The sequence below is a fragment of the Orbicella franksi genome, chromosome 12, assembly GCF_964199315.1.
Source record: "Orbicella franksi chromosome 12, jaOrbFran1.1, whole genome shotgun sequence".
Taxonomy (NCBI): Eukaryota; Metazoa; Cnidaria; class Anthozoa; order Scleractinia; family Merulinidae; genus Orbicella; species Orbicella franksi.
Window position 1 is genome coordinate 25,585,273 of NC_138156.1, and position 130,312 is coordinate 25,715,584.

The 130,312-nt window shown below is 40.3% G+C and overlaps 10 protein-coding genes and 2 pseudogenes across 12 annotated transcripts; 7 read left to right on the forward strand and 5 right to left on the reverse strand.

Annotated features, from left to right (window-relative positions):
- Positions 1 to 3,610: 3,610 nt before the first annotated feature.
- On the forward strand, positions 3,611 to 10,805 carry LOC145464298 (putative iron/ascorbate oxidoreductase DDB_G0283291). The gene is made up of 5 exons (XM_081448145.1): positions 3,611 to 3,670; positions 4,494 to 4,712; positions 5,664 to 5,853; positions 7,390 to 7,640; positions 9,054 to 10,805. Exons 2-5 carry the CDS (start codon positions 4,616 to 4,618, stop codon positions 9,326 to 9,328), a joined length of 813 nt encoding a protein of 270 aa, XP_081304271.1. The 5' UTR covers positions 3,611 to 3,670; positions 4,494 to 4,615; the 3' UTR covers positions 9,329 to 10,805.
- Positions 10,806 to 12,515: 1,710 nt separating this feature from the next.
- LOC145464288 (carboxypeptidase D-like) lies at positions 12,516 to 20,172 on the reverse strand. Its single transcript, XM_081448135.1, has 4 exons — positions 19,176 to 20,172; positions 17,345 to 17,631; positions 14,952 to 15,176; positions 12,516 to 13,913 (listed from the first exon to the last, which is right to left on the reverse strand). Exons 1-4 carry the CDS (start codon positions 19,679 to 19,681, stop codon positions 13,504 to 13,506), a joined length of 1,428 nt encoding a protein of 475 aa, XP_081304261.1. The 5' UTR covers positions 19,682 to 20,172; the 3' UTR covers positions 12,516 to 13,503.
- A 113-nt stretch (positions 20,173 to 20,285) lies between these two features.
- LOC145464302 (ATP-dependent chromatin remodeler CHD1L-like) lies at positions 20,286 to 44,095 on the forward strand. Its single transcript, XM_081448150.1, has 32 exons — positions 20,286 to 20,522; positions 21,348 to 21,454; positions 22,240 to 22,333; positions 22,514 to 22,570; positions 22,796 to 22,827; positions 23,448 to 23,541; positions 23,835 to 23,894; positions 24,780 to 24,873; positions 25,566 to 25,627; positions 26,085 to 26,114; positions 26,472 to 26,541; positions 26,956 to 27,051; positions 27,688 to 27,738; positions 27,874 to 27,919; positions 29,463 to 29,536; positions 30,605 to 30,718; positions 31,409 to 31,523; positions 31,775 to 31,883; positions 32,352 to 32,402; positions 32,582 to 32,634; positions 32,789 to 32,815; positions 33,693 to 33,805; positions 34,642 to 34,728; positions 35,413 to 35,465; positions 35,858 to 35,941; positions 36,490 to 36,569; positions 36,921 to 37,117; positions 38,239 to 38,337; positions 39,190 to 39,260; positions 39,548 to 39,662; positions 41,007 to 41,115; positions 42,194 to 44,095. The coding sequence occupies exons 1-32, from the start codon at positions 20,307 to 20,309 to the stop codon at positions 42,702 to 42,704; spliced, it is 3,171 nt and encodes a 1,056-aa protein (XP_081304276.1). The 5' UTR covers positions 20,286 to 20,306; the 3' UTR covers positions 42,705 to 44,095.
- A 3,514-nt stretch (positions 44,096 to 47,609) lies between these two features.
- Positions 47,610 to 48,377, reverse strand: LOC145464427 (uncharacterized; annotated as a pseudogene).
- A 1,967-nt stretch (positions 48,378 to 50,344) lies between these two features.
- LOC145463441 (uncharacterized) lies at positions 50,345 to 53,085 on the reverse strand. Its single transcript, XM_081447195.1, has one exon. It carries the CDS (start codon positions 52,868 to 52,870, stop codon positions 52,142 to 52,144), a length of 729 nt encoding a protein of 242 aa, XP_081303321.1. The 5' UTR covers positions 52,871 to 53,085; the 3' UTR covers positions 50,345 to 52,141.
- Positions 53,086 to 54,876: 1,791 nt separating this feature from the next.
- LOC145463580 (uncharacterized) lies at positions 54,877 to 56,230 on the reverse strand (annotated as a pseudogene).
- Positions 56,231 to 58,128: 1,898 nt separating this feature from the next.
- LOC145462841 (polycystin family receptor for egg jelly-like) lies at positions 58,129 to 85,720 on the forward strand. The gene is made up of 24 exons (XM_081446465.1): positions 58,129 to 58,182; positions 58,296 to 58,335; positions 60,364 to 60,619; positions 61,260 to 61,542; positions 61,943 to 62,102; positions 63,359 to 63,531; positions 64,248 to 67,512; positions 68,289 to 68,640; positions 70,449 to 70,891; positions 71,462 to 71,625; positions 72,194 to 72,370; positions 72,755 to 72,880; positions 73,406 to 73,576; positions 73,935 to 74,222; positions 74,735 to 75,382; positions 75,858 to 76,077; positions 76,852 to 77,012; positions 77,793 to 78,057; positions 78,663 to 79,742; positions 80,556 to 80,643; positions 81,324 to 81,501; positions 82,339 to 82,504; positions 83,087 to 83,284; positions 84,159 to 85,720. The coding sequence occupies exons 1-24, from the start codon at positions 58,135 to 58,137 to the stop codon at positions 85,583 to 85,585; spliced, it is 10,377 nt and encodes a 3,458-aa protein (XP_081302591.1). The 5' UTR covers positions 58,129 to 58,134; the 3' UTR covers positions 85,586 to 85,720.
- Positions 85,721 to 88,103: 2,383 nt separating this feature from the next.
- On the reverse strand, positions 88,104 to 91,824 carry LOC145463102 (XK-related protein 8-like). Its single transcript, XM_081446815.1, has one exon. It carries the CDS (start codon positions 91,155 to 91,157, stop codon positions 90,000 to 90,002), a length of 1,158 nt encoding a protein of 385 aa, XP_081302941.1. The 5' UTR covers positions 91,158 to 91,824; the 3' UTR covers positions 88,104 to 89,999.
- Positions 91,825 to 93,519: 1,695 nt separating this feature from the next.
- Positions 93,520 to 104,848, forward strand: LOC145462598 (uncharacterized). 2 transcript variants are annotated; one of them, XM_081446165.1, is made up of 7 exons: positions 93,520 to 93,925; positions 94,469 to 94,568; positions 96,647 to 97,016; positions 97,876 to 97,939; positions 100,638 to 100,788; positions 101,848 to 102,009; positions 103,163 to 104,848. In XM_081446165.1, the coding sequence occupies exons 2-7, from the start codon at positions 94,502 to 94,504 to the stop codon at positions 103,252 to 103,254; spliced, it is 906 nt and encodes a 301-aa protein (XP_081302291.1). In that variant the 5' UTR covers positions 93,520 to 93,925; positions 94,469 to 94,501; the 3' UTR covers positions 103,255 to 104,848. The 2 variants fall into 2 exon arrangements, with proteins under 2 accessions (XP_081302291.1, XP_081302292.1); XM_081446166.1 differs by lacking the exon at positions 93,520 to 93,925 and having other exon boundaries at positions 94,171 to 94,568; positions 101,863 to 102,009; positions 103,163 to 104,842.
- A 1,846-nt stretch (positions 104,849 to 106,694) lies between these two features.
- LOC145462597 (uncharacterized) lies at positions 106,695 to 114,198 on the forward strand. The gene is made up of 7 exons (XM_081446164.1): positions 106,695 to 107,241; positions 109,418 to 109,525; positions 110,016 to 110,382; positions 110,923 to 110,986; positions 111,557 to 111,686; positions 112,057 to 112,215; positions 112,760 to 114,198. Exons 2-7 carry the CDS (start codon positions 109,444 to 109,446, stop codon positions 112,876 to 112,878), a joined length of 921 nt encoding a protein of 306 aa, XP_081302290.1. The 5' UTR covers positions 106,695 to 107,241; positions 109,418 to 109,443; the 3' UTR covers positions 112,879 to 114,198.
- A 349-nt stretch (positions 114,199 to 114,547) lies between these two features.
- Positions 114,548 to 121,246, forward strand: LOC145462596 (uncharacterized). 2 transcript variants are annotated; one of them, XM_081446162.1, is made up of 6 exons: positions 114,556 to 115,272; positions 116,139 to 116,523; positions 116,605 to 116,668; positions 116,944 to 117,082; positions 117,643 to 117,798; positions 118,510 to 121,246. In XM_081446162.1, exons 1-6 carry the CDS (start codon positions 115,203 to 115,205, stop codon positions 118,554 to 118,556), a joined length of 861 nt encoding a protein of 286 aa, XP_081302288.1. In that variant the 5' UTR covers positions 114,556 to 115,202; the 3' UTR covers positions 118,557 to 121,246. The 2 variants fall into 2 exon arrangements, with proteins under 2 accessions (XP_081302287.1, XP_081302288.1); XM_081446161.1 differs by having other exon boundaries at positions 114,548 to 115,272; positions 117,643 to 121,246.
- Positions 121,247 to 121,356: 110 nt separating this feature from the next.
- On the forward strand, positions 121,357 to 125,821 carry LOC145463924 (uncharacterized). The gene is made up of 6 exons (XM_081447714.1): positions 121,357 to 121,746; positions 121,900 to 121,978; positions 122,277 to 122,701; positions 123,291 to 123,450; positions 123,686 to 123,820; positions 124,271 to 125,821. The coding sequence occupies exons 2-6, from the start codon at positions 121,921 to 121,923 to the stop codon at positions 124,393 to 124,395; spliced, it is 903 nt and encodes a 300-aa protein (XP_081303840.1). The 5' UTR covers positions 121,357 to 121,746; positions 121,900 to 121,920; the 3' UTR covers positions 124,396 to 125,821.
- The last annotated feature ends 4,491 nt before the right edge of the window (positions 125,822 to 130,312 follow it).

The window sequence follows — 130,312 nt, forward strand, 5'->3', positions numbered from 1 at the left end:
CGATGGTAGCTTTCCCATTTGAGCACGCATATCATACTCGATGATAGCAAGGGCAGAATCAACTATCATGGGCCGTTTGACCACGGCTTATAGGTGTTCATTTCCGTGTGAAGGCGATTTTGAATCCATTCACCTTGCCTTGTGCAATATAACCCAGAATCAAAAAATAATTTCACATCTGCTTGCGCCCAGTTTAACAATCTTCAACCTGCTACACTCAAAAATGATCGCAGTGTGTCTCCAGGTGTAGATTAAGGTATTGGTAACATTTTTTTCTTGGCTGCTAATGTTATCATGTTTACTGTCATATTTCTGTCATAGCGCCGGAAAAGGTATTCTTCCTTTTATATCGCTGTGTACTGACACTTGTAATTTTTAATATCGCTGCGGTGCACTAAGTATTTTCTTAAACAGACTTGTTTCCTTTTTATTTGCAATTAATTTTCCTTTGTTGGGATTTCTTTCAGTTTGCGTTGTAATTCATGACCAGTTACTGAAATGAGAAGCCGGAATGAGCCAAAGATTAAGTTCTTGAGTGTATAACAAAGGTAGCAGCGTAAAACTTAACTTAGTTAGATATTGTAAATTCCATTTTGCGAAGATCTTAGTAAGTTCTTGTGCGACGAAAACTGAACTAAATTGAAAACAGCAAAAATTAATCTTGTAATTCTCAACAAATATAAGATCAATTTTGTGTGGCCTTTGTTTGGCCACGATTCCATCTGGTCGAGATCACTGATGTTGGCTTCTTTTTTCCATAGCCATGACCAAGATATTTTCAACCTCTTTGCAATAACTGGAGCATTATCGATAATAAACATAACTTGGATTGTAAACAATTTCTCGGACGTGCTCATAAAAACTCAGGCGTCCCATAATTGTAGCTACCAATATCCTTACAAGTGGAAATAAGTGGTTTTCCGAAAATCCTCAAGCTTGACAGCACCATATACCTCCCCAAAAAGGTTATATATGGCTCAACACTCAAAACATGGAAAAATATCTTGAGTACTTCTCAATTCTTAAGTTGCTGTTTTCAGCTTACCTTGGGAAATGGAGAAATACCTGAAAGACGCATGTTACACTGCAATTTAAAGTGATTTGTACTGAATAACCAACACGGAGCCATAATCTGCAGCGAGTTCCGCAAAGGGGTTTCAGCTGTGTTGGCCATCAACTTTCATGATTAATTTTTCAAGTCCATAACATGCGCCCCATAAACTATTTTCACAAATGCACTAGACCTCGGAGCAAAGCAGACTCTAAAGAAAACCACAAAGAAACAGATTGCAAAAACAGACATTCGCCATAACCTTTTAGTGATTTACTTGAACCTCATCTCTTCTAAGAAGCCGAGGAGAACACAGGACGTGATTGTAATATAATAGTAGTTTCAGTAATATTGAGCGTATGCTGGAAATCAAAGATGTAATCGCCGAATATGCAGTTGCAATATGAGCTTTTGCTTAGACAACTCACTGGGGCGGGGGAATCCCATATAGAGAAGACGAGGGTGCTCGTCGGAAATTTTGAAAAGAACCTCTAAGAGGTACAAATTTCCTATTTTGTGGGCGTGGCTTGAACTTTTTTAGACCTTTAAGAGGTGCCATTTCTTAAAAAAAACATAATCCTCTGTCATATTTTTTGGGAGTCAATCCCCTAAAAGATCCCGCAGAAGCTCTCGCTGTGGACCGTTTAAGGCTGATCACCCCAAGAGGAACCAAAACCACTAAAAGGTACGACGAGAACCCCTGTCCTTTTTCCATGGGAGTCCCCCCCGGAAGACAAACTACAACTTTTACAAAGACATTGTAATTTCATAAAATCTTAAAAATTGTTGTCACTGACTTAAAAATCTTAAAAATAGACGTTTCGGCTAAAATACTATAACCTTCTTCAGTGATGAAATGAATGTTAACGGCGTCTAAATGTAAATGAGATGTTTATAAAAATGTGACGAACTCGCTAGGGATTAATTTAGCATTTTGTAAATGTCTGGAATATGCGTGTAGTCATTAATTGAGTTCGGTTCGCGAATGGAATGCCACGCTTCCAAGAACAATCTACGCGACCACAAGGGACAGCGGTCTATGACCTTGACATTATTAAAATCAAATTCGTGGTTGTTTTTCATACAGTGTTGCGCCAAAAGAGAGTTCTTGTCACATGTGAGGACGGCTCTTTTATGTTCTTTTGTTCTGGATCTCAGTGCTCTGGATGTTTGACCGATGTAAAGTTTTTCACAGTTTTTATAATTGATTTTATACACGACACCAGTTGACAGGTCTTGATCGAATTTGTCCTTCGGTTTCTTCAGGATCGAACCAACCGTTTTGACGGGTTTATGAGCAACATTTACGTCGAATTGTCCTAAAGTTCTTGCAATTTTTTTAGAGATTCCTTGAAAATATGGCAAAGTGACAAAGCCTCTATGGCTTTGAGGCTGATTATTTTTGGGCTGATTTAATGCTTTAGGTGGTTTGGTTTGGCTCATAAACCCGTGAAAACGGTTGGTTCGATCCTGAAGAAACCGAAGGACAAATTCAAGCTCATAAACCCGTCAAAACGGTTGGTTCGATCCCGAAGAAACCGAAGGACGAATTCGATCAAGACCTGTCAACTGGTGTCGTGTATAAAATCAGTTGTAAAAACTGTGAAAAACTTTACATCGGTCAAACATCCAGAGCACTGAGATCCAGAACAAAAGAACATAAAAGAGCCGTTCTCACATGTGACAAGAACTCTCTTTTGGCGCAACACTGTATGAAAAACAACCACGAATTTGATTTTAATAATGTCAAGGTCATAGACCGCTGTCCCTTGTGGTCGCGTAGATTGTTCTTGGAAGCGTGGCATTCCATTCGCGAACCGAACTCAATTAATGACTACACGCATATTCCAGACATTTACAAAATGCTAAATTAATCCCTAGCGAGTTCGTCACATTCTTATAAACATCTCATTTACATTTAGACGCCGTTAACATTCATTTCATCACTGAAGAAGGTTATAGTATTTTAGCCGAAACGTCTATTTTTAAGATTTTTAAGTCAGTGACAACAATTTTTAAGATTTTATTACTATGCCTGACTACAACTACAGTATTTTTAAACATTGTAGTTTCGTTTTTCTCTATTTGATTTATTATTTTCATTTTAGGGAAACGTCCCTGCTGTTTGCCCTTCGAGTATCTGATTACCAACGATGTTTTCAGGTATGAAAAATTATTATATTAATTATCTCAAATCAAGAGAGTATAAAGGAAGAGTTATTCACACGCATAGCAAGGTAATCCCTTTCGAGTTATTTTTAGACATGGCACTCAGTTTCTCCGCCGATTTTACCACGCGCGTCGCGTGGATGTTTTCGTGAAGGATGATGGGCTTTACACGTGAGCAAAATCGGCTTTACGGGATTGGCTACATTTAGACCCTCCAGGGATTTCCTAAACCGGAAGTGATCTAAAAAGAGCTTGAGAGGGGTATACTGAGTATAACATCCGTATAAAGGATTAACTCTCTCTTATCCTCTCTCGCTCAAATCAATCGCATCTCGCAAGTTGACCCTAAGCTTTTCTCCGTCTGACACTTTTATTTTGCTTTGACAGTAATTTCAAGATCGTTTGGAAAACACGCGCCACCTTTAATCGACATTTCACCATTGCTGAAAGGTACAAGTCTTAAGAAGATAATATGGCTAATGTTATCGATAATGTTAAGGTTGGTCATATTGTAGAAAGTAACTGTATTTAGCTTGTCATGCACGGGGACAAAAAAGAGGAAAATTTGAATGCCCGATGGGAGTTGAACCCATGGTCTTCTGCACTCGGTAGAAAGCGAACGGAAGATCATGGATTCCAATCCTACCAGGTTCAGAATTGAATGAAACTTTCCCACGTGCTAACAATGTTGCTGAGTCAATGATGCCGAGTCATGCCAACAATGGAGCTGTATAAAATGAAAGAAATGTTGGAAAATACCTCAACGCTATTCGATAAAATATATCGCTTTTACGTACTGAAATGGAATGTGAGAAAGATTCACTGATAACGTTTTTGTTCCATACTCTTGGTAGACTGAACCGCATAGTAGGGTACTACACTTTTAAACATGAAAAAACGATGTTCGTCGATGCGTTTGAGTCCCCGGGGGACTCCCATGTAAAAAGGACGGGGGTGCTCGTCGCACCTTTCAGGGATTAAAAAAGGGCTTTTGTTACCGGCCTCTTAGAGTATTCAGCCTCACAAGGTCCACAGTGAGAGCTTTTGCGGTACCTTCTGAAGGTACTGAGACGAAAAATATGGGACAGGAGATGATGTGTCGTTTAGAATTGGTACCTGTTAGGGGTGAAAAAAAATTTCAAGCCAAATCCACATTATTATTCAAAATTCCCGACGAGCGCCCTCATTCTTTTTGCATGGGAGTCAGCTAATGAACCTGACCAAGCCGTACTAGGGAGCTTGTTATAACCATGCTGTTTGTTTTGAATAACAGAGGGACAGTCCTCTTTGATCTACGCGAGTGAGGTAGTGAAGCAAATTCACGAAGCGTGTCGCGACATAGGATTCTTTTACATCTCTGGCCACGGTGTCCCCCAGCAAACAACAGATGATATTATGGAGGCCGCAAGATTGTTCTTTGACATGCCCTTCAAGAAGAAAATTGCTCTTAACATTAGGAACAGCAAGGCTTACAGAGGGTATATACAGAAAGGTTTGTTCAAATAAAGCTTTCAGCTTAAATTTCTTATTCCTGTTAACTGATAGCCCGATATCCGATCAAAACATATTACAATTTAAGAATAATAAAATAAATATTGCACGACTCTCCCCTTACTACTCCACCACCTCCACCCCCCTCTAGGGGGGAGAGAGGGTGCCTCTTAACCGGTTAGCAACAAATGCGTTTAGAGACCCTGGCAAGATTCCCGGCCCAGGACCTAATCATGTTATTGAATAAAGCAAAAATAGCCAAGAAGTTAATTATCTCGGCTATAAGCCCAGTGGCTGACTATTGGGCCCAATTTGATTGGCTATTTCCGCGGCGGTCAACTGCAATGCGCGCTCATCTCCCGCCTTAAACTGTAGCTTACAAGTTGGTATCCACATCCAGGTCAAAAGCAAAGACCAAACACAAAACTTAATAATGTTTATTAACCTAATAAACTGGTTCGCAATTCTGTTTATTATTGCTCTTTTTGGTAAAAGTCTTGAACATTTCGGACATTTCGCTTTAAACTCTTACAACCGAGGAAAACCGAAATCGCGTTCAGAATTTTTGCGTTTGAGTGCTGTGGACCTACTATTCAAAGAGTTGGCATTGGGTGTTTTTGTCGAGGACCTATGGGCTGACAGTTGCCTGCGATTATGTTACAAAAAATTACAAAAAACAGCAAACAATATAACGATCTATCTTGAGGCGCATAAGTGCATGGTTCTTCATGCATTATGACTCGAAAGTAATACACAAAACCGTAAATAAATTAGTTTTATCAACATCGTATATTCATAAGTCTCAACTGGGTTATGCTAAAAGAATTGGACTGTTGACTATCGTAGTTAACTGAAGGCTTTCCTTCCTCGCCAATTATCAGCCGATAGAAACCCTTTATCACGAGGTCTGGTTCCTGTGAACTTTTATTTCATCCTATTTGTACTCCTACAGGATCAGAAAAGACAGCAGGCAAGGTAGATATCAAGGAAGGGATCTACTTTGGACCGGATGTCAGTTTTGATGACCCGGATATCATTTCTGGCACTCCCATGGTGGGGCCAAATCAGTACCCAGACGAGAGGGACCTTCCAAACTTTGCTAATGCTGTAAAGCAATACAGGGATCAAATGAAGACAGTTGGGTGCGTTCATACTTAGTTACTCGTATTTAGAAAATGCCGTTTTCGAAGTCATACGCTGACACACAGTCACACTTCTTTTGTATTCTAGTTTTATAAAATTTTTCGCACCCCTTTTCGTAAATATTTTCATTCGCGCGCCAACATTTCCATTCGTTAAAGGCCATAGACTGATAGCCGAAAGCTTATGTTTTAATATTTTTAACCAGACAACGTTTTTTAACTACTTTTTACATACGTCCTATCCGGGTTACAGCTCTATTTTCACTCGAAAAAAGTATCGTTTAGGAACATATTGGTGTAGACAGAAAAAAATAGTTTTGCCCTTTATTGGTTTAAATTCTCAAATTTGTCTGAGCTAAGGTTTTAATTGGATTTCTGCTGCAGAGGCGGGGCAGCCGTTTCTGGCAGGAAATAAACGCTTAAAGCATTTGAAACAAAACTACAAAAATCGTTAATTTGCAGAGCACTTTGCAGGTTTTTTGAAATCAGTCAGGAATTTCGAAAAAACTAAACTCGCATCTGGTTTTGTCTCTTGTGATTACAGTTATTAGCAACTATGCGCCCTCGGGAAAGGTGTCGGCGGATACTCCTAGAAAATTGGAGAGGAATGCGCGCTAGAGCCTTTCGCCATGCGACAGAACAAGAAACTATTTTTTTGACCTTATAACAGACTAAAATGAATACAGCAATACAAACACAATAGGAAATATGCGGGAAACATTGAGTTAGCACCACTCAAAGTTAACGCTACCTAACTTTATTGATTGGAACACTATCCAAAACTTGGTCAAACACAGAAAGCAGTAAGATACCTTTGTTACTGCTAGACAGACCGACACAGAGACAGGCGGACAGACGGACAGACAAACAGACAGACAGACAGATAGACAGAGAGACAGGCGGACAGACGGACAGACGGACAGACAGACAGAGAGACATACAGACAGACAGACGGACAGACATACAATTTCATTTAAACACGATTAAATTAAAGCTCACTAGCTTTTGGAGTCGTGCAAAAATATAATATAAGTAAGAAACGAGGTACCGAAACAGATTCGGTGTTCTATCGATCACAAACTTTCGATGCTGTCGCAGCGTCTTTCTCAAGTGAATATGGCGGGAATTTATTTGTCTCGTGATCAAGTCACATGCCACAGCATCTCCGTATAGGGCCGGAAGTCCACGGTCTCGATCGAGCGTCCGAGACTGGCATAGAATTTCCAAGGCCTCACGAATTCTCCTTCTGAAGTTGCTTTCTTGTTTAGCTAAGACAGCCGCCTTACTCTCTTCTAACACCCAGACTACAGAGTCGGGAAACAATATTTAAGGATTTAGACACTTTTTTTCCAAAATGAAATCGCCGAAAAAAAATTCTTATATCCTGCAGTCTAACAACACTGACATACCAAAATATTTCACTTAAGATAGGGTGGAAAGTACCTCTTGTCGTCAGTGAAATTTTCGTTGGGTAACGAGGAAAAAAAAGCTCTTGATTCACGCTGTCGCTTATGAATATCAAACATTTATTTCCAGGTTATCTTTAATGCGTGCTATAGCAATGGCACTACAACTCAGGAACAATTATTTTGACGACATGTTTTCTAATCCAAGTGCGTGGATGGCAATGTGGTCGTACCCTGCTCACCCCGGTGAGGAGGGCAGCTCGTGGGGGGTGGGGCCACATACGGACCACGAAGTGCTTACAATGGTACTGCAGGATGAGGTCGGTGGATTGGAAGTTCAGACCCCGGATGGAGACTGGATAGATGTACCTCCCATTCCTGGTGAGTTTTGTTAAAGTAGAAAATAGTAGTTGTCATTTTTACCCCAATTTCTATATCCCTTAGTAATCACACCCTCACAATCAAATCGATAGTGCGAGGCCTAATGGTTGGTGTGCTGTGACATCTGGATCGAGCGGTCCGGATTCCAGCCCTGGGCGCCGGTGTCTTACATTGGACGCTGTCCTTTCGATGATGAATTCCGGTTTGAATTTCCGGAAATCTCCAGCAACGAATGGAACAGCATTTTCGAAAATTTCCGGAAAAGAAGAAAACCTTGCGCGGTATACCGAAACTTTCGGAAACTTCTTACCGGAATTTCCAGAATTTTCGTTTGAATGGTTGCTTTTCGGAAATTCAGCAATTTTCTGATTTTCTGGAAAATTTCCCTGGAAATTTCTGCAACAGTTTCCCCATTTCGAAATTTTTTGTTGAATGGAAAGCGTCCCAATGCTATCACATTGCTTTTCTCCATCCTGCTGCATAAATGAGTATCAGTGATTTAAATGCTATAGGGAGGGGGAGGGGAAGGGGGAGGGGTATCCCTACGATGGACCAGCATCCCATCCAGGGGGAAGTCGTACTCCTGATCGCTTCATGAGCGAAACCGCTGTATGCTCAGACGGTATGGAACGTTTGGCGCGACGTAGACTTGAGAAATCGCTTAACCTGAAATGTCTTAAGCCTTATAAGTTCCTGACCAAAGAGCCCATATTTGGTCTTTAAGTTCAGAAACATTTTCCGTTTAATTCACGACTCATCACATGAAACTATTTGCACATTTTATCAGCGACCACCACCATAATACAAGTGCAATTCGTAAGCAATGGAGACGCGAAAATTCTCTTCAAATAAACTACCTCTCCCCAGCAAAGTCCGCTGGAATAAATTTTAACTTTTAAAAAAAAGACTGTTGCTTTAGCAGTTGAGGTATACACTCGATCTGCCTGATCTGAAATCAGGCGCATAGGAAAACTGAGTTTGCTTAGTGTTATATAAGCTAACTGACACCGCTTCAGCTTACAGCTTAGCAGCTAAGGGACCGCCCGGTTTTTTTTTGAGGGGGGTGGGGGAGGGGTTGGGCAATTTTCTAGAGCATCACATTTTAATCATTTTTAGGTTGTGCATGATTCTTTTTGGTGGGCAACAGTTAGCAAGAATGTTTTTAAAGTCGAACACAGGACCTGGATAGTACAAAGAACTTGCTCGATGTTTTTCCCCATGGCTCTGCTTGCACGATTTTTTTCCCCGCAGTTTTTGCTGTGCAGGAATTTGTTTTTGGAAATTGCCCAATCCCGCCCCCACTCAAGAAAAGAATTATCCGTCTATTAAGTCCTTTATTTTTACCGCAGTGGTTCATAATTGTAGGATATAAAGAATTCTAAAGAAAATTAAACTCATTATTTCTTCCCACAGGCACCTTCGTCGTTAATGTCGGAGACCCACTAGAGGCTTGGACCAAGGGTCTTTATCGCGCAAGTATCCATCGTGTGAGGAGCTCTCCAAATAAGCACAGATATTCAGCCCCATTCTTTTACGGACCCAACCCCAAGTGTGTCATCGAGCCTTTGGATAGCGACCTGACGAGGCACCTTGCCTACACCCCAGAGTTACTATTAAAAATGCCCTTCAGATTTGGTGATTATTATCTTGCCAAATTCCAACAAAGTTTTGATTGGTTTTCCAAATAGTTATATACGGACGGAGTGTCTTAACATATCAAATGGGGGATGGGAGGAAGGAGAGGGGATATGTGTGTTATTTTCCGGCTTGGAGGTCCGTGTAGTGGAAAACAGTGACCGACAGTTAAATACTATACGGAGCGACCCTAAGCCGGTAAATAACTTATTTTTTCCTTTCTCTCAAGCCACTTTCATAATTGTTTACCTTTTCAATACAGACATCGATATCAGATCCTGTATCGATACCAGAACTAGCTGCTAAGAATTAACCTTGATAGAATATTTCACGAAACAGTGGAAAGTATTTTTCAAAAGAAAATTGAAGATAGTATACTAATGAAAATGCGGCACTCCGATTGGCTAATCCTGTCGTAGACTGTTAGCCATTAGTGTGTTAGCTATTAGTGTGCTGGGTTGTCTACAATTGCGCCGTTTCCAAGTTCTCTGAAGACCGGAAGAAAGATTTAGAAACGTTACCAATTAATTCATTTCCAAAGTAGCCTCTTCCGGGCGTTCAGTTAGTAGGGCGTGGCATGAAAAGACGGCGGAGCGAAAAAAGGAAAGAGAAGCTTGGCGCGCTTCTCCCCTATTTTTTCGCGCTGTGCCCCAAGTAACCCAACGCCTTGAAGGGGCTATTTCCCAAGAAGACTGAACGAATGACATTTACCGTTATGTGACTTAACAAAAATATAACATCAGTTTAATTCAAAATTGCCACATGTACCGAGGGTCGCTTTCGCTTTGTACGCAGCTGCAAGCTTCAATTGACGACGCAATACGTCTCGCTAAATAAGCCTGTGGTTTCTTACTACTACAAGTACTACAGGAACACATAACTGGAAATCATTATTAGACGGAAGTTTAGTTATAGTTCTGCTTAAGTGAGATGATTCGCTCTTGATTTCTATTTTACAAAACGGCGTCCTCGTGGTTTCTATCGGCTGTCTTCGGCCAGGAGCAAAGCCCCGAGTTAGCTGTTCATTATCCACCGACCGATCCATCGAAAAAATAAATAAATAAAAGAAACATAATCACAACAACAACAACATCAACAACTAATAATGATGATGATGATGATAATGATAAATCATAACAACATCAGCAAATAATAATAATGATGATGATAATGATAATAATAATATCCCTCCTCCTCTTAACCTGCCAACCCTGGCTTGGAGATGATCGAAGCATGGCTTCCCCGCCTTGAATTGAAACATTTTTCAATATTTCCAGGAAAAGGGAAGAAACTTTGCGATCAAAACAAAGGTTTTTAGCTTCGAAGAACAGTTGGAGGTAATCGTAGTGGGTTTTCTGTCAGAATGTCGCCACACCCAACAAGTAACTTGTAAACAATTAATAAAGCAACATTTCACTCTGTGTATATTTTATTTAGGTTCTCTATCCCCATCTCCACTATAGTTTTCCCCATTAACCAACAATTACTAGACTACCAAAGTCAGACTGTACAAGGGAGAGATTTTTTTCATTCCTCTTTAGCCAAAAAAGCAAAAAAGCAAAAAAAACAAAAAAACAAAACAAAAACAAAAACAAAAACAAAAAAAAAAACAAACAAAAAAAACCCAATCATGCAAGTAACAAATTCAGTTAAAGTCTATCCAAAGTTGAAGGGCAACGACAAATAGATGCAAGCAAGAGAATATACTACATAACCAGTGTCTTCATTGTAGTAATAATAAAAAATCTCATGCACTCTTGTTAAGTATACATGTACAGTTGAACTCCACTATTTTGAACACCCAAGGAAAATAAAGAATAGTTCAAAGAGCAGGAGTGTTGAAATACCCGATAGTAACTGACTGAAGGGTAAATCCAAGGGAAATAATTTTGAGTTTGAAATTTGAAACTTGAAATAACAGAGTTCCAATTAGCAGAGTCCAACTGTACAAGCACCTTTGTTCTGAGAACTCTCTTGTCTTGCAGTCATAGACCAGTGTGTGCACAGGTTTTACATGCATGGCCGACATTGTTGTGACATAGAGTGATCAAGGTCTGCAAAAATCATACTTAAACCCTTGGTCTGAGAGTTATCTCTCCCTTGTACATGTAGAGACGGCAAATATTGCAACGTTTAACGTAAACACAGCAACAGATGACTACAAATGCACTATAATAAAATAAGCAATAAAATAAACATAGCCTTAACCATGTCTAGTAACCACAAAACGCATCTCTTGGTGATAACAAAAATAAATAATGGTACTGAAGCACCGTTAAAATGATATTTTACAAATTATCATTGCCTTTTAGGCCAAAATGGGAGTTCTATAATTTCAAATAAAATCAGCAAACTTCACCAGCTTTCTACCTTTGAATAGTAAAATCATCCCCATAACAAAAGATGTTTTTATTGTTATTTTATCTTATTTCAGTTCATTATCATTATTATTATTATGTTTGAGACCCAGATATTTCCACAGTGATAATGCAGGGGCAGATCTAGGGGGAGGGTGTAGGGGGTGCGCACCCCTCCTGAGATAAACATACGGGTTTCTAATATAACTGGTATTGGACAGTCAGTTACGCCATTCCTTAGTGGTGCATCCCCTCCTAAGAAAAATCCCGGATCCGCCACTATGAACACAACTGCACAAAGATCTGTCTGTGTCTCTGGAGGTGCACAAAGTTCCATTGTGTAGTTCCAGAAAATATCCATACCTCCCCCATGGAAGGGATTTTTTTCGAAGACCCCTCTTCACCCCTCTGGAAATTCCAATCAAGCTTCATACATTTGTTTTAATTTGTTGGTCTTATGGAATTCCCACTGCTAGGAAATTCCAGTCCCTCCCATGGGGGAGTATGGATATTTTCTGGTCTTCACATTCAAAACTGACCACACAGGTGTGAGTTTGCAACATGCACGAAGCTGTGACTAGTACACACTCTCCTACCACTAATGAATAACGATGGATACTGATGAAAATGTCATTATTCTGTTTGAAAACTTAAAATCGAAGAGCTTAATTTTTTTATTCATCCTGACCTTATACCTACATGTATTTACTGTTTATTAACAAGGAAAATAGTTTGAGTGTGAAAAAAAAATATCCTATAGTAACTCCCTCTGTAAAGCCAGCACTTCCCTTACCCTGAGATAAAAATTTAACAGCTGCTTGGCGTTAAAAACACTCACTAGTATATTTAGCTAGGCACAACACAAGTTAGAAGAAATCTGAGATAAAAATTTAACAGCTGCTTGGTGTTAAAAACACTCACTAGTATATTTAGCTAGGCACAACACAAGTTAGAAGAAATATTTTGACAAATCTGGTGAAATACCAAGATTCAAGTCAACTTACACTGAAAGAAAGTCAACTTCTGTGTTTTTATGCCATTATCAAGTAAACAGTCAAGTGTGGAAATTAATTCCACAAAATTAATGCCCTGTTATTTTCAAGCTTGGGATGTCTCTGAGAGACATTTGCCATTTCAAACTATTTTCTTGGTTAATAAATAAGCAGCCAGAAATTCAAAGGTGCTAAAAAAAAGAAAAATGTCAATTATTTTATGCCAGTTAATTATTTTATGACCCAAGAGTGACATGCATGGTCCATAAATCTATGGGAAATTCACATGGGGATCCACATTTTACAATATATGAACTGAGAAAGTGAGGTTACCAGATGTTTATCATTGTTTTTTCAAGTCAATACACTGTAGAGTGTAGCCAATACAATTCACCAGTCGTGGCTTGTATTGTTTGAGAGATACGTACAATGTAGCTAAAAGAAAGGTGAACTGTGTTGGCTGAGCTTAAAGGAGCTCAGTCACGGCATTCTGACTATGTACAAAATATCTTTTTAATTGAGGAAAACCTGGCAATAGTAGTTTAGATAATAATAAAGATAATAATAAAGCATAAAGGTACCAGGATGGTTTAGGATTGAAAGGATTGTCATGGATTACAAAAGACAAATTTGAAAAATTTACAAGTTGGCTTAACTTTTCAAGATGCGAAAAACATGACGTAGCTTCTTTAAAGGGATGGGCTTGACATGGGGTGAGGGACTACATGCTGTGAAGGACCAGTCCCATTAAAAGCAGATCATTGATGCCTTATTTCCCACCCAGGATAAAGAGGACTAAGTACGTAAAGGAAAGGTGAAAGTAGAGTGAATGATATAGTTAGTACCTTTGAATTCCTGGCTTTTGTGTTTTACGGTTCTTTATGGATCAGTATGCACTTGAGAATATTCTCCTTGCGAACTTTCACTGCCTCTATATTTCTTGGCAAGCATGATGGCGAGAGCCAGTGCCAACATCAGTGAAACAAGGCAAACAATCGTCAGACCAATGACCAGTGAAACTGGGACCGGCCTTTTGTCGTCATCTGTTTTAACTTCTTGTAACTCAGTACCAGCTTCATCATGACTCTGGCCCTTTTGTGCAAGGGTGAATTCTTGTCTTGTTGCTGGTCCTCGGGTCACTTCGATGGTCCTCTTTACAGGGAAATAGCCTTTCTTTGAAACTTCGACTTCGTATGAACCGGGTAGGAGCAAACGCCAATAGTCTCCATCCCTGGCACTTGTCACAGGATGATTTCGGTTGTCAACCTTTATCTTAGCTCCTTCAATTCCTGCAAAACAATGATCATTCTTATACATATATCTCCCAACACCAATACGCTTTGCGATTGCAGGAAAATGTGTAATATATCATGGGTCAAGACTCATTAACTCCCTAGGGTGAACAAAACTCACTAACTCGCTGGGGAAACAACAACTTGAGTGTTTGACTTGCACATGATCAGGTCTGATATGTTGAAACTGCAGCAAATTTGTCTTTTTTCATAGTTTGTGCTTTTTTGAGTTGATAGGTATAACAAAACAATTCACCCCTCAGTCTTCCCTGAAGGGGAAACAAAACTCACTGTTTCCCTTGGGCCTAGTCATTGAGTGCTTATTAACAATTTAAACTCCATGTTAAAACCTGATCAATTCCAGTTTCGACAGTTTTCACTGACGAGGAGTAATGTTTAACACTCTCCATAGATGGGATGCCACAAGAACACCAAAATTAAAATTCATTATTTAAGGTCACATTTTCAAAAAAAATGAAAATAAAATATCAAAAAGCATGCAGGTTATAATAATAAAAAGTTAATAAACCGTTAATAAACCGTCAAGGTGTCATAATCCCCAAGAGGCATGGACTCCTCGGCAACCTTTTTGTGGCAAATGGCTAAATCCAGAGATCTTATATCAAATACTTTCAATTTTTAATTTCATGTCTGTCAAGAGTGCCTGCTTGTAATCACGCCTCAGCAATTACTCCTCGCTTTCTTTTTGCTTTGTTGCACATCACTTTCCTTCTGTTTTGACCATTATTGTTGGACACTCATGTAAAATATCAACTATCACCTCATAGAAATCTCAAGCTCATGATGTTGTTAAATATAAATGTAGTTTATAGGGGTTTCCTTGAAAACAGTGCGCATACAAATTTTTTCCTGGAGGACACCTGCAAAGGTTTGGAGTAACCTTAATACTCTGGGGGCTAATGTCAAGGTAATGTTACATGCCCTGAAACACAACAAACTAACCCTGGCAAGGTTTGTGTGGCCTACTGGTGAGAAAATTAATGGGGTTCAAATGTAATTACTTATTTGCCTAACCTTCTCCATGCTGGTCTTTTACAAAGCCAGTAATGCCAGTATGAACAAGCTTCAGAAATTCAAGCAAAGATTTCTCATTATCTTTCCAAAATTCCGGAAGTGTACTTTCATCGGGGAACTTACAGCAGCTGACCTCAAGAGTTAATTCAAAGCAGTTGGTATTGACATAGTTGTAGTCCTGCATTCCACCAGCGACGGAGTACCATGCTGCACCATTAGTGATACCTACCCAAGCAAGATAATAGTTTTATGTTTAACTTCATCAATTCCTACATCTGTTCTACAAGTACATACAGTTGGACACCACTGATTCAAACTTAGTTATTTTGAATTCCCCGTTTCAAACTCAAAACCATTTCCCTAGGGTCAGCCCTTTAGTCATTTACTATTGGCTATTTCAAACTCCCGCTAATTCAAACTATTTTTCATTTCTCCTGAGAACTCGAAATAGTGGGGTTCAACTGCAGTTCATCCCAAAGACTTTCCAAGGACACACAAATAACTTTCAGTGTTCCAGATGAGTAGTCTCAGGTCCAAAACCTGACAAGATCAGCTACATGACTTGAAAATTAATAAGAAATTTCTAATGATTTGGAGGGTGTAGTGGGAATTGACTTGTTGGAATTCCTTCTTGACACCCTACCTTAAAAACTTATTTGGAAACCTGACTTTATAAATACTTCAATTAAAACCTTAACTCTGATTTACTGTCTCTGTTAAATATTTTACATGTTGGTGATAATGCAGCCAAACTTCCCTTTGTGTCCCAGACTGCAACCTTGTGATCAGTGCTTTTCCTCTCTAAAATCAGAGAATTTTGGGGAAGAATTGCCTCTGACATGAATGTTTTATTTTTCCTTTCTGCACTGTTTCAAATTTGACAGTCTTAAGACTGTAATATGACCCTGTAGTTTTGAATTTTTCTTTTTTTTCTAGAACTTTTAGATCTTGGAATGGCCTCCCTGAAGACATAGTCGAAAGTACTCACAGTATTATTAGACAATAAAGTTAGTACGCTTTTAAATGTATCCCCAATTAGCAGAGGGTGTTTCCTCTCAGCTAAACATTTTTTTGACAGGTTTATATAGTGTAATGTATGAACAGTAGTTCTTTGGAGTCACTTAATACAAAGGCCTCTACAGGTACATTTTAATGATACGTAACCTTCAAGGTGTGTTTGACACTGACTCTAAAACGATAAAACGACGTTTATGGCTACTTATACATGCACAAAGACGTTTCGACCAAACGTTGTTTTCACGTTTTAGTAAAGTCAGTGTCAAACACAACTTCAAATGCATACTACTGATGTCCATCCCTGACTGCAATTTTAGTATTATATGTAACCTATTTTTCAGAAAAGTTGGTGTGATATCTTGTGATTGTTTTATGACTAAATTAAATGTAGATGTAGATGAATAAAGCATGAGAAATTGGTTCATAGGTATGAAATGGTGTATGACTGAAGTTTTGCCCTGAAGGCGTGTGATGTGTGACCAGAGTTGGCAGTATAAGACACTAGCAGCTGTTCAGAGCATCTTTTCTTGTATTTGTGTTCTAGAAGACAATAGATGGTTTTCACTGTCATGCAACGAAAACGTAAATTGAAAACTATTCAGTGGACAAAGTCAAGAAATTTTAATATTATAGGAGACAGGTAAAATAGACACTCTGCATATCCCCAAACTTCAGATGTTCGTCGAAATGTTTTGCGCAAATTGACAGAGCCCAGTATGGAGCCGCCATGTTGGTGGAGCTCTGTGCAAACATCTGGATCTTGCTTTGGCTACCTAGGTGGCTGATTATCTGAACTGAACCAACAAACATTTACACAAGCACTTTTCCTAACACTTTAACTCCTAAAAGACTAAAATTCACTAGATACATGTAAGGGTATATTTTTCCACAAATACGATCAGAGCAGTACATGTATGTCACGCACAGCCATAACTCTGAACTTCAAACGGCGTTGGTTTCCAAACAAAGCATGCTTTTGAGCTGAAAAGTTGTAAACAGATATAAGTTTAGATCCTCTTGTGCCTTATAAGATAAAAAAATTCATGGCTCTTTAGTTTTGGATTTTGGAAATTGATGGCATCATGTGAAAACGATCTATAGCTTATTTTAGCTGCATGTACTACGTGCAAAACACTTACAGCTGTTCAGAGCATCTTGCAGTTTTGAAAAGTGTGGTAATTGTTGTGAATTCCCCGTAAAACTCATGCACAATGAAAACGTGGCACAAACACACAAACAGAAACTCATACAAAGAGAGTGGTACAAGAGAAACAGGTCAGGAATAAAAAGATTCTTGCACCTGCCAGACATAAAAATTGGAATGAATTATTTTGTACCACTGAATAGCAGTGAGAAATCAGCAACAAACTATATACCATCTTTGAAATGATCTCCTTCACAAGCCGTTGAAAGCATTTTGCGATGGTTTGAAGAATACGTGAATGCCAAGTTGCGGAAAACATCATCATCTGGAGAGGCACTGTACTCGCTACGTTTGTCTGATCTATCATCATAGGGGTAATTAGCCACTAATGAGCCGCCATGAATGTTGGCTGACAGAACAAAGGGATTCTTATCAATCCACTCCTTCACAAGTTGGGTTTCTTTTGCTAGCTTGCTTTCATCTGCAATTTTGTCAGGAGAAAATTGGTCTGGAAAATTCCTGGCGAGAAAATGGACACGAGTAATGAGTGCATGAGTCAAGCATACAGTTGTATATATCAATTTAATTACCAATACCATTAACCTGAACTTGGAGGTGCAGTCGCCTCATGGTTAGTGTACTTGTCTCTGGATCAAGCAGTCTGGGTTTGAGCCCTGGTTGGGGACATTGTGTCGTATTCTTGGGCAAGACACTTTACTCTTACAGCGCCTCTCTTCACCCAGGTATATATATGGGTACCCGCAAATTTAATACTGGGGGTAACCTGGTGATGGACCAGCTTCCCATCCAGAGGGGGAGTAGAAATTGAACTAGTTGCTCCATGTTACAGAAACCGGGATAAGCTCCGGCTTGATGGGCCACTTGGCTCATATAAAGACTTTACCATTTTACCATTCTGACAGAGAAAAGGATTCTGCCAAATTAAACAATTAGATTATGAGCTCAAGATTTCTATAGCGTGATAGTGGATGAGGGCGCAGCCAGAGTCAACTATCATGTATAGAAATCGAGAGTGAATAATCTAATTGTTTTAGTATAAATCTACTAGTTGTTCAAAACTTTACCTAAATCCTCTTCAGACACTTCAAAAATGCCAAGAAGGGGCCGTCATTTTGTTAAGAAGGGTACACTGCTATCCTACTCACTACTTATCACAGAATAGATTAGTGATTAGCGTAGCCAATCAAAGAACGGCATTTGTGATAGAACACTAGTAGATTTATACTAAAATTCGATAGAAACACAGAACTAGCACAAGCTGTTGATGTAATGATGACATGAGCACAGAGAATTTACATTTGATGAGCAAAGTACATAAGCTTGTTTTCATTGCAGAATTTTCTAAAAGAAATAGAAAACATGTTCTCCATGTTTTTTATTGAGTTATAGAAAGACTTGTGGAAGTTTGCACACTCGCCTGTCGGCTCGTGTTCCCACAGCATTTCTTGTTCACCCAAACTTTCACTCGTGTCTATGACTTGATAGGAACTAGCACATTTTTTCTCTTTCTTCAGTAAAGCTCAATCCATGTAAGTTGCTATGATCACTTGATAGAGGTTATAACTTCCCAAGTATGCATAAATCTACAATGAACAATTTCATAATTCTTTCACCCTTGTCATCCAACAGAAAGCACATTTAACTTAAATATGTGTAAAACATCAAACGTCTCGTAAACAATGTGGACATAGAATACGTCGAGAAGTACAGTGAGAGATAATTTGAAGGCCTTTTATGGCCTGTGACAACCTGTCTTATTGCTGAATATTCATTTTCACGCAATAATTTACATAAATTATATGAACGTTTTGGTTTTAAACGACTTACATTGTTTGTAAACGATTTGGCAAAAACCAAGTTAAGAATTTATGAAACTATAGACTTAAAAAATAACTTACATGTATGGCTATTTAAAAACCGTGAAAGCTAGAGGAAAAAAATAATTCTCCCCAACATCTAAAAGTATATTCTTATTTCAAAATATGCTTTGAAGTAGGGCTATGGCTTTTTCAATATTTATACAAAGTAGTTTTAGTACTCACCGATTCAAATCAACGCCATCAGCATTTGCCCTTCCATGCAGACCAGTGCACCTGTCCTTTTCATCACGTTTGCTGTTTTTGGCTATCTCGTAGCCATCAGGGTTCATGGATGGCATAATGTGGATCCTTGTTGAATCAACAAGCCGTGTTATTTCATCATCCTTGTTGTAATTCTCCAGCAACTTCTCAATAAAGTGTAGAAGTATTTCTCGACTCACCACTTCATTGCCATGCATGTTGCCTATGTACTTGAACTCTGGTTCCCCTGGCTCATGGCTTCCTGGATTGTCCGAGATTTCCAATACCCACAAATTTCTCTTCTCGACTGATTCACCTAGAGAATACAGCCGTGTTATGGTTGGGTACTTTTCCGCGAACTGGTTCAGAATATCAGTCATCTCACCGTAGTCGTGATGTGAAAAGTCGACAACTTTGTCTTGCTGTGCTCCGCGAGCGTTAAAGGACACCAAAATGATGAACGCTAGAACTCGCCAATATGCCGCCATGATTTTTCTACTTCGATCGAAGTTTTTATGTCAATCTCTCCTTAGATTTTCAAGCCACCATAAAGAAGCCTTGTCTCAAAACAATAACAGGCAAAGAATGGAATCTCTGACTGTTTTAGTACCTTCAGTTCGCTACGATTTTTCGCTACGATTTTCTGTTACTGCTTCAGCAGATGGGTAAACTACGTCACAACGTCAGGATGTTCCCCCACCGTCAACAAGGATGTAAAATTGAGATCAGGAAAGCAGATCCATTTACAACCAAGGCGCATAAATAAACAATTCTGACAGCTTTGGCAAAAATTTCTTAAGAGATGTAGCGGTCTTCAAAGTCTTCTGGTCCTCGGAGATACAAAGGATCAGTTTCTCGTCGAGATTTTCGTTATCATTAGATTATCCATAAATCAAGGGTGAAGCTTGTAATTCGTGGCGTTCGAAAACAGTTAAAACCTTCTCAGCGCCCAATTTAGTGGCGCCCACTTTGTGACATCTGCTTCGCTTGGCTTCTTCCTGCTACTCTGATCGCATGGGATGATGGGATCGCCCGCCACTCCACCCAGGTTTTTCGCGGTTTGGGTTTGAATGCCTGGCAGTTTTTGCCTTCTTCCTCCCTAAGACAATCTTCATGAACCGGATAAAAAGAAAATTAAAAGAACTTCACAGTATAACTGAAGCTTATGTTCCAGAAAGACTGTCTCAGAAAAAATTGGAGGACGATGGTCTGCAAGGAATTCATTTACGCGGATACCAGCTGGACGGAGTGAAGTGGATGAAGCGTTGTTTTGAATGCGAGCATGGTTGTATTCTCGGAGATGAAATGGGTCTTGGAAAAACTATACAGGTTTGAAAATTAAATGCTGTGCCATGCAAATCTTTGGTAACTGTTTGTATCATACGTAGTATTGTAACCAGAATAGCATCTTGAAAAGTTGAAACATGAGGCTTTTCAACAACCTGTTTCAGCTGTTTCAGCTGTTTCAGCTGTTTGCAGCGTTTTGTCAAAACAAGCAGCTTATCTGGGCAAGTTCCGTTTATGGTCCCTTTCTGGAGCAGGTTTTTTTTTTTTTTTTTTTTAACTAAGACTTGAAAGCAATCTTTCTTCCAAGAAGCTGACGAGAAAATATAAGTTGGCTGAATTTTTTGAAATGATTATGGCTGTGCATGTAGGAGTCTTACTGTTACATAAATGACTATTTTGCCAGTATACACATGGGTAGGGGTGAGGTAGAGGTACAAGGAGTGAGGAGGGTTGGAAGGGGTACCATAAATGGAACATCTTTTTGAGTGATACTGACACATCACCCATGTCAGTTACACATGTATTGTTTTGTTAGTCAGTTTATGTACATGGTAACAACTCTATTTCAGCCTTATTAAGTTTACAAACTTGGTTTAAATATTCAAATTTATAGTTAATTAAAAGAAATTATTTAATAAACAAAATAAGAGACTTTTTCGCAGTTTTGCATGGATCTTGGGGATGCCAGATCTAAGATTTGGGGATTTTAATAAGTATTGAAAGTTGAAAGCTTACTAATCTAAAGGCTAAAAAGTTTTTATTGTCCCTGATCCCATAAAACCTTAAAATTAATATGATCAAATTACAAAACATGAAATTGAGATATTGTATTTATCAGACTAGGTGAAATTTTATTTTACTTTGCAGACAATTGCTCTCTTGGCTAATTTTCAAGGATTGAAGAACTGCCAAGGTCCTTTTCTTATAGTCTGTCCATTGTCAGTTTTACAAAACTGGCAAAATGAATTTTCAAGGTAATAAAAATAAACTGTCTTAAGATTGCATGAGTCTGTTTTGGGGATGCACAATTATTTTAACCATTTCTCAAATACTCCTGCTGGGATAGAATTAACACAGGAAGGGGGGAGGGGGGGGGGGTTCGGTCAAATCCCCAAAATTAAAAACAAAAGAGATAATTATTATGCTGACTTGGCCTCAGAATGCTGGAGATCTCATTTTCAAGGATCTCAATTTTTAAAAAAATTATGGGGAGGATGTCCCTGGACCCCCCTACAGCAGACTGCCTTCTGTGGTCAGTATCTTGAAGCCTCTTCTCTAAAATCCTGTAGCAACATGGCATTTTCTAATAAGAAAATAGGTCCGCAATGTGTACTTGTGAGCTTTTGCTTAGTTTTATTCCATTTGGTTGGAATTTGTTTTAAAAAGTCAGTATCTGGGAATTTAATTGCTATAAGTGAGAAGGCAATCACTACAAAGATGAAGGTGTTACCTTGAATCTGGAGATATTGTACTTGTAGTAGAAAACTTGTGGTTCCTTAGTTGCATCCTGGAAGTAAAACCAAAAAAGGATACCTCCGCAAGTTGCCTATTAGTGTGTAATTGGCTTATAAACAATGGAATTGAGTGGTTCACTGTTGGAGCAAGACGGAACACACAAAAGGGATTTTTACCCATGGGAGATGTAGCCTCTATCACTGGGTTGCCAATAGAGTACTGTATAAACTGCATAAAACAACAGGGGGTTGAGCAACAGTGGCCTTGTGTTAAATGATGTTTATGAGGACTTTTGTATTTCAAGATTTTCAAGAAAACAGAATGTACTAAACTTCACTGGTGATAAAGATGAGAGGGAGGAACTGAAAGACTCCATAAGGAAGCTTGTTAAGTCTCAGGTAGATCAGCTAATTTTTGTTTGTTTGTTCAGAGAAAAATATATGTTTGCAACTACATAATAGTATATTTGGATTACAAGTTTTATAATAAAAATAATCTGTTTATTTAATAAGGGAACAAGCATTGTATTTATGAGATAGGGGGCTTTAATAGTTTAATCATTTTTTGATTCTTTGCAGAATGTGGGATATAAAAATGCATCTCTTTCATTCAGTGTCCTTCTAACAACATATGAGGTATGGCAATCAGCAATTTATATTATTTTATTTTTTTAGTGACAAGTGGATTTTATTGATGACATAGCAAGTTCCATAATTATATTATTTACATGTATTTACTTCCAGTATATTCATAAACTTTATTTCTATTTTCTTTTAAAGGGTTTTTGTAATGACTGTTTTATTGAATGATGAATTTTTCAATATAACTCAGTAAAATATAGTTTTTTTCATTACTGGCAGATGTGTTTACGGGAAACATCTTTTCTCTCCAAGTGAGTTTATGAAACAACACACTGTGTTATGTCGTAATTGAGCACCTTCTAGAAAAAAAGCAACATACTTTCTTGTTACCTTTTTTAACTAACTGCACTGCACTGCACTGCACTAGACTGCACTGCACTGCACTAGACTGCACTGTACTGACCTGCACTGCGCTGCGCTGCACTGCACTGCACTACACTGCACTGCACTGCACTACACTGCACTGCACTGCACTAGACTACTCTGACTGACCTGCACCGCACTGCATGGTACTGCACTGCACTGCACTGCACATCCTTATAGACCCAGGGGCTGCTAGTTGGGACTATGCAATTTTTTCAAGCAAGCGATATTTTCAGGTGAATGTTTACTTTGAGAGTGGGAGAGCTCTCCCACTCTTGAAGTAAACTTTGGCCTGGAGATATCGCCTGCCCGAAAATATTGCATCGTCCTAACTAGCAGCCCCTGGGTCTCCGAGGATGTGCAGTGCGGTGCACTATTTTTTGATTCATCACAAAAATAAAAAAATAAAATCCTGATTTTAAAAATATCAGATCTTACTCTAATAACATTTAGATTGTACAGTGCAGTGCCACCTGTCTGGTTATCTAGCTCAGTGTTTTCTTCATAGATTTCAATGGAAAGCAATGATTGTAGATGAGGCTCACAGGTTAAAAAATTCTAAGAGTGCCCTTTATCAAGAGTTGTCCCAGGTTTGTACAAATGTAGTTTCAATCATATTTCCTTTTATGTTATAGCCATGTTCATGTATATAAGGCGTAATAGACTAGAGCTGTACAATTTTTTCCAATACCAGCTAATAAAAGTTTAGATTTGTTAATTAACAAACACTTAATATTGAACTCATGTTGCTGTTGTTTTACACATTTACACAGTATGATATGGCTTGTAACTGTTTAATTAAATGTGTAATGGAATTGATTATTATTAAGTAAAAAATGATTGTATATAATTTTATGTTAAATTTTTATTTTCATTGCCTCTTAATTGTTTTTAGTTTGATAAAGACTTTGTGGTATTACTAACAGGAACACCAATCCAGAACAACTTAAAAGAAGCAAGTATTTTTAATTGAATTTTATTAATTTGTTTGCATCTATCCAGTATCCAGTCTATTTGTTAAGTACTGTAGATTGCTGAAAGTTGTTACCAACAGGATTCTGCAAATAATTGCAACCAGTAACAATTTAGTTAAAAGTAGCAGGAATTTAAATTTTATTTATTAGGATCAAATTTGTGTGCTAAGGGCATTCGCAGTCGAGTGTTGATCAATACCCTTGATTGATCCTGACATCTCGATCAACACTCAGGCGACAGTCAGTCAATAGTTGGCCGAGTGTTGACTGACTCGTATGTGTCAATCGACACTCATTAAGTTAAAACAAAATCAATTGACACTTGATGGCATATCTGCAACCATTAATTGACTCTTGACCGACTGTCGTCTGGGATGTCAATCGAGTGTTGACAGAGATGTCGATCAAGTGTTGGTGTAGGATATTGGTGTAATGTCAACCAAGTATTGATCGAGATGTTTCAAGATAGATGGAGATGTTGTTTTTTTCCCACAAACTGTGTCTACCCAGCCAAATTTACAGACAAATGTATGGAAAATTAGAAAAATTAACTGAGCGTCTTCTAGCCAAGTTACATCTTTCAAACTTGGTGAATACAAGATTTCTTCAATGTAGTAATTTTAACATTGTGATTCACAAATTGTGTAAAATTCAATTTTGGAAGAATATTTTTTTGCCATTAGTTTCCCATACAAACACAGTAATTTCTGACTGCATTGCCTACCCCTCAAGATGGCATCAAAAACCGTGATAAGGCCTAACAACACACGACCTAGGCTTATTAAAGTTATATATTAAGATGCTTTTAGATTAAAATTTTTGGAACACTCAGAAATGTCATCTTCAACCTTCTTTAACTTTTATAGCTATATTCTCTACTCTCATTTGTGAGTCCAGACATATTTTCCCTCAATGCTGCAGAAGAATTTGTGGAATGTTACACCAATATTGACGACTCAGGTCAGAACGCAACTTTGAGTAATAATATTGTGAAGCAAAAGATAAATTATTTATGAATGCTGTAAAGTTCCAAAATAGAGACAGTCTATTTCTATGATTGGTACCATCTGGGTCCATATTTCTAATCAAGGTGGCATTACTTTTGGGAGGCCAAATCATTTACCATATTATATTAGTCATTCCATCTTACTAGTATTTAATGATAGTGTTAAAATGTTTCAGATACGTTAAGTGATGCACATCACTGGTCCATGAAAAGTTTAAAGCATATTAAACATATTAAAACAACTGTTATGTATAGAAAAGTCGGAGTATAGCTCTAGAAACCAAACTGCGTAGGTGTTGTCAGAGAAAGAGAAGTCTATATACTATCTTTGCATCCTTTGTTCACACAGTTGTTTTCCAAAAACTTGATTAAGGTTACCACTATCAATGTTCTGTTACCCTTGGAGAGTCACCAATTTTGGGATTTTTGTCAACCATAAAAATGCGTTGCTATTTTGGAACTAACTAAAAATAAGTATTCTTCAGTTTTCAATTTAAGCACAGGCTTAAACATGCAACCTCTGATTAGACAGCTACAGGTGATGAACACACAGCTAAACACTTTTACGATCAATAATGTTATTGAAAACAAAAATAATTATAACTGCACTAAGATATCTGTACATGTATATAATTTTTTTTTACAGAACAAAATGCAGAGCTGCAAAATCTCTTGTCTCCATTTCTGTTACGTCGTGTGAAATCAGAGGTGAGGTAGATTATTCAGTACTTAGTTAACACAAAGGTATAATTAATTACAATAACTAGAAACATGGAACTTAGCATAACAATGAACCAATTTATAGTTGTCTGAGATAAATAAGTTGGTAAGGGATTTGTGTACGGACTATTATCAATCGTTAGTTAAGTCACATGCTACAGGGGTTTCATTGAGGGCCAGGTGCCAGGCAAACTGACTGGCTGTGAGGATGATTTTTCTGCCTGGTTTGACCATCTAGAGGAAAGGTTTTCTTGTAAAAGAGATATTCAAAATGTTTTGCCCACCTGAGAAAACCAGTTGCCCTCCTGCAGAAAATGTCAATGAATCCCCTGATGCTACAATACAGTACAATGCCAAAAAGAACTATGAGTCTGTCAAAATGTACTAAAGTAATTATTTGTTACTTGAATGCATAATTGTTAAAAATACTTTTTCTCAATTTAAGGTAATGGCTCATTTACCCCAAAAAACTGAGGTAAGATTGATGTTGGAATGATTTTTTTACACTAGGTTAATTCATCAGCCACACCTCTGTTTTAGTTTACATTATAGTTTATATCATAGTTAGCTAACTATGGTTTACATGCAAGGCCCATGCAAGAGTTTGGCTATTATTATATTTCATTTGGAGCATGTCAAAACAAAGGAAATCAGTGTGAAACTACTAGAGATAATTAAACATACTCTCAGGAACACAACTTACAGTAAAGCAGATTTTACTTCACCATGCAATATTAATAATTTCAGTGGCATAGAAAATGGCAGAGGCTGAGTAGGGGTCCTTTGATGGTTCATAAAAAGACCTTGCTGATCACATATTTTGTTGGAACAGGTCCTTCTCTATACCGGGATGTCAGATATACAGAAAAAATATTACAAGGCCATCCTCATGAAAGATTTGGGTAGGAAATTTTGAAGCCCTTACATAAAATAAATTACAATATTTAGAGAGGAAGCTACATCAGCTTTAGTTGGTTTTCATGCAGGTCCTCTATATATCCTGGTTGGATTGGAATTTGGAGTTGTTGGTTTTTGTGGGGAGAGGAAAGCCGGAGAACCCGGAGAAAAACCCTCAGAGCAAGGCAAGAACCAACAACAAACTCAACCCATATATGGCACCAAGCCAGAGTCAACCCCGGGCATTCTCACCACTGTGTCATCCCTGCTCCTCAGTCATTCTACATGTATGAGTGTTACTTCAAGAAACATTTACTTAATTTTTTTCGTAGGTATGCATGCCAATAATAACAGGTTTCAGTTGATGATTATATCATGAATTATATGCTCGCTTCGTTTCTTTGTTTATTTTTTTCTAGATGCCTTCAATTCCCCTGGTGGTTCTATGAAGACAAGACTTATGAACATTTTGATGCAGCTCAGAAAATGTGTGAATCATCCATATTTGTTTGATGGTACTTTTTTAGAGATGCAGTCATAACATTATTATATAGCCTGCGAGCAGACTCACGCTGGAGCACAAGCTTTGCTCTTCGCCGCTTGCACGTGTGACTCATAGGTGGCCTGCTTGGAGGCTAATTGCTATACAATGTGGCCTACTAAACAAATAGAAATCATTTTCCATGTATCTGTTGAGCTATATTGGAAAAAACGTGACTAATGAAATTTTGGGAGATCAAGGTACAGTCACACCTCTCGTAAGCGACCACCCAAAATGCCAAACCTAAGGTAGTCACTTATGAGGGCTTAGACCATATAGGGTCAAAATCTTGCCTCATAAGCATATGGTACTGCAGAGATTTAGCCCATGCGCCTATGCCCCATTATCATTAATAGGTTTTAGTAGCCACAAAAAAAAAAAAACCCTGAAAAGCCTAAAGACGTAGGTCACTTGCTCAAAATTTTGATTTCTGTGCATGCCAGAGCAAAAATGTCCAGGCTGAAAATGCCAAAAATGTCTAAAAAAAATGCGTTTTTGCCAAAAAGCTCCAGGTGTCAATGGGTTAATATCAGATAATTTATTTCCTGGTAGGGGCCTTTATGCCAGGAAATTTATTTGTCAAAATTCTGTTTTATTTCATATTTTTTAGGAGTGGAACCTGAGCCATTTGAGCTTGGTGAACATCTTGTTGATGCAAGCGGTAAGCTTATTTTAACGAGAATCTTAACTGCACAAGTGACATACATTATTTACTATTTTGGAGTAAGTTCTCTAGCCATTTTGTTGTTATTATGCATTAGTTACTTATATCGACAAATTAAAATTTTATTTTCAGGTAAACTGCAAGTTATCGATCAGTTGCTGGTTTTCCTCAAAGCAAGGTCAGTTGAAAAAAAAAAAAAAAAAAGCAGCTACAAGTTTAAATTCACACGCCACGTCATGCATCGAGCGCATGCTAAAAGTAATAAAATGAACAATGATAGGCCATTGGCCATTGCTATATAGCTTTGCCTGGATTTAACGATCGTGGACGTTCAGTAGATCATTTTCTCTACATTTTCTCTTCAAAATAATGTTTGCACTCCCTTTAAGACTTCCTTTGAAAGTTCACTTCACTCTAAGAACACCAGGAACAATGGTTTATCAGTGAAACTACCTACAGTTCGCCTTGAATTTGGGAAGAAGAACTTTCACTATATGTCAAGGAGCCACGAGTATTAATGAACTTCCGATCGAATTTAGATCCATAACTTCAAGATTTCTATTTAGCATAAGCTTAAGTGAACAATTTTACTAATTTTGTACGCCATTTTTACCAATTTTTACCTTTTTTACCCTATTTCCCCCCCATTTTTGAGCCCCCATTTTTATGTTTCTGAAACAAGTAATTCATTATCTGTTCGCAGTAGAAGTTTGAAGAAAATCTATCGAGTAGACCATTTTCGCGCGAGCGTCCTTAAACCAAGCAACACATCAAAACTGCAAACATCTTCCAACAAAAATCATATCGGTACCTAGACAGACTGAGTATTGACGAACCTAGAGTGCGAGCAGTCTCCCTGCTACTTGAATATCTACGAGGGAAGAAACGCAAACAGACACGGAAACCCCGGTGGATACTCCCGGAAAAATTGGTTGGGGGTGTGTGGCCTGCTTCCCAAAACCCTTAACCTATTAAAGACCAAAATCTGCGATTTTCCTTACCGTATTTATGAGACCTGACCAAAAATTTAAGAACCTATTTAAGACCTGATCGTTAAATCAATACCCTGTGTCAGGTCTGCACTATAATTAGGTACCTAGTTCAGACCGACGTTAAAGGCATTGATGATGGTAGCGATAATGACGAAAAAGTAGCTTCTTCTAAGAAACATACCCAATTCAAGACTAAAGTGCAGAAACCATATGCTATTTGGGACCAAAATGGCCAAAATCAATACCCCATTTACCCTTCAGGTCGGCACATACATATATAGCCCATATAGGGGAGCAGCCCCCTCGGGACACAAACAAACGAAAAGAGCCGAGTGGCGGAACCTTAAGCCTCGAGTCGCACGGCCGTCGGTGACGAACCCTACCCTTTTGTCAACGTGCAGTCTGTAGGTACTGATCTGATTACTGTTGGAAGATGTTTACAGACGTTTGCTGTCTTTCTTTGCTAAGGATGTTTTAAGGTACTTGGTTGAGATCTGGAAGTCCCGGACTAAAATCCTTAACCACCCCGCCACTAACCGTTTTTGTTCTTGATAATTCCAAATTTAACCCCTTCACTACACTTTTTAGAATTGGTCAGCCGACCACCAGTTGGGGTTCTTTAACGAGTTGCCGGGTTATCTCTTAGTTTTTTTTGTACAATTTCCTGGATTAGCACAGTCTTTTATTTTATTTTGGAAATAATATGTTTTTCATTCATGTCACCACCAGGGGTCACAAGGTTTTGATGTTCTCGCAAATGGCGAGAATGCTGGACATTATTCAAGACTATCTCGGCTACAGAGGTTATTATTATACTGTGCAAGTTGTTCAAAGTTTGCATCATAACGCTATACAGCGCATAGATTACGAGTAGTCCCTCTTTTGCTTAGTCTGTCGTGCGTGACGCGAAAGAAAACCGCGAGAAAAGAAATGGCCGCGCGAAATCCTAGGGCCGTTCGCGCGCTTCTCACCCCCGGGATTTCGCGCGACCATTTTTTTCCCCGCGGTTTTCTTTCGCGTCACGCACGACGGATTATTGACTAAGTACGAGGTTATTATAACTGGATATTGGTCAAGTGTTTTTTTGCGTGCTTATGGACCGAGACGTAGTCGAGATCCACTAACGGGCAAAACAAGAGATAGGACGTTATCCAGTCATCTTGACCGGGCAAACTTGGTTAATAAAGGATTTATTTTATGACATTGAGGGCACGTTTTCTTGCGGAATATAACGGGCAATCCCGAGTGGGCAAGAGAGCCCTATTTCCCCGCTCGGGTAGCCAATCACTGCACAGTATTTGGTTCATCTTGCGGAGTTAGCCATATAATAAAGTTGTTTATTCGCTGTGGATAGCGTTATCCATCTTTTGAACAGATTGAGCTGAACATACTTCTTCTTAAGAATAATGTCAGTGAATCATGTCGTAAAGTTGTTAAAAGAACTGAGTATCAACTGAGTTCGGGTAAAAGGCGTCTTCTACTGTAATAATAAGTAACTTTTTCAAGTCTTTAAATCCTCTATCTTGGCTGTCAAGCGGTGATATTGGACAATAGGCGTCTTTAATAACAGACACAGTTCTTTCATTTTTTAGCCGAAAGTAGCACTTTAAATTAAAGAGATTGACGTGCTTCTAGGAAATGTGACGCTATCTACTTCAGGTTTAAAATTTAAAACGTTCACTGGCTATACAAAGTTAAAACTTTCGAGCTTTCGACTCTCAGACTACAGCCTTCGATGGATAAAAATGAAGAAAAAAAGACTCGAAAGTTTTAGCTTTATATCGCCAGTGAACGTTTTTCTAGATATTAAATATGTTTTGTCCTGGCTATCGTTCTTCTATTTTTAAATCTACTTCATGTTTCCGTCATAGGGTATTCCTACGAACGGTTGGATGGTTCTGTCAGGGGGGAGGAGCGCTATCTGGCAATTCAAAATTTCAACGAAACTGAAGAAACCTTTATATTCCTCTTGAGTACACGGGCAGGTAGGAACGGTTTTAATGTCACACTTGTGCATTTGCTGTCAATCTCGTCTGCAACTGCAACATCGCTCCTTGTAGAAAACTGGATAGCACCCGCAACTTTACTTACGCATCTTGAAATGTTTAGCCTAAATTTTTCGAGTTTGTCCTTTACAATCCATGTTAATCTTTTCATCCTTGACCATCCTTGTTCCTTTCTGGTTTATTATTATCTCTTTGATGTCTTTCTATCTTGGTAAACTACTATTTTCAGGTTTCCTTCAGGTTTCGAAGGTAATTAAGTACGTGGACAAGATAACTCAAAGTGCCGTGACTAAGCTCCTTAAACAAAGTCTGCCATGCAAGTAATCATCTAAAAAATTGCGCACATCGTAACCTGTCCCTCCACCCACCTATAGCTAGTTTGGAAATGTGGTTTTGAGCTAGAAGAATACTCCCTTCTAAACCTCAAGAAAAGACCGAAAACCTGCCGAAAAACATTTTCCGGGAAATGAATGTTCGTGGCGTAGGCTTACTTTCTTAATTTTGAAAGGTTTCGGTCGAGTATCTGGTGATCCAGCGAAACTAGTAAAAATTTAGTGAACTGGCAAAGCCGCAAAGTTTATCTTGCCATATATTATACATGTGTTTTTTCCATGCATCTTTTCGTTTGGAAACAAGGTTATGCCTTACTGATCGGTTTGCGCTCTGTAGGTGGTCAAGGATTAAACCTCATGTCAGCGGACACAGTGATATTTGTAGACAACGATTTCAACCCACAGAATGACTTGCAGGCGGCCGCGAGGGCTCATCGTATAGGACAGAGAAGGTTTGTCCCCTCTTCCTGGCAGGATTTTGTTTACAGTTCGCTTTTAAGATTGGGCAGAGGGAAATCTACTCTGAAAAAGGAAGTTCTCGGAAAAAAATTCGATTTTTAACTAAACGTGTTTTTTTAAATGATTGTTTTGAATTCCATATTTATTTGGTACACCCCTTCCGCCGTTCAAATCCAAAAATACCGTTTCGGACAAAATTCTTGGGCAGAAAACTGACTGTAATTCATGACATTTTTTCGTCTAGGCCGGTGAAAGTGATTCGTCTTGTCGCTAGAAGTACAGTGGAAGAAATTGTGTTGAAAAGAGCAGATGACAAGTTAAAGCTTACAAATACAGTGATCGAAGGAGGAAAGGTGTAAGATTCTTTTGCTAACAGTGGTTGATCCACAGATATTATCAATAGCCAGGTTTTAGACATGATTTTTACAACTTTTGAAAGTGTCAACTTTGTTTTCACGGCATAGAATTTCAAGAATTTTATATTTAGGTACAGCAAGTAAGCAAGTATTCCATTTAGTTATCACCGAAAGGGTTTGTTCATTTGTTCGTGCTTTGTTTTCTTGTTTGTGCGTTTGTGTGTTTGCTCGCGTGTTTGTTCGAGCGTGCGCTGGTTCTTCCGTTCGTAGGTGCGTTCTTAATTACGTTCGTTCGTACGTTCGTTCTTGCGTGTGTTCGTACGTTCGTAATCACATTCGTCCGTACATTCGTTCTTGCATTTGTTCGTTCGTAGGCTCCGCGATAGTGCGCTCGTGTTTGGGTTTATCCATTCTTTCGCTTATTTTAAGACACCATGTTAACTACTTTATTTTACTTTATTGCAGTTTTCGGGTAGTTTGTCAGCTGCTAATCAGGTTGCCGAGACCCCAGCTCAGGTAAACGGTGAACTAATGGCATTTATTTAACCAGTCAAAAAGCGATCCCTTGATCACCATTGAAAGCAATCTGAGTTCCTTGCTTTTCCATTGATTGTCCCATTTGTAACAGTTATCTTGTAAATGTATTTTAATGTCTTTAACTACTAAATCTGTTTTTGTTATGTTATTCTTGCCAGCTTACAGACTTACTCAAGTTTGGATTGGACAAGTTATTTGACTCGGATGAACGGTGAGGCGGGATATATTAATGGATAAGATTTTCTCCTCTTCATCGGGTGTGCTTAAACCTTTTGTCAGTTGTTTATGCTGGTCATGTTTTAATCATGGTTTACATGATTCACAATTGAAAAGAAATAATGTTACTTCTTTCTTGTTTTTCACAGCACTATAACAGAGAAAGACTTGGAGAAGTAAGTTACCATAACAGAACGTAAACCAACTCGCTACGTCAAAACGATATCCTTCGGTTTCGTAACGTGGCAGGACTGAGATAAACTATTTCTCGTATAAATCAACGAACCTGTCACTTTAACCGACTTCATAGAGGTGTTGGAAGAGTATCATTATGAACTTCTTAATCTTTAATTCACGTTATTGCCTTAAGCGCAAGCTACTCTGGCAATGTGGCCAGCACACTTGCATACAGATGTTGGCAGTGCTTTGGGCAGCATTTTTAAAAGACACGCTAAGTATATATAAATACTCTTCATCTCAAGAGTCTAACTTTGATGCAAGGAATAAAATCGAATTGCGGAGTTAGAGTTTTGCTTGACTGTAGTGACCCCCCTCCTCCCCTCTGCAGAGAAGAACCACGGCCATGTTAGACTGTTCACAGCCTCTGTATTTTTCAACGCACACGAAAGAGAAAGTGAGCGAAACTCAAAGCGCCCAAATCTCCCGTTTTTCGCTGGCGTCCAGTGTTGTCGCGATTCATCCGCGCGTTCAACGACCGAATAAAAATACCAGAAAATAGAGGGCTGTCAACAGTCAACTGCCATGTCAAAGAGACGGATGTTCATTTTGAAATCTGGGCAAGCCTGAAACTTTCCTAGAAGAAACTATTATAAATTTGAACTGTGATCTAAGAACATTGCCATTGAATGCTTTCATCTGTGAAGAAATGTCAAAGATTTCATGCCAGTTCTGTGTAAATCATTAACAAAGCACGATGTCGCTGCCCCACTAATTTCGCATTTGAGACCACCTCGGCCAACCCCCCTGGCATGGAAGTGAAACTGCGATGCTAGTCAAATACATAAATGTATTTTTAATACTTTTTTTGTCCAGGATTCTTGGCGGAAGCTGTAAAAATGAGTGGATTGTGGAGGAAACGGGAAACGAGACGGATAACGATGGTGACATCATAGCTTCATGTATGGAGACAGATGATGACGAAAAGGGTAAGACAATTAACCCTATTCTTCTGTGGGTCTGTGGCCGGTTACTGGTCAGAGCGGAGATGCTCTTTAATTTAGTCAACGGTCATGAAAAACCAGAACAGTTTTTGACTTAACCTACCTTTCTTTTACTTTCCATCTCGTCAGTTAAGTGCATTCTTCTCGGATCTATGATCGGTTACTTGTTAAGAAATATGTAGCGTTTATCATGTCACGAATCCTCCGACGGGATTTGAACCTATGACCTGCCACACTGGGCAGGCGCTCTGTCCACTGAGCAGCGGAGAGACTAGTACATGTATTGCTTCAAGTCTTGATTAGTTTATTGGATTGTCTGTGTCCTTTCTGATTGGCTAGAGTGATTACTTTGGTTTTATTTTTACCACACTTAATCGAAAACAGTTCTAATAGAATTCTACTAACTGTTAATAAGTAAAGCTACACTAAAGTAACAATTTACAAGGCCAATCAACAATCAGTAATTTGAGTCCCACACTCAGTGCGCTTCGTTGGTAGTGGAGGCCTGGGTACGAATTCCCCAATAATGCACCAACTGTTTTTAAAGGGGCCCAGTCACGGTATTTTGAGTTATTTTGGCCACATACAAAATTGCCTTTAAATGATAGGAAACCTGAAGATAACAGTTTAATAAGATAGAAAAACACCAAAGAGATAATGATAAACCATAAAGGAACAAGGATGGCTAAGGATGGAGAAGATTGACACGGATTACAAACGACGAATTTGAAAAATCCAGGCTAAACTTTTCAATATGCGCAAACCGTGACTGAACTCCTTTAAACTGCATGTCTTTCTAATCAGCTTTTGTCCTGTCAAAGCAGTGAGTAACATGTACATGTATGAAGGCCATGACTACAGAGACACGAGTACTAAGGATCAAGAGGCGTTTGACAACATGATGGCTGGTAAGGTAGTTATACTGACCTCTCTAAGGGTTTGAAAACAGAAAACTTGAGACTTAAATACTCCTTTAACCAGCGTTTTATTCCTAAACTCCAGTTATTCTTTAGGCTGCAAAAGAGATCACGTTTTTGCGCGAATTTTTTGAACGTGGCTCATGTGGGCTATTGACGACTCGCGCACGCAAGCCGCGCCACGCGTGGTAAAACCAAGCCTCCCACGTCGCGCGTCAAGTGACACAAGCGTGAAAAAAAACTACAAGACAGTGTTTTGTTTGAAAAAACAAAGTTGGTGGATGGCAGGCTTTGCAATCCAACACACAAATCCTTTAAATTTTTCGAATTAGCAAACTATCAAACGGCCGCAAAATCTCGCACCTACACATGAATATTCTTAGGATACTAAACTAGCCACCTTACATTTTTTGTCGCTCATTCCTTTCCTTGTATTCTTTTTCGTATTATGATCAACAGAACGTTTTCTTATAACTCTAATGAACATGATATAACCCTTAATTTTTTAACATTCACATTTTTATTGTGGCTGATGAAGCTCGGTTGAGCCGAACGAAATATTTTTACTGCGCTCTGAGTATAGGAGATTAATCTGTATCCAGAGCAGGAAAACAAAATTTTTGTTTGTTTTCTTATTGATAACACGTATAAATTTTCGTTCTTTTTTCAATTTAGACATGTTAGATGAAGCCCACTCCAGTGAAAGACTCCTTCGCAGCGAGAGAAAGGTACCCGTATGTGTGTTACTCTAGAGAGGTACCCGTATGTACCAGGGGCCACAATAGATTATGGTTCCTTTCTATACCAATAGGCCACTTCCAAGTTACCTTGTGCCTCTGTTTCAAAACGAGTCCTCTCGCAAAACCTTTCAAATGAAAATGAATTTGATTTACATGAAATGAACCTCTAGGCGGAACACATTTTCATATAAATGGACTCGTTTTGACAGAAGACTCGTTTTGACACAGGAAATGTCCAAGGCTAACACATTTGCACAACAACATTTCGTCGCTTCGCTTCCATTGGCTACTTAAAAGAGCAAGCTTATTATTTTCTTGTACGTTTAATTTCGAAGAAAGGCAATATTACAAGTTCATTTCTTATATTCTATTCATGCTAGGGGTCTGCAGCTCAATATGTCGATCTTCCTGTTAGAAAACGTAAAGTTCTTACACCAGAAGAACAGGAAGAACGAAGGAGAAAGGTAGTGGTCCTGTTTTCTTGATTAGAGTGATTACTTTCTAAGTGAAATATTCTGCTTGGCCGACCGGACTCTGAGCTAGTGTCGATTTCCGCCCCTTACTCGAGTCCGGTCTATGAAGGAGCGGGGACTCGTTTCTCGAACAACGGCTGGTAGTCGAGCCTAACACTGAGCTGGTCAGTTTGTAAGTAAAATGGTTTTGGTTGACCGCGGCTCTTGCTCTCCGAGGCCGTACTGAGCCCGTAGTTTCGTCTGGAAGTTTCTAAGCAACCGCTGGCGACTTGATGACGTAACAACTTTCCGAGAAGCGGTGGAGCGTTTGTTTTATTTTTGATTGGACAACGAAAATTGGAAGTTTACGGGCTCTTTACCAGTGTTCCAACGAAGATTTGCTAAAAAAGAACTTGTTCACGCGACTGACTGAGTATTGACTGATCTGCTGTTGCCAGGGGACTAGGACGAGCGCGGAACGCAATTTTTCGAGTTTAGTGTAAAGGGCACGTTGTACATTGCTTTTCCATCAAATCCAACACAGGAAAGTTGTTTTTCAGAGAGAAGAAAACGCCGCAAAGAGAGCTAAACTAAAGGAGGAGGAAGAGTCGAGAAAAGAAAGAGAACGACAAAGAAAACTGTGAGTATTTTGTACCGTGACAGGGATTATAAAGCAAGAATTGATAAAGAATAGAGTTAACAAATAGATTCTATGCTGCTGTGCGTCTATTTAAGTAGCCATTCAGTTGTGTTCTATTGGAAATCCGCGAATGTGATTGGTCCTCTCGTCGTTGTCTAAATTTCATGTCGTCGTACGTTTGTTCAGTAATAGATTACAGATGACGTCAAAATATGGAAAGAAAGTGGCACACGAGCCGTTAGGCGGCTGTGCCTCTGTGTCATATAATGCTGAAAAAAAGAAGTTAATAAGAAAAAAAAAGAGAAAATGAAAAATTGGCCTTCTGTAATTAAAATGGTTCTCTTATTGAAGGGAGAAGCTTTGGAGAGATGCCAGTTACACAAGCCATAACATTGCTTTGGACGGCGACGAGGAAGACGATGATGAAAGCGACGAGTCATTTGACGAAGAAGACGAAAATAAACAAAGAGAGATCCAATACGTGCGTGGTGACGTCACACATCCCATCAACACTCGCGGCTCTGATGCGATCATGGTACATTGTGTAGGTAAGTGAAGAGAAGAACTGGAACGTAATGCAAAGCTAGGGGGCACAACAGGGTGCTGTTAGTCACTATAAAGAAAGAAAGTTTGATTAACGGGCGATTGAAATAGTTCTCATATGCAGTGATATCATATGCATAGTTTGACTTGTTCAAAATGTAGGACTCAGTCGATCGAGTTAACACACATTAATTTGAACGCTTCGTACAAGAGCCTCACACAGCTACGTTGAACTCAGACAAGCGGTCTGGGTTTGAAGCCCGGCTAATGCTCTTAGGCGAGATACTTTACTCTCACAGTGCCTCTCTCCACTCAGGTGTATAAATGGGTACCGGCGAATTTAATGCTGGGGGTAACCCTGAGATGGGCTAGCATCCCATCCATGGGGGAGTAGCTCGCGGCTTCGCCGCTGGATTTCGCGCTCGCTGCTACGCCGCGCGCGCTTGTGCTCCAACGTGAGCCTGCTCGTAGGCTATATCCCTAGTCGCGTCATGCCTCTGACATCGGAGATAAGTACTGGCCTGATGGTCACGTGGCATCAATCTGACTTATCGTTCTCGTTTTGTAGAGAGAAGCACTGCGAGAATGAAGCACCCCGGTCGCATATTGAAACAATAATAAACGTGCCCAGCTAACTACAGTCGAACCTCTATTAAGGGGCCACTCTCGGGGACGAGACAACTGGCCGCTTAATAGAGGTGGCACTTTAATAGAAGTTCACGCGAAACAGCGTTGGGCGTGGTCCAGTTTTCAGTTTATCAAATATAAGTACAAACAAATGCAAGTGGAGAAAAAGTAGAACAATGATGGTTATAATACGGTCCATAACGTTAACAAAAGCCAAAGAAAAATTACGTTCCCACATTGTCATTCTTTTACCCTCATCTGGCTAAGAACGTCCGACTTCAAATCTTCCTCGCCGTTTAATAGAGGTATAAAACAAAACAAAATCACCCTTGGGACGGCAAGAAGCTGGCCGCGGCCGCTTTATAGAGGTGGCCGTTGAATAGAGGTTTTTGTTACATTGTATAGCAGACAATTTTTCCGGGACTTTGGCCGCTGGCCGCCAAATAAAGGTTGGCCGCTTAATAGAGATTCGATTGTAATCGCTTTACGTTACCAACAGATGACACAGGGAGGTGGGGACAGGGAGGATTGTTCTCTGCTATATCCCGGCGTTCATTGCTACCGGAAACTCAATATGAGCTGGCCAGTCGAATGAGAGGTAATGTTTTGCTATACGTAGTGTATCATAGACTGTGGTTTATTTGGGTTGAGTTTTCGTATTCTCCTTGAGAAGAACTGCTTTGAGGGACTTTTTAAACCGATATCGGTTGGAACTCTTGATTCGTTTGACGCTGAATTTTCACCAGCACATAAGGATAAGCATAAACAACATACAACAACAGCAACAACTTTTTCAGTGTACTTACTCAGCTAAAATTAAATGAACAAAAATAAGTTCAAAATAAAAGAATACATGGCTGCCCGAAATAACCTTAATGGGCTAATGAGACTGGGCAGCCATCCTTAGTGATTAAAGTAATTATATATTTGGGTCAGATTAGAAGAGAAAGTAAGAAAAAGACACATGCAACAGCACACAAACCACACACACACACACACACACACACACACACACACACACACACACACATACCTAAAGACGCTGTGAGATGTTGATAATTAACGGGCTTTGTTAAGAAAATGTTCTCATTCAAGGCACTAATACACCATTTTGCTAATGCTAGCCCTAGTCCCTTGTGGGGGTAAAATTTGATCTATTTAATGAGGTCATTTTTGGCCGAGTGATCACTTCTTGCCCCCACAAGGGAATGAAACTAGGAAATATTTGCATTAGCAAAATGGCTTATTAACAGCACCTTACTGCGTCCTAGTATGTTGCTGTACTTCTCCTTATGCGATAGCGAAAACTTCATTTGTCCAGCAATTTTCAGTAGACAACATCGTCTTCCTTCCTTTGAGGAAGATCCAAGTGAAAGCTTGAATGTGAAATACAAGCAATAAACAGCAAAAAGTTCTAAACAAAATAATTTGTTTTGGTTTTGTTTCTCAGACCTGAAGTTAGGAGACGCGCATCTTGTGCGAGTGGATGACCAAAAAAGTCGTAAGGATGGCCATGATTATGTGAGCTTAACAAGTTCTGTTTTCTATTTTTTTTCGCGATTCCTTTGTACAGGAATGAAGGTCTATTTAGCAAGTTCAATGGATTTCTCTGATGGCACTCTTAATTCAGGCGAGAACTCAGCCTTTCGGTGTCTTGACAACTCGGTGAAATCCGTTATTATCGATTTAAACAACTATAAACTAAGAAACAATTCATGCTTGCAATTAGTCGGCTAATGCAGTTTTCGTCCCCTCCCATCCCCCCATAGTTCGTGAGTGAGAGTCACTTTCTTACTTTGGTTCTTCAGGTCGCATTGATTGTGGCCCAGTCACGTGACAGGCAGAACAGACTGTCTGGGATAATACTGACGTCACTAAGTCTGGGATTGCAAAGGATTGCTGTAGCGGCCAAGAAAATGAAAGGTAACAGGAGAATAAGCGCGCTCGTCCGGTCAAAGTCTTATCTGGGGATGGCCTTGTGCGAAGTAGGTTTGCTGGATGGTAATTCAAGTAATCTGTCGATACCTCTCTAGTAAACTGCACGTCGACCTTTGTTCGACCTGTTCGTGAAAGGCGTCAGGTGCACAGACATTTTGAACCATGTTGTTCCTTTTGGTGCGCTTCCACTCCCGGGGGGGGGGGGGTACTCCCTTATATGGGCTATGTAGGTATGGGTGGTCCCAAAGAGTGTAACGTTCTGTGTGGTTACCTTCAATTTCACTGACCAGCATCCACATTTTTGGAATAGAAGTCGAGCTATTGGAAAGATGGGTTTTTTGCCTATTTTGCTCACAATCGTATGACATTATTTTGTGAACAAAGTTGCTGTAGAAGTGAGAGAAATACCATAAAGTTCCGAAAGCAACGAACTTCGTTACTTTCAATTTCGAAGAGTCATGTTTTCCACACAAGCATGCACATGGGCCAACCATCTTGATAAAACAAGAACTTCAGGTACCTTTGAATCTTTCGGGTGGTTTTGCTTTTCTTGTCAAAAAGTTCTTCCGGATGAAAGTCTTTAGAAAGTAGAGGAATGTTATCACGGAACGAAAGTCATTTCACACGAAAATATTACATTATCATCATTATCTGATCAGGGCTGCCACATCTCAGGAATTGAAGCGCAAATGGTCAGGGAAAAAACTTTCTTCACAGTCGGGGACAAGTCAGGCAAATTTTATTTTTTCTAGGGAAATGTCAGGGAATTTTGAAAAGTGATGTTTGTGGTAACTATGGTGAAACCTTTAAACAACACGAATAAGAAATTTATTGACAATACATAACGAGCAGGGTATGGAGAGAGAAAAAGTGGAAAATGTAATTTGTAGCAAATATCGGATCATTTCTGTTCAACTAGTTGTGTTTATCGTTTGTATTGTCCTCGTAAAAAGTAAAATTACGTTTGAGGGCACGACTTCCGGAGCATCGTTACCTTCAGAGGTTCGCTACGTTCCGGGTTTGATAACAACCATGAAAACGAAATGTTATCTCTTCTTTCGGAAGTCCTTATTTTTACTATGATAAAAAAGAGCATTATGAAACAAGAAATATAGGAAGTACATGTAACGTAATTCGACCGCCTCTTCCGCCCCCTCTCGGGCGTAGCGTTTTCTCGAACCTTTGATCAGTTGCTTTAGATTACTAGTCTGCGATTTTTCATCTGTTTGTCACGCAACCCTTGAGAGATGCGTCTGGTGATTTGGAAAACTAAGTTTATCTTTCATTTTCCCATTTTTAATCAAACGCGTTTTTTTCTCGCTTCCTTAGCCACTGTTCACCTTCCACGAATTGGCTACAACACACCGAGTTTTAACTGGTACGGCACGGAGAGACTGGTGCGGAAACTCCTTGTCTCCAAAGGAATTGAAACATCCATGTATCCTTATCTCAGACAAGCTCCAGTATAGTTATTATATCTAACCGCACCTTTTTCGGTACGCTTCGGCGGCAAATACTCTTTCTTTTTTATAAGAATATGATTTTTAACCCTTATTAACCGAGCAAGAGGTCTGAAAGGGAGCATCGTGGCCGAGATTGTGAGTACAAACCGAACGCAGTGAGGTCTGTGCACACGACCAAGGTCAAGATTTTCCCATACCAACCGACTAAGCTCGGTTAATAAGATGTTTGTTATATGGCAAGCAAGAGAAATTTAATTCGTTTAATGTAACTGGTTTGTACTAGCCGACATTTTGCTTGCGAACGGCGATGAGCTGAACTTAATTCTGCCGAAGTCTGCTCGTCCTCTTTATTTTTCTTTTCTTTTCTTATCAGGCTTTTTGGCACTGCCATAAATAAATATTGTCAGAAGAAAATAGTCAATAGTTTTGCATTTTAGTTTGCAACTTTTTCACTGCAAAACATTACCGGTCTAGATGCTGGTCTAGATGCTGGTCTAGATGGGAAAATCTAGACCGCGGTCAATATCGATTTCAGCCAATCAAATTCGTGAATTTGGTAGTTCCCAGTCCTTGTGAGACACAGCCATGATACGAATATTGAGGCTGAAATTTGCGAAAAAGAAGAGTGTATCATGCAAGTTTGGTGGAGCCATGGTTCGTATTCGTCGAGCCAAAAGAGCCTGATATGCTGCCGAAGCGTGTCAAAAAGGTAGGATTACGTATTTACCGTACCTAAATTCTGGCAACTGAGCACGATATCGTAGCCTTATAAGGTGACTTGATATCGTATGATATCAGGATAGTAGATTGGCTAATTGCGAATTTGAATGCGGTGAAGGTTGAAACCAAGTGTCGATCTCTTTCAGCAGCACTGTTGCGGAAATGAATGTATGAAAACTTTGTTGAAGTATCGAGGTATTCAGCTTTTTGTGGGAAAAACTTCATCCGCTTAGCATGTCCACTCTCCCAATGGAATCTCGGTGGACAATCCCTATAGGTTATTACAGTAATGAGTTTCTGAATGATCACCGATAATTCTTAACGTAATCTCAGATATTACTTTGCTAGACGCCAATCAAACACATCCAAACCAGATCCGCCGCTTCCTGTAAACGATGATTCACAATCAAAAAAGAGTGCAAAGTTGAGAGACAAGAGCAAAACAACGAAAAAAAACGCTTCGTCCAACGATGAACACAATAAGAGCGGGTCCCACACACTCCCAGATTTCATGTTTGGTGTAAACGCCTTGTTTTATAATGTTGAAGAGGAGAAAAGAAAGCGACTGACACGGCATTTGCTGGCATATCCTTTTGATCGCCTTTTTTTTTTTTTTTCCAATAATCATAGACGATGTGTGTTTTTATTTTATTTTAGTAAAGTTAATAAAGGGGGAGGCGAGGTGGCCTCATGGTTAGTGCGCTCGTCTCCGGATCGAGCGGTCCAGGTTCGAGCCCTGGGGCCCGTTTCTCGAAAGCCCCGGAAGCTTTTCGGGCCCGCAAATCCATCTTTAGTTAATCTGAAACCATTCTTTGTAGATATACGGCTGAAACTTCTTGTATGAATGGAGCCTCTGTTCATCTTAAGTATATGTGAATAAAACAGCTCTGTAATCATATGGTTTGAGATTTTGCTCCGGCTTTTCGGGTGTGAAAACTTTTTGGGACCGTCGAGAAACAGGCCCCTGGCAGGAGACATTTTGTTGTGTTCTTGGGCAAGACACTTTACTCTCACAGTTTCTCTCACCACCCAGATGTAGAAATGGGTACCGGCAAACGTAATGCTGGGGGTAACCCTGCGATGGACTAGCATCCTATCCAGGGGGGAGTAGGAATACCCCTAGTCGCTTCATGCTACAGAAACCGGGATAAGCTCCGGCCTGATGCGCCACTTAATAATAATAATTTACATTTATATTGCGCCGCCTAAATCACCTGCACTTGGCTCGTATGCCGGCAGACTTTACCTATAGTTAACACCGGGAAATGGTTTGGAGAAAAAATTCTTTTTTGTACGTTTTTGTTTGATTCTGTGTCCTTGACCTTGCTCAAAACACTATACGTAGTAGTTGTGGAACTAACCAAAAAATGTAATTTGTGATAATGGGTATTGAAATAAATTAATATGCTGCCGACACGGAACAGACAACTGGGTGCGAACGTAGTACGCGAGGGCTCATGGGTAGCACGTTTGTAAAAAAGAGACGGTTGAAAAACTTGTAACATTCCACGGTCAGCCTTGCCACTAGCACTTTCACATAAAGTTTATTTTTATTGTGTAAATAGCATTATCTGATTTATCTTTCATTCTGTTGTTTATATATCAACCTTAAAACCCCAAAGGTGGTGCCACGGCATTTGGTCGGGGGTACACGGTCCCTATTTTTTCCTAATAAGACAGGTTTTTGGCGTTTACCTTTCCGGCTTTGGCGCATGTAGGACGTTACTTGATTTACCTCTTATCCACTTTCTTGTAACCTTATGGTCGCAATTAAAACATGTTCTTGGGCCTGGCTGACCAACGCGCCCATGCCTCAACCTTTGAGTGTGTTCGGTTGTGTAGTGAAGGTAAAATAAACATTTTGGTTACGTAATTCGTGCATAGTGTATGAGCACAAAAGAACAGATTGTGCACGGTGGTGATCCTTCCGACATAAATCTGTTATTATCATCTTGTCATTATTGTTTTCTTCTTTGAATTTTGTGGACTTCTTTACCATACCTCTATTAACTATGATTTGAGGTACTTAACGGCTGTTGAACTTTAGTAATTAGAAGAGTTCTTTAACACTTACTTAACTACAACGGAGACGTCGCGCAGATTCCCTCCCAAGATGTCACGCATGTGATTTGTCATAATAACGAAGAAAAAGTAAGTATTTACATAGTTTTTTTTTTCTGTGGTTTGTTTACTATTACCAGACGGTTGAACCCGCTCCGCTAACGAACATCTCCCGATCACGACCAAACGCTTAAACCAAAACCCTTGGACGGGTAGGTGCGAAGACATTTTTCGGGCTTTGAAATTTGGGACCTGAGGGCGTGACTTTTTGGGGGGTGAAAGATTTGTGTAAGGATGTTTTGGGAGCTCTCTAACTTTTGTCGTAGACAACTGTTTCAACATTTTTATTGCAAATTACTAAATAAAGAGACTTCTTGTTTTAGCGGTTTATTGATAAGAAGCCACTTTCTGGGTCACGTTGCAGAAAGAATGTTTTGAGGTGGGGGTGGGAGTCACGGTTTAGACCTGGTTTTAGCTCGGTAGGACCATTTTGGGTCTGATAATTTGGCCTCTTTCGCACCCTTCCGTCATAGTTACACCCGAGTCACTAACCCACCCTTGTGCATATGTCACTTAAATAGCGACTTCCGGCGCATTCCACTGAAGGTGAATGTGCAAATATGGTCTCTTTCAGACGTCTAGAGTTCTTTCTATTTTTTTTATTTTTTCAGTTTTCCTCCCAAGAATTGAATGCTGGCGTGAAGATTGTCAGTTTAAAATGGCTTGAAAACTGCTTCACGAAAGGAAGAATTCTGGAAACTGAACCTTATGAGATACCAGAACAAAAGAAGGACAGCGATTTGTAACTGAAGAAAGCTCTGACAAAATAAAGCCTTGATTAAAACACGTGATGCAAGCGGTTGCGTTCATGGCCGGTCGCTGCACGAGAACACCAAGGAAAATCCTATGTAATTGGTGAAACTGCTCGACAAGAGAATTCGCGCGGAATTCCGCGAGCTAAAGATTACGAAAAGTTGCTAGCAAAATTTCCCTGTTTGAAATTAAGTAAATAGCCTTGCTTGCTATGAGGCTTTCCGTCGCTCAGTGGTTAGAACGCCTGACAGGTTTGAGGTTAATGGTTCGAACCCGGTCCAGGACTCAATATTTTTCCTTGTATGCCGAATACAGTCAAACCTGTATATAACGGCCTTGTATTAAGCGGCCACCCTGTATTAAGGACGTTTGCGCTAATTGTTTCTGCGCATCCTTACTGTGCACGCAAATTCACAAATTCTTGTGCTTTCATAAAAAGACTGTTTGACTCCCAGGGCAAACGCTGTGCAACAAGATTAGACATATCTACCAGGTCTGAATCACTGAGTTAATAATGCAATGTACTAGCCCTTATTTACCCCTCAGCCACTTTCTATTTAGCATCAGTTCAAGTGAAATAAATGTGTTTCAAATTTCAAGCCATGAGACCTCGTAAACCTGAACATTCAGGAATTTGCATTGAAGGTGTTCGGCAAACGTTTTTTCGGCTGAGAAAGATGAGTTGGGAAGACATTGAATAGTTGTTAACCTGTTGGGATTTTGTGATGAGCACCTCTAAATTGAATTCACCAGTTCATCACCCATGTGGAGTGCCCAATACATTTTCTTTCTGAAAGTGTAATTTGTGATCATTGGCTATGCCCACTGCTACTGTCATTCCCAGATGCTCTCCTAATGGGGAAATCACTTGGTCTTGGTCCAATTGTCTTAATTTGGATGCCCTTCCATGCCCAGAATACCATTTTATTGGCCATGGTAATTATTGGAGTTGCCTTTTTCCTGGCTGGGCGAGTTTTGAAACCTTGCTGGAAATTAAAGTCCCTCAATGTTTCTCCTGAGAGTGCAGAACAGAAATTATTCTGCCAGCAACTGAAAATAATGCTTTACAATTCATTTTTTTTTTGCCAGATTTATTTCCTCCCGCCCCAACTAACTGCCCCTGGGTCTCCGAGGATGGTAGCAGTCCTATGTTTGTCTTTCTTGGTTATTTTTACCTGTATGACGAGGCCACCCTTGAACGGAAACTAATAAGCCACATGTCATTTTATGTGGTATTTTATGTGCGATCCATCATCACTATGACGAAATAAAATGTACAAAGTTACTGGAAGCTGATAATCGGCCGTTTAGTGCTGAAGAGTACAGCACCATGTCACGAACGCAAAAAATGTTCGTTATGAATATGCTTCACTCTTTAGGTAGAAATGCCTCTTTAATAAGCTTCTTCTTCAGCCATGCTCAAAATTACTTTACAGTCAGGAAAAGTTTCCAGAATTTCCTCGTAGAGAAAACATCCAGGCATATCGACGCATGCATCGGCATTCTGATAAACTCTCTCGAGATCAGGTTTGGCGCCATTTTGAAAAACATCAACCCAGTGATCTACAAAGTCAAATGTTGGTTCTTCCCAGTCGAACACTAAATCCAAGGTGCCGCAAGGCTTTGGCGATTGACTTAGTGCCGGTTTTTCCATATCCTACACAGATGATCTTCGTGAGTAAAGCACAAAATGTCACTTGCTTCACTGCTGTGATGTCAATTTGCAGTCGTTGTTTTTGCTTTAACCGGCGCACTGACATTTCTGGTAAAATTCATCTAGCTACGTGCGTTAGGAGATATTACATAACTCCCGGGTCATGTCACGGTCGACTGAGAGATAGACTTGTTTCTTTACATTGTAATCACTCTTGTTTTATGTCAAATTGTTTGTACTGTGCTATGACGTCATACCTGACCAACATGTATGGGTTATTGACCAAGCTTGTTCGGTCAAGATGGCTGGATATTGGTCAAGTTCTTTTTTTGCGTGTTTATGGACCTCGACTCCGTCTCGGTCCATAAACTCGCAAAAAAAGAACGAGGCCAATATCCAGCCATCTTGACCGAACAAGCTTGGTCAATAAAGGATTTATTATATGGCTTTCGCGGAAATTTTTCTTGCGGGACACGTCGGGTAGTCCCGAGCGGGCAAGATAGCTCCATCTTGCCCGCTCGGGTAGCCAATCACAGCGCAGGATTTGATTCATTTTTCCCGCTCACGGAGCTAACCATATAATAAATGATGGTATGCAAAATAAGAAGCGAGGTCTGGTGGCAAGTGGTCCTTGTTGGTATTATTGAACAACGACTTTTCTTTGACTCAGTCACATACACAGAAGAGTTAATTAGTGTTAAACGCTTTCCTTAATTTTCCTTTCTTTGGAAGAAAACGATAGGGAGCGACTGCTGTATGAGTTTCTTACTGACTTTTTGGGTGACTGTAAAACAGTGGCATCGTAAGGAAGCCAAAGCGACGAGGTGTTGAATTGTAATACAGATATACAGTCACGCGATTTGGGCGCAAACGTGATATAAGACATGGGAAAACAGTTGTTTGAACGCAGCCATACGCTAAAAGTTGCAGAAGTGACGTACTTGCGCCAAGTTTATTATATAGTCCTTTTTTTAGGTACTTATAATACATAAAGGTAAGAGGAATGCGTGACGAACCAAATTAAATAGAATATGGAAAAGACTCGCAAAGGAATGTATGTTGGTTTCAAGCAACCGCGTGACCTCGGTCCGAGGCGAGGCTGCGAAGGAGACTCGTAAAGCAATCAGGGTTAAATTTTCGTCTGCGACGGAGATTACCTTTCTTATATATGATAGCACAAAGATTTTCTGACAGGGCTACGTAAACAGTAAAGTTGGGACTCACAGGTTTTTTCCCCTTCACTTGGAACTTACGAACTTACGATACAAGAAATTGAATTAACTCTCCTAATGGAATATTGCTTTTGTGTCAGTTCACAAAACAACTAACTAATGAGCGAAGATTACTCCGAGGCCAGTTTCACTGACTTTTACAGATAGCCAGAATTGCCACTAACATTATTGCCAGAATTGAGCCGATTGCAAAACAACTCTCTGCACTTCCCATTTCACCTGCTGGCCACATCTTGTCATCATGACCGTCTTAATAATTTCAGCTTTGATATTTTCATGTGGGAAGGCTACAGTGGTTGTGGATACGATATCGCTTTTTTAAAACATAGGCGGACCTGGTGTTAAAAGATCTAATGGCGGCATTAAGGAAGGAATCCAAAACGTAATCCATTCTCCTCGCTGTTGGCGATAACATGGACATAATATTGGATCGCAATGCAAAGAATGAATCCAAGTGGCTCACAAGACTTTCTATCCACGAGCCTTCCTCTCTCACGCTCAAAATCACTTTACAGTCAGGAAAAGCTTCCAGTATTTCCTCGTAGAAGAAGTTTCCAGGCATATCGATGCATACATCAGCATTCTGGTAAACTCTCTTGACATCAGGTTTGGCGCTATTTTGAAAAACATCAACCCAGTGATCTAGAAAGTCAAACGTTTGCTCTTCCCAGTCGAACATCGTAAACCCAAGGTACCGCAAGGCTTTGGCGATTGACTTAGTGCCCGTTTTTAGAAATCCTGCACAGATGACCTTCATGAATAAAAATAAAAAAATGACTGCTTTTCTGATTTGATATCAGTTTTGCACTCTTTGTTTTGATCCTTATGTAGCGAGAATCACGAACACATCTAAATTAAACGGCGCACTGATCCAAGAAAAGGCCTGCGTAGATCACATTTCTGATAACCTTCATCTACATATGTTTGTTTATGTCGTCATGGTCGACTGAGGAATAGACTTGTTAGATTACTGTCCCTTGTGTTGGACTAACATGTGGCTTACATGCTGTCTAACATACCGAGTTCAACTGTTCTCGAATCCGTGATCATGGTTCGCGTGTCGATTAAATTTGAAGTATCTCTGGTGGCGCTGGCGGGCCAATCAATGACCTCATTGAAAGTGAATTGCTATGATGGATTTTGTAGCTTTTTTTTTCCGCGAAAGAGACTGGATCCATTCATCGAGCAGATACAATCACCGAGGGGGTTGAATAGGGCTATGCAAATCCGCCAATCCGTGCCTTTTTTCCGCCAATATTTTTGTTCAAATCCGAAACCACAATCATATCTGGAAACAGAAGTATAAAAGTTCAAAAGTAAACTGGTAAATGTGAATGCCATTGTTAATGTCTCACAAATAGTAAAGAAAGCAGCAAACTTGATGGCTATAACATTGTACAATTCCAAAAAACAGTCTCACACCTGAATTTAAGTAAGCTTCGTTCAAAAAAAAAAAAAAATTTGGATGAACTCATTAACATACCGACCAAGGCTGAAGAAAGATCTATGATCAAAATTTCGCTTAGGACCCAAGATCCGAACATCAAGACAGGCACAATCCGGAATCCGCGCCATAATTTACAGCTAATCCAGGATCCACTGTGTTTTCAAAATACGCGAATCCGCTCGATTTACCACAAAAATCCACAATCCGTGCGCTTTTTAAGGCCAAATCCGTCGATCCGAAAACCTATTCACCCCCCTCATCAGTGTTCAGGTCCCCAACAATGGCGACATTCCGGTGTTTAATCCAAACTTTCTCTAACATGTCCCAAAATCGGTCAAAGAACCCAGAGTCCGAGGGTTGGGAAATTGTAAAAATTTCCTAGGATGTAAACCTCTCAGTGACTGTATTCTCAGATTTTTATATTATATCTTAATGTTTTTGTTTTTGTTTTATCTTTTTGTTTGTGGCAATACCTGGAAAATAGCGATACTTACTGTTATAAGGAGCTAAGTGTATTAGACCACATTAATAAAGGTTACTTTACTTAAAGAATCTTTAGCCGTTTTCCCTTTAAGTAAGGTGACTCGAGAGACAGACTTCACGCGTGCTGCGGCAAATTCGATTAGGTCGATTAGCAACAGAGGTCAGTCAACCACCACCAAATATTATCGGTGCTATGCACTGGTTATCAAGGTGACTGATTATCTGTACTGAACAAACAGAGTTCTCTGCTAATTTTCTAGTAAATGAACGCGAATACAGTTTACGTTGTTTGAAGCCGAAGAAAAACTAAGGGCCGATTATTTAAATGAGGTTTAGACAACGTTTATGAAGGTCATCGTCTAACTCATGTTTAAACCATGAGTACGGATTATTTAAACGATGTTTTTCCATAACAGTGTTTAGACAGTGTTTAAACACCGACTAAGGAACAATGGTAAGTTAGACCCGATCAAAGGTAGGTTTAAACGCTTTTTAAAGATATTTTCATGGTCAGCCTTTTTGAAATGGAGGGACCTCTACGCTAAGGACAATTAAGAAACCACGTCAATCAACGTAATAAACATGTTCGACAAATTCGGCACCTTAGGGATAGATTGCATTTTCGCCTTAAACAGAATAAGACAACAACAACAACAACAGCAAAAACAAAAGAGAACATTCACCGCAATTAATTAATCTTTTAATTCTTTTGTTTCGAAATTTATAATGGTTACATTTCATGACACGAATATTTCAAAGTTCAAAAAAGTTCAAACAACAGGTTGGTTTACGAATTTTCCTCGTCAGTGTCGTATGCAGGTGGCAAATCAATATTTCCCATGTTATCGCATTGGTGCAGTAGCTTCCATTCTTTAAACATTAGGACCTTTATTTTTAATTTGTGTTTGTCCCTAGCCATCGACAAGAATGGGCCCTCCTCCTCAAGGGAATCTGGTCTTTTGCGTTTGCACCTGTCAGTGTAATGTCACCTGATGTTCATTAACTGTGAATTATGTAATAAATTATCATTAAAAGAAAAAAACAATTTTTAGAAGCGATTGAAATTACTGTACTTCTGACTATCCTCCTTTTTCGTGGCTTTTGCTGCTCCTTTCCTGCTAATAGCTTCAAGACGGCTCCACTTTGCATGTAATAGCTTCCCCCTCGTTTTTGTCCCGCCTTAAATCAAGTTCTTCTTCGGCTCCTGCATCATCATCAAATTCCTGCTCTAGAGGATTAACTGAAGCTGGATTTCGTCCGCTACTAATTTGCTTACTTCACTTGGGGAGGCCCGCAGGAGCTTTTCCCCTACCAGTTTTTCTTGCTTCACGACGATGTAGGTCATGCTCCTTTTTCGACTAGAGTTTCAGCCGCCTCCAGCATCCTTGAAGCTGACTGAGGTCGCGTTTGATACCGTTAGGATTTTGGGAGTTAAATGTAGTTAAAATGTCCTCCTATGCCTTTGGCTTTTTTGCCGACGCGGTTTTACTATCATAGTCTTTGCTTTCCACTTCTGGAAAGTCTCTACCCAATTTGGCCAATAAAACTTTTTCTTGTTCGCTGAAATTTGTTGTGCGGCTTGTTTTAGAAGCCATGTTTCAGAGCCATGACCACTATCTGGACATTTGCATACGAAATAACTCCGCAGACAATGCATTTCCTCGTAAGACATGGTTTAGCCATTGACTCGTTTCAATAATGAATTTTAAACATCGTTTAGCCGTTGGTTATCGAGACAACGTCTAAACCGCGGCTCAGCCCTAAACAATGGTTAACTTAGACTTCGTTTTAAGTGCCACTATGATGAAATTCTCGATATCCACTTCTTTACATTTTCGTACACAATAGGTATTTCCAAGATATCTTGTCAAATTTCAATCTATTACGAACATAAGAACTCGCGGTTTTTGGACCTTTATTTCCGAGAATTACGGCCGCCATTAATTTTCCTTGTTCCAAGGCTTGGTTGAGAATTGGAGAAAATGATGTCTTTTCTCAAAAATACCGCACGGGTTGAAATTATAATAACAATTAATGTAGAAAATTGCACGAATATATGAGCCAAAGTTTTTGTTATTCTTTATGCGAATTGCTGTACTAATTGTTATAAAATTTCAACCTGTGTGGTATTTTTGAGAAAATGACGTCATTTTCTCCAGTTCTGAACCAAGACTTGGAACAAGGAAAATTAATGGCGGCTGTAAATTCTCGAAAATAAAGGTCCAAAAACCGCGAGTTCTAATGTTCGTAATAGATTGAAATTTGGCAAGATATCTTGGAAAGACCTATTGTGTACGAAAATGTAAAAAAATGGGCATCGAGAATTTGATTATAGTGGCACTTTAAATAATCGGCCCTAAAAGTTCAAACAAAACAACACCGATGTCAAAAATCAATGATTTACTCATTCACCCTTAGAGTTTTTAGACAGTCTTCGATCCTTACGAACTTGACAATACAGAAAAAAATAATGTATTTACTCTCATAATGCAGTAAAACTATTGACTTGAAACTCAAGACAAACCAAAAAGTATCAGCGAGATTAGCAAAGTTTTCGAAGACGTCATTGTTATTATACTCTGAGGTTATGCTCAGTGATTCAAAAGGATGGCCAGAAATACTCCTGCAATAACTAGCAGAAAGAAACCGACTTTCAAAACACCACTCCGAAATTCCCGATTCATTTGCTGGCCAAACCTGGTCATCATGATCGTATTAGTAATTTCAGATTTGATATTTTCATGTGGGAAGGCAACAGTGGGAACCTCGCACTCCAAGAACTCGCACAATGGCTTCCATCCTTCTTTTACGTTGTACACCAGCAGCTTGTCAGCGGGAACAATGGACTTTACACGGTGGTTGTGGATGCGGTATCGCTTTCTTAAAACATAGGTGGACTTGGTGTTGCAAGACCCATAGGCGGCATTAAGGAACGAACGATAAACGTGCGCCATTTTCCTCGCTGTTTGCGATAACATCGGCGCAACCTTGGATCCTGAAGCATCTAATGAATCCAATTGACGCACAAGACTTTCTAACCACGAATCTTCCTCTCTCACGCTCAAAATCACTTTACAATCAGGAAAAGCTTCCAGAATTTCCTCGAAGAAGAAGACTCCAGGGATATCGATGCATACATCAGCATTCTGGTAAACTCTTTTGACATCAGGCTTGGCTCCATTTTGAAAAACATCAACCCAGTGATCTAGAAAGTCGAACGTTTGCTCTTCCCAGTCGAATACTGTAAACCCAAGGTGCCGCAAGGCCTTGGCGATTGATTTAGTGCCGGTTTTCATAAGTCCTGCACAGATAATCTTCATGAATATAGCTAAAACAGTGAACTACTTTTCTGATGTGATGTCAGTTTACCAGTCGTTCTTGTGTAACCCGCTAGAGTCACGAACACATCTAACCGGTCCACTGATCCATGCAACTTGAGCCGTAAATCACATTTACATTTCTGATAACGTTCATCCGAAGCTGAGGATTCAAACTTGCAATTTCTTGTGATGGAAAAGGAACTTTCAACTGGCACGTAGCCGTTTTTTTAACGTTTTTTAAAAAAGTTGTTGTGATTGTTTATTGTGTTCGGGAATATCTTCCGGCGCTGGTTCACAATCATGCTTCATAATGATTTTTGAATTATTAATGTACAATAGAAAAGATCGAATTGGAGACAGCTTTGTACTGTTGATGGTCCTTCATTTAGGTCGGGCCTAAGATGAAACTGTGATGTTGTTCACATACAGTCTGTGCTAATTGGAAAATATTTTTTTTCAGAATAAATACTTGTTTTGTTTTACATGATACATTTAATACTTTCACAAAAGGTGTATAATTGTCTAGAATTCATGGTACTATTGATTTTGGGAAGCCATGATCGCGTCGGCATTATTGAACATCTTAAACGCTTTGCTCATTCAAATAATGAAAATGGCGTTTTATTAAATACGTATTATTCCCCCTATTCTATTATCGTGTGTGATTACTTCGTCGTTAAAGAAATTCTATTCACCGCGAAATATCGTTCTATATAATATATTGAGTGCCTTTGCTGTGGAATTTTATGGCTATATATAGAGCAGAATAATTGCAAAATTTGCATTTGTCAAAGTAACGGTTTAATGTTCATCTACAGTAAGATTTGAACTGTCGTTCTTATCTCCGTACATGCGTTATTCTGATGTGACCCAAGAATCACCGGTTCGTTATTTGGTATTAGGACGCGTTATTACGCGTTTTAATCATGATAATTGATTGTTTTTGTGATGAACGCTAGCCCGCATTATAAATAAATCGCCAAAAAAGGAAGTCTTCTTTTCATTTTCACGTAGTGCCTAATAAATGAATTGACACAGCCATAACGTGCATCAGCTCGATATATTTTAACTGAAAGCCCTTTAAGATAACTAAATGACAGATTTCCCTAACCTTTGATATACCTATAGCCCGAAAAAGGTATTCCTTTTGGGCTTATCCTGCCCGTATAGGCATTTATAGGGACCTTTATGGGCAGTATCCGCTCCCGGATCGCCACACTAACTCCAAGGCCGGAAGGAAAAAAAAATCTAACACAACACTGAACAAACGCCTTCGGGGTTCTTTATATGTTGGATCGAGGTGAAGAAAAAATAATTTACCTGTAAGAGTCAGGATGTGGTCGTAATATTTTGCTCTATACTCAGCTAAATTAGCCGACAAATACCAGATTGAGAGACTGGGAAAAATGGGGTGGTAAGTTAATGATTAACTTACTAAAGTCCTGAAAAAAAAAACGATTTTACTTAATCATTAAATAACTGAATCGAAGTCTATACTTTAAATCAAAGGGGTTTTTCTACGAAAAATCTCTCGCGTTTCTTGTCGGCTCATTTCTAAACGGTGGATAAATTAAATTAGAGTTTAACTTTATTTATTTTAATATAGCCCCTTAGGACGTTGATTGACAGAAACCAAAGAATCATATGACGAGCAAAATTAGGAAGGCACCCGCATTAATTTGCACTGAAATACAAATGAAGAATTGGCCTGTTATCAGCCAAACAAAATTGGTGAAGTGTTTTTCTCAGTCCTGTAATAACTAAATTTACACGAATTTAAGAGTGATTAAATTTATTTATGGTTTATTCAGTTTATACATGTCTTGAGTTTTGATTTTTAGCTAACATGAACAAGACAGAAAAACGTGAACAACCTCTCGTAATACAATATATGTGATGTAGTCTTCATTGGATCAAGGAAAATGCTAGAAACAACGATTATTGACGTATGATCGACCCTCGAGTTCCTCAATCAGTCAGTGTTATTATTTACTCATAGAAAGGTATCACTGATATAAGCAGAAGGCGAGAAATATTGCTACAATTACTATAAGAACTGAACCAATTGCAAAAAAAACCTCTCAGCACTTCCCATTTCGCCTGCTGGGCACATCTTGACATGAGTAACTTCGCCGTAATTTCTGCTTTGATATTTTCATGTGGGAAGGCAATAGTGGGGACCTCGCACTCCAAGAAATCACGCAATGGCTTCCATCCTTCTTTCACGTTGTTCACTAACAGCTTCTCAGCGGGAACAATAGACTTTACACGGTGGTTGTGGATACGAAATCGCTTTCTCATAACATAGGTGGACTTGGTGTTAAAAGATCCAATGGCGGCATTAAGGAAGGAATCCAAAACGTAATCTATTTTCTTCGCTGTTGGCGATACCACGGACACAATCTTGGATCGAAAAGCATACAAGGAGTCCAATTGACGCATAGCACTTTTTACCCACGAATCTTCTTGTCTCACGCTCCAAAATCACTTTACAGTCAGGAAAAGCTTCCAATATTTCCTCGAAGAAGACGTTTCCTGGCGTATCCACGCATACGTCAGCATTCTGGTAAACTCGCTTCACATCAGGTTTGGCGCCATTTTGAAAAACATCAACCCAGTGATCTAGGAAGTCAAACATTTACTCTTCCCAGTCGAACACTGTAAATCCAAGGTGTTGCAAGGCTTTAGCGATTGATTTAGTACCCTTTTTATAAATCCTGCACAGATGACCTTCATAGTTACGGCTATCCGATCGAGTTTAATGCTACTGAACTCTATTCTGTCCGTTTTCTTTATTCTGGTGCAACAGAAGAATCGTATTTTATTGGATGTCAAAACATGCCACTTCGATCGTAGTGATCCATGGAAAGTCACATTTCCATTTGTTAGCTGTCGGCATTTGCCTGCAGATATTGCGTATGCCAATCTTCCTAACGCCTTGCACCCTTTACGAATTGCATACGGCTGACTAATTGTTTTCTTATGGCTTTTGTTCCAAAAATTAACTGACCCTTTTTAAGACCAAATCTTTCTATTTAGCGTCTCTGACCAATAGTTTACTTGTCTGAGTTTCTCCGGAGTACGGGCTGGGGTTTAAGACCAGAAGGGATTGTGATAAGAGGTTACTTTTTATTGAATAGTTGACGGGGCAAGCGCCGATTAAAATAATGTTTTACTTATCTACCTACACTCTATTTTTTATAAGATAAGAATATTGTTTTTCTGTCCCAGGCTGAATATGCTTATTTTTCTACAGATTTTAGGTTGAAATATTCTTGTGAATGGTCTTAGTTTACAGGGTATGACATTTCCGTTTGAAAACGGGGTACTGGAATATGAACTGCAAGCGTTTGGTGTCTAGATGGCATTGAAGTAATTTTGGAGCTAGATCGACCTCAGGCAATTTTGACCAGGTTACGTTCGTTGTTGTTATGTAAACAACAGGTAAAATGCAGTTTGATACACAAACAAATTTATTACGACAAACAACTGAAAAAGGGTAAAAGCCGACAAGGACTGGAGGTCAACTAAGACTTGACTTGAGCAGGGCTTGCTTCAGAGCAACTGCTAGTGCGAAGGCTTGTGTGCAACTGACTAAAACTACAGCTTGCTACTGATGCTTACAAGGTAAATGAAACGGAAGTTCTTTATTCATTGACGGATGCTTGTTTACCTCATAGGAAATGGAGAATGAATCGTCTTCAAACGTTTACTCGGAAGGGATAGTATTTTTAGTGATCCTGTATTAAGCGGTCAGTTCTTTAAATCCCGAGGGTGGCCGTTATATACAGGTTCGAATGCATTTCATCTGTTTTCATCTGATCGTCGGAATAATCTAGCCTAGAAACTCACCCATTTTTATACTTGGAAACGATTAGGAAATTACAGATTGAAACAAAAACTGTTAACAGAGGTCTATTTAAAGTCTAAACTGGACCGCGCGGTGAAAAGGAGTTTGGTCTGCAGTGCGGTCAGAATCAGATTGCCATCCGGGGTTGGCCTTCCAGGGGTTTTGGGAGATAAGGGAACATGATAACTTATTTCAAGGGAACAAGGGATTGTGTTTCAATAATTTAAAGGAGCAAGGGATATCTTTACTATAAACGGATCTTTGCCGGACAAAAAATAGGAACTCATGAAGTTTATGAATGAGGAAGAAGGGAGAAATGCAATTATTTTTAAGAATCAAGGGAACCTCTATCCCCCCTCCCCCCCCGTCCCGGGAGGCCCTCCTGGGGAGGGATGATAAGCCTAACCGCTTCATGTTACAAAAACCGGAGCGCCGTAAAAGATGAGGGAGTAGACGGGCGTAAGAGGACTTGCCTTCTATTAACAATTCTGTTTCCACGAAAAATGGACCACTGACGAAGTTACGTCGTCGTTTTGTGTTTTGAAAACACTGAGGATAAAAAAACAGTCAATTAGGTTTCTCCCGTTATTTCAAGCAGAATGTTTTAGTCCGTTCTTAATTTGTTTGCCGAGATTTGAAATATTTGCTTCCTGGCAAAGTTGTAGAAAGTTGCAAGTTTATGGCGATCAAAGCTTTTGGCTCGACCACAAACTTGCAGCCAAAAAACTCGACCAATGTTTCCCTATTAGCAAACACACACAGGTCATTTACGCTTATATCCGTAAAATATGTCATCTGACGACCGCACATAGTAATAACGCAAAAGGGAATATCTTGTTTCTCAGAAAAGAGGCACAATATTGTGTTTGTGAGAAGGTTGTTTTCATGCGCTTAGTTGAAAAGCCGCCCCACGGAGCCGTCGAAAATGCATCTTTAAATGGTTGAAAAAGAAAACCATTTGCGCCTCTAAATTTAAATTTACGTAACATGCGTTTTCACCTCTTGTGATAATTTAATGGGATATCATGAAAAAAACCTTTGTTGTTAACAACAACACCTAGAATATTCCTTTAAAAAAACGTCTTAAAAGTTTTCCTACACCATGTTCAGTTTTGTGCTAAGCTAATTAAGTCCGAGTGCGATTCTGTTTATTGTAATCTTAATTGAGCAAGTTATTAATTAACCTTAAACGAGATCTAATTGGTAAGGTAGTTTGAAATGGGTCATAAAAAATACACGAGTGTTATTCGGGGCTTCGCCAATGAAAAACGGCAAATTTTGCTGATCTCACGGAATGTGAAATTATTTGCTGATTGCAGCTCACAGCTGAACAAGGTTGAGTAGTTCACAAGTATTTGCTCTTTCCTTTTATACTTTATGACAAGGCACTATCATTGCCGCACGTAACTCAAATATGAACTATATCTACCTGGGTGTATACATCCTTTTAGCATTTTTCGCGGTAAGTGTTAAACTTTGGTGCATTATAATTTCTCTCCTCAGATGCAATCCTTCGTTTTTACTAACTCCTGTAGAGAAAAAACATTCTGTTACTGAAAGTGTTCTGTGTTTTAGGTCCGGGTCTCCACCTTGCGAATGCAGGTTCGGCCAGAAGGTATTGTATATTTTAGCCAAGTTTTTGATATATTCTGTTGCTTTTTCTGTAAAGAAAATAGATGCGGTGTGATAAACGATAAATACCAAATCTGTGTAAAGGTTTTAAATTACGTGGTATCAATTGTAGATCTAAGGAAGTGTAATTCCATAGAACCAGAAATGCTTCTTAGTCTTCAAATGTTACATCTTTTTCGAAACTGGTCTTCCATAACTATCCTCTAATTACTCTAAGCTATAATTATTTAAAAAATGTTTTACTTTACGAAGTAATGTTACAGCGCCTGCAAAAGCGTTCAGATAAAAAAAAAATTTTTCTTTTAGGAAAGGAAATAGATATAATTTGAGCGTACGTTTCTCCTTAAAATTGTTTAGGAGAATGTCAGGTTTTTTTATTGTTTAGGATTAAGGTTTGTTAGAATACATTAAGTATTGATGCTCTTGAAAGAAAAGGAAATTCAAAGCAAGTTTCTATACATCCCTGACACTATTTTGTTGTTTGATGAAATAGAACTGTTTTTTCCTTCGTTTCCAAGGAAGGAAAGTTCTAGCAGTGCGAACATTATGAAAAATTCAAGAACCTTTGGTTGCCAACGGAAATAATTTTGAATTATTAAGTAGTAACATATATAGGATCAGTCTTGTTCAGGTGTCGTAATCATCGCTTCGTTAATTATTAAATACTTTTAAATATTATTCAAGTGATTGGCAAACATTGGTAAGTTGGCAATTATGCTTGCTTTGGCTTTATTAGGCATTGCATTGTTTGCTATCTTTCGTTGCCTCATTGGTGATCGCACACTTATGAAAAGATAGCCGCCCGACTAAGTACTACAACACTTAATAAAATTAAATTTATTCATTGTGAATCCTGCGCTAATCAAACTCATTTACACCAGGGCGGAGCCAAAAGTAATCTGTAAATTGCTTTAGGAGCAGTTGATTATGTTAAAGATTGTTTGATATAATAGTGGACTGAGATTCGTTCGTTGGCAGACAAACGTTTTCTCTCTGTTTGAGAGCATATAAATTTATTGCAATTTTGAAAAAAAGGCGAGAAACAAGAAAAGAATCAGAGCTGTATTACGTTATGAAAAAATGAGGTCTCTAAACCCTTCCAATTTTTTTTTAGAGAAAAAACCGTATGTAAATTTTCACCGAATAATATCAGCCTCAAAGTGTCAAAAATGGCGGTACATTAGGCCGCAGTAACACTTTTAACTACTCGATACCTATACATTTTTTTTCTTAATTTACCTTATCAACCTAAACCCCTTGTTAGTTTTGTTCACCAAATGAGAAAATAATCGCGTTATATCAGTCGAACGCTGGTGCCCAACACCCTCTGCACGCTATACATGCCTATGTCGTATAGAGCACTTTGAAAGTACTATGTCGCCGGTGACGCATCAAGTATAATTTCGCCTGAAATTTTCATATTCATCGTTTGCAATCTGTTTTTTTATTTTTTTTTCCAACGTGAAACATTCCTGGCCCTTTCTGGTTTCATTACTATACAGTAGAATCCCAATTTCTCGAGTCCTCGATTTTTGGAGCTCCTGATAACTCGAACCATAAGTCGCTTCTCTCTGCTCAGTCCAACACTTAAATTTTAACCCTGATTTCTCGAACTACCCGATCTTTCAAACCAATTTTTGCTTCCCTTGGAGATTTGAAAAATCGGAATTTCACTCAGTATCTCCTCGGAGTCACTTTACCTAAGTGGATTATAATTTGGAGTTTTTCGTAAAGTTTAGCAAGCGTAGCAGACGTTTCCTTTCCATTTTCCAGACAGGGAGATTGAGCAAGCCAGCGAGCAAACGAGCGCGCCTGGGGTGAGCAAAATAATGGGGGAGAAGTGGGGAGGAGTTCTCGCTCGCAGTTTCGTTCCCTTCGCGTGCTTTTGCAGATAACAAACGTCTGCTAAGCAGGTTACGTAAAGTTGAATTACTTGTAATTTTCTGTATCCCAACTAATAATTTGCCATATCGTGTCATTCTTTCGACATTTTGTTTTGTTTTTATTTCAGAGTACATGGGTTGTTACGCAATCGACGAGGAGAAACGCTTATTTATCTCAAGTCCGGGAGATTATGACATCAATGATATCAGCCCTTTGCACTGTCTTAGGCAGTGCGGCAGGAAATATCGCTTTGCAGCACTGCAAGAGGGAAATATCTGTCTGTGCGCAAACTCGCTGCCAGTCACGGCGGTGAATGACTCGGAATGTGATAGTACGTGCCCAGGCTCCGACAGCTGGTTGAGCGAAGCACGGGCATGGCTTAGGTGAGTTTGTTAGTTAACATTTTTTTTGGATATGTGCCTTCAGCTTTATTTGAGATCAGAGAATATTTCTTCAAGACAAACTGAGCAAACACGCGCGCACACAGCAAAACAGGCAGGGGAAAGATGAAGCAGTGCGGCCGAAAGAAAATCAAGCACAACCAAATAATAAATTTATTCAAACTTCTATAATTGGTCGCATTTTGACCAAACATGACACGTTTAAGACGAAATACGATAGGAAATCAAACAATTTCAGTTTTTAGTGGACAAAAACCTTGTACCAGAATAATTTCAAGTATATTACAGTGCTTTTTGCATTTAGTAAAAGCTAAAGATGTAAATAGCTGCTTGAGATAACACCAAAAACAATTACGTATGGGAACTCGAGAAAATAATATTCAAAGTTCAGAGAAATTGTGCAAATCACAGGTAAATTTTCATTTCACCAGTACTTTCAACTGTTTCGTATGAACTTCAAAATCTGTTTTTGAAATCTGGTGTTGTTAGAAATGATTTCTTCTGATAAGATATTTAAAACAGTCACACAGAAGTTAGCAGTACGGTGTAAATAATCCTGGTACAAAGTTTTTACCCGCCTGTTACTCGAACTTGTGGTGGATTCCTTCTTAAACTTTCCCAGATGCGGTGGTCGTCTGAGAAACAGCGTCTACTCCGCGTCGGAGAGGATACTAGGTCTGAGTCTGGTCAAGACAGGTCGACTCCCTCTTCTTGAACCAGTTACAATATCTGGCAGCATGGTCAATGGGTTGAACGTGACGTTCGCCTTCAAACTCGGCGATGGTTCGGAAACATTGGAACCTTCAGAGGAGCCCCTGATTCGCCATATTTATGACCAGCCTGGGTCTTATGTTGTCTCCATGGAAGCGACCAATCCCATTACGGGCTCGATAACAGTGTCAGAGGTAGGGATGTTGATAGAGTAATATATCAAACACGAAAGACCGTGTTTGACCACATCTCCAAACACCGAGAAGAGAGTTGAAAATACGACGCGTAGTGGAGTATTTTTGACGAACTTCGAGGAGACGACAGTGAAATACAATCGCAAAAATCTGTTAATTACGATCAGATATTTACTTCCTTAAGTGTGTTTTCAACAAGAACGGATCAGTGCAACTAGAGTGATTATCATGTACAAACTTTTACAATAAAATATTTAAAAAAAGTATGGATGCCATGAATCTTACAACAAATTTGTGTGTCGAAGACGTAAATTCTTGCGGCATTTTAACGACGGGATTCTTAAATCATGCTCATCAAAGTTATGTTCAAGTGTGAAATTTTTGCATTTCTTTATGACAGATGTATGACGTCGATGATCCCCTGGGACCTATAGAGCTGCATTGTCCACACTCGGCCCCTCTAGGATCATGGGTAGAGTGTAACGGCTCACTGATTCGAGGATCGCGCATCAATAACACTTTCCTGTTTGGCGACGGAAGTCATGAGTTCATCTCACTGAGTAAGTCAGCCGCATGATTTGGAAGGATTGCCGAATGACGTACAGCCTTTGTGCTTTCTAAGGGGCAGGGGTGGGGGGTGGGGGTGATTATTTTGTTTTGTATGCTGTCGGGAAGTACAGTAAACACCCGCATATAAGAACACACAATTTCAGAGGTCAGACTGATTGTGTTCTTATTTATCGGATGCTTAGTGAAAAATCAGCCTCAGGATGTTCTTAAATGTTCTTAAATTTTTTTAAATTCAGTGCTGTACAGCATAAAAAATGTTGCTAGAAATTTTAATCATGTTTTTGGACAATTACATAAATTGATGGAACAATAATTAAAAACCTAATGTTCAAATAGGTCTACTGTAATCAGTAATGTAACAAAACAGTAACAAGAAGGGTGTATGTATAGTTCTGTGGCAGATCCATATGCTGCCCCACCCTTGAAATGCCTAAAGTAGAGGTCCACTGTACATCTGCAAATCTGACACCCTTCCCATTTTATAAGAACATTATTTTTTTTCCAGGCTGATATTGTTCTTATAAAAGTGGTGCTTTATTTGCCAAATTTCAGCCTGATGTTCTTAATCCATGTGTTCTTATATGCGGGTGTTTACTGTACCATAGACTAGTTCCTGGCGTGATGGACTCTAGATCAAATGGTCCTGATAATATGATTAACTGCTTTATCGTTTTTTGCAAACAAAAAATGTAAACATCTAAACTCAGGTAAAGGAACCGAAGAATCCACTTTGGGCAAAGATTCTTCGGTTCCTTTGATGCCCCATGATCCGAGACATCTTGAATTAATCTGTTTAGAAAAGAAACGCAAATCCGTCTTCGGATTTAAGAATCCAATCTTGGATTTTCTTAAAGCAACGCATCCTTACTTTTGAGTCACACACGCGAGCGAAAAGCGAGTCAGCGAGCACAGCGATTCGGCCTGGAGGAGTCTGGTGCTGGGAGCAGTCTGGCCTTGCGCTTGCGTGTGTGCTTCCCAAAAGCGAGCCTGCTCGCAGGCTATGGATAATGCTATTGACCGAATGAATTGGACATCCGGACGAGGAGTAAAAGTAGGCACCGACAGATGCTAGGACAACCTGACGAAACAGAATTCTGAGGAGTAACCTGGGATGGACTCAAAGATCATCCAGAGACGAGTAGCAACTCTTCCAGTCACTATATGCTACAGATAGCGGTTAAAATCGTTTTGAAACTGTGCAAAAGGCTTATCGTTTAATAACTCTTCTTTTTAAATTTGTCATTAGGTTCTCGCTATTACAACGCCGGACCACACATTCCTCGAAGCAACAATACGTTAAATCTGCTCTCGTCGAGTCCTCAAGGCACAATCGTGTCGCCAGCTTATGAGTTCCGGCACGACGGTACAGTTACTGAATGGGAGTTTGAAGGAGCAAAGACCGGAAACGTGAGACTACAGGTTGGTTAAATGATATTAGCATTGCAGCTTTAGAGCGGTTTTCAACGTGTAGTAAAAGCAAAGCTAAAGTAATCACTCTAGCCAATTATAAAGGACACAGACATTCCCATGAACCAATCAAAACTTGCATATAAAAACGTGTAGCTGACGCGAAGAGCGGGAAAACGAGTGCGAGCGAGTGACGATTGACTTTGGGTTCACTTCCTATTAGATGAAAAGTGGCGCGAGTTTTTTTTTTTTAAGCCAGTCGTGTAGCGTAATAATGTAAGAACTAATTTTCGACACTCAAATGAAAATCGCGCCACAGCTGCTGTTGTTATGTAAGGTTAATTAAGGTGTAAGAGCGGGAAATTATGTTTGAAATGAAACGTGGGAGACTGGAATTTCAAGAAACCACTCACTGAGTCCACAGTATCAGTAATATCCTCTACATTCAGCAGAATGACTGGCATTTTTGGAAAATCGTCGGTGAAACCCACGAGGAGTTTACGATTATCATCATCCAATTATTAACGATCGCGAGTACTCACGAGCCAGGCTCCGAATACAGCCGAGTCAACATTGCGCAATGTGGAAAAACGTGACGCCGCTTAGCAATGTTTGAGGCAAAAGCAGCAGACTCAATTTTTGTAGGCAAGACTTCACCACTAACTTATGCTTCTTCTTTCGATTGCGTAGATTTTAGTGTAATCTTTTTTTCAAAAAAATCTTTTCAGATTTTCCGTCCACGGTGCTATAATGGCGAAAAGTACTGTCTTTCAAACAAGTCCTGCGTGCCGGAGAATGAAACCTGTGATCCCACTAACAAGAACACGTGCCAATCGATGGAAATCTTCTGCATTTACAGACGGCGCTGCATAGCAAACACGACAGAGACTAGGAAAACATGTGCACCATTGGTGCCATATCAAACAGACGTACCCAAGGCGGATTACGAGCTCGTGTCAGAAAATCGAATCACGATCGACACACTGGGCCATCACATCAAAAGCTTACCGATTGAAGAGCAGCCCTTGGTAAAACAAGGCGATGTTCTTGGCTGGATATCGGAAGGCGGAGAGCTTGCGTTTAGGTCAATAACGCCTGCAGACGGCGCAGCATTTGAATTCGAGTACAACAGCAATCCAGTGCCTGGAGAAAAATTGCTGAGGTCGAGCAATCCCAGCATGCACCACAAGCACTACATCATGGCGGCGCACTACGTCCACGCCGCCGACTTTGTCATAAGACATTTCTACCAGTCCACCGGAGTAAAACATTTGACGTCGAACGTCACGCAAACCGTGCTTGTTGCCATCGATATTCCCGTGGCTGGTGACGTCAAGATGACGCATCGTGGTGTCGTGAACACGCACGAGGCTGTAGTGTTTGGTGTTCCTTGGCATTCTGGGTCGAACGTGTTTTACATTTGGGACTTTGGGGACGGGAACAAATTACGCACTCAGGTTAACTCGACGAACCACACGTACATATCCTCTGGAACGTATTACGTTACCCTGACCGTGGCGAACTCTGTAAATAAAATCAATGTTGCGTCGGTTATCGCCGTTTTCGACTTCATTAGGGGTTTTAAGTTCTCGAAGCCCATCGAGGCCAAGGCGGTTGGCTTGATGACCGAGATTGAGTGGGAAGCGGCCGAGGGTACCAACATTACTTATGTGGTGGATTTTGGCGATGGAAGCCAACGATATGAAAAGGTCACTGCACTGGAAGCGAGTCGAAACTGCTCCACCACTCATCTGTATTCTGCAGTTGGGAATTACACAGTCACGGTTTTCGCATTCAACTTGGTTGGACCGAACATTTCCATAAGCTCCCAGGCTCTGGTGGAAATCCCAATTTCAGAAGTCGAGTTCACTCTCCCCGCTGCGCATGTCACAAAGAACGTCTTCTACGCAGTGGGTGATTTAGTGACTGTCCATCGGGTCGTACACAATGGCACTAATGTCAAATGCGCTTTTGATTTCAAAGATGGCACGCAGCCTAGAATAAGCACCCAGTTCAGCACAACCCACATTTATAAAGACACTGGAACGTACAAGGTCGAGATCACGTGTTACAATGCAGTGAACTCTGTCACACGACTTCTCAACGCCACTATTGTAATACAGAATCTTGAAAACATCACGGGACTTACTATAAGTGCGCACCCGACCACTCTTGGCACAGACTCGGAGATCACTGTCCAGATGGCAACTGGGACCATATTCTTCTGTACTGTAAGCTTTGGTGACAGTGAGAGCCTCCAAATCGACTTCTCCCATCTTGGACAGATTCTTCGCCACCGTTACTCAGAAGTTGGTTCCTATAATACATCTGTAAATTGTAACAATCGCTTGGGCAGTGAAGAAAACAAACTCACGCTAGATGTAGATATTCCAATAAAGGACGTAACTGTTACAAGCGACAAGAGGTTCATCCGGGTACATGAAAACATCTCGGTAGATGTCGCAGTCAGAGAAGGTTCCCGGATAAGATACGAGTGGGATTTCAGTGACGGAAGCAGATACGGCGCTTACCGCACCCTGGCAAAACAAGACGAGTTTGAATCGACAACGCACGCGTTTACTGAAGATGGGAACTTTCCTGTGAAAGTTACAGTTTTAAATTCCTTGTTTCATGTCTCGATGATTTTGCCTTACACTCTGGTAGTGGAGTATCCTGTTGCTAATATTTCTCTGTCTACAAACAGCCCAATAAGGCTGAACCCTGGTCAAGTAACATATCACTTAAGTCTGTTAGCCAACGTCACGCCCCCGACCGACGCGGTATGTGTTTGGAATTTTGATGACGAGAGTAGTCTTACAGACAGCGAGACTTTTGACATTTCGCCCGTTCAGCCCTACGTGAGGAAGCACACGTTTGGGCATGAGGGAATTTTTACAACTTCTGTAAATATTTCCAACAATGTCAGCAGCCTGGTGCTATCAGCTGCAATCGACGTGCAAGAGCTAAAGGAAGTCAGCATAACTGCAAGACGACTCGAGGATGGAGTGCTCATCGACGGCTTTGGAGGGTTGAAGAACTTTTTCCGTTTCAATGAAAACGTGTTTTTCAACGTAACATCTCAAGCAAAAGACCTCAGTTATGAATGGGACTTCGCTGATGGTTCACCGCTGCAGGTCACTTCAGAGCCTTACACATCACATGTTTATAGCCGCTCTGCGACATACGAAGTCAGAGTGACGGTGGACAACATTTTAGCGAACATGACTGCGACCAAACACATCGCAATAGAGGAGCCTGTTGGAAAGATATCGATCAGTTCCAGTTATCCCACATACAAAGGCGATCCGACGCATTTTTTTATACTCTTCGAGGAACCTGGAACAGATTCATGCCTGAGGCTTGATTTTCAAGATTCTTCTGTGAAGTTAATAGGAGAACAACGCTGCAGACCGCCGGTTACGTTCAGTAATTCCAGTTTCCACGAACTGAGAGCCAACCAGACACGCATAAACGTCACACATACATATGGTAGCATGGGCGCGTACCCTGTCAAGCTAACGGCTTACAACACTGTCTCGAAGAAAGTTGCAAGCACACTTGTGAACATAACAAGCAGCCCATGCGATAAACCCACAGTGACAATTGTTGGGGAAGATTTCAAGGATCCACCAGAAAAGATTCAAAAGTCTGAGATGCTAGTATTGAAACATAAGGTCACCTACAGGTGCCCTGTGGCGGCTAGCCTCGTATTTACGTGGAGCGCATTCATAGTGACTCGGGACAATCCCAATAACGAGAGTATTCCTTTGCAGTTACCCGTAGACCAAGTTCGCAACGTCAGTGTTCCCGCCACTGCGGACGCTCTTCGTTCAGCGGATTTGATAATAAAGGAAAGGAAGCTTCCGTTTGCCTTCATCAAGTTCCGTCTCAAACTGGGCTTCATCGGAAAGGATCGTAATTTGTCGGAGATCTACGACACCTACATTGTGTTTATTGAAGTAAAGCGATCAGACATGTCTGCTGTTATCAGAGGTATGGAGTAGAGAAAGAGCCGTCCGTATACCCGGCCCTAGTTGTTCGAAGGCTGGTAACGCTATCCGCCGGATAAATCTCCATCGAGTGGATAAGTGTTAACAAAAAGAACCACGCTATCCGCTGGATGGTGATATATCCACTGGACAGCGGTTTCCGCCTTTCGAACAACCCTGGCCTGTCGTCTCAGTGCATCAATTGAGCATGATGGGGGGTTCAGGGGAGCGGTAGGAGGGAGAATTACTGGAAAAAGTTTAAAAATAAAGAGGCTCTTTCCCCGGATTTAACTTTAATATTGTTTTTTTATTTAAGTGGTAACCTTTTCATATACTTTCCGTACAAAATGGTAACCTTTTCGCATAGCTACAGTAAACACTGAATCACTTTTCTTTACCCAGCCCTTGGACTATTCGAAGCATTTTAATAGATTCCTTTCAATCCTTACGGGCGATTTTTTTTTCTATCCTTTCCTGTGTTAAAATTCGTTGAACCGTTACCCTGTTAAATGTGCTCCTAGCTTGGAGACCTACTCCGTCCGGGAGCCCCTCCTCGTACCATTATAGAAACTAACCGGGACGGGAGTAATAACTTGTATGACTAGATAACCTGTGATGGACTGGCATCCCATTCGGGAAGATTGAGGAGGGGTGAGGGGTGAGGGGAGAGGGGTGGGGGAAATATACAGCGACACTATGAATCTCTTCACGCTATCAGTAGGGAGATGAGGACCGTTTGTTTACCAGTGAACAAAGTTGTCTCAATGTTTCATTTTACAGGAAGTGTGAAGCGTTCGGTTGGTTATCAATTGCCCTTGACTCTGGACGCATCAGATTCAAAAGACCCTGATTTTCCTGATGACAAGAGTGGAATCACATTCACTTGGATGTGCAAAAAGAAAGAAGAGGAATTTCCCGCGTCCATTTACTTCCAAAGTGATAGTGGTGGCTGTTGGGAGAATGGAACCTATGTTTTCGGTGGAGACAATAGCGTCGTCACCGTATTCACGGGTGATTTCTACCAAAAGTCTCTTTATGATTTTAGGGTTATAGTCAGAAAGGAAAGCCGCAAGGCCCAGTTTGACCAAACTGTGGAGGTTCTTATAGGACAACCGCCTACTATGGTGATTGAGTAAGTGTCTTTTCTGTCAAATTGACGTGTACATATGCAGCTGTTTTGACAAAGCTTGTCCCAAAAAGCGTAGACAGGTGCACGGGTGTTACGGGTTGTAACTGTTTGGCGTTGCTTGCTGTAGTTCACAGTGTTTCAACAAGAAGGAAGACGATAGCGTGAATACGCGTGTTTGTGCTGTTTCCTTCTGTCACGCTGAAATACCTTTAGCGTAAGTCAAGCAGGATGCAGCGTGGCCAACTGGGTAAGGCGCCGGACGTGAAATCCGGAGATCGCGGGTTCAAGTCCGGCTCTGACCGCTAAGCTGGAGTTGTTTCTCGGTAGACCCTAGTCCAACTCCTCGGTCATGCATGTAAATAGCCAACTGGTCTGCCCCCCGCCAGTTTTAAGCCTATTATGTTACATTGAGATATTTCTTTCTTTCAGTTTAAGTGACAAGCCTCTGATCTAGCTAGGTGTAGCTAAGCTCATTGACCACTATAAACAACAACTTTTTTTTTGAAGCAACAATGAACCACCATTAACCATGATAACTTTCGCCATTGCCGCGCAAGCTTTCACGCTGTGATAGGACAAACTTTCTCGAAACATTTTAGAAGCGATTTACATATAGATAACCCTCTGATCACGAGGGAAAGAAAACAGACAACAATCTCAGAGACAACAGTTTTCCAGAATTTTCCCGTTACCTAAAATGGAAGATCCTTGATGGAATTGAAGACAAAAGGCTAAAACTTCCTTACGTCAGAGATGTTAAAGCTATAGATAAGATTTACATGTAACTTATTCATTAATGTTTTTATTTTTTCTCCAGTTTCTCAGTGGTTCGAAATCCTAAATCCTTGAATCTGATTGGCCAATCGTGCGCGCTCCTGCGGTCTGGAAAAAAATAGACACGTTATTCGCCGGCCTTAGTTGGTCCGTATTGGGAAAAATTGTGCCTGCGGCCTCGGGTCGTATTCAAGACCTCGGTCACAGTTTTTCCCAATACGGACCTCCCGGCCGGTAAATAACATATATGTATCTGATTGGTTGTTGTAGCATAACTCTATTTTGATTGACCTTGATTAGTAAGAGTATAACACATGAATTACTCAAAGCACTTGATGCCAAAAGCAAATTTTAAAAACTTTAACTAATTGAAGACTTTACTTCCTTCAACTGTGAGCCACATTCCCACGAAAGACTGATAAAAATTAAGTTTGTTACGCGTGACCGCTGAGTTAAGAGTATCGAGAACCTATCGAACAAGAGATAGCTGGCTGACCTGGAGTTCCTAGACCGCCCTGCCATGTTTAGTACCTCCCAGGGAGGAGTAGAAATACAGCCCTAGTCGGTTAATAGGGAGCTTAAGCAAACCACGACGACGACAGCAACGAGAACGTCGCGAAACAAAAGGTTTAATGAGCAGAACCATAGCTGTGCACGTGCGTTATAAATCTTTGTACATTTCTTAGCCGTCCTCTGCAAAACAACAACGTGAAATGGCCAACTTCTACGTATTTTGGAGAACGTAGGCCCAGACGGCAAGTTTTTCGCATTTCTTTTTGGAATTGATCGCTGGCATTGCATACTTAGTTTGAGCAGGTTTTCAGACCAATTGGCGAACTGAGCAGATTCAGATAGTTCCAAAATTCGGAGGTAAAATATAAATCTATCTCGTCCCTGGCGTCGCCGTCGTCATTGCTCAAGGTTACTAATGTTGCTGAAACCAGAGATAAGCACCGGCCTGATGGGCTACTTGGGTCATATGTAGACTTTACCTTAGTTGATAGATTAATGAAAGGATTCCATTGCCTTCCCACCAGGACTGTCTTCAACATTCTTGAAAAGAAAAATCCTTTTGAGAGACTCATTCTGGAAAGCCGTTGCATAGACTGCAAGTTTGGTGAACGGCTGGGGTACATGTGGAAACTGTCCCTGTTAATAGGAGACAACAAGGATGAAGACAGCTCATGGGAAGAGAAAGAGGACTGGAAAGATTACACAGAAGCTACTGGATTGCAATCACCAAGCTTAGTCCTAGAAGCTGAATATCTTCTTCCCGGTAAAATCTACAGGCTTCAACTAAATGCCTGGAGACTAGGGGGGTTCCCAGGAGGATATGTGATAGAAGAGATAATCATTAACATTGCCCCAGTGAGTGGCCGGTGTAGCGTCCCTCTGGAGGAAGGTTTCGCTTTGGAAACGCCTTTCAACGTCAAATGCGAAGGCTGGACCGACCCAGATGTACCCCTCACATATTTGATTGGTAAGTTTATTTAATGGCACTATACTCTGTAAGCTGTAAAAGCTCTATTGAGAGCCCTCCCCCCCCCCCCCACCACCCGTCCGAAGGTTGCGCATTTCTTTAAAAAACTTCTCTCCATGAGGGCTTATTTGACTTCATTAAGTTCCCCCCTCCACCGTCCGAAGGTTGCTCATTTTCTTTAAAAACGTCTCTCCATGAGGGCTTATTTGAGTTCGTTAAGTCCCCCCCCTCCCCCCACCGTCTGAAGGTAACACATTTCTTTAAAAAACTTCTCTCAATGAGGGCTTATTTTAGTTCATTACGCCCCCACCCCACGTCGAAGCGTTGCTCATTTCTATAAAAGAACCCTTTCCAGGGGGCTTAATTGAGTTTGTTAATCCCCTCCCCCGAGTCCGCCAGGTCCCATGTGCCACGAGGCCCAAGGAGGATAGATGCTCGGTGCCCCATCCGAGGCTGACTGGAAGTGAAAGAAAATAAGTGGGGGGTGGGGGAAGGGGAAGCTGATTTCAAACTAAATCTCTGGAGTTTGAGAGTGCAGCACCCTTATAAATCTTCTTTGCTATTTTTCAGAACTAAGGAATGGCGAGGAAATCATTCCAGTGTCTGCGGGGCGTGAATCTGAGAGGTCAGCCATCTTCCCTCTTGGCAAGCCCGAGAACAACTTTACGATTGAAGTCAGAGTGAAAATCATGGACAAATACCTAGGAACCGCTGAGACCCGGTTTAAAGTGACTGTAAGTGAGAAATATTCATCAGTATCTAATTAACAATTATTCCACGAGCGCGCGTTGGATATGAGAAGGTAAATACTGGCAACGAGGTGCGTGATGCCGAGTTCATTTTAACCATCACATATCCAGCACGCGCCAGTGAAATAATTGCTTTGGTAAAAACGCCCCAAAAGATAGAAAACCAAACTGAAATAAAAACGCTCTAAAACTCACGCGTACGCTTACCTTATTGGTAGAGCATGGTATCATGACTCATATACCATGATGGCTAAGCCAGTGAAAACTGTTGGGTTGCATTATCCAATGATACAGCTTTTAATAATGATCATTACACGATGATGTCACGGATGAGGTCAGTTAGCATGGCCTTGTTTGTTTGGTGAGGCCAGACAATTCTCGCATGGCAGTCTTTGTGGCACCAAAGGCCATCCAACACATTCCTAAATAAAAGATATGACAACAAGATAATTCATTTTCTAGGCGTGATATGAATGACATAACAACTCTGTGGCAGATTAACTACATGCATTCTAATTGATGTACATTCAGGCCTGATTTTCTGTTCTTTCAGGTTCTAGAACCAAAATCAGTTGATTACGATCAAGTGTTCGGAGACATGCAGAGTGCGTCTGGGGACGAAGCAGGAGATCAGAAGGCATTCCAGTTGGCAGGAGCCGCCAGTTCTGTGTTAAACGCTAAAGTGGGCAAGGGAGGAAATGACAGCGCGGCCGCGGAGGAGAGAGCAGCGGTGCGTACTGTTGATAATACAAGAAAAAACGCTTGCGGTCTCGTCTGTTGAAGGGCTATGTTGTTCGCTTGCCGTTATAAATCAAAATCGGTGAAAATCCCTTTAGAAAGTCTTTGGAGAGGGAGGTGCACGTGGGGAATGAATCCATCCTTTCAAGAGCCCCATTCATGGGTTCGTAATAATGTCACTTGCTTCATTTGTTTTGCGAATAAGACTAGTATTAGCCTGTTCCAGGCTCTCGGTCAGTGTGGACGATCGACGAGCGACGAGCAGCAGGGTCTGGTCCTCCTTTTCGATCGTCCCCACTGACCGAGAGCCTGGTGCCAACAATAATCACTGTGTTCACAAGACACTCAGTTTTTCTCTGCATATCTGTGTTTTCAGTTTCGTGGTAAAGTAGCCGGGCAGCTGAGCAAGCTTCCTGTGGCAGATTTTGACGGCGTGGCAATGAAAGGTGAAGTGCTCAACTCACTGACACAAGCAACTGATGAAGTTGACGAGGATGCTCAGGTAAAAACGTTAACTTCAGTTTTTTCTTTTTTGGGATAGAAGTACGGTAAACTTTAAACTAGAAGACATGCACTGCCTCAAAATAATAAGTCGCTCAGGTGTAAAAAAGAGAAAAGAGGTGATAAGTCAAAACGTAACGTGCGTGGTTAATGGTGTTAAAGAGTACGATTTGGAAAACAGGGAGTGACCCATCATATACCGATTTGTACGTTCTCATTCTTTACCCTCTTGCAAAAAAGGGTCGGTTAGCAGTTCTCGTAAGGTCTCACATAAATGGCTTGATACTCTTTGAGAGGGTAATAGAACAAACAACAGAAACAATGCCCCCTAGTCCCAAAACTACACCATGACCAAGCAAAAGAATTACAAACTTACAAGAGCTGCAGCTCTTCCGACAAAAATGCGTCAGTCGTGTCATATGGAGGTGACTAGTGTCTTCCTGTAGCGGCATGTGTATAGTATTTTGGCACGTCTCGTGGCCAAGAAAGAACCACAAGCTGATACGTTTGCACGTGTTTTTGACAGAACGCCACAGTGAGCGCGTTAGATGAAATGGGTGACTTCCTGTCCGGTAGCGACAGTGCACGTGACGTGGAGAATGTAGCGAAGAGCCTGGGTTCTGCTATTGGCAATGTCGTCGGAGCCTCGATTGACTCGTATCAAAAAGCCGCGAATGGAACTTCCGCTGGAGATCCGGTAAGTAGAGCACATTTTACTAGAAATTTGAATTGGCTGGAAAGCTGTTGTATATTCGACGGCGTATGCGCCGCGCCTATGTCGCATTGGTTATTGTGTTGGCCACTGTATGTTTCTATGGCATGGTATAAAATAGTTATGCCACACTTTTGAGTGATATACCATGGAATATCCGACTTGTCACTTGTATTTCTGTAGTATACACACTCGCCTAAAGGCTGGTGTGTGTACCGAGAAAATTCAAGTGACTCTCATATTCTGCGATATATAACTTTAAAACGTTGCGTAACCAGTGTGTATTTATTTTGGTGTAAGTTTAGCCGTAAAATATCTGCTGTCTTTTCATGTTTGCTTGCAGAGTAAAAGTCGTAACAACACCAAGAACGCCCTCGGTGTAGTGGACAAGGTTAGCGGTGCCCTTCTCAAGCAATTAGCGGCTGGTGACAAACCAAAATCAATATCCTCACCAAATCTGGACTTGTCTGTCGGAAGAAAGACTCTGGACAGCATCAGCGGTGAGGACGATGATGAAGATGCCGAGGAAGGGGAGGGGATGGGGGGAGTCAAACTTCCCGACCCCATGGCACTGTTTGGAGGAGCCAACGCCTCTGTTGAGGAAGGAGCCACTAGTGCCATTGGTTCAACGGTCAGTACAAAAAAGAATAATCTTTAAATACTAAAAAGTGTTTCAGGTTCAAGTCAATCCGAAATGTCAGTCTGTATTATAACTTCATTGTGATTAGTCGGTGTTTTGATTCTTTATGTTGGCCTGTTTTTGGATTACTTAACACTGTCAGTATTAGAGCCACTCCGTGGAGGCGCCACTGCTAATTCCTGTTTATTCATTTACCTATTTACTTATTTATCTATTTAACGAGCTTTCATACGACTATTCATGTATTATATGACTGAGAAAATTGCGAACGCACACGCGTCAATTTTCACTGCTTTGCAAATTAAAAATTTACTGTAACTTGGCTTGCCCTCAGTCAATCAAAAGAAATTAATTTTCACAGTCATATTGTTATGAATATATTTCTCAATTTATTATTGTATTTTTTTATTTCTTGTGTCGGCGACGGTTGATCGACATGTTACCGACAGCTTAAAATTGGTGCCAATTTTTGCAATTATCAATGTTTTTCCTCTTGTTTTTAGCTCTCAGCCATGGATAAGAATCCGTTTGCTTGGGATAACAGCTCAAGCGATTTAAATTCCAAGACAGTTGGTTTATCCCTCACAGATGGTAACGGTAAACCACTGGACTTAGCAGGACAACAACTCGAAATGTTTGTACCGAGGAATCTGAAGATAAATCCAGTGAAAGCCATGGAACTGAACCACTTTGAAGACGGCGATCCGCCCATGCGTGTGCATAAGTTCAATCGCTCAAGCATCGAATCAGCCATCGCTGTAGAAATGAAGTTCTTTCACCCAGATATCAAATTCATGGCGGCCGTGAGGTACGACAAAAAACCAACTGCGAACCACTACGATTTTGCGCACAATTTCCCGAGTCAAACGGAGGCGAAGAAAATGAAGAAACGCCCTCACCCATTCACGTTCGTGATTCCACATGTTCTTATCAATCCGCTGTTGATTAATGGACAGAATGGAAGCGACAATGCCACAGATCTGGCGACACTGCTTGCGAATGTGACCATCAAGCAGTTTTATTTGGGCGTGAAAATTCTAAACAAGGATGACTTGGGTAATGTGAACACAAGCTACGCGCTGAGAATCTACCTGCCTTCGTGCAAAATGTTTAACGAGGATAAAAATACCTGGACGACAAAGGGTTGCAAGGTATGAAACGATTTTGAGGTAGTTTGCACTTATTTAACTGTAGTCTCCATCGCTTAAGATTTGGTGTTTAGAAGACTACTGGCTCTCAAAATATTTCTAAATTTATTCAAAATTAAATTGGTCTTTCTCGATTTCTCGATCGCGTTCTGTTGTAAATTCGCAAATGTGATTGGCTGTCTCGTCGTTTTAAATTTTCAGCAATGGACTACGATCGCTCTATGGCTACAGAAATCGTAATAACCAGGCCATCGTTATTACAGAACGTTCTCGTGTTCATATCGCATATCCGAAAAACCGCTTGTTGTGATTACCAGCCGCTGGTTGAGAAACGAACCTGCGGTTCATGTCAGATGAGCGGAGGAAATCGAGCTTAAATAGTCCTTGTCTAACAGATATTACTGTTGCTACAACAACAAATCACTATTCATGCATACTCTTAGAAAATTTATTTTTTTGATTATTTCGTTGTCATCAGGTTGGACCCAAGACCATCGCGAACAGTACACACTGTCTATGTATACCAGGCGAGGACGAAGAGGAAGACGAAGACGAGGATTTCGAAACGACAACTGCTGCACCAACAACTTTGGCAGCCACACCTCCTGGGTCTGACGGAAACGCGGACTCTCAGTCTGGTAATAAGGTTATCAAGCGAAGGCGCTTCCGGAGAAGTGTGAACAAAGTGTCCATTGCAAGTAAGTATTAACTATCTGTTAGAACACAAGCGTAGGGGAATTTTTATTTTCTGATAGCTGTTGTAGAACAGACACCACAGCTATATCATCTGGCAAATCACAAACAAATGGAAATTATTCAGTTAACCAACCAGAACTGTGGAACTCAACCTGGTGCTAAAGACGGGTAAACACGCAACCGGTGCCAAGTGTGGGAAAACATTCAATCCGTGCTTACCGCGGAAAACAGGCAACCTGTACTAGGCGCGTGAAAAGAGACAATTTGTGCCAAGCGCGGGAAAATATGCAACTCGTTCTAGTTGCGGAGAAACGGCCAATTTGTACCAAGCGTGGGAAAATATACAACCCGGCGTACTAGTTGCGGAAAAACGGTCAACTTGTCCCGAGTGCGGGAAAATGTGCAACCCGTACTAGTTGCGGAAAAACGGTCAACTTGTACCAAGTGCGGGAAAACATGTAACCCGTTGTAAGCTTACTGAGGAAAACAAGAAACCTGTGCTAGGTACGGGAAAGCATGCAACCCTTGCTAAGGAAGATAAAACAAGCGATTTGTGCCATGCAAGCGAAAATTTCCTCATAAATCCACGACAGACTTGTAAAGTGTTAGGGTCTTAGTTATTTGGCGAGAATTCTAACAGGTCAGATCGATTTGGTTGCACTGTTTCCCTTGTACTCTGCTTTTAATCCTAGTTTTCTTTATAGTCACGGGCTGAAGTGGTTAAAATCTTAATTATGAATTATTTGGCTGACTGGTTAATTTATCTTTCTTCACAGGTAGCATGTTCGTGGCGCCAAACCCGATCGACTTCAACAAAGTATTTAACGCTAATCTGGCGGAAAATCCTGTCGCTTTGGCCGCCGTTCTGGGAATATTCGGAGTCTATCTTATACTGGCTATTTATGCCCGAAGAGAAGACAAAAGGGATGTGCATCGGGTATGGAAAATTTGCAATAACTGTCTGCAATAGCACCATACCGTAAACTGCCGCTTACTGAAGAGCCCCCCGATTATGCCTCCCGGTTATGGGTCCATCTACCCGTAAACCAAAAACTACGTCCGATTATAAGACCCCGCGGATATAAGCCCCCTTACCTAACTTGCCTTGTTTTGAATTTGATAACCTACTTTGATCAACACAGCTTCAGCTTGTTTCCAACCGGTTTTTTAATTCCGGTTTTAAGCCCCCTCGGATATAAGCCCTCTGCTTATGAGCCCATCTAAAACCTCTTGTAAAGTTGCACAGGCCCAGGAATTATAAGTGGCTGTTTACGGTATACAGTTAAGCAGTTTTCCCCCTTACCTAATTTCCTATGTAGAGACGTGCTCACGGCTCGTCACGCATCCTCCTCCAGGAGAGAGTGCGTGATGAGCCTGAGGGGCGTGTGCCCAGGAGATTACCTTTTACTCAGCAAGAAACGATGGAGATTCCCGTAAGGGTGAGCGTGAGACCGTAAGTGCCCCTTATGGGAGGTGCCTTCCTTACTATGCCGGGTCTACGGACGTATCTTGATCCCTTCTCCGAGGCCCAAACCTCCTAAGTAATTGCCAACTAGTGCTTAGGGTTTATAAACCCGGCACTAACTAAAAGCACTCTGACATCACTGATCTCTAAATCAATAACGATTAAAACTTGTACCTTACATTCTGTGAAAAAACTCTACCGACTCGAAGAATTCTCCGTTTTCCTTAAGAATCCCATTTCATCAAATTCTAGGCTGGCTTAACTCCTCTTGAAGATAACGAGCCTTTTGATCAGTACCATTACGAAATTACGGTCTACACTGGGTACGGTAAACGAGCAGGTACTACCGCTGAAGTCAGCTTTATTCTGTCCGGTGAGGAAGGTGAGAGTGAACCACGCTTGTTGAAAGATCCCAAACGGAAGACGTTTCAACGACGCGGCATCGACGTCTTTCTGGCAACGTTTCCGGAAAACTTCGGAGAACTGAACTATTTACATCTCTGGCACAATAATGCAGGTACGCTTAACTTCAGGAAATTTGTGCATCGGTGGAATGGAGGGCTTTCTAAGTTTATGCCGAGCGTTGTATAATCGGATCTGAAAGCAAAATCGCGACCTGTTCAGGCGTTTTTCCCGCCAACTGCTTTGAGTTGCTGGTTCATTTTGTCGTTTGTAAAGGCAATACTATGAATGCGGACTGGAGACTGGGGGTGAAATGCAGACTGAGCGTAAACTGCAGACTGCAGACTGTAGACTTTTTAAGTATATATCCTGTTATTTCCATCATCGAGTTCTAACTGTGAACAGGGTTATTCAGGCTCCGCTTAGCCTAGACATCACTCAGGTTAGGCTAAATAACGATCCAGATACCCTGTTTACGGTAAGCTCTCAATGATGGAAATGGTACCACGATTCAATTAAAAGGTCTGCAGTCTGCATTTTATCCTCAGTCTAGATTCTCAGTCTACGTTTTACACAGACCGATTAAGTACACTAGTGCAATTAAGGATTCACAGTACGAGTGGATCTTGAAAATTCTGTCAAAATTGGGCAAACCTTTAGGCGTCGCTAAAATAAGATGTATCGCTTAATTCATTCTTTTCCTTACTATTTCTATGGCAGGTCGCTCACCGTCGTGGTATGTCAGCCGTGTGCTCGTTCACGACCTCAACAACGACAAGAAGTTTTTGTTTATCTGCGAGAGCTGGCTAGCGGTAGAAGAAGGAGACGGTACAGTCGATAGGTTGATTCCAGTGGCAGGCCACGAAGAAATGACGAGCTTCAACCATCTCTTTTACTCCACTACTCAAAAGAACCTCGCCGATGGACATCTTTGGTTCTCGGTTTTCATCCGCCCCGCGAAGAGTCGTTTCACGCGACTTCAGCGCATAACCTGTTGTTTAACACTGCTGTACTGTTCCATGATCACAAACGCTATGTTTTATCAGGTTGGAGGCGAAACCGACCCCGCCTCTACCCTACAGATCGGACCCCTGGCTTTCAGCCCCGCTCAAATTGGTATCGGCATTATGAGCAGTTTGATCATTATTCCTGTCAACGTTCTCATCGTTGGAATCTTTCGTAACGTTGAAGCGAAACCAACGAGAGAGGAACTCAGAGAGAGACGCAGCAAACGAACCTGCTGGTGGTTCCAGGAGTTGTTTTTCTGCTTCTTCGATTTCAACAAGAACGACAAGAACGACTTCATTGAAATCTTGCATACAGGATCAAAACAAGAAGAGCAGTTCTTGGACTTCAGTTCCAAGACAAACTTAGCGGAAAACGATGAGGTCGCTCTTGGTTTAGGCGTCGAATCCGAGGACATCAGTTTCAGAATTTCTAAGCAAGAGCGAAAAGAGGAAATGGAGAAAAAGATGAAAAAGAAAAAGAAGAAGAAGAAGAAGTTGCTGCCGTATTGGTTTCTCTACATCGCTTGGGGCATTTGCTTCCTAACGTGCTTCACAACAGCCTTTTTCTGTGTCCTGTACGGTTTGCAGTTTGGTAAAGAAAAATCAGCCCAGTGGATTTCATCCATGTTGATCTCGTTCTTTCAAGACGTACTCATCAGTCAACCAATCAAAATCCTTGGCATCGCCCTCGTAATCGCCATCATCATCAAGAAACCCCCCGAGGAAGAAGAAGAAGATGAAGACAAAAAGAAGCTCGAAGACGAGGAATGGTTACATGATGGTCCAAGACGAGGTCAGTGCGACTACACCTGTTCAACCCCTCCCCACCCCCACAACTTCACTTTAAAGGTGCTCGGTCACCGGTATTTTCAGTTACTTTGGCTACGTACAAAATTGCCTTTATATTGAAGGAAACCTGAAAATAGCAGTTTACTAAGATAGAAAAACAGCAAAGAGATAATAATAAACCGTAAAGGAACAAGAAAGGTTAAGGATGGAGAAGACTAACAAGGATTGCAAACGACGAACTTGGAAGACGACACACACACACACACACACAAAACCAACATGCGCAAACCGTGACGTAGCTCCTTTAATAAGCGCCACTCGTCTCTCTCCCAAGATGGTAAACAACTATTATTTAATTGTTTGGGGAGAAACAAAAACTAATATTTTCCAACGCAGCAGTGTATCTTACGGAGGAACAACAAAAAATTATGGAAATTAAAAGCGAGGGATCTTGATCTTGTGGTATTCAATGTAAATGAAAAATAAATGTAAACCATAGTGTCTACAAAAAATACTTATTTTCGCAGTTTTCGGCTCATTTGCCGTTGTTAGTTAAATGTCAATTGATTTTCTGTGTTAGGTAGCTATTCCGTTGTTTTAACACTTGTTATGTTTTGGAGAGTACTAATAACATATTGTCGTAATTGATTTCTTTCACAATCGATTTTTAAGGCCCCTAAAGTTTAACCAAGAGGTAGATAGAATCTTAGAATTGAGAGCATGCTTTTAGGTAACGTTTAAGTATTATAGTCTGTGCGTTCTGTTCTGATAGTCATATTTGTTTGTCAATGCTTTCATTTTCCATTTTTATTTTCAGAATCAACCGACAAAAGAGTGAAGCCAAACTCTCTGATTCGTTTACAGCCTCCTGACAAAACAAAATTGGAAAAAGCAAGGCAACTCAGGTACAATGGCTGGCTGTTTTGGTGATTGTTTGATCGTTATTTCTATAGGGTAAAGATTACACTATGTGTACCTAACGATCTCTTGAATATGCGAACATAACTAATAAGGCGCATGGATCGGACTGAGTTTACCGTGTGCGCATGTCGGGAATAGGCGCATGTCTGTAAACAGAACGAAATTGAGCGGAGTAACTGTTTCAATGTATAGGCAATACTTGGATTATATGATAATCTATTGACTTACAAGAACCAAAGCTATTTGCTAACAAGACCATCACTGTTCAAAGGAAATAATTTATCTTCGCCATCTATTCCACGAGGTTTTTATGCTAGTTGGATATGAGCTGACAACGTATATTGTAGCAGGTGGCTACATTCATAGTGTTCGAAATTTCTTAAGGTCATTGAAATATATTTCTAATTTTATTCTGAACAGATGAATAAGCCGAACGTTATCGACTGTTTCGTGCAACGTCAAGTTTATTGAATAAACTAACGACCTTGAGCATATTTTGAAACTGGTTTGAATTGATTTCCAAACCGCTTTGATTTCTTTAAAATTCGTGTACTACAAAAAGCCTGTAATTTTCTGGAAAAAAAGATATGTTAAGACCCTATTTGTCTTCGTGTGGCACGAACCGATTGTTTCTCATAAACCCGTTTATAATCTTATTTTCCAGGTTTAAAGAAATGAAGATGAATGCCATCATCAAGGAAGTTGCACTCTACGTGTTTTTCGTGGCCTGTCTGTGCATCGTCAGCTATTCTCATCGAGATCCAACTTCCTTCGCTTTCAGGGAAACAATGTACAACTCATTTGTGGCGGGTGTTCACGGAGGCAAAAAGAACTTTTTATCGGTACGTAGCGCCGGCGCAGTAGCCGGCGTCAGCGGTTCGGTCACTTAATATTACGATGGACTTTGGGTCAAAGTTCAGTTTAGTAACTATTAGGCAACCACGCCTCGCACACGTGCAGGTGGAGTATCAGTGTTATAATTCGCTTCACGCAGTGCCGTACCATGCTGTTTTGAGTGATTTTCCTTCTTATTCCGCCAGTGGAATTGTAAGTACAGCTAAATCTGTCGAGGGAACACCTAGTCTTATTTAAGACTGGCGCTTAGCTCCGGGTTCCGTTTCATGAAGTGGAAGCCGCTATTGCAGCTCACCACTGGAATTTTTCCTGTGCTCTTCGGAGGCCCCGTCCACATGACGGCGGAGAAATTTGAAAAGGCAGCTTTATTTCTATGGTTAGGCCTACAGTCCACATTAATCCGTCACGAAAACGGAGCTTTTCGAAAACGCTCTTCAAACTGGAGGAATTTGAAATCGATGAGGTCACAATACTCATATGATTTCCCTGTTCGAGTTTTCCTCGAACACAAATCTAAAACGACTGGTTATTGTTACATTTTTTAAATTCCTCCCGCGTGGTGTAGACGGAAAACACTTGATGCGTTTTCAGAGTGAAACCTCCGTTTTCAAATTCAGTCGGTGTAGGGTGGACTGGGCCTCAGGCATATACCGGCCCCTGTTCTTGCATTTGGGTTAAACATAAACCATGAACTGTGGACGTACAGTCTGACCTACTGCATTTAACTCAATCTATAAAACGCCATTGGAAAAACAAGTTACTAATCCTTAGTTGCAGTTTGATTTACCAAGAATTAATTCTGTGTCTTATCGTACAAAATCTAGATTGGAAGCCGTGAAAATTTCTACCTGTACGCCAAGACGACATTGATGAACGCTCTGTACACCACGGAATGGTACAATGGAAACGAAACTGAACCGGGCTTTACTGCGGATTTGACGGCCTACATCATAGGGATGGCGAGATTAAGACAACTCAGAGTCGGAAACCGTGAGTGATTAGCAAAGATTTCTCTCTTTGTTTTCTCTTTTTGATTTGTTTGTAATTCGATCGTAGTAAAATGAGAGTATTACGCTACATGAAAGTAGCGAGATTGGTCTTTAATAGAGCGGATTTTCACTTCAGTGGCCAAACGGCAATTCGCATAACATCTACGTTAAGGGACTGGCTTAAAAAACTTCGCAAACGTGCCTTTGCTTTGAGTTTTGATTGGTTCACTGGATTGTCCGTGCAATATTTGTGATTGGCTCCGTTAGAGCGCACGTGATTACTTTAATTTTGATGTTACGACACAAATGAAAACTGCGCCGTACTGAATGTGGTGTAATTCCGGCCTGGTGCCATACGTGGGTTGAGTTTGTTGTTGGTTCTCGCCTTGCTCCGAGGGTTTTCTCCGGGTTCTCTGGTTTTCTTCCCTTCACAAAAACCAGCATCTCCAAATTCCAATTCAAGCGGGATAGACGTCGCCGCAGTGAAAACCACCTAAGGCTGATGTGTCTTCCTCTCTAAATATTGTACTTTATTTATTTTATTTAAATCATCCAAGACTTTTGACTCTTTTTTAATCGACAGAAAGTTGCCAAGTTGCACCGGACTTAAGGCGTTACATCGACGACTGCCATGACTGGTATGGGTTTTTCGCTGAGGACGATGGCCAGTATGACATCGCATGGGAGTCACTGAAGAACGAGTCTCTCTACAATCCTCCCTTTACATACCAGGCCTGGGAGTTCAACACTTCAGATGAACTTGACACCATGCCTGTTATGGGTAAGAGTGCACGTGAACACACTGTGCGTCTCCGCTAATTTCTAAAATCTCATGATCTGTTGCTATAATTAATAAAGTTAAGGCTGACCGGGTGAGGTATCCGGAGGAGGCGGTCTGTATTAAGTTACTTTAACAACTAACCAGCACTGAAACCCTTAACCTTTACAGTCAGTACACTCCAACCATGAACACTTGGTATTTTTTGTACATTTTTTCAGTGACCATAGAATGCGGACTCTTCCTTTTAAAAAGATCATTTAGTGTATTTACACTTTAAAAATGCTAACATTACACATTAAATGAAGAGCCTTTATTCTATAGTCATAAAAAAAAAAATAACACAAAAAAATGTCAAGTGTTCACGGTTTGAGTGTCCTTATTGTAAAAGATGTTGAAAAACATCAAGAGAAACACATGTTACAAAAACTGTGAAACGGCTTCTATTTGAATGTTACCAAATCTGCAGTATGTCTTTTTGATAAACAGTACCCATGAGAGGTGTACTACTCGACATATCAACTGTCAAGAAGTGTTCCAGATTAGTGATATCCCAGGAGTCCAGTACATTCTTAGTTTGGGGATAGTAGGGGGGAGGGGGGGGGGGGGGGGCGGGCGGGAGGGCAAGCGCTATTATTGAAAAGGTGGTTGTTTACAATCTACTGTAATCTAAAATGGAATTTATTAGAAGGTAGTTGCAGCCCACTGTATTCCAAAAATAAAAAAAAAACTATGAGAGGATGGTTTTCAATCCATTGAAATCTAAAAGAGATAGTATGGCACATTTATAAAGAGCTCGCGTGCATAAATATAAGAGATAACTAAGAGGTCGTACCACAAAGTGAACTGTGCCTTTTCTTTATTTTCTGCGCTTTAGGATACGTATCTACATACGGTGGAGGCGGATTCGTCGCTGACTTAGGATATACTAGAGAGAATGCCACTAAGATTATTGAGACATTGGAAGCGAATAACTGGATAGACGCACAAACCCGCGCTGTCATCACTGAAATTGCAACGTACAATCCAGTGGCAAATCTGTTCTGTGTCATGACTCTAGTGGTTGAATTCCTTCCCACTAATGGCGTTTTCCTGTTCACTGATCTCAAGATTGCTCGTCTCTTCACCTTTGGCGGTGGTTTCGAAACGTTCCTCCTGGTTTGCGAATTTTTCATTCTGTTGTTCTTTGGCGTGTTTATCTATCAAGAGCTGAAGCAGCTCTACAGACTACGCAAAGGTTACTTCAAAGAGTTCTGGAACTACGTGGAGTTTGCCATGATCATTTTGGTGTTCACGTGTGTTGGAATGTTTTTCACTCGCACGATGCTCGTCAACCAAGCCATTACCAGCCTCGAAAACAACCCTGGCAAATACGTCAGTTTTGGCCGAGTGGCGTCCTGGAACGAAGTATTCATGTATATGGTTTCGTTAGTGGTATTCACCGCTTGGATTAAAGGAATCAAGCTTCTACGATTCAATCGTCGGATCACGATCCTTGCGCAAACTTTGAAAGGCTCTGCCGGTCCTCTGGCTGCCTTTTCTGTGGTCTTCTTGGTGTTTTTCATTTCCTACTCGCTGTTCGCGTTTGCGGTGTTCGGCAAGGACCTTTCTGAGTTTTATAACTTTGTCTCCACGTGCGAGACCGTGATGGGAATTTTACTGGGATCGTTTGATTACAGGGCCATTGAGGAGGCGGCCCCTATTCTGGGGCCCATATTCTTCTTCACCTTCATGGTCTTTGGCACGTTTATTTTGATGAACATGTTCCTTACCATTGTTCTGGACGTGTTTTCCGAAGTGAAGGAGGGCATAGACGAGCAGGAAAATGAATACGAAATCGTCGACTTCATGATAAGGCGCTTTAGAAAATTCACCGGCATGCAGCCAAACAAGGTAATGGTGTCCGACGAGCCGCTAGAGAAGAAGAACATTGAAGAAGAAATGAATAAAGACTTGATGGCTTTAAAGATCAAGAAGAAAACGATGGCCAAGCGGAAGTTCAAGCCTATGGACTTGGTTGCTCAGCGCTTTACCAGACTGGAGTCATCTCTGAGCGGATTCTACTGCGAGGAGTGGGCGGAGGAACGCTTGCTGGATCACATTGTCGAGCGGCGGTGGGGAGTAAACGCGGAGGCTGCCTACGCTGAAGCTGACGCGGAGCTGAACGAGGAGCAGCAGGTGGAAGAGCTACGTCTGGATATGTACGCGGCGGCTGAGAGGTACGACGCGGATGAAGACGACGGAGCTTTCAATCTCAGCTTTGAGGGGGACGTGTTTTCTTCTTGGTATTCCACTGACGCTTGAAGAGCTTGCTGCTCAGAAACCTAACTTCGGCGTGATCTTGTGATGTGACATGCACAGCCTATAAACTGCAAATTAATTTCAACTAACTGTAAATTGTGTCCCTGAATTAGGTAGCAGAAATTGACACAGTATCCACGGTCATTTATAATTGTAAGTGCTTCTGGATCTGTGATTGAAAACACTGTCAAAAACGTCTGCAAAAATAAAGATATGCATCTGTCCTGTGAAGTCGTAAAATGGGACTACTTCTCGACGTAATAATTATGCATTACTTAAGTGTTGGAATAATGTCTGATAGGGTGCACTGTAATGTCTTCAATTTAAACAAATTGTTGCGTGTACATATACCATTGATGTGGGGATATATCGGTTATTTGCACACGATGACGTAGTTGCTTATCTCAGATGAGTACATAGCAAGCTGATCTTATAACATATATATCAGATTATCGGTGAATAGTTTGGTTTTAGTTTTTTATGTTAACGATACTTTGTAAATAGGCATGCATTCTTAATTTCTCTCACACAGGGCGAGTCAAATCTTTTTTGGAATGATCTCTTTGTAGGAACCTCAGAAAGTAGCGAATAACAATTCAGTTCTTTGTTATTTGTTGGACCTTTTCGGCGATACGGCGGCCATTTTGAATGCTGTTGTTTCAAGCGGCTATTATGGGAAGCTTAGGGGGCAAATATATTCTAATTTGCCCCCTAAGCATCCCATAATAGCTATTTGAAACGATAGAATTCAAAATAGCCGCCGCGTGTCCCCGAAAAAAGTCCATTAAAGAGTTCAGCCCACAAGCTTTATTTTAAACGTCGCAAACGCTTGTAACCTTGGTCAGCTCTCTCTGTGTCTGAATTCGTTCTACTAAACACAATAAAGCTTTCTTTACGGTTTTTCGTCACTGTGTATTTCTTTCCTAACATTTTATTACCAATCGTGACTGGCGCGCTGACACGTTTTCCCGCGTTTTGTATTAACTTCGAGTTTTGATTGGTTAACTGGACTGTGTGGTAATTTTTGATTGGCCAAAGTGATTACTTTGGCTTTTATAAGTCTGTTTTTATGGACCTTCTATATTGGATGCGAGGACAAGCAAAATAAAAATCCAAATAAAACGAGTGACACATTTGAATTCATGATTGACTTTTTATCATGGTTTCTTACGCCCCGTCCACACTACACCGGGGGAACTTGAAAACGCAGCTTTATTTCTACGGTTAGGCCAACCGTCCACACTAATCCGTGACAAAAACGGAGCTTTTAGAAAACGCTCTTCAAACCGAAGCGCCCGCCGATGCGTGTTTGTACAGTCAGTAAAACATGACAAGTTGGACTTCGCACTTTCGTGTGAAAACGTACATCGAACTCATATAATATTTCTAATTTTTAAATATGTTTAAGGTTGATAAATGTTTGAGAACATATTAAAAGCTTAGCGGAAAATATGTGAATACAGCAGAAATAATCAGCAAAGTCACGATGACCCTTTCTTTAATCAACTCAAACAACGATTTCGATTTTTTTGGCTGAGTTATCAAAACTCCTTGTCTATTTCATTTTCGCAGGATAAATTTTCACTACGTTAAAGAAACACACATGATGTTGGTAGCCTTTTGGCGTTGGTGAAAATTGTTGCAGCATCTTAGCACAAAAGACAACGAAAGAAATCTTTGTCAAGATTTGTTGACAATTGAAAACACCGACTCGGATTTGAAAGTGCACGCGCTGCACTATGCAAATGAGCTACTTAATGTACGCGTCAGACTTTCCTTTCAAAAACTCTTGCAAACTCGCCAAGCAAACAGAAACAAAAAGGAATTATCAAAAACATGGTTTGGTTATGATTAAGCATTGCTGGGGAAACTCAAAAATTAACTCGATATCAGAATAAAGAGTTTTCTTACATACTCAACTTTTCTTTACAGAACAAACGCAAATTCTTACTCGTACAGCTAGCGCGCAGATATTCATTCACAGCGCGAAATTGAAGTCTTGTTTTCGACCCTAAAAAGCTCACCTTTAGCATTAGTTCAGAGCATAAAACTACATATAAGAGCCCTGGTTCTTATTCCCTGCCATTGCTGTGAAAAATCTGCAAGAGAATCTCACCATTTGATCCGGCAACATGACAGCATCCACGCGAGAGCCCTCGACATGTCCGTGGATCCGCGCGAATATATGACGTCAGGATGGCGCAATTTGTTCTAAAAACAGAAAAATTGTCCCATATCATAGGTGCGCGCGGATCCCAAGACTTACGGTCTCCGTCCCTGGTTATGGCTCCTGGATTAACTTAATTCTTGGTGAGTAAATGAGCTTTTGTATCTCGTTTTATGAAGACTGTATTAACATATGGAAGTCTTAGTGTATTCTGGTCGCTCTTCCTCAATTCTAGTAATCACAGAAAGAGAATGGAGTGTAGGAATTGAGAAGCCGCCATGCATATGCCGTGTTTTTCATGCATAAGAACTATTAGTAGAATTCTACTAATATACGAACGCAAATGCTGTAATCTGATTGGCTGAGCCATTGAACACTATCAGCCATTATATTAGTGTGTAGTGGCTGGAGGTCGTCTAGGAAATGACGACTTTTTTTTTTCGTTTTTCCGAAGTTTTAGAGGACAATTTTGATTCAAATGGATAATTAAATTCCTGAGAAGTCTAAACGAAGGTCATTTACGGTTTCTTGGCTTTTAAAAAAGTTGAAATTATTGAAAGAACTGATGCACGCCCGCACACAACTTCAATCTGAGCGATCTTCTTCAGGCGCAAAGTTTAATAATACGTCAAAAAATAATTGGAAACCGCTATTTGAAGTACATTTTACTAAGAACTCTACTAAAACAATTAGATTATTCGCTCTCGGTTTCTATGAGGTGATAGTTTATGAGGCCGATAGGAATCTTGAGCTCATAATCTAATTGTTAAAGAGAGGGGAAAGAGCGCGGGCTCCTTTCACAAACAGCGGCTGTTGATTGAGCCTTGGTTTAGGACTGCAGAAATTTTATTTACCACGGGCCAATCCTGTAAGAAGACCAATTTGTTAATTAACGCAGCATAAATTGAAAGCATTAAAACTTTCCCCACCTCCAACATTCTACCTTTGAGCCTTGCTATCTCGAACTTTCCGCCCGCCATCTTGAAGTATTTTCCGTCTCCCTTAACTGGAGTTCACTGGTAGTGTTGATGTCTTTGGTGAACTAAAAGCGTAGGTGCTCAAAGTACTAGTGGGCTCTATTTTCAGCCGCTGCTCGGGAAACAAGCCCGCACTCCTCCTCCGAGCCTCGCGGGACGTGGGGGGAGGGGAGCGGAGACAAAGACCGGACGCGACAGAGAGGCGAATATCGAGCAGAGGCCCAGAAGGGACTCTTGTAACATCCAGAGTCCATCTGACAATTTGGAATAGACGACACCAAGGATTGTTATCATTGTTGAAACCATGTTTTGATTTCTTATACAACGGAAAGGGTTATAAAATTTAGTCATGTAGTTAAATCAAAACGCAGTGGACAGCTTATATATGAAGGCTAATTAGGCGTGATGTACTTAATAATCAACGAAAACTGAAGATCTATGTCTCTAGAGGCTGATGCTAGGCCTTAGCATGCCTTAGGTTTTTAAAGCAGAAAGCCTCAATAAAAGCGAAAGCTTCAAGTAAAGCGGTTAATTGCTGCTAATTAACGGGGCTTTTGTAAAGCTCGGAAAATTTCCGCATAATTAACTGGGTTTAGAACAGTCACATTAACACGTTCATAAGTTAACAAAATAAATAGTTTCAGCGCTCTTAGCTACGCACGTAGAGAGAGATGTTTATATCAATGAGATCACCGAATTAAGAAGCGAGTTTTTTTTCCTCACGTCTAAAACTATGAGCTACTCAAATTTCAAAACAATTTCTTCACATCTCTGAAAAAATAAAAGGTCAATATGTCAGACCTTTTGTCTATTGAAGAAATGGAGCACACAGATTGTCACGAGAGATGCGGAAATTTAGTTTTGAGACAGTCAGTTTATACATGAACCTGATTAGGTCTAAAGAAGAAATGGTAGGCATTATACTGACCTCGACAAAGAAGCCTTTTTTCATTTTTTGTAGCACTGCCTATTATGACTTTGTAGTTACTTATATTCCAATCATTAATGCAAGAAATCAAATACACACTTAAAAGAGTCTGAACCGACGCGACAGTGTTTTTGAAAACTTGATTTAAATTATTGTGCTCATCAAATATTTGTTGGAGAGGTCCAAGCAGTACGTTTTCGCAGCTCTAGTGTTTTTTAGAGAGTTCTAGGCAGTGATGATGACATTTTGTCCGCCAAAGTGACCGTTTTAAAACTCCAAAGCTCAAATTAATCGTTTCAAAAGTTGCAGATTGCAGTTCAATGTCACCAATAGATTCCACTTTCACTATTTTAAGACAATTGTCATAGGCCTTCGAAAAGTTTCGTTTTCAGTCGAGTATTCGTTAAAACAACAGCACCACGACATACACTTCAAAAATAGCCCTCCAACATTCCCAATCAGAACAATAACAAGGGCAGGAACACCAAACCGGTCATCTTCATGCGATGCCAAATAGTAAGCAGTTATCATGGCAATGTTCTCCACGGTGAAAAGTATGTGCCAAGAGATCGCTGATATATTTTGGACCGCCACGGTGAAAGGCGCACTGCCCCGGAGCTTTTTTAAATAGTAGGAGTTGTAAACGAATAAGTAGAAGGGAGAATACGCGAAAATGAATATAAACATGTCTTGCTTTCGTTTCGATCGCCACAGCCAGAATCCGATTAAATTGATTATAAGCCAATGGACAAAGAAAACAAGAAGAACCCACCACGGAAACAAACGGGTGAAAAAGATGATGGCCAGTGTCCGGGCAGCGATAGTTCCAGCATTGCTGAGGAAGATTAGCACACCGTGTGCAAACTTCATGCTGTAATTTGCAAATTCACGCAGAAATTCCATGGACGTGAACATCCAGACAAGCGAAAGGAAGGAAATCGGCGCGGAGATCCACTGGATAAGTGCAATTTTATCGCCGCTCTCTACGCCATGTAACATAACATAGACTTGTATTATCAGCTGCGGAGCACTCTCCAAAAGCCCTTCCATCATTTTCAAATTGAGCGTGTGAACGTACAGGTAGTAGAGGCGATCCTTCTCGACGAGCAGCCCATTCTTCGACTTCCAAAGCTCTTTGAAGCGACACACGCAAAAGAAGAACAGCTGAAGACTGTGTAACGGCGGACCCATGCACAAGCAGCTGAGAGTCACATTGATACCGGTGCTACGGAATATCACGTCAGGATTGGCGGTTGGCTCTAGCCGTTCGACATCGTCTGTGTCTTGTGCCCATGCACGGCTGGTAGTTGCAATGATCGACCAAACACACAGCACGGTGAGAGTGATCAGTGTTATGCTCAGACTCACTGCAAACCACTTTTGATGGCCGCGTTCTTTGTATTCCAGACTGGTTAGAATATCGGTAGTGGTGTCCGCTATTGTTAAAATAGCTTGGAAAAGGAACAGAAATGTGTGGTGCCACTTTAAATGCACTTCTGCCATTGCGAAGGCTTATTAATAAGGGAACATTTAGCTGCAGCAGGAAAACCTTGTCAGTCTGGAGGTTATCAGCGATTATTTATAGCACTTGAATTGGACAATGGAATATCGTGTCAAGCCCTCTGACGTAAATCAATTAGTCCATAACGGTCATCAATTGCAGGAATCGGGGAGGGACTATTAAGCCTGGTTCTCGTGTGCCTCCGACATACCTGGAACGGCCTGGGACACCGTTACGGCATATGTGAACATTTATCGCCGAATCATAATCTGTCCCAGGCAATGACCGCCGGCTTGCCTGCGAAGTTGAGCTGAGTTCAACTTCGCAGGCAAGCCGCCGGTTGTCGGCGATGAAAATATTTTATGTGAACATCATCTGCGGACGCAACGTACTCCAGTAAGACGATTCGATCCACATTTATAGGTGAAATGGTTGAAAAATTGCGCCAATTCGATTTGCATTTCGCGCAAATTTGAGTATGTCGGCGATCCATCGCAGGGGGACCCACTGGAACAGATCGCCGAAAGTTGTCAGTTGTAACCGGCGACTACGTCGCAGGTAGGTCGGCGGGATATAAGAACAAGGCTTAACACCTTGGAATGAAGAGAAACTGAAAACTTGTTGACCCAATGATTGAGGCCTTGTAAGAAAGTATGCCTTATGAGGAAAGTAAACCCTTTCACGTCAGAATTTCGGACCGAAAGGTCCGTAAGTAAGTACAGAGCAGGAATTTTCTCAGCTATTTAAAGATTAAACGTTCTTCGACATGTTCGAATTATTCATTCGACTGGAAGCCATGACCATGGCATTTTCAGATTTCTAGATTTCTATATCAGTTGGAAACGATATGCTCTGCATAGAGCGGGTGTTTTACAGAAATTTTAAAGATTTGACATTAAAATATTTTATCTCTGCAAGAGACTATGAACTCTTGATCTTGATTTAGTTCAGTAGAATGAAGGAACTAGGACCTTGCTCCCCCCATCCCCGTACCCCTCGTAGATGGGAACCACTAGACCCTCCCAGGGATACCATCCCCGGCCCTCCTCCCTTTGCATTACATTCAGTGCGCGAACAGTCTTGGCTTTGAAGAAAAAGAAGACAGAAAAGTAAACTTTCTGAGAACTGATCATGTCAGTTCAGTTGAAATGGTTTGTGGTAATACGATTCCCGTGTGGATGGGATGAGCGAGTGCACAAAATGAGGAACTACGAATATGACGCACAAGAAGGAGAGTTTATAATACAATAATTATAAGACAATCGGATAGAACGATCGATCTAAATTCGAATTAAGTTTGACGTTTGACCCGACGGTCGGGTTTTACCCATTCAGCTCCGTTTGGATCGACTCAAATTGCAATTTAGTTCGTCTTCGACGCTTGACCTGGGCTTAAGCTGAGTTAAACGTTCCAGCTTTCTGATCAGTATTCCGGCGTCCCATCATTCCTGAACATTCTTAATTTTGCAAGGTTTTTGCGGCTCGCAATCTGCCGCGACGTTTTCCTGTACACGACGATGTTCGTCTTTTGTTTGTACTTCCTTTGCTTTTTTTTTCTAAGAATATTTTGCTTCAGGGCAGAAGAGACAATTGCATTGCGTAAACAGGAAACAAGGGAGACAATTGCATTGCGTTAACAGTGGGCTTTAATAACTCATTCAGTGATCCATGGAAACTTCCCTTCAGCAATAGTTCCTTCATTCCGTCACCGATTTCGAGGAAATCGCGGATAGTTTGTCATTTCGTGGCCCTGTTTACACTCTTTTTTTATAAGGATATTGTTTTTCCTGCCGAGGCTGAATATTCTTAGACTGAAAATATTCTTGTGAATATTCTTGGATTATAGCGTATAACATTTCTGTTTCCGAATGTATTTGGTGTCTGGATGGTATTAAAGTAATTTTGTAGCCAGCCTGCAGGCATTTAAGCCTGACCTGACGCACATAACCTCTTGCACACACGGTTAGTGCTCTTCTTGTTGCTTTTTGGTTAGTTTTGCCGTTTAGAGAAAGGAAGAATTTTATTCGGTTTAGTTGGAAACGTATAACTGTATTGTGTCAACAAATTTTGTCAACACAAAATTACAGTTCTTTTGAAAATCTCAGCCTTGGGTTTATTCTTAAAGTATTCTTACTGATTTTGCAAATTTCAGCCTCAATATTCTTTTAAAACGTATTCTTATAAAAAGAAGAGTGTAGTTATTCATAGAAGATATTACGCAGCAGCGAAGATATGAACTTATTTTCTAGTGGTGAAAACAATATTTTACGAAAGAGTGCAGCGAGTGAATGAAAATTGACTTTTTCTCGTGAAGGATTCAGAGGGCGGCGTTTTAACAAAGAGGGTGGGGGGGGGGGGGGAGGGGAGTAAAAAGGTAGCGAAGAATGTTGGTCATTTTAACACCACCACAAGCAACGGCGATGCTTTCCGCTGTAAGCGGAGCGAGTTTGCCTTCTCCAGTCTCTTTGTTGCGTGTCTTTCAACAATATCAAACATGGTTTAGAGATTACAAATCCAGAATAGCGTGACTTTGTGACGTAACAAATATCACACGGTTGTCATAAGAGATCATGAATGAAACTGACATAAGCTTTACAACTTCAGTCATTTTGAGATAACTTACACTCATTTTATCAAGCTTTTAAAACTCAGGCTATGTTCGAACGTTTATCGACACCGTAGGTCTTTGGATAAAATAGTAATAGAAAAAAGAATCGCCGGCTTCTACAAGCAGTATATTACGTAGTTACTGAAGGCAAGTTAGTAGAAGGTAAAGACTGTTTAATTGTTTGTAGATAACCAGATATTTTCAGATCTGCTTGGTCTTTATTTCCCATATTTTGAAACACCTGGTCTACTAGCTGAGATGTGGAGACCTTTAAATTATCACCTAGGATTCTTCCTCGAGGTTTTCGACATCGTTGTCAATGTAACAGTGTTTAAAATTTATTCAGCGATCAATTTAATCTTGTTCGGTGTTTCAACAATTAGATGTTATTTGATTATTTAATGTTTCCTGCATGTCATAAATAATTAATCTTCGCACGGCAATTGGAGGCGAAAAGTATGTTTTAGAGTACAGATAGTAAGTCGAGCATATTTTGTCGCGAGGAACGGTTCCGCTCTGGTAACGATTTTGGCGTTGAACAAGGTTCAAAACGGCTGAAAGTTCAAAAGGGACACGTGCTAAATATGATATCGAGGCAGCCTGCGCTCTGTTTATTTCGAGTAGCTAAAGCGTCGTAGCACGCACAACTCCAATTTCACGTCCTTTCTATCGTAGTTTAAGTTGGTAAACCTTTATCGTTTACAGAGGGCTCATTTAGACGGCTCGTTCCTACGACTAATGGCTGGCTCGGTGTTAATGCTGGCTGCATTCCTGACAATCTACGCAAATATTGGTTTTGTTCGAGGTGAGTAAATTAGTATTTCCCGCAAGAAATCATTGTTTTGTGTAGAATTAGAAATCATGATCATAACAATCGCGTGTTTCTGATGTTTATATTTTTCGATTGTTGAGCGCGTTTCGATGTCATATGTCGAAGAAATCAGCAGCTGACATTCCTTGCTTTGTTTATGTTTTTAAAGCGGGTAATTTCACGCCTCTGTTATTTCACCGATCGTGTGGCTCGTCGCGTTCCCTTGACAAGCTTTCTCAGGCCTTTATCCACCCACACAAAATTATAAAGTTTTATCTCGACTGAGAGAATCAAAAGACAGGATGTTATATAAGATCACAGATGTGCATGTACAGACTACCAAATTGCTTTTCAAACTAATGCGGTTGTGGTGTCATGCATACAGCTGGCATTTTGTTTTGTATTGTTTTCGTTCTGCTCTGTTGTGATTTTCACTTATGACTATAGTACGCGTAACGTGACAATGATGGATACTGCATGTATATGTCGTGTCAAGGACACTATGTAACAAGAGCCAAGGAAGCGGAAATTTTTGCAGTGTTTATCCAGGCTCCAGAAGTTTTTTCTTGGCTAGATGTGAGCCGCGAAGTCGTTGTTACGACTTTCTCACTTCAGTAGCAGAAAGAACAGGATTTAATTATTGGACAAAGTGCACTACAAAGCGAGATGAAAATTTACCTCGGTTACTCAACATCCCCCCTCTGAGCTACTACCCCGCTAGACCTTACTGATAATTTAATAGACATTTTCCATTGAAATTCCCTTTCCCCTGGCCAAAAATGGTATTGGAATGCCCCATCTTAGGGTGATACTGCACGATCACGTATTACAACCCCCAAGACATAAATGGGAAAAAGAAGTAGTGGAAAAGAGAGAAAAGAATCACCGTCGAACGACAGCTTTCAGCTTCCACTGGGTCCAAAATAATTTTTTTTATATAACCTATATTTAGCTATAAAAGTGAATAAATTTTCACAAGGAAAAGGCGTTGTTTTTTGTTCCACAACAAATACAAAGAACGGTGCTGTTGGTTGATGTCTTGTGGAACGCTTCATTGTGACCTCGAGTGGTATTCAAGCATCGATCCCATTTCATTTATTTTGCCACCTGTCACCTCCTTGTTCATTTATTTTTTATCACTGTCATTATTATAATGATGATGGTGATGATGATGATGATGATGATGATGATGATGATGTAAATCCTTGGTGATGTAAGTCTTGCCCTTTTCACTTATTGTGCCAAGAGCTTAGGGCAGTCACAAGTCTGCTGGTTTAGTTGATGGATACAGTCCTCCTAAGGATATGTGAGCAGTTCCAAGGAGGACGATCTGTATCTCTGTTATTCCGATGTTGCCTGGGATCTTGCCAAGTATTACTATCATTATTATTGTAAATACTCTTTTTCTTTGGCCATTGTAGCTTAATAAGAAATAACAAGCAAACTGCAGTGATAAACATGACAATAAAACGCATGTTGGAAAACAAAATTCATTTAACTTGACATTTTGTATGTTTCAACATACATCTTCAGATGTGACCATTTAGAATAGAAGTAACTACTAAATTTTAAATTTAAGATAAGTAACTAATTAACAATAACAATGACAGAAGCTGAGAAAAATTTGCATATTATTATTGCATATTATTATTATTATTATTATTATTATTATTATTATTATTATTATTATTATTTGCTGTAGTGAACAGAATAAAATTGAGAAAAACAGAAAGAGGGGGGGGGGGGGCGGATAGAGAGAAAGTCTTAAAACAATTATATTAGATTCGGTTTTTGTGATATCCAGAATAATCAAGGTCTCGGTAAGGGTTATCAGCCTCAGCCTTCAGCTTTGGCTGATAACCCCTACCTCGACCTTGATTGTTCTGGATATCACGAAAGCCTCATCCAATAATTGTTTATAAATTGTAGACGGCTTCCTTCCTTTTTTCCCTTCACACCCTGCACTTTATATTCAGTCTCCTAAAATACGACTAACTTCGAGTCTGTCAATCGCTGATTAACGGGAACGAAGATTTCGTTAAATTTTCTGTAACTGTGATCTTGTTTTGCAGGGTTCAGCTTTCTAGAGAATCCCGTTTCATGCGAGCCCAGGCGGGTGGTGATGCCGCTTGACGCTCCTCGGCATCGTTACGTGCCTTACTTTATTGACGATGTCTACCGATGCAGTGGCGGCTGTGGCGGTATCTCCCCTGATACGTGGCAATGCGTCGTCAAAACTCAGAACAACGTCACTGGAGTTGTGTTGGAGCTAGCTACCAATGCCCAAAAATGGATCACGGTCGTAAATGACACGAGTTGTGAGTGCGCGTGCGTGACGAAGGCCGGAGACTGCTCCGAGAATGAAGAGTTTGTGGAGAGTAGATGCAGTTGTGAATGCAAATACCCGGATCAACCTCCGACCCCGTGCCCGGAGAGATTCAGGTCAGTTTGAACTCCTTATGTGCGTCAATCTTTTTTTACGAAAATAAGCTGAACGAAAGCGTGAGTGGTAACGAGGGACCGGTTCTAGGCGCGGTTCGGGCAACCACGCACCGTTTACAAGGGTCTTCATGATTCGCCAAACGAAACAATAGATATACAACACAAACAATGCCCCTAGCCCTAAAAACAAAAGAGGTGCAGATTAACAAGAACGAATCAAAATAGAAGTTTTAAAGAGGTGCAGGTCATCTGCGCGGTTCAAAGGCGAAGTGTGTGGTTGTCTTCCAAGAAACACGTTCAGTGATATTCCTTAATATGAAACAATCTGTCATTGGAACAGCAAACCTCTTCTAGAAATTTATAATACAGTTTGAATTCCTCACGAGCTCTGATTGCCTGAATAGCTTTGTTTGACCAAAGTATGAAACATGGAAAAGCATGCTTTATTGTTTCTCGCACGTTATCTATACAATAAAAAATAAATAAACGTAAAGAAGCCAAAACTATATCAAGACTCGACACATGACCATGTGTTATACTGTATTGATACTCCAGGAATTTTGTAACACGGGAAAAAGCATTCAAAACACATTCGTCTGCCCCTCTTTTTTTCTAAAATTATCTCGTACTTTCAACTGAACTTCTGTTGTGTTTTGTAACAGTCTATAAATAGCTCGTGCTTCGTTATTCTTAATATCTAGGAATAGTTGCAAAACTTTCTTAACGTTTCTCCGTCGACAACAACCTTTAAGAAAAGAAGTACTCACCACAATTGTACACTCACGCCTTCGTGAATTTGTTTCGTTATGTGGAGAGAAGTTGAAGATGTCACTCGCTGTTTTCTTTTTATTTCCCTTAGCTGGAATCCCTTTCGATGCGAGTGCGAATGCGCTGGACCAGTAGCATTTTGTCCCGCTGCAAAGGTATGGAGAATTTCAGATATGATTCCACGAATGAGACGATAACTGTGATTGGTCTAGAACAGGCAAATTTATCGTTAATTTTGAATTTGCACTACCGGGAAATTAATACAGGCACTTCGTATTTTTTTCAAAATAGCCGTTTTCACGATTACCATGCACCAACCAATAGCGTAGCTCCATCTTTCTGTATTCCTCGATTTGCTAGGACGAAGGGTTAACGCTCGAAACGTCAGCTTTCGAATCTCTTTACGGTGGCCAATTCACATTATCAACCCAGTTGATAAAACCAAATCTTTTCACGATTAGGTCGTCTCATTTGCCTTACAATATAATCCACCATGTAGGTGAGGAAATTTCGAGCAGTTTTCTCTAGTTTCTACCCGAAATTAATATTACCTCGCATCCTACTTTAGATTACATTGTAATGCAAATTAGTATAAATCTACTAACGTTCTATCACGAATGCCGTTCGCTGATTGACTACGCTACTCAGTATCTATTCTGTGATAGATAGTGAGTAGCGTAGCAGTGTGTGCTTGTTAACAAAATGACGGCCGCATCTTGGTGTTTCCGAAGTGTCTTTGAAGAGGATTTAGATAAAGTTTTGAACGACTAGTAGATTTATACTAAAACAATTAGATTATGAGCTCGAGATTTCTATCGCGTGATAGTTGACTCGGGTTGCGCCCTCGTCAACTATCACGCGATGGAAATCTAATTGTTTGATAGAAAAGTTAACTGTGAAAGGGGCTACCTAAAAGCTCGTGTAATTTAGAGATAATTTTCCAATATATTTTTTTTAATTATTTTTATTTATTTTTTATTTATTTATTTATTTTTTTACGAGAATAATACAGACCATTTTCGCTCTCAGAACCTTTGGCACAACTCCCTTATAAGAATCGATAACAGACCAATCTACAAAAAATGGCAGCAAAAAGGGATTAACAGGGTTTCGCATTTGATGAAAGATTCAGACACCTTCCTATCCTTTTCTGAATTCAAAGATCGGTATGGTATCACTGAAACAAATTATCTTGCTTTTTATGGGCTGTTATCCGCTTTAAAAAAAATCAAATACCCTTACACAATAATATTAATATACAATACGAAAGCTTTTATACGAAATTTATGAAAGCAAGTAAACCAAGCAGACAGGCCTATAAAAAAGTAATTGGTCTTAAACAAAGGTGTCCAACCAAGAGTCAAGAAAAATGGGCTACGGATTGTGCCTTTGAAGCCCATGAACCAATAGACTGGAGTGCGGCGTACCAGCTATCTTTTGAGTGTACAAAATCTATAAAACTAATTGTATTTCAATTCAAATTGCTGCATAGACGACTGGCGACTAATGATTTTCTTTAAAAAGTAGGAATAAAAGATAACGATCTCTGCAGTTTCTGCAAAACTGATAAGGAAAGCCTAATTCATCTTTTCCGGTCCTGTAGAGTTGTCTCTACCTTCTGGCAAAACTTTAAGGAGCTTCTTGTAAGCCAAAATCTTGTGTTGAGAACATACAACCTTTCTTTAAATATAGTCTTAGGCCTAAGGCCAGACAAATCAAAGAATAAACAGAAACTTAATTTTAATTTTCTTGTGGCGAGATATTATATATGGTCGTGTAGGACACGCAACTTGCAAAAAAAACATTTCTCTGTCTTTCTGGCATGTTACAACAGCCTCAAAACTGGAGCAGCGTCAAATGATAATCTTTAGAAATCTAAGTGGGTGATAATAATAATTAAGCGTATTTACCAACAAGCAACTGTATAAAAAAAAAAAAAAAAATGAAGAAAACCCTAAGGCTAACACTGTGCACGGATATTATTGTACTGTAGGTCAACCTTAACAAGTGTTGCACTTGTCAGTATTGTAAGTAACGTGTATTGTATGTAAGTAGTAAGTAGTCTTTTTAATTAATTAATTAATTAATTAATTAATTAATTGATTAATACAATGTAACTTATTGTAGTGTAAGTAATGTAAGTAATTGTATTGTTAGTAATTATCCAGTAAGTGATGTAGGTAATTGTCCCATAAGTAATGTAAGTAGTTGAACTGTAAAAAAAAAAAAAAAAAAAAAAAAAAATTTCCAATATTTCTTGTGGTACACGTGACACATAATCCTTTTCGTGCCCAAGTGGCACATAAGCTGTCACCAATGTGGTCAAATGCTGTCTGTCGGCTGCCCATCGTTGGATTTGGCTCCTGGTCCGGCCAACCGCTCTCAGTTCTTATTATAGTGTAAGTCATCAAATGCACTTGTCTTCATGCATACGATTAACTGTACCCAACGGGATAGTAAGGAAGGTATTATGTCTCTTTTCTCAGAGGCCACTCAGATCTCAACTCGGTTTTGTTCCCATTATTTACCACCAAAAAATTTCCACTCGCTGCAAATTTCCCCTCGTGCCCGCCATTTCGGGGTGTCCGACCTAATTTTTTTACTACCTTCACATATCAACTCCAGTGTTTACTCCCCAATCTTGACATAACCTTGCAAAATATTCGAATTTACTATACTCTCGTAGTTTCTTCCACTCTCTCTTTACCTTGATATGCTTGAAAGAGACAAGCGCATATTTAAATGCATTTATGAATGTTATGGTAGTGTATCAACTCCCTTATCAAGTGTCTTCCCTTGTTCTTCGTTCTCGTCAGTGTGTTTGTGCTAAATTCGACGTCTGAATTATTTTAGGAGTGGAGTCATCAAACATGTGGTTGTGTTTGCACTCAGTTTGCAGTGGAAATGTGCAAATCTGAGAAAAGGTTTCTCAACGCGACCTCTTGTGAATGTGAGGATCCAATAGTGAAACAAGTAGGGCCTGGAGTTACTGGCAAACGTACTGGTATGTAAAGGTGTCAAGAAACCCCAGAGGGAGGGGGCGGGGAGACGCGATGAACACGTGCGTGAATGCACGGCTTGCAGGTCTGCTCAGTTTATACTGCCCGTTGACAGGTCAGTGCACTGAACTGACACGGCCTGTTTGCTGTGATCTTGACTTGTTCGAAGTAGTTGTCTGTTTTGACCTGAGGGCTGGTGAATACTAACCAAGAAAACACGAGCGCGATTGGTCCTTTTTCTCACAGTCGCTCACTACCCTTGCACTATTAAGGGACAAAAGGGACGACCAAGAACAAGTGTGGAACTGATATTACTTCCGTCCAGTTGTGAAGAGGTTTAACACAGATTAAGCATAATGGCCTGGATACTGGCGAGGGGGGAATCTAGCACCTTGACTTATCTTGACCATTGCATCTTTGCCATAAGAAAAGAATTGAGGAGCTGTCCAAAACTTCACGATCAAGGGCATTCAAATATAATCCTGTTTTCACCCTACGTTCCATTAAGAGAGGATGAAGGGTGAGGGAGTTAAGCCCCCATCTTTTCAGAAATCCCTGAAAAGACCACAAATTTTCCAGTGCTGAGACACGAAGCATGTTCACGCGTGTACAACCCAAGCTGGGTCCACGCAACGCGCGTGGTGACATCCGCAGGAGAACTTGGTACCATGTCTAAAAATAACTTGAGAGGAATTACTAAGGCCGAGATGGAGGATCAACTCTCTTATACCCTTCACATTCTCTTAGTTTCACGTTGTACGAGGGACTGGAACAATCTCGTTTGCTTCGAGAGTGATCATTACAAATTTAAAACTTCACATAAGTTAACAGCTTCACTGTGTAACGTAATTAGCCAATGGTTATGTGCATGCGACAACATCTTTTGTAGGCTCGATTCCCAGCCGTTTTGGGAGTCCAGTTATGGTCCTTCGCCCAAACGAACGTGTTGTAGGGCAAGGTACGTTGGCTCACAAAACGGCTGGAAATCGAGCATACATCTTTTGCTGAATTGATTTTTTTTTTTTTTTAATGAAACGCCCTTCATGCGCTTGTTTATGCGCAAGCATTTTTGCACACAGCTGAAGAGACAAACTGGAAGCTGTTATCCGGAATACTAGCAGCCATTATCATTGTTCTCATTGTGGTCTATGACGTGTACCTGTATTTGAGACACGATGACGGAATGTTTCACTGGATGCTTGGCCATTGTCCTTGCCATCGTAAAGGTAAAATATTTTAAAAAGAAAAGGTTTTTGTTGTAGTTGATTGTTATTTAGTGCCTCATTACTTGCGTGATGATGCAGCCATGCCTCGGCAAGTTCAATTTTCGCGTTTTGGGGACGACAATTGATTCGAAAGGCAGCGCATTTCTTTAATTTTCCTGAGGAGGTGTTCCTCTTTAAATGCTTCTCGCGCCATGTGGCACTTGTAGGACCTGCTAATATGTTGTTGTTTATAGTGGTCAATGCGCTTAGCTACACGTAACTAGTTCACAGGCATGCCAGCTGAAAGAAACAAAGATATCAACTAAACATAATAGGCTTAAAAATCCCAACTGATCGAAGGCAGACGAGTTATAAGCATGACCGAGGAGTTGGTCAGAGCGGGACTTGAACCGGCGACCTCCAGATTTTCAAGTCCGGCGCCCTAACCACTCGGTCACGCTGCCTCCTCCAAACTTAGAGGAAGATTGTCGGCTCACCCGCTATACCGAAGTTAGCGAGAGAATGTGCAGAGAATCAGGCGAAAATAAAGTGTGACATGGATAAGAATGTGAATGTTTTTTACTTAGAACAAAGGAGAAATCATTCACTCATCGAATACAAAGACTCTATTTTGTCCCGCCTGCCGTTACGCGTTTTTGTGGGTCATTATTGTCCCCAGAATTTTAGTCAATCGCAAAAATCGAAAATCTTAAGACAAGCGAAAAAAATTGACACTAAACAGTTTGGTTTAGGCCGTCTTTAATTTAATATAGTAGTTTTTTTTTCCGGTTAATCGATTATTAACGAAGCATTCTATTTAGAATATATTACCGGTCTATACCTTGACTGCTTTACATATTTATATACCACAATAAGCATTTGTTTAAAATTAAAATGTTGTACCCCCCGAAAGAAAGGATGTCATTGTGACACCCCTATCCCCCCCCCCCTCCCACCCCCCATAACGGCCAGCTCTCTACAACGGTCACTTTTTTTCTAGTGTACCTCAAGGTGGCCGTTGTGGAGGGGTTCAACTGTGTTTTAGTTAAGTACTGAAGAGGTCTTAACGATTCGGCTGAAAATGGCGCACATGTAATATTAGCAGTTTAGAGGAACATTCACTTCACAGGTCTGCCTGTTTAGGGTGAGTTGCTCTCTATACTCCATCTTACAGGTGACCCAGGGAGCGCGAGTAATAATGGCACCACAGGTAGACCAAATGCAAATCAAGACCATAGCCCGTTTTTAGGCAATAATGAAAAGTAAACGGAATCTGAAGCCTCAGCATAACAACGATGTAAGACGTACATTCACGTCAAGTTGGCGCTGGACTGGTGCCGAGTTGCGCCACTAACCTACTGGCCACTGGAAGAGTGTTTTCGACAAGTTAAAGTGTTTAATGTAAAACTGAGTGCATATGTATGTTTAGAATCATAGGCGAACTTTAGGTAACCCTTCAGTGAGGGAAGTAGTTCATGTTAAGAGTTCTCCTGTCGATACTTGTGGTCTTTTGTATTGCCAAACTATTTAAAGCTCAGGCCCCCTTTACACTACGCCGGAGAAATTTGAAAACGGAGGTTTCACTATGAAAACGTGATGCATCAAAATTTTCCGTCCACAGTACGCCGGAGGAATTGAAAACCGCAACAATCACCGGTCATTTTGGATTTGTGTTTGTGGAAAACTAGTGCAGGGAAATCACGTGATTGTCGTGATGTCATCGTTTTCGAAAAGCTCCGTTTTCAATTTTTTTTTCGTCTACACGAAAACGAAAAGCCGGCGTTTTCAAATCTGTCCGGTTTGAAAAGCGCTTTTTAAAAGCTCCGTTTTCGTGCCGGATTAGTGACGGTGGAAGGTAGGCCTAAGCGTAGAAATAAAGCTGCGTTTTCAAATTGCTCCGGCGTAGTGGGTACAGGGGTTAAACCAGGCGTGAGCGCAGCGATCTTGAGGTGCATTTGAGCTCAATTTTACCCGCTCTCTTCAGTTGAGCGATGTCCGGGCTTTTTTTCTGTTCATAAGTGTCCGAGGTTGGACATTACGGGCTCATTTCCCGGAAAGCAGAGTGTTTTAGTCTAAAGATAGACTGTTCACAGCCCTCTATTTTCTCGTATTCTAAATCGATCTTTGAACGCGCGGATAAAATCGCGGAAGAACTGGGCGCCAGTGCAAAACAGGAGACTTGATGGGGTAGGGGGTGAGTACCGAGAAAGATATTCTTCGCCTGGCTCCCTTCGCTCGCCTCCCCACCCCCACCCCCATGTGCTTCGCGTTTGCTTCGCTCGTTTTTTCTTGCGGCGTGCGTTGAAAAGTATAGAGGCTGTGGACAGTCTAGTCTAAAGATTTAATTTTTACTTAGGTCTTTTCTACATACTACTTTATTGATTTATTACTAAAAAAAATTAGCAGAATCTTCAACTGTTTATTGAATTGACGATAGTGAAAAGAAAGCGAGGAAACCAAGTGTCATTCGTAGACCGTAGATAGCGCAGTCTTTTGATTGGTACAAAAACAAACAAACAAAAAAAATGTGACGAAAGCAACGTCAAAATATGTACTTTCATGAAGAAAGGTGTAAGTATTGTAACTGTTAGTGCGTGTGTTGTTAAACAACTTTCCATAAACAGGTTATTTTATATATTATAAGAAAAGTGAACGAATGTAACAAACCCATGTTGCGTTCTTATTGTAGAAAGAACAAACTCTAACCATACGAGGGCATTAAAAGTACAAGGTCTGAAGTCTGTGGTTGTGCTTGAACGCCGTGCGTCATTAAATCTCGCATGTTCACAATATGCGGAAAAGCCGCTTGCAAACGGCTTTCCCGTACTCTGGGACGTGCTGCTGCTTGGGTATTTTGAGCGTAAATTGGGTTCCGGCTGCATAAGTCTTTCCATCAATTGGTCTGAGAGTGTGGAATCTGGGTGAGCCAATCAGAAGGTTGTGGTTATAGAACGTTTTCTCGTCTCGTCACTCGATCTTTTCTAACGCTTGGAATAAAATTTCTGGATTACTTTTCCTAATTGGGAACACTGTAGATCGAGAAACAAACTGTTGTAAATAGAACTGAAAACTTCCAGCTGGGAGGAAGCGGACCAGTTGGCTATTTTCAAGACATGAGGTATGGAGGAGATGCCTTGATTCGTGACACCGGACACAAATCCAGTTAGCGGCAGGGTGGCGGATTTGAACCCGGGAATCCAGCGCCTTTTAACTACCAGGCCGCGCCCCCTTCCTTATCAGCGAATAGACCACGACGAGAGACCGAGGCCATATAAGATTCGCGATCTCCTAAGAACATGTTGAGTATTACTGATTAGAAATAGAATCAGCTCAATTCAAGATGAGACTTATCATAATAAATAAATTTAAATCATAAATATAGAAATGCAAATGCAAATAGAACTGAGACCCCTTTAGGCTAATAAGATCAAGACATATCATCATCAATGTTTTTCCTTCCTGATTATCATTCGCTGAGAAAAAAATTAAAATAACAGGAAGTTAAAAATAAAACATACAAAGGAACAAACATGTCACAATGTTCCTTTTCCATCAAAGGCAAGGCTGCATTGAATAATCAAATTGATTTTTAAAATAGAGACTGCAATTAGCGTCTCCTTTTCTTTCTGAAAACATTTTCGGAAAAGTTAATTTTAAAGTAGGGTAGAGCTTGATCAGAGGTATAACAACATGCGGGATTGGCTCGGGAAAACGAAACCCGATTAGTTGGGCTTGTTCTGATGAGGTAGAACGGTCTTCATAGAGTTTGGAAACGTGGCCAGTATTGCGCGCACATAACTGGCCATAACTAGTTTCGATGGGGAACCATAACCCGCTCCGTTGAAATGTAAAGCAGACGTCTCTAGACGTGTCAATTGCGAGTGCCTGGGACCAGACCGGACTACAGGAAATTAAAAGGGCAAAGGTTTATTTCTTGGTAACTCATTTAACAATGAGTTTGCCTTCTTTAAGGTTAGGCCGGCTATAACCGCCACTATCGCCCTGACTAACACTGGAAATTGTAGTTTATATCACTCATAGTTATACTATAGTCTTTCATCCCAGGGGTACTTCTACATTGGGGTCTCACGGGAATGCTCTTTGAAAGGTTTGGAAAGATAAAAGGTAACATCCACTGCAACATGTGTACAGCTACCGCGGAGAACCAAAACAAAAGAAACTCGAATTCTTGAAATTTGGCTCAAGAACGTCTTGACAGACACGAAGAAGCCCGGCGAAGAAGTACCGTGATAGTTGCATGTACGCAAATTTGAAATGGAATCACCTGGGCCGTACAAGGTTTTCAACTTGTAATTCACGGTGTTAAACACACCGTCTGTCTGGCAATGCCGTATAACATACGTTTTCCCTTTTCCCATTTTGTGAGCCACTGATCTAGGTAACCTTAGTTTAATTGTTTTAAAAACTTTTTGTTTTACTTTTCTTGTACGAGCAATGTCCTACGGACTGACATGTTTGGCACTTTGCTGTTTCAGTTTAATTCCGGATATCAAAACCAAAACAAAAAATCCAGGTTGAGAACGACACTCCCTTTAAGTAGAGGAAGTCATACCCTAATCAAACTTTTCCCAATAAAACAGGAACTTGAAATGATAATTTTCTTTCCTAGTATACGAGATAATATTTTTATGACCCATGTGTGTTGACAAACTGCGCGTAGAAAGACAAATGGTGGATTAAGTCAACTTAATTATTACTAGTGGCGCGCGACGCTGCCTTGTTCAAACACTCATCGTTCTGTCACGAGGTATGCGATAATTAAAGAAGGTTTGTTAAGCCATAAGGAACGGAAAAGACTAATGTGACGTAAAAAGGGCTGAAATGGCGACAGAAACTAGAAGAACACCAGAAGTTATTTTAGTTCAAGCGAGGAGGTGCACTTCTTCGTTTGCAATTGAATAGAAAGGCGTAATTACTGGAACGCCAAAATATCGCGTTTAGTTTGATGTGGCTACAGGGCTGGCGCTACAGTTAATGTTTTGACTTTGTCAACCCACGCCCTGAACATTTTTGGTCACCGTTGAGATTGTGTTACACGAATTTGTCGTTCACAGTTCGTGCACCCAGTCGCATTGACGTCATCGCTGACCGGAAGCACTCGCGTTGAAATAAGCTTGAACGCGGTGTGTCTTGTCAGTATGACCTCGTGGCGCTTAGCAATCCATTCGTACTCGCAACTCGAGAAACAAGTCGCTAAATCTCCTGAACGACCTTGAAAGCTAGAGACGAAAGGTAGGTCTTCAGTCCGACACGGACTTTTATTGCACAAACGACGTTTATGAAATACCCCAAGGTCTTTAAATGCAGCCGGCTATTATATACGCTCGCTTCATTGCTCATTCACTGGAGCGTGTTAGCTCTACTTAATACAAGTTTTGCAGACTTTTCATCAAATGCAAATTTCACGGAGTTATTGTTAGTGAAAAGAGCTCTCTGAAATTGTTTCGTTGACGAGAACATCACTTAAACATCGCTCCTTTTCCAAAGGGAAAGATAGTCAGCGACGAAATTGCTGAAGGTGAACAAATTACTGAAGGCTAACAAATCAGAACTTCCATCTAAATTTGTAGATTTTGGAGTAATTACGGTATGTAGACTCTGTTACTGTTCTGATCAATTCATTGACGTGCTTGGATAATCCGATTCTACCCTATTACAATGTCGATAAATTTGCTGTCAAGAAAGTTTTGTTAACTATGAAAGGGTTTGATTCCGAAATCTCATCAGTTTCAGTAAAAATTGGCAGTCTCTGCTGGGTGGTTCGAGTTTTATAGCGAAATTCCCGATCCACAACAGTAAATCGTAAATACAGAAGAAACATGTCTGTAGTTTGAAGAAAGTTCTGTGGTAAGAGTTGCACGCAACTTAATTTTACATTCTACCGTGTACCTCATGCACTGAAGCCGTGCACAGCGAAATTAATTAGGACTAATCAACTGTTGACTGTAACTAGTGGAGCTGTCGGGAAGCGAAAAAATTATGTTGCATCATCTATTTCATGCATCGCTTCAAGCATCGAAGGGCATATTTTCCTTCGTGTTGAGAGAGTTGTTTGCAGATAAAATTATCGATTGAGATTCGCGGTACGCAAAAGCTTGTTAACCCACGTGCAAGCAACTGGAAGGCTTGTAAAATTAAAAGCTGAGGGTTCGGGGCAGAGATAGAGTATCATGATATAAAGATTTTACTCCCCATTGTTCCCCTCTAAATATATATTACTGCGGGAACCAATCTGTTTAGCTAATCTTTATGAACAACAAACATTTAAGGTCAGGTTAGCAAAACAAATTTTCTTGTACTTAGTAAGAGATGAAAGATGTAAAAGTAATCCGCCTTGCAACCGCAACGTTTGCGGTGTATGTGATAGCCCCGGGTAATAGCCACTTATGTCTCCCTAGGAAACCCAATATCATGATTTAAGTTGATATGATCTATCTAAAAGAACCCAACTCACGCGAAGCCAGATTTCATAGTGGACACCGAATCGAACAAGGACTTCCAACTATTGAGTAATTTTTTTTCCACCCGCAGTCTTCGTTTTCATTTGAAATAACTTCGCGGTTGATAATTGAAGAAAGAGAGTTCTCACTTTACTTCCACGTATTAAAACATGCAGGGAGCAAAGCTTGCTTGATACCGGTTTATAAGAGGTTGCGTAAATTTGAAATAACGATTGGAATTATTAAACAGCGTGACTATCGAGAAAAAAATGTTTTGAACAGGAAATCCTCAAGCGGTTTCTAAAACATGTACTGATGACAAATTAAAACGTTCACTAGTAAATGTTGCCGGCTTGACTTCTTGGAGCTGAGAAGTGCTGAGACACTTAATAATTCCTAACCATTTTCTCAGAAACTCTTTCCGTTTACTTCCTGGGAGCGGCCCTTTAATTTTCTTTGAACAGGAAATCCATCGTGTCGCTTTGACGGCTAATATGCTTAAAAGCATTTCCGGATCTTTAAATGACCTTTATACTTCTTGCGCCCGTTTTCCTGGGAAAAAATGAGCGATTGAGCAATTCTGCTTTTAATAATGTCAGCCTGGAGTTATACATATCGCACCGCCGAGACCGCCTCGAGAAACTGTTCCTCAAACAGAGAGAAAATGAAAAGAAAACATGCAATAACTCGAACGACTTTGCATGATGTACGTATATTTTTGTTATGGCGAGATGTTCGCGCATTTAAGCTAAAATATCAAAAGCTCTCGATTTGGCGGACAGCTTATCGACGAGGGCAAGTTCCGTTACGTTAACCATCCATTGTTTGATGGTAATCTTAATTCTCGTCACGTTTTTGCTTGACAAGGTAACAATTTTTTCGCGGAGAAATTAAGATGTTAATCATTTTTAATTCATGCAAGACTTAACTTGCAAACCTGACATTTATACTGCCACCTTCATTTTTAGGTACTTTAAACTGAAACCAATAAAATATGGCAAAAAGAAAGTTGTTGGTAATCTGTCTGATTGCGTTGGAGCTGGTGGACATGGCTGTATCGGCTAAAAAAGTGAAATGTAAGTAGCTCGGTTTTTGCTCAATCTCGATTGTAACCACTGGTTTATAGAGACGGCATGCCGCTGGGAGCCTGGGGCGGATCCCTGAAAGCTTCCGGTATCGGCAAAGAAAGTTGAATTTGCCAACTGTCTGCCGACATTAACAAGACTAAAAGAGTATAAACGCTCAAAGGATGAAAGACTAACTGGGTTTAAGAAACGTTTTGGACCTCTGAAAGCACTCGTCAGGAGCCATACAGATCGGCTTCTACTGAAATGACTGAATGACTGAATTAATGATGATATTGCGGCTTTTCCAAGACCGCACTACCTGGGGGTACTCCCAGAAATTTTGGGTGGGGGTGTGCGGATGGATTTTTGTTGACGGTCTTATCGATAATGATGCAACAGTAGCTTCTTCTAAAAAGCATACCCAATACAAGACTAAAGTGCAAAAACCATACCCCATTTAAAACCATGACACTGATGACTGATCTTTAATTCTTCTCAGATTTGGACAACCTTTTATGTAAAACGTACGAGACCGTGGTTGCTGTAGATCCCTCCAATCACGGTTATTACCCGTTTTTTGTCAAGCTCCATCGCTGCGCCGGCTCGGCGAGCACAGTTTCTCCAAAAGTGCAGCATTGTGTGGCCCACAGCTACGACGAATTAAGCATTCAAGTTTTTTCGCACTCGTCCAACTTTCGGTCAACCACCATTACGATGAAGAATCACACAAGCTGTGCTCATGAATGCGTCACCAGTCCGGATGAGTGCAATTTTGCCGTAGAGGACTGGGACGATCAACACTGTACGTGCAAGTGCAGATACCCTGATGGACCGCCAGAAGAATTCGCCTGCAAGGATGGCTTTAGGTAGGTCCTTGAATGGTTTAATTAATTTTACAAGGATTCGGTTTGGTGTTCGACGTCTAGCAGCTCAACAGGTCGGTTTCCAAATCAGGTGTCCGTAGAGAGGCGGCTGAAGGTGTTGCCTCTCTCTCTGGAAGGGGTCTAACAGGGGATCGAGTTATTAGTTATTAGGGGCGCGATACGCGCGAGATACGAGTCTGGGCCCACGCGCGTGGTCTCACTCTCGCGAATCTCTACAACTCATTCCGTATCATTACTAGAGTGCTGCCTCTTCAAGCTAGACGTGATCCATCGCTAGTTATTTCCTAATATTTTGTCAGGTTGCCCCAACAATTCATTGGTACGCCATACCGAAGTACAGGGAAGCAATATGATAGAGCTTGCAAGTAAGATGCCTTGCTCAATAACAGAACACTGTGAGCCAAGTAAGGACTCGAACCCAGACTGCTCGATTCGGAGCCTCGCGCCCTGACTAGTAGGCCACCTATTCTCCCGTGTCGTTGCTAAGATTCTCTAAGCTCAACTTATTTTAATTTCCTTTAGGTGGAACAGCCATAAATGCAAATGTGAATGTGATAGAGCTCCCGATCATTGCCCTGTCAGAAAGGTAAGACAAGCTGTTGGGATGATTTTTAGTAGCAAACAGCAAAAAAAAAAAAAAAAAAAAAAAAAAGAACCTCAATGGCGTGATAAGTCTGAGAGCAATTTTAGAGGACAATAAACAGTCTCGTCTCCAGTGTCGCTTTTGAAGGTTCCTATCGTCTGCTGCATGATAACATACTGAAAGGAGCTCATGCCAGTCGCGGTATTTTGAGTTATTTTGGCCGTGTACAAAATTACCTTTGCAATTATTGAAGGAAACCTGAAAATAGTAGTTTCTTAAGATAGAAAAACAACAGAGAGATGATAATAAACTATAAAGGAACAAGGATGGTTAAGGATGGAGAAGATTAACACGGATTACAAACGACGAACTTGAAAAATTGACGCTAAACTTTCAAGATGCGTAAACCATGACGTAGCTCCTCTAAAGTGAACGATTTCCAAGAAACTTTGACTTTCAGTCATGATGAAAGATCAGTAATGATTATATTGTCTCGGAGTTGTCTTGTTCACAATTAAGATAGCTGTGTTGCTTTATTGCATTAATAATTGATTTCTTGTGTTTTTTCCTCAGGTCTGGAGTAATGATATTTGTGGTTGCAGGTGTGAAAACAGTGCAGTTAATGAGTGTACACAAATGGACATGGGAATTGATGTAGATTGCCAGTGTGTAGACGTGCAGGCCTTCCGCGATCACAAATCAGGTAAGAAAAGTACTTGCCAAACAAATAGTTTGCATGAAAATCTTGTGTAAACTGAATATGCGATAGATCCTTCGATCTATCAAGCTCTCTTACACAGTCTTCCTTAGGTATATGTTGACGCGCCTCAAAAGATCCCCCCCGACCCCCCGCCCAGGCAAAAGATACGGTGGAAGAACGGTTTTAGTTTTACATAAGGTGATTACATTACTTTTCTTGTAATGGAGGCCCGGTGTCTTTTTGTTGAGAAGATCATCTACATAGGACTGCTTTTGTTTTACAGGACGTTACTCTTGGCCACTGATGAAACTCAAAATGAGACAGCCGGAAAAAAAAAAACATTTAAAAAGATGTGTTTTGTTTTTCTTTGCAGTTCATTCAAGGAACCGTATGTTCATAACGCTCCTGATTGGTCAAGCAGTGCTGATTATTCTGCTCATTTGTGCCCTGGTGCACTGGGTCCGAAAAAGAAACAAACAGAACTCGTCTCATTCCCCGCTCGACAGATTAGACTCGCGCAAGATTAGTGACGGTAAGTATGCACCTTCCAAGTGTCTCTAGCATGTGTTGGTTTTGTGGTAGATTACCACACAGCCATTTCTTGACTTGGGACTTCCTCGACCGAACGATTTTTGATCCTTGCAAACTGACCAAAGCACAAACCTAGAGGGGAAAAGAGGTGCGGTAGAAATTAATCAAAGGAGCCCCCTCATGGCTTACGTATCTTGAAAAATTCAGCCAAAATTTTTCAAGTTCGTCGTTTATTATAATCCGCGTTAATTTCCTCCATCTTTAACCATGCTTGTTTCTTTATGGTCTATTATTGTCTCTATAATTTGGTGTTTTTCTATATTAGTAAGCTAATATTTTCGGGTTTCCTTCAATTTGAAGATAATTTTGTAAGTGACCAAAATATGAACTCAAAATGCCGCGACTGAGCTCCTTAAGAACTCAAACTGCGGACGAAAACAAGCCGGCAATACAGCATCAATTAACTAGCCTCCAAAATTGCCGTGTCATTTTGTTAACTGTAAATTACTATAATAAAAAGTATTTCCATCGTTTAATTTTTGCAGATTTAGAGGTGGTGGTGGGATCCGAGTGTACAAACTCCTTAGATGATACAAAGGAGTCGACCGATGACGACAGCTGCACTGCTCCTCTGTCCCCTAAAGTACAGATAACAGATATATAAGACCTGGATATAGACCCGGTATTTCATGGACAGTGAATATGGAAGAGACGCGGGATGTCAATTCAGAAAAAGTCCGTCAAGGGAACGAGGCAAACCAAGTGTCGCTTAGATCAAAGACTGAAAGTAGCGCTTGAATAATCAAAAGAAAAAGATTATTTTTGGCCAAAGCTTAACCATTTCAATGATAATTTTGGTCAATTCAAGTTGTAATCGCTCATTATAATCCTTGGCTAAATTGAAATTGATGCCTATGCGAGTTGTGATATGGAAGGTACTTCAAAGTTTAATTAAGAGCTATTTTGTTGGTCTTTTCCACGCTCTCGCTCGGTTTCTGGGAGCGAGAAAAAGAGGAACGAGGCGTGCGGGAGAACGAAGGGAATCTGGGGAAGAAAGTGCCTTTTTTCCACTCCTTCTTCGCGACAGCTTCGCGCAAGCAATACGTTATTCTTGAAACGTAGCAACATTCATTAGAAAATGTAGAGTTTATAATGCGATATTTTATTACCTTTTCTAAGAAAAGAAGTTGTTTTGAACGAATACTACAATAGTGAACATAAGTATAGCCACCACGACTTGGAGGCAGACAAAGTAGTGGTAATATCACGTGACTTTTGTGTCGTATTCTCACTGACCAGCAACTTCAAACCCAGGCCCGTTCTTGGGCAGTAAACGACATTGCTGACGAAATTGCGACTATTAACTTTCATGTAGGAAAGCCGTTTTCATTGTTTAGAATTATCTGTTGTATTTAGCTGATATACATGTCAATAAATTGTACATAGGCAAAATGTGTTGGATTTATTTTCGAGGAGATTTTAATTCCGTAAACGGGCGCCGAGAAAATCATCCCCTGAGGGAGAAAAAACCCAAGTCGGGTTGTCAATGACCCACAGTAGCTTTTACGTCCCAGGGATTTTTCCCGCCATTTGGAAGGGTGCAAACGTGAGGGGAAATTCAGAAAGATCATTTGTCGTTAAATCATGTCGACATACTTCTCAGTACTAAACAGGTAATCTACCCTATGTCGAAATCTAAACTTAACACTTTCACTTTAAGTCACCTCTCTTTCACCCACCCCTCCCCCACCTCCCTCTCCTCGCCACAGGCTAGTCGTACCTGTAAAGCTTTTACCAGACTGGCTCAGGTTATGAAGACACAACGCACTGTAAAGGTTCTGTTTGTCTGATTTTAGCCGTAGATTGTACTGTTAAATTTCGGTGTGGAAGCGTTTCTATTTATTTCGACGCACCTGAGATTTCCGAAGTGGTTGGTTATCATTCCCCAGTCGCGGGAAAAAAGTGAAGGTCTGTAAGATCATCATCATGCAAAAATAACCGTTATGACGGAACCCGTGTAGAATACGTTGATCGTGAGGACCACACTTTTTCTGCTACAACTCTTGAACCTTCTGGAACCGAGTCTTACATTCGGAAAACGAAATCAATGTTTTCCCGGGATTTTACCAACAAATAAAATCTCTAGGAAGGAATGTTTGTGGTTGTCATGCCCATAGCATAGCGATGGATTTCCCAGAACTGTACGTTTCTCGGCAAATTGGGGCAAAGGTTACGGGAGAAATTGAAACCAAGGACATTATTTTTTATTAGCATGCAGATACCCGTTAGCTTATGATGATGCACCCCCCGGAATTTTGGAATTTTTGTAACATTTGATGAAAATTGGCCGGTAGGTTTAAAACTTGTCACGTATTTTGATGTACTGTACGAGCAAATACGCTTACTCGACCGAAACTATAAAATTGTTTCTTGCCTCATGTAACAATTTATTGAGAGAATGAAAACTCAGGAATCATAAAAGTGCGTAATAAACTTAAATTTCCGGTTATCAAGCAGTTCTATTTAAAGAAATCGTCACTCTGTAACTGAATCATGTGATTTTGGGTGTGATCCCTTATCCGAGCTTATTATTTTTTTTTTACTAATTCTAAGTATCCGATTGGATGGGGCGCTTTTTCCCACGCTTTTGTCAAGCTATGATGAAGGCGCGGAAGTGGAGGGAAAAACCCTTTGCAGTGATTGAATACAACTCAAGAGTAAAAACACAAAGGCGTTTACTAAGCGACGCTGCTTTGTCTTCCCTTACCTATTAACCTTTTGCTCCGCGCTTATCTTATTACGTCTCGTGACGACCTAATTTGCATTCACTTTCAGGCGGCTTTCAGTGATGGGAAGATATATTTGCATACAGTTTGTGAACGCGCACAGATTAGTTCCTACTAAACGGGGGCGGCGAAAGAAGTCCGCGCTTGCTGTAATCTGAAGTAAAACACGCCTGAAACAAAATAAGAAGACATAGTGTCGGCCATGAAGTCATTAGCTTCAACGATGGGCTACTGTATTCTTCTTGTCCTTCAAACCGCATTTCGAATCATCGGTGAGTATCACCTGGTTTAGTCGTTAAGCTGTTTATGGATATATCTGTTCAGTTAAATTGGTTATTACTTTAAAAATCGTAACGCTATTGTAACTGTTCACGTGTACATCAATTATGAAGTCCTGCACATAGAAATCAATGATTGTAATACAATTACTTTGCGTAAACTCAAATTTACTAAGTAAGAATGAGCGAGGGTTTCGATCGCTTAGACACAATATCACAAGTGACTTCCGGTTTGCCGTCCTTCCGATAAACTTTGTTGACTCGAACGCAAAGAATACTCTTTTCGCAACTTTGTATAAGGATGCAAAGAAAGAGAGCTTAAATTAAAGAAAAGCTTCTCTGACTGGTTGAAAGAGAAAGCATATTTTCGCTGGCCACATCTATGGATAGCCACATGAAACGTGTCAGATCAGGGGAAACCCCTTGATCGATGGAAATACGTATATACATTCTTCCTGTGCGGCTCCAGTGGTTATCTTTAAACGTAACACTAAAATTGAAGCACGAAACCTTAAAACAGAGATGCCGAGTTTCCTGCTCAAACGTGAAACTCAATCGGCCATTGTGCGTCGAAACCAAAGGTGTATTCAATAAACCAACGCCCATGTCACGGCCCTAAGATATAACGCACGGGAGACAAAATAAAGCCTTTTTGCGTGAGCAACATCCCAGAGATACGCTGCGAAACGGGAATTTTTTCGTTTGCTTTGTTTTTCGGTTTCCATGGCCACATTACAGGGTACAGGGCAGCATCGGTAGAGACTAGCGAAGGTTGAGGGGGGAGGGGGCAGGGGTAAGGAAGCCCCTATTTAATCTATCATGAGAGGGATCGGAATTCTAACCATTACGGTACCTTTCAGAGGCTGCTGATGTCAAAGTCGTGGAGTGCAGCAAACCAGTGCTCACAACTGTTGCAATTGACGAGCCACGTCACAGATTCTATCCTTATTACATTCAGCTGTACCAATGCCAGGGCTCATGGGAGTATGAGAGTCCCAACATCAAACAGTGTGTTGCCACCCATTCCGACCCAGTTAAAGTGACAGTTTATAACACTATGCGCAACTGGGAAAAAACAGAAGTAACTGTTCACAACCACACGAGCTGCGCCGGCAAGTGCAAAGCCAATGACAGCCAGTGTGAACCTCAAGTACAACGATGGAATGACCAAAGCTGCAGATGCAAATGTTTATTTCAATGGTCTCCACCACCGAACAACATCATCAAACGCAAAGAAGGGTTTAGGTGAGTGCCAGAGACAGAATTGAGGTCAATTTATTAATTATATAGCTTTGTTAACAATTTTGGGTGTTTCTTTCAATTTAGGTGGAATTCGCATCTCTGCCGTTATGAATGTAATAGACCACCAGCAGTTTGCCCAGCGGAAAAGGTAAAGGTTCTCTTGCTTCAAACTTCTACGGTCTTCAAGGACTGCAGCGTATAGGTCACGCAACGCTCCTTTCACGTAACGTTTGCCCCGCGCCCACAAACCAGGGTCACGCTATTACTGGGGAGATGTTTTTAGCCCAACCATAATGTCACATCTTCCACTGTCATCCCTTTCCCCTGCCATGCCCTCCAGCTCCCCAACTGTATCACTTTGATCCATCAAATTGGCGCGAAGTTACAAAGCGTGACTTAAGTACTGTTGTGTCCTTCCCATAGATATGGAGTGAAAAGAAATGTTCCTGTGTCTGTGACTCTTACTATGAACGGGACTGCACGAGCGAAGGCAAACATATGGATCCCGAAACGTGTCAATGCAAAGACATACGTGGTTTCCTAAACGAGGGAAAGCGTCCTGGTAAGCGAGCTAAACAACACTTGATAGTCGATTGTAGATAATGGTTAGGATCCGACGTCATCACGTAGTTGAACCCGGCCTCAGGCCTCAACAACTCCCTTGATTACTTCACTGACCGATTGGGACTGGTTCCCAGACTCTTTGCTCCTCCTGGACGGCAAGTGAGAGCCAAGGCCCAGTTGCTGGTGATTGAAGTGTCTCGACTTTGAAAACGGTCATCTCTGAGGCCCTATTAGGGGTATTCGGGATCTTGGTGTGAAAAATTAACGGGATACAGAATATTTAGGAAATAAAGTCCCGGGATATGGGACATTCGGAGCAGGTAACCCGGGATATCGAGTAATAAAATTGTAAATGTTGCAACTTAAATTAATAGGATACAGGACAATTAGGCCAAGATTCAATGGAATATGGGATACTGAGGACCCCCCCCCCCCACCCACACTACTCCCAGTCCATAAGGGGGCCGCATTACTAGAGTCTGCAACAGTCCACGTTAGCTAATCATTGTAGCTCGTTTTACTCAATCATGTTTAAAGTTGGTATGCTATTTTCCACAGGGTTTTTAACATATGTAGAGTCCAAAATCGTTGTTACCCTCCTTGTGCTGATAGTAGTGGGGAGTCTTGCTTTAGGCGCCTACAATATTTGCCTTCGTCGGAAATTAACCGAGCTACAAATTGTACAGTCGGCAGGGTCTGATGTGTCTGATGTTGGTAAGTTCACGAGCATTTTAGTTTGCTATAGCTATATTAACTCATTTATTCGTTCATTGGTTAAATTTATTAAACAAACAAGTTCACAGATGTTGTATCTGAGCTGGTAAGCGTTTTACTATAATGCTAACAAAAAGTTTGATTGATTGATTGATTGATTGATGGACTGACTGACTGACTGACTGACTGACTGACTGATTGATTGACTGGCTGACTGATTGATTGATTGATTGATTGACTGACTAACTGACTGATTGACTGATTGATTGATTGACTGACTGATTAACTGATTGACTGATTGACTGACTGACTGACTGATTGACTGATTGACTGATTGACTGACTGCACTGACTGACCGACCGACTGATTGATCGATCGATCGATCGATTGATTGATTGATTGACTGACTGACTGACTGACTGACTGACTGATTGATTGATTGATCGATTGAGCGATCGATCGATCGATCGATCGATTGATTCACTGACTGACTGACTGACTGACTGACTGACTATTTGATTGATTGATTAATCTCGTTTGTCGGTATTTTTTCTTTCTATGATTCCTTTGTGTCTTTGTGCCTCTGCCTTCAGGCTTTCATTTCATGATAACATCTTAGTCATGTATATATTTAAAAACCTGTTACCCAAATTAAAAAAAAATTTGCATGTCCGAATCATTTATTATCTTTCTTTATTAACTTGACTGCAGTTTCTGATTGTTCAAGCCATGCCACCAGTTTTGAGAGTGCAGTTTAACACACGCCTCTGCAACGCCTCTGCAATATTAGACAGTGTTTTGACTGAATTCAATTTTTCTTACGTCGATTTCCCACCAAATGGTGCGTAACATTGAGCAACATAATTACAGATCAAACGTAACCGTGATCAATAGCAGTAGAAAAAAATTACAATTAACTTAAATAATTAAATGATTTTGAAAGTAGAAGAATGTATCGACTTATTAGAAATTTCAATGGATTCTAGAAACTTACATTTAGAATTGTCAAACTTACTTTCTCCATATGGTCAGTAATATATGCATATATCGTGTCTGGATACTTAAAACAAAGTTGCAATCTTGCCTGTAATAACTTTTTCGTTCCTGAGAGCAAAACACTCGAAAAGTATTGATTTTCAATACAAACTGTATGCAACTCTTTAAATGTCAGTTTTGACAATTTTGTGCCGGTACATCACAGCAATAGAAATGACGAATTTCGTTCTTCTCCCTATTCGTTCTCTAAGCATTTTACAAAAATTGTGGGGAGAAATTAGCTTTTAACGACTTAGGAACTGAGAGATTGTTGTAGGCAGTTGCAACATTAATTAGAGCCAGTCTCGCTTCTTTTCCGTGAAAAGAAAAAAAAGTTGTGTTTCTTAAAGCACGTAATAAAGTAACCCAAACTTTGGGAGAATTTAGAATAGACACTCACAGTGTATTACCCTCTCTATGTAGTGGAATAAATATAATCACTTTTAAAGTGGATGCCTGTTTATTTAGAAAAATTATTAGTTATTTTTCTTTTTTTTCAAATAATCCCCGGCGGTTAATAATACCTTTTGCTTGTGATCTCGACGCACTCAAGTCAAAAAGAGGGTGTGTGCACACTCTCATATCGGTGTTTTAAGATTTTTGTGCGTAAAATGATGAGCGAAAGAATAAACCTGTGATCGCTAGTTCTTTTTTCGGGCGAACGCCCCAAAAATAAACGCGTGATCACAAGTTAGGGAAGCCGAATATTTAATGGTCCTATTGGACTCCGAGTGTGACAATATTTCAGATCTGTAGGACTTAGGCACGAGCTTTGCTATTACTCCCGTGTTCCTTGAACTCTATATACCGTATCAAACTCCATCTTTTCTGGTCTTTATATAAACGGATCCAATTAGAGCAAACGGGCAAAAAAAACTGTGGATAACCTATGACTTGCTTTCCATTCAGGGCGACAAGATAAACGTTTTTCACTATAATAAGTTTTTCACTATACGATGCTGTTGTTATAATTATCTTTCCGGTATTTATCGTTATGCGTAACTCCTGTACTTAACGCCCACGTCTAGAATTCGGTCAAACGCCCCCTCAAATCTACGAACGCCCCCTCAACTGAACCTCGATCGGGGCGCGTTGGCGTAAGTTTATTTGAGTAACTACAGCAGTTACTTGTGCCATGTTTAACTTTTTCAGATCTGTTCGGTGTGGGTGTTTGTTATGTAAACCAGTTCGCACGTGCATTAAACGCTCTCGGAAAAACTATGAAAATAATATTCGCTCGCGATCCAGTCAGAAATCAACTTATTACGCTAATCCTGTTTAGCCGTATTGTGCGTTTTGTTTCATTCAGTATATGGTAATTAACCTGCTTTACTTTGTTCGTTGTTTTATTGATCCATCAGCCGTTGCATTTATTATCCTGATTTCTTCCGTTGATTTTTCATTTATTTTTACTCCAGGGGTTTACTAACTTTTTCAGTCCTCATTTCAACGTGTTCTCTGTTTTATCACCACTTAACACATCATCAGCTGATAATTCCTGAGTAGATCTTTGAGAAAACCTTCATAATATAGAGACATTTTGTTGCATGGCGTATTTTAAAGTCTTTAAATAACCTAGGAGACCAACCATTCGTGACCAAATGTTTGTTTGTAAAATCAACTATCCTAAAATGTCAACCCACTCCAGGCAGCTGAACTAAATTTAACTCACCTTTGCACCCATGACGTCAATATGACGTACTTTGAGAACACGCCTCAAAGAAATATGGTGGGAACAGACGCAGCGGGAAAGAGAGACGAAGACTAAGTAAACACGACTGTGGAATTTATTCGACACACGCGTGTTTAATATAAACAGAGGCCTATATTGTACAGAAAGAAACTGTGTAGGTTGTGAGGTTGTAAAACCCAACAGAAGACAATACAAAGTTAACTTCTTTGTGATAGCGTGGTTGTTGAATGTCACACACATCATTTCCCTCAGCTTGTAACTGTAAAATCCGTTACATATCTGATAGTGCATGTCTATAATTCTTTTACGAAAAGGGCGCAGTCTTTGAGTTTTCGTATTTGTTTTAACAAAACCATCAGGTCTTCCCACGCTCCAAATTTGGTATCGAGGTTACGATCTTAATGGCAAAAAAATTTGAAGTAGCTGATATTTGTTTTGTTCACGTTAAGGTCGATTATTGCTCGATGTGTTATCTATTCATTCAATGCCTGTTCGGCTGTTGACAAATTCAAGTGAAACTGATCTGCCTTAAATCGCAAAAGTTACAGTTTCATTGCTGAAGAGGATTACTACAAAAGAGGCACCTTTATCCGATCTTATAAAATCCTTTTTTCTCATAATTTTATCCCGGATCACTCACGACCTAAGCCTTACGTAAAATAACGAGGGCGTTTTCCTCTTGTCAAACGAAATAATCTCTTTTTAGCCTCTTGATAAGTTACGTATACCGGCATGGCGTATGTTGCGTAATTCCGGACGAAATATCTCAAATCTTTGAAGTGATTGTGGGAAAAAATACTAATCGTGCAATATGAAATAGTATTTTGCTCGTGTCGTTTGGCTGCTAGCGAGAGGAGGAAATTTCCGTGTTTTCGTGGAAGATAACCTTTTGCCCTGACAAGCCCGTCAGCTTCTTAGAATCAGGGATAGCTGAACATTCCAGAGTGCTCGAATATGGGGTCAAGAAAGTTCGAGATGGACGTGAAAGTACGTAGATTGTCTGGGAATGCGCCGGGCGGCAGTGTAGCGAGGTATGGGATTTCCTCCGTCATAACTTTGGTTTGGGTTTTATTTACTTTATCTGTTATAAAAGAAGACAGCGCTATCGCTAAGCAGTTAAACAGTTCAACACTTGAGAGAGAAGAAACAACTCAACAGAATCTTCAATTGCCTTCAACTAGAAACGATCCTTGGATTTCACTAGGAACTCGCAACATAAGGTAAAATAGAGTTGTGTTACTTTCCCCCTTTTTACTGGAATAGTATTTTCGTAGAGTATTGTTTACGGGTAAAGATGGCTCCTGAGTTGCCTCTTGATTTTAACACCAACCTTACAGATTTTTAATGATTATGTTATCATGATTCTTCTACAGATATCAAACGAAGAAACAAACATGTACATGCAGGAATCACTCGCTTTGCTCGTTCTTCTTCCATTACTCGGAAATTCAGGTAAATGTTTTATGAAATATTTTATTTGAACTGGTGCATCGTTTGTAACTAAGAGTAAACAAGCAGTGTTTTGAGAATTGAGTCAAACTTCCAAACTGCGAGTGAACTTTGGTAAGGCAATAACATCTCCCAGTAATTAAATAGCTATGGAAGTCGATTCTGTTGACTGACAAGTGAAAAGAATTCTTGAACGTTTTTACTACAGCTTACAACCAACCTTTTGTTTGCTTCTTAGTTTAAGTTAACGACAAATTCTTCAACGGTGTTGCTAAAAATCATCCTTTTGTTTGTACCTTAGTTGAAGTTAACAACGAATTCTGTAAACCGCGTCCAACTTTGGTCGCCATCGACAACCCAGACTACAAATTCTTTCCGTACTTTGTGAAACTGCATCGATGCGGAGGATCGTGTGACAATGTACAACCTTCAGTTCAGTCATGCACTCCTCTTCAGTACAACGAAGTACCCGTCACGGTGCAGGTGATTGGGACAAGCGAGACCAAAGTCATCAAGGAGAAAAATCATACACGCTGTGGCTGCGAATGCGTTATCAGCCCGGACAATTGTGACTTAGAATTTGAGGACTGGAGACCAGACATGTGCCAGTGCAAGTGTAAATACAATGACACGCCCCCAGTGCCTTGTGGGCAGGGAATGATCTGGAGCAGGAGCCACTGCAGGTGCATGTGCAATAAGGTGCCAGAGCAGTGTGGACCAAATAAGGTAAGGGAATCATTTTGCAATGATTAACGTCCTACTGTTTGTACCATATGGGTTTTTAAGGTGTTTAACTGAAGGAGGTCCCTCACAGTTTGCGCATCTTGGAAAGTTTGGCTAAATTTTTCAAGTTCGTCGTTTGTAATCCGTGCCAATCTTCTCCATCTTTAAGCATCCTTGTTCCTTTATGGTTTATTATTATCTCATTGGTGTTTTTCTATCTTAATAACATTATTTTCGGGTTTCCTTTAATTTGAAAGTAGTTTTACACGCCGCCAAAATAACTCAAAATACCGTGACTGAACTCTAGATCAAACTCAAATAGCAAACCAATAACGATAACATTTTCTACTCGCATTGTCGCAGAATATAGAAGGTTTATAACTTACTGCCTGATCTAGACATACACTCTCAATCTCTCAATTGTAAACATACAGGGGTCTTGGTAGGAAAGTAACTGTAAGGAAAACTGGAACGCTTGCTGCGCTAAGACAGAAGGAGTTGTCTGTTTTTCTTCAGTTATAGAACTAGAGTAGGTCGCTAGTCGAATGATCAAATCATTGAGATGCTTAATTCATTTCCTGTTATGTTCCAGGTATGGAGTTCCAAAGCTTGTGGCTGTGTTTGCAAGGAAAGAAGATACCGGAATTGCGCGCGAAGACAAAAGTTTGTTGACGAGGAAACGTGTATGTGCACTAACGTAATGCAGGGACCGGAAACAAATCAAGTATCAAATCCAAAACCCCAACAGAAAGGTAACTATATAGAGCTTTTCATTGGATCAGTGATGCGAGATATAAATTTTGCTTCTACGTTGCAGTGTTTGTCAAAATTACACCCAAGCAACCATGAAACTGCTATTTAAGTTCCGACACAATTGTTTTCCCAGATTCTATTGAGAAAATTAAGGACACTGAAATTTATCAATGTACAACGCAGGAACTGATGCATTAATGGTGATGTAATGGTGTTTATTTAATTATTTTTCAGGTGGATTACCTCAGGAATTCTATGTAGTCATGTTTCTTGGACAGTTTGTCCTCATGTATTTGGTGTTTGATGCCATCCTGTACCGCAAGAAAGCTGGTTTGATTTATCGTGTCACAAGGAGTTGTTCAACGAAAGGTACAGTAAATTGAAAATGCAGTTTTTATAGAGTGTTTTCACTCACGTGGCCAGTAGCCATACAAGTTTAATGGAACAAAAAGAAATGTTTACATAAGAAATATAGGCCCCATTAGTATTTTTCTCATTTTCTGATCTAGATTAAATTTGGCCGTTGAAAATGACTTTCTTATGAAGAATTTGCGTCTTTAAACTTAATTACCAGCCTTCGTTTTCAAGATGGCTGTTATTCCTTCATACAGAAGGCTTAACCTGGCTGAAATCAATATTACAGAACATCATACATAAAACCAACAACAACAACAACAAACACTAGAGACAACTTCAACAACAACAAAATGCGAACGTTTTCTTGATTCTCTGTAAGTACTTGTAAAGCAAAATATTCTGGATCATACATGCCATTTTCAAAGGCGAACCTCTAACGGAAATTGTTTCTCTTTTCACCAGGTAATCATTCAAACATTGACAGTTCAAGAGAAGATATTTTTAGCGATTCAAGCCGCTCATCTACAGTGATCACAGATCTACCCACAGAAACGGGAGAAAACAACATGGCCGCCGCGCATGCGTGAAACTATTGTAATTCAGACTTGCTGACGTAACAGCAGACCCGTGTCCTGTCCTTAAGGATACTAGCAATAGCAGTGTAAGATGTTTTCTAGTTGCCCGACACCGTGAGCTGAAAGTTTAATTTTTAAATTTACGGCTATGAGAAGTGTACAAAGTCATTGTTTCCGAGATCAATAACCTCGAGAAAAGTTATTTAATATATATTTATTTATTTATATCAGTGAGCGTTATTTACGTAGGATGCTGCCTGCATGAAATGTTGGAGAAACTTGATTATTTATTGTAAAAGTTATTTATGACTTTAAAAAGAGGATACAAAATAAATACGATCTATGTGACTGCTTGACGTTAATTTAATGTTGTTAGCCGGGAAGCAAGTCCGAGGAAAGGCAATACGACGTGTAACAAATTAAACACAACTATTTATCCTCAATTCCACCATTTTTTTTTTTTAACTTTTCATGAAGCTATGCTTACGCGCCGACCACTAACGCTCGAGGGTGGGGAGCTCCTATATGGCTTATGGGGTATAAATCAAGGATTCTGGTCTCATTTACGGTGTTCATGGCGAAACGCCACTATTTTTAGCTGGCAAAGTATCTTTTAGGGTGCAATCGGGGAAATAATAATAAAAAACGCTCTTATTTCTGTTTTTAAGCTCGATTTCCGCCGCTCTCTCCAGTCCGGTCTACTAGCGCGGGCTCCTTTCCTGAACAGCGGCTGCTAATCAAGCCTATTCCGTTTTAAGTGGTATCTTTTAGGGGTCAAATAAAGCTCAAGCCACACCCAGATTGGTCTCCTCTACGGGTTTAATTCAAATTTTCCGACGAGCATCCCTGACCTTTTCATATGGAAGTCCCCCCGGACACTACTGTCCCTTATATTACAACTTGGAATACAATCTTGAAATGAAGCTTCTCAGTCATAGAATGACAAACATCTTTCTTAATGTTAGTCGAAAGAATTTGTTACTGCATCAAGAGTAAACAATTCAACTCGCAGATGTTTTTCTTACGCCCACTGCTTTACCCCCACGAATACTGCGATCTATCAGGAGTCCATCACTAGGAGTGTGCAACTCCCATACTAAGCCTATGTCACGGCATTTTCACAGACCGATCTATTTTTGGGCTTCTTTTCCCGCGAAATAGGTCAGTTCCGGTCTTCGTGAGTGCGCATCAATAAGGAAAAAAGTGTTGTCTTTCTTTTGAAGGTGCTTCGCTGGTGCTACGTCACGGTTTGCGCATATTGAAAAGTTTAGCCTGGATTTTTCAAATTTGTCGTTTGCAATCCGTGTTAACCTTCTCCATCCTTAGCATCCTTGTTCCTTTATGGTTTATCATTATTTCTTTGGTGTTTTTCTATCTTATTAAATTGCTATTTTCAGGTTTCCTTCAATTTAAAGGTAATTTTGTATGCGGCCAAAATAACTCAAAATATCGTGACTGAGCTCCTTTAAATCTTCCGGTGAAATGACGACGTTAGTTAAAAATCCATGCTTGTGACTGGTCACTGAGCTGGTTTCTGCGATGGTCTGAATTCGAGGTAAATTCAAACTCAAAATATATCGTTCTGTGACGGGAATGTGTGGTAGCTGCACGATCCTGGTGATGGGCTCCTGGATGTTTTGATCATGTTTAAGATTTTAATTTTAATGTTTAATAATTATTGACCTTGAGAAATGATCATCCTACAAAATGGAACAAATCCCTGACTCAATTTTTTTACGCTGCATTTTGAATAGATCTTTTCACTGTTAATTTTTCAGAGAAAAATTAACAGTCCCCCTGGTTGTAGGCTAATCTATCTTTAAATCAAGAAATACACCCGGGAATTGGGCCCCCCTCAAGCTTTCCTTGTTTTGAATTCGTTTTACTATGACGTTTTAAAGCTTAACCAGTAAATGAAAAACCTATTCATCAACACAGCTTTAGCTCGTTTCGAAACGGTTTCCGGTTATAAGCCCCCTCGGATATAGCTCCCCCCCTCCCTCAGTTGTATAACCTTGGGCTTATAAGCGATTTACGGTATGCATTATAATAAAATGCAACGTGGACGTAAGGCAATCAGTTCGGGCAGGAACTTCAAAATTGTCCGGAATTACCTCACATGTATAACCCTGGGTTTATAAGCGATTTACGGTATGCATTATAATAAAATCCAACGTGGATGCAAGGCAGTTTCGGGCAAAACTTCAAAATTGTCCGGAATTACCTCACATGCATTCACGTTGGATTACATTGCAGTACAAAAATAACCTCGAGCGATATTCAAGACTGATTCACAATGAAGAACATTTCTTCCTTTTCAACTTCAACTGGGAAAGTTTATATCTAAAAGAAACCTGTAGGATTGTCGTCATGTTTCAGTAAAGAGCAAATTATTTACCATATACGGCGAGCCAAAAGAAATTTATCAAAGGGGAATATTGACAAACAAAGAAACGAAAATTGGAATAAGGCGAACACATTGATAAAAAGAAAAGTTTGGTAGAACATTTGTCAAAAAGTCATCATCAAAGGGCTGAAAAGGAATACAATTAATATTTGAATTGACCGCAATCTTCGCTGATTTTCACTAACCACGACGGGGATTTTTTACGGATTATCTGACGCTTAAATTTATTTCAAGTTGCTTCAGACGTCCTTTGGGAATTTTGTCATCCGGTTCTTCACTGCACTGGAGAGACAAAAATGAACTTATTAAACACCCATGTACGTTTTTTATGAATCCTAGCAACATGACTAGCAGCTAATATTGTTAGTTTGGGTCAACTAATACAAAATGTATTAGCCTCAACTACAATATTGTAATTTAGTTTCCTTGTTTCGGTGGCACTAATCAATCTTGATGTTTGTGCGTCATGGGGAAACCCCACTTTTTACTGAAGCCAATTTCTTTCAATATTGACCTTCAAGTGAACTCAATCCATAGATGGGAATAGACTAATGAGCAAATTTATTTTTAACTTGACCTGTGCAGCAATTTCCTGTACCATTGCAGGCCAACTCTAAAGCTAAGCCATAAAATATGTCAGTTTAAAAATAGATGGTTTCTGGAACAGTATAAATATTTTTGCTGTGAAGTGAACTGTTAGTTGATTTAGTGACTGGTATTTGAGGTGGACAAGCTCATTCAGTTCATATTATTTTATGTTTATGTGTGAACTCAAAAGGTAAGCTCAATGTAAAATCCACTATTTTTTTAGTTAGTTTTTAGTGTAGTATCTAGCACAGTGTGTTGAAGAATGCCTAAAGGGTCGTTAGCTGAGAACAAGATCAGAGGAAAAACATTAATCCCTGAAAAATGAGGTAACGACACTGAAGCTATTCGAAAGCGTGAGGTCCATCGATTTTCCTTTTTTCCATTTTTTTTATACCTTATAATCAGTATCATATCAGTTCATTTGCCATTTTGTTGTTTTGGCGGGAAAAATTTCTGATGAGGGTGGACAGAAGCCACTAAAAATTTAGAGAAGAAAACAACCTTAGAGAATTGAATGTTCTTACCGATCACAACTGTCTCTTTAAAATTTAGTGTTGCCGGGTAAAATATATATCAGAGTAAAAATCCGTGTTGCATTCCAGTACACGCACTCTTGACGAATTTTTCTATCGATCGGTTCAGTTTCATAGTGTAACTCACAATCTGTTTCCAGTCACTATACACTAATGCATGGATTAATTGATTAATTTCACACATTGAATGGTCCCAATACCATTATTACTTTCACCACCTTCAAAGCCTCGTCAAAACTACGCCGGAGAAATTTGAAGACGGCGTTTTCAATCTGTAAACGCATCAATTTTTTCCGTCTACACTACGCTGGAGAAATTTGAAAACGTAACAATCACCGGCCATTTTATTTTTGTGTTTGAGGAAAACTCGAGCAGGGAAAACAAATTATATGATTATCGTGATGTAATCTTTTTCGAAAAGCTCTGTTTTCAAAATGTTTTCCGTCCACACTGAAACGCGAAGCCGGCGTTTTCAAATTCCTCCGGTTTGAAGAGCGTTTTAGAAAAACTCCGTTTTTGCGACGGATTAGCGTGGACGGTAGCCCTAACCGTAGAAATAAAGCTGCGTTTTCAAATTTCTCCGGCGTAATTTGGACGGGACTTAAAACACGCGCAAACAACGAAACTTGTGTCACTAGTCGAGTTGACGATGTGTTTGTTTTGAAACATAAGGCTGAAAAATACACTTGAGATCGATGTCCTTCAGACGGTCTGACATTTTGTGCCAAAGCTAGGTAGATTTAACGAACCCTTTTAATTTCAGTGGATTATAAATTACTTAAGTTGTGCTGTCAATTTATATCGTAAAAATGGCAAGTAATTAACAATAGATAACAGCTCTAAGTGAGAAAAAAACTATTTAATCTGCCTGTGAAACGACAAGGATTTCCTCTTGCGGGGGATTTTTTGCGGACTGTAATTGTAAGTAGAGATAAGTAATTGTTTAGATCGATTTACTGAACCGTGGGTATAAGCTCTTTACCTGCGGTGAGTCTGAAATCGGAAGCTACACAAACATATCTCGCGATAAGAAAATCACGAGAGATTTGTTACGATTACGCGGCGTTATAATAAACATGTAAGCCGATTTCTATCAGTGATCAGTTTTCTTTCAACCAAAAATAGGCGTCTTTTTTATTAGGGGATCTTTCTTTTCACAATTGTTTATGATTGCAGTGGCAAGAAATCTAAGTCTGAAATGACGATTTCGAAACCAGGCGATTGAGTAACGAATGATTTAGTGATAATTACCCCAGTTTAAAGGACCGTTCATCTTTCGCACAGGGCGGTACGTAATTAGCGAGGAATGTCTCCAGTGTATTTAAAATTCAAGTACAGTTACAGCTATGTAACTGTTAAACAATGTAACTAATTACTAAGTTACCAGAACTTTCTAACTGACCATAAACCAGACTGACTTAGCTTCTAAGAATGTTTGGGCATGTAAGCGCTTCCTTTGCGGAAATCCACTAAATAAATTTGCCCTACCCAACAATAAGAACCATTGGAAAATTTTGATGTTTTTTCTTAAAAGCCATGGGAACGATTGCGCGATTGCGACCGTTTGACTAGGTCGACGAAGAGTTATCGACTGGACGCTCGGAAATTATCGGAATCTCCGATGTTGGCTTGGCCAGTCACGCCAAGGCGGCATTTCATGTTTCGAGTACGTACACTTAAAATTGCTCGTAAATCTTTTGCCGTCTTGGCATCGAAAGCATTTAGAATGAGGTTAGCGCTTTGCGGAGATCCGGGCAAGGCGGAAACTAGTTATTAATTGGCGATAACAGCTCTACCAAAGAAATCTAAATTGGGATAATTGAAAACATTAAAATAGCCCCTCGTGATTAGACATGTGGGAGTTTTGTTATTTTGTCTCGTCTCGCGTTTTGTGAGTAGCGTCTCATGGTATATTGACAAACAAAAGCACGGGGAAGTTTACAGATTCTTTACTCAAGAAAAATCGGAAGTCACCGAATATCCCAGAAAGTTTTGATTTTGTACAGTCTGCCTGGTAGAGTGTTTGGGGCAATATGCGTGAGTCTGTGAGTCCAGTAGACTACCTGTATTCAAGTACGGTATGTTAATACTCAGTGACTATATTTTCGAACGCTAACCCAAGGAAGATCTCTGCCGCGCTGCAGATCAGTACTCTCGACAAATTTTCTTACAAAGGTACGCAACTTCATTATGAATTGAAAAAAATCCTCCCTTTTTTTGTGACGTTTATTTCCTAGAAGAACAAAGTCTTGCCCAACTCCGCTCCTTGACAACATTGTGTCCCAATCGATGGGAAAATATTTAGGCGTAACGGAGCAACCGACATTTCTCAAATTCCTTCTCGCGAACTGACTGATATAAGATCGCTTACAGGTGATGGGATTTTATTACTTATATAACC

Excerpts from the sequence above, each read along its gene's own strand:
- LOC145464298 (XM_081448145.1), top strand. The coding sequence starts at position 4,616 with ATGGAGGCCGCAAGATTGTTCTTTGACATGCCCTTCAAGAAGAAAATT. Across the intron at positions 4,713-5,663 it reads CAGAGGGTATATACAGAAAG|GATCAGAAAAGACAGCAGGC; the intron begins GTTTGTTCAAAT and ends GTACTCCTACAG. Across the intron at positions 7,641-9,053 it reads AGATGTACCTCCCATTCCTG|GCACCTTCGTCGTTAATGTC; the intron begins GTGAGTTTTGTT and ends TTCTTCCCACAG.
- LOC145464288 (XM_081448135.1), bottom strand. The coding sequence starts at position 19,681 with ATGGCGGCATATTGGCGAGTTCTAGCGTTCATCATTTTGGTGTCCTTT. Across the intron at positions 15,177-17,344 it reads AGGAGATCATTTCAAAGATG|GTATCACTAATGGTGCAGCA; the intron begins GTATATAGTTTG and ends TTGCTTGGGTAG. Across the intron at positions 13,914-14,951 it reads AAAAGACCAGCATGGAGAAG|GAATTGAAGGAGCTAAGATA; the intron begins GTTAGGCAAATA and ends ATTGTTTTGCAG.
- LOC145464302 (XM_081448150.1), top strand. The coding sequence starts at position 20,307 with ATGAACCGGATAAAAAGAAAATTAAAAGAACTTCACAGTATAACTGAA. Across the intron at positions 26,115-26,471 it reads ATTTACCCCAAAAAACTGAG|GTCCTTCTCTATACCGGGAT; the intron begins GTAAGATTGATG and ends TTGTTGGAACAG. Across the intron at positions 27,052-27,687 it reads TCATCCATATTTGTTTGATG|GAGTGGAACCTGAGCCATTT; the intron begins GTACTTTTTTAG and ends CATATTTTTTAG.
- LOC145463441 (XM_081447195.1), bottom strand. The coding sequence starts at position 52,870 with ATGAAGATTATCTGTGCAGGACTTATGAAAACCGGCACTAAATCAATC.
- LOC145462841 (XM_081446465.1), top strand. The coding sequence starts at position 58,135 with ATGAACTATATCTACCTGGGTGTATACATCCTTTTAGCATTTTTCGCG. Across the intron at positions 58,336-60,363 it reads AATGCAGGTTCGGCCAGAAG|AGTACATGGGTTGTTACGCA; the intron begins GTATTGTATATT and ends TTTTTATTTCAG. Across the intron at positions 72,881-73,405 it reads AAGTTGACGAGGATGCTCAG|AACGCCACAGTGAGCGCGTT; the intron begins GTAAAAACGTTA and ends TGTTTTTGACAG.
- LOC145463102 (XM_081446815.1), bottom strand. The coding sequence starts at position 91,157 with ATGGCAGAAGTGCATTTAAAGTGGCACCACACATTTCTGTTCCTTTTC.
- LOC145462598 (XM_081446165.1), top strand. The coding sequence starts at position 94,502 with ATGGCTGGCTCGGTGTTAATGCTGGCTGCATTCCTGACAATCTACGCA. Across the intron at positions 94,569-96,646 it reads AAATATTGGTTTTGTTCGAG|GGTTCAGCTTTCTAGAGAAT; the intron begins GTGAGTAAATTA and ends CTTGTTTTGCAG. Across the intron at positions 97,017-97,875 it reads CCGTGCCCGGAGAGATTCAG|CTGGAATCCCTTTCGATGCG; the intron begins GTCAGTTTGAAC and ends TATTTCCCTTAG.
- LOC145462597 (XM_081446164.1), top strand. The coding sequence starts at position 109,444 with ATGGCAAAAAGAAAGTTGTTGGTAATCTGTCTGATTGCGTTGGAGCTG. Across the intron at positions 110,383-110,922 it reads GCCTGCAAGGATGGCTTTAG|GTGGAACAGCCATAAATGCA; the intron begins GTAGGTCCTTGA and ends AATTTCCTTTAG. Across the intron at positions 112,216-112,759 it reads CTCGCGCAAGATTAGTGACG|ATTTAGAGGTGGTGGTGGGA; the intron begins GTAAGTATGCAC and ends TAATTTTTGCAG.
- LOC145462596 (XM_081446161.1), top strand. The coding sequence starts at position 115,203 with ATGAAGTCATTAGCTTCAACGATGGGCTACTGTATTCTTCTTGTCCTT. Across the intron at positions 115,273-116,138 it reads AACCGCATTTCGAATCATCG|AGGCTGCTGATGTCAAAGTC; the intron begins GTGAGTATCACC and ends GGTACCTTTCAG. Across the intron at positions 116,524-116,604 it reads AAACGCAAAGAAGGGTTTAG|GTGGAATTCGCATCTCTGCC; the intron begins GTGAGTGCCAGA and ends CTTTCAATTTAG.
- LOC145463924 (XM_081447714.1), top strand. The coding sequence starts at position 121,921 with ATGTACATGCAGGAATCACTCGCTTTGCTCGTTCTTCTTCCATTACTC. Across the intron at positions 123,451-123,685 it reads TCCAAAACCCCAACAGAAAG|GTGGATTACCTCAGGAATTC; the intron begins GTAACTATATAG and ends ATTATTTTTCAG. Across the intron at positions 123,821-124,270 it reads AAGGAGTTGTTCAACGAAAG|GTAATCATTCAAACATTGAC; the intron begins GTACAGTAAATT and ends TCTTTTCACCAG.